Source organism: Lolium perenne, chromosome 7 (genome assembly GCF_019359855.2).
Source record: "Lolium perenne isolate Kyuss_39 chromosome 7, Kyuss_2.0, whole genome shotgun sequence".
Lineage (NCBI taxonomy): Eukaryota > Viridiplantae > Streptophyta > Magnoliopsida > Poales > Poaceae > Lolium > Lolium perenne.
The window spans coordinates 269066968-269211146 of record NC_067250.2 but is presented as its reverse complement, the minus strand read 5'-3'; the positions used below and the strand labels follow the sequence as shown (position 1 = coordinate 269211146).

The following is a 144179-nucleotide window of genomic DNA, read 5'->3' as shown; positions in this document are numbered from 1 at the left end:
TTTTTTCTATAAATTATGGATTTTATATTTTTTTTTAATTTTTTAAAACCTAAAATTAATAATTTCATTCTGCATAAAGATTACTATCATTTTTACCCAATTTTTAGATTTTCAAACTTTTAGATTTTAGGTTTGACAAAAAAAATATTTAATTAATTAATAAAATTAAAAATAATACAAATTAAAAAGTTAATGTTTATTTATTTATTCAATATTATTATTACATCATTACTTTTGTTTATTAAAAGAATTATTTGAAATTCAAATAATAAAGAAATGTGACATCGATCAACATGTTAATAGGATTGATATGATACTACTATCACATACATGCGCGCGAAGCACTTGGAATGGAACTCGGAAGTTAAGCGTGCTAGAGGTGGAGTAGTGGGAGGATGGGTGACCGAGCGGGAAGTTTGACCACGAGTAAGTAATTTGACTAGAGATAAGTGTAGTTAGAGATAGAGACTAAGCTATGCAAATAACTGAAATAAGAGAAATTCTGAAAAAAAAAGAAAAAAAAACGGAGTGAAAAAAAATTAGAAATCCAAATGAATTAAAAAAAATTAACGAAATAGTCCTTCGCCCAGGCGCACGGTAGCCGCCCACGTGGACGGGCCTTTAGTCGCGGTTCGTAAGCAACCGCGACTAAAGGGGGGGCCTTTAGTCGCGCTTAATTGGTCGCGGTTGCGCAACCGCGACTAATGGCAGTTGCGAACCGCGACTAAAGGCCATTTTTCTACCAGTGATGGGATTTTCGAGAACTCATTTGCACAAAGTTTTCTGTAATTCTTTATTTTTTCTGGAAGTGGGTGCAAAATATTTGCCACCATTCATTAAGTAAGTAGAAGTGTCTTGACAAGACAAAGGTCCGAGCAAAAAGAAAGTTCTAAGGGATTACTCTCCAATTATTAGAAAGCTCAAACACTTTGCGCCCGCGGCGATCCATAGTTTTGCCTCGGATTTAATGATCTCAAGAAGGATGGTCGGGGGAGCGAACTTTTTGTTGAAAACTCTAGCATTCTGCTCCTTCCAAATAGTAAAAATATATGTTTCCCCAAAATTTAAATTTGATATCAATTATAGTGTGCTTTTTTGCAAACTACTTCTGTATAAAGGTTTGTAGTCTTTAGAATTTTAACCAAGACAGACTGACTAGCTCCAACTTATCTATCTATATCTTTTAGAAAGCAAAACCTCACTGTATGGTCTTTTAAGTTGTCTATATTGACATACAGAGTGGCCACATCATCAACAAAATTGTAACCGTCTGATTTTCATATCCAATTGTACATTTCAATGTCTCTATCCTGATGATGCCCAGGTAATACAGAGTAAGGTTGCCTCACCCCACAAACTACCTCCGCATTTTTGTTCATGCAAGTCTGCAACATCATGTCACTTCGCCTTATTACATTTACTGGTGCCCTGGAGGAGGCAACAACTATCCTTAGGAAAACAAAGCCATGCATCTTATTCCAAACAAGTAATCGCCTTGGCTACTTTCCTTCCCGGTTTGTCTTCTCCTCTCGCGGTTTAATTCTGGCATTGATAATTTTAGCACCACCACTTCCTCTCCGGTTACTCCTCACATTTCCCAGTTTGGTTGCTCGATCATCATATTCCTCCTCTTCACCTCTGCTTCGGTGCTTCCTCTCCCCGTTCTCTGGCCACCAACTTCTATGATGTCTCCTGATAGATGGCATGGCCAACCATGAGTTTTGGCATGGAGGTGGCGTTCTATCTCTAAGAATTTTGTTTTCTGTTTTCTCACTAATTTGATCTTCGCCAACATCCTCTTAGAATTCAAAATTTGTTTTAAGTTTTCTCAGTGATCTGATCAACAGGGCTCGGCTAAATCTTTGCCAATTAATGGAGGCTCTTCTATTGTTGGAAAGTAAGGATGCAGTTCATCTCCAGAAGACCTCACATTGTGGCCTTGGTAAGTGTGATGCATGTGAAACAAATATGATACTCTGTATGTACCTTTTCATGTAGTTGTGTAGATATACTTGGACATAGGCTCATTTTTTCCACAGTTGTCCATATCCGAAGAACTACTGGTATCCAAATATCCAAGTCACGGCAATCCCATCACAAGTTGATCAGCTTAGGTATCCAAGTATTGTACTACTGATTATATATAGAGGTCCGCTTTACAATTTTCTTTGAAGATTTTTTTGTTAGTTTTAGTATTAGGATTTTGCGAGTAAATTATCTTTTACAAACTAGTATACGAATTATGATATTAGCAGATGCATCATGATATTATGTAATGACCAGAGAGTTAAGGAACTTTCTCCTACCAAATAAGAAAAAATGCATCAAATATCTATTTTTGCCTTAATACCAAATGAAAATTATTTGTAAGATAGCGCATTGCAACGCTGACAATCATTTTGCGTTGATTAAATTTAGCATAACCACTATGTGACTAATTGAATTTGCATATCACTTCAACTACATTTGATGCATCTTATACCCTTCCATTCACAATATACAATTCTTAATGAGGTCCCCACTGCAACGCATGTGCATCCTTCTATTTATACATATTTCTATGTCTTTTCCATAGTCATTCTATAGGAGTCAAGATGACGCTGGAGAGCGATATTTGTTTTAATCTATTCTTGTGTTTTTTGGGATGATACGATTCAAAAGGCCACCACAGTGACCAATCACTCCAGTTCTATGAAGCATGAAATCCTATAAAGTTTAATATCAAACTTTCGAAAGTTCGAGTACCAATTCCTAGATTTTTTTGAAACAAAGGTAAAAGTTTTTTAAATGTAATAATTAAGAAGATGACTGCCCAATTAGGGAAAAACCGGGTGCCATTACAACGAAACCATATGCTCCCTAAGGAGGCACACCAACCAATTCTTCTGATCTTCTATAACTGCAAACTCTTGACACATTGATATGCACTGGAAAACACGGATCTCGGAACCGAAAGAAGAGAACCATCCATCAACCAGATACAGACGGCTTCCATGGGGCACCACTCTTCTTTCTATTGCTCTTGAGATAATCCTTCACCTTCTTGATTTGCCCATCGTAGCCTTCTACGAAAGGAGGCTAGCAATATCCTTGCTAGATCCAAGGCAAGCCACCTCCAAGCTGACAAGCAAGTTGCAAAGCTCTTTTGAAAACAATGTCTTAGATTTACGTGCCAAAGCATCCGTCTCGTTAACCTTGTCACCACGGTCAACAAAATCAAACGGCTAGCCGAAATCCACGGGGTATGTCATGGGATGCCACCCCAGAGGCCCCAAGCAAGACCACCTGTAGCTATTGATAGAGGAGGAGAGGGTGAGGGACCCACAAAACTCTTGAAGCTCACGTATGATCTACAACATTGGAACCATGATTACATCGATGTTCTCACACTCAAACACAACCGGTATAGCGGGTTGCTGCGACAAGCAAGACCTGGTACGAGGAGAGTAACAACCAAAGATGTAGTCTTCCCCAACCACGCACGAATCCTCCCCGTGGAGGAGCCAAGACAATAATTTTGTGTAGTCAGTTCAAAGTTGTGTAGTTAAATATATGTATTTATATGTTTTTGTCGTAATTATCTTGCATTATCCATGCCTATGTTCATAGAAAGTTGTGTAGTCGATTGACTACACATCAATAGTGTGGCTTCGCCACTGATCCTCCAAGCCTGGCTGCCCAGGATCAGTCACGGAGCCACACTATAGTCCAATGGCAATTTTTTTCCTCCAAGCCTGGCTGCCCAGGATCAGTCACGGAGCCACACTATAGTCCAATGGCAATTTTTTGGCCTGACAGCCCAGGGCTTTAATCCAAACACACCCTTACTCTCAACCTTCACCACCGCCAGGCGCTAACGTAATCGGAGGCTGCTGAAGACATGGCCAAAAGAAAAAAGCCGGGGCGACCTCCTGACAGCAGCAGCACAACATGATGTTGCTGCATGAGGTGAGACATGATTAAGGAGTAATTAATATATTACCCTCTTGATCCCTCAAAAAAAATTCCATCTTGTCCTTTGGCTCGTAAGCAGATCAATTAATTATACATAACCGTTTGATCTAATATATATTACATACTAAAATGTGTAGTATGATTCACCGTAAAATTCCTCCAATTAATTAACTTGAAAGGTCAGAGCATCAACACATCCTATATAACTAAGAAGTTCATCCCCACTAAAGTTTTTTTCTCTCAATATGCAAGGTGTCCACCTCATCAAGTATCTTTGACCAATCTTATGCTGCCACATAATCATGATCCCACTAACTTATTTATCTCATGAACAAATATGCCACATCAGCCTCTTAGTGTTTTTCATCTAATAATGGGCACCTCTTCCGGTTCATTGCTCTACTCTTCGGTTTCTTCAAGAACTGTGGAAGACTCTCATTTACATCCACCTTGATCAAGGGAGACGGCCGGGTGTTGGAAGACCCTCATTTTCATCCACCTTGATTAAGGGAGACGACTGGGCGAAGGATCACCGTTCTATGTATTGTGCATTGGCAAATGATTCGGTTCTCATTGGCACCAGAGCCATTTGCTCTGTCTGAGAACCCCTGCACTTCAATCCAGGGATGCTGCAGCCCCTGTTGGTAACTACTTCCTCAGTTTCCTATCCTCTATCTCTCACATTGGGAGTTTCCCCATGTCTAGATCTCTCTCTAAAAAAATTCTTTTACAGGCATGCACACAGAATCGGATGATCAGTGTGATCGCCTGCAATTGGCTTCTCAACGGTAGTCCCAGGTTGCATATTTATCCTGATAGTTTTTGGTTTCTTATTTTTCCCGACGGATGCTAATCTTTGGCTCCTGCATGTTTGCCTTTAACTTTGCTGCTGCTTTGTTGAGATGCCTGGCTGCAATTTTTATTTTCAGTACAAAAGTTGTTTTTCGATTCCATCTATTGATGATACAGAGGAATCCTCTTATTGACTTCAGTGCTTATTCTTTTTTGCTTTTTCTTCTACAGATGTCCAATCAAACAAATGCTCAATTCACCTAGAAGCGATCCACATCCGTTCTATGGATGTACATAGTGAGATGGTGACAACTCAAGAACCAAACGAAGCTGAAGAGAGAATGTGCTGGAATCTGAGGGGATGATCCCATGACCTATGTGGTGATCTCCACAAGAACGTCTAATGGATCAATCAGGCTGAGGGCTCTACCGGTAGCTATGTGGTTCATCTCTCTCTCCCATGTACTTCAATACAATGATCTCATGAGCTGCCTTATATTATTGAGATCCATATGATGAGCTTTGTAATCTAGATGTCGTTATGCTATGCAAGTGGATTTTACTTATGTGATCTCCGGAGACTCCTTGTTCCATGTGTGTAAAGGTGACAGTGTGTGCACCGTGTGGGTCTCTTAGGCTATATTTCACAGAATACTTGTTCACTGGGTTATGATTTGAGTTGGATGTCTCTATGAAATTGTGGTGTGTTAGTACCTCCTATGAATGCTCACAGTGACAACGTGGGGTGTTTATTAGTACTTGGGAATACATCTTTAAGGTTTGCTTTTGCAGCCCTACGCGGTGAATTAGTGTTCGTTATCCTGCCAGAGAGTAATTCAGAATAGCATAGTGAAGTGCTTATATTTATATTCCTTTATGATATCATTGTTGAGAGTGTCCACTAGTGAAAGTATGATCCCTAGGCCTTGTTTCTAAGCATTGAAACACCGTTTCCAACAAGTTCTGCTACATGTTTACTTGCTGCCATATTTATTTCAGATTGTTATTACCACTCATATTCATCCATATCACTTGCATCTTACTATCTCTTCGCCGAACTAGTGCACCTATACATCTGACAAGTGTATTAGGTGTGTTGGGGACACAAGAGACTTCTTGTATCATAATTGCAGGGTTGCTTGAGAGGGATATCTTTGACCTCTACCTCCTTGAGTTCGATAAACCTTGGGTGATTCACTTAAGGGAAACTTGCTGTTGTTCTACAAACCTCTGCTCTTGGAGGCCCAACACTGTCTACAGGAATAGAAGTGTCCGTAGACATCAATATCCTTAAGAATTTTCATTGTTGTGGCATGGTCAACACTTTTTGTGGGAATTGCTTCCACCCACTTTGTACTGCAACCAAAATATGAGTATGCTTTGTTGTGGAGGCCGGGAATGGTCCTATAAGAATCACCATACATCAAATGGTTCAAGAGGCAGTAAATAATTCATAGAAATATTGTTTCTCTTACCAATGTTTCCCACGCGTTGACATTTATCACAAGCTTTAACATAAGTAGCACAATATTTAAATAAAGTAGGCCAATAAAAACCAGATTGCAATACCTTTGCAGATGTGCGGTCTCGTGCTTGGTGTCCTCCATAGGGATTATCATGACAATCTTTTATAATGCTTTGTTGTTCAAACTCAGGCACACAACATCTAATAATTCCATCTACACTCATCTTATAAAGAAATGGATCATCCCAGAATAATGTCTAAGATCATAGAAGAATTTCTTTCTGTGTTGATAAGTAAAATGAGGCCTTATAACTTTTCCAACAATAAAGTTATCATAATCAGCAAACCATGGAGAAGCTATTCTTGCACTTGATACGTTAATGTTTGCAAGTTTTTCATTAGCAAAGCTATCATTAATAGGAGTGGGATCTGCAGGTATATTTTCCATTCTAGATAAATGACCAGCTACCAGATTATCCTCACCTTTTATATCAACAATATGTAAATCAAATTCTTGAAGTAATAAAACCCATCTAATAAGTCTAGGGTTAGCATCTTTCTTATTCATAAGGCATTTAATATCAGAATGATCAGAGTGTACTATGACTTTAGAGGCTACAATGTAAGATCTAAACTTATCACATGCAAATATCAGAAATAAAAATTTATTTTAGGTAGTAGCATAATTTCTTTGGGTGCCATCAAGAGTTTTACTAGCATAATCTCAAATGGTAAATTCCAATTAGGCATTTGAATTGTAGGAGCACTTATCAAAGCATTCTTTAAAACATTAAAGGACTCCACACAATTATCATTAAAAGAGAATGGAACATCGTTTTACAAAAGATTAGAAGAGTCTTTGATATTTTAGAAAAGTCTTTAACAAATCTTCTATAAAAACCTGCATGTCCAAGGAAACTTCTTATACCTTTAATACCCCGTGGGTATGGTAGCTTCTCTATGGCTTCTAACTTTGCACAGTCCACTTTAATGCCTCTTCCCGAAACACGATGACCAAGGATTACATCTTCCGTTACCATAAAATGGCACTTCTCCCAATTTAAGACTAGATGTTGGTCCTCACACCACCGCAGAACTTTTTAAGATTGAATAGGCAATTATCGAAAGAGGCACCATACATAGAAAAATCATCCATGAATACTTCCATAATGTTTTCAATATAATCAACAAATATAGCATTCATGCATCTTTGAAATGTAGCAGGAACATTGCATAAACCAAATGGCATTCTTCTATAAGCAAAAGTACCAAAGGGACAAGTAAAAGTAGTCTTTTCTTGATCATCTTTGTGCATAGGAATTTGAGAAAACCCTAAATAACCATTTAGATAGAAAAATTGTGAATGCTCAGATAATCGTTCTAGCATTTGATCAATGAATGGAAAAGGATAATGATCTTTATGAGTAGCTTTATTTAGATTTCTAAAATCAATGCATACTCTATAACCAGCAACACTATGCTGAGCTACAAGTTAATTTTCATCATTTGGAACCACATTGAGTCCACCTTTCTTAGGTACACAATGAACATGACCTACACATTTACTATCAGCTATAGGATAAATAATACCTGCTTCAATGAGTTTAATTACCTCTTTCCTTACCACTTATTTCAATTTTGGATGAAGACAGCGTTGGTAATCAGCAAAAGGATTTTCGTCTTCTTCCAAATTAATATATGCACGCATAAAGCGGAACTTATACCTTTTAAATCATCAAGTGAATAGCCAATAGCTGGCCTATGAGCATGCGATACCTCAAGTAATTTTGTTTCTTCTTCTCCTAAAAGATTAGTACTAATTAACATGATATATTTCCTTCTCATCAAGGAATACAAATTTCATACCTTCCGGCAAAGGATTTAATTCAAATCTAGGATCCTCTTTAGGTGCTGGTAATAATCCTAGATTATCAGGTGGGATATGCAATTGAAATTGTGATGGTTGTTGAGATAATATTTGTTCTAATTCTTCTCTTTGTTCATTATTAAATGGATCCTCTTGATTAAGTACATATCGTTCCACCGTGTCCAATGAAGCGACTGCCACAGAAGTGGGAGTTTCAACTACTATATCTTTTTGGAATTTTTCTTTTTCTAAATGCTTATCAATAAACATTGAAAAGTTAAATTCTAATCTTTCACCAGCACATTTAATGAATACTTTCTCTTTTGGTAAGACAATTTCGGCACCCACAATATGTAAGAAAGGTCTACCAAATATAATAGGACAAAATGCATCTTGGGAGCAACCAAGTACAATAAAATCAGCTGGATACTTAATCTTTCGTACTAATACTTCAACATACTTACCATACCTAGAGGACAAATATACTCTTTATTAGTAATTTGAATAGTCATACATGTCTCTTCCATGTGTATGGGATCAATGTCAGGCTTGATTACAAGATATAGAGAATATGGCATCACACTTATAGTTGCTCCAATATCACAAAGATCATGATAGCATGAAGTTCCAATAGCACATGATATAATTGGTTTACCAACTTTAGTAGTACTACCTTGAATTACCTTAGTGGAATCTTCACATAAATAAACATCACAAGGAGTTTCTTCATTTCATTCCTTAATGGCCGAAATTTGATGCTTCATATCAATTTGTTCATATGGTTCATGACATCTCCTAGAACTCTTGTTTGCAATAGTGGTGAGTAAATTTTCCTTCACGCTGCTTGGATATGGAGGAGATTCCACATATTCTTCTATTATGATAGAGGATAATTGTTTAACCTGCTTCTCAACTTTAGCAATATATGGAGAATTCTTAAGAGGTTCACCGTAAACTTTAAATCACTTCTTAGGAACATTCAAATGGTTAGCAAAAAATTTATTAACTTCTACCAATACATGAGGATCAAGGCCAAACCTATTCTTTAATTATTCAAACAATATAGTAGTATAGAAATTTTCTACACTTGCATATTCGTATTCAAAGCGAGATTGGTTTACTTTATCAAGATCCCTTGCAAAAGTATTATTAGCAATAGTATCCAAGAAACCCCTTGCTTCTTGTTGAGTTCTATTAGTAAAACTCCCTTCAGATGAATTATCCAGAAAGTCCATATGATGTTGGGGCAGCCTCACATAGAAATTGATCAATATATGACTATCAGAACCATGACAAGGATTCTTACAGATGAGTTCATTAAGCCTCCCCAAGCTTGAGAAATATTTTCTCCAACATGAGGCAAAAAATTATAAATATGACATCGATCATCATAAGGTTATTTAGGAGTATAGTATTTAATATAGACGGCTTTCCTCAGACATTTCCAATCAATACAACATTTATTATTCAGAGATCTAAACCATATGCAATCATCACCAGAAAGAGATAGATATAATAATTTCCTCTTCACTTGATCATGATGAATACCAGATAATATGAGTAGAGATCATATATCTTCAATAGTATGTAGATATCCCATAGCAATTTGACTTTTATCCCCTAAAAGTTAGTTTCATAACTCTTTTGGCAATACCAATAGGAAGTTGATATGCCACTTTTCAGGGGGTTTCTCAATACTATCTGTAACACATTGAACATATTCATATAAAGTTAACCGCATCTCATCACGGCTTGAAGTACCCATGATGAGACAAATAGTAAATAGCAAAAACAGTAAAAGCTTCCTTACCAAACCACTTACCAATAGCTCTACGCTTCCCGGCAACGACACCAGAAAAGTTTCTTGATGGCTCCCAAATGCATGAGATCAATTGTAGTACTTTTCAATAAGAAAGGTTATCGAACCCACGAGGAGCTGAAGATTTTGGTTAGCGGATTTGACAAGTAAGCAATAATAATAATGCAACAGTTTTTGGTGTTTTGGGTGTATAGTTTGCAATAAAGTAAAATGCAAAATATATATAGAAATATGTAAATGATATCAATGAGAGAAATTAAGCCCAATACTACGATAAGCTTTGCCCGACTCCAATAAATGAGGGGCGAGGACGGGGCGTGCTTTGGCTCGTTCGAATGTCTGTAGTCATCTCTAGGTGGTTGAAGGATCCATTTATGAATAGAATGGTAAAATTTTCACAAAAAGGAAAAATGGATCATGCGACTAGACTAGCTTATGGAATTCAGAATCCTTCTTTAGCAATTCAATGCTTAAGTTCAGAAGCAGGACATGCTATAGTTCAAGTTTAATTTAAATTTAAACTAAAATCACAACACTTACTATGGATCGGAGAAGTATATCTAGCGTAGAACTTTTCACGCCTATTTCTGTAAAAAACACCCGAGTAAAATAAAATATTTTATGTAAAAAACTACATAAAGAAAAGAAAGAGACGCATATACTCCCTTTGCTTCATATTACTTAGCATATAAGGTTTGGTTAAAGTCAACCTTATCAAAGCTAACTAATTATATGTAAAATATATTATTATTTAGAAAATTAAAATAATGTCCATAGTACCGCAAAGCAATATATTAGCATATCATTTACATTTATTTTCGTATATATTAATATTTTATCATAAATAGCTGGTTAAAGATTACAAAAGTTGATTTTGACTTATACGGGGAGTAATAAATCTGACAGATGGAAGTAGATCGTCCGAGGCGCATCCAATAAGTCACACCAAATGATAAACACATGAGGCCGTGTATTTGCGTTTTTTTTTGCGACGACGCGTTTCCTGCTGTTTGCAGTATCACCTTTCTGCTCGCATTTCTTTCTTAGTTTCGGCTCGGATGAACACCCTTCCATTTCTAGGTAGCCGCTGAGAGTATACATCATCTCCACGCCGGTAGCCCCAACCATAGCCGCAAAATGGAACCGGTTGCCCCCCTGCTCCCTCTGGCCGCCGCCGGGGCAGCCGCCGACCCTCGTGAAGCGGCGATTGGTCGGACTCCGACGTTCTTCGTTTTCATCACCGGCGCTGACGCCGGCGACCAAGAAAGGTCAGTATATTAGATAGGAGAGTGATATACGGAATAGCTATCAGCCTATCACTTAGATATTAGATCTCGCTCTAGTATTTTCTGGTTGCCTCGCTGATCTAATCCATCCAGCCAATTCCAATTCATTCTCGCGTGTATATACTATCTTCCAGAGTTCCAATCTAAGTATGACTTCGAATGGATCTTTTTGCAGAGTATGCTTCTGTACAGAGGAGCGGGACTGGAGGAACCTCCCCGAGCTCGTTGTATCCAAGGTGGCCGGCATCGCGCTACGCTCGGACGTGACTGACTACATCCGGCTGAGAGCCGTTTGCAAGCCATGGAGAGTTGTCGCCAAAGCGGACCCTAATTTCATGGGGATGGACCCGCGCTGCTTCCCACGAAACTGGGACATAGTCAAAGAGGATGTGCGCCGCGGAAAAACCAGGTTCCTACACGCTCTCACCTGCGCCTCCATTTGGCTCCAGATTCCTCCGGAACATGGAGAGGTCATTGCCAGCGCCGAGGGCTGCCTGATCCTCTCCTCGGTATCAGGGTTGAAAGGGAACAAACAGAAACTGCGCCTGTTCAACCCGGTGACCAGGGCCGTCGCTCACCTGCCCACTATCCCTACCCTTATCAAGGTTAGATCTGCTGGATTTATCTACGACGGCGAGGCTGATGCCGATCCAACCGTGGTGCTCTGCGTGGTTGCTCCCGAGAAAATGATCTTGCACTACAAGCCGGGCGACACTGATTGGCTTATCGTCGACGACGATGAGCACGGCGAGCTGGTGCCGTACTCCGCGGGCGGGCTCTCCGTGCGCGGCAGCTTCTACGTTCCGACACCCACAGGGGACGTGCGCAAGCTGGAGCTTCGGCCGCGGCCTCACCTTGCGTACGTGGCCAGGCAGGATGCTCGCCACACGTGCGATAGCTACTTCGGCGTGAGGTCCACGCTGGAACAAGACGCTGACGAGGGCGACGGCGGGATGCTGCTACTGCGTTACATCGCCGATGACATCGAGGTGTTCATGGTGGACTTAACGGATGACAAGGGGAGCCTTATCCTGGTGGAGGACCAAGAGCACTACGACAGGTGCTTCACCCCATTGTTAACGCTCGGCATCGGAAGTACATCCGGTGACAATTTACCAGCTCTCATAAGGAAGATGGGCAAGTTGTGTCTCACATAGGCCCAGATCTATTACATATTTCCATTTTGTTTGAAAACATCCATTGCCATACAGTGGTGTTCCTTTAGTTTCTTATTGAGAAAAATTGCCATCAGTTTTTTATTCCTACACATATTCGTGTAAAACATTCATGTCTGGAATATTCAGTTGAGTTTCTATTATATTTCTCAAACGGTGTGATCTAGCACGGAGATTACAGTTAAATAGTACATTGATTGTTTTAAGTATCTTTAGAACTGCCTGGAGCTAGCTGGTCGTTCGATCTATGTTTTGTGCATCTGTGGAATGTTAGATTTGCAGGATATACAATGCATATACGTTAGTATTTCGTAAGAATTCATTTGCTTTCAAAATTCCTTTGCAATTTCGGAATTTTACATGGCATCCTCTTCAGAACTACTTCTAATTTTCCATATGGTAAATCAACCATGATTTCTCTTATCTAGGATTTTCAGATATCAGGAAAATATATCCTGCTAATTTTCCTGTTCTTTCATTTTCGAATTCCACAGAGTCAGAGTCCCAGAACTATACATGCAATCCTTTGTACTCTATGTACTACTACAAAGCTAATTAGCACGACTCTCCGGAAAGACACATAATTGAAGTCAACACTATGATGTTTCCCCAAAATTTAAATTGATATTAATTGTAGTGCGCTCTTTGTAAACTACTTATGTATAAAGGTTTGTAGTATTTAGAATTTTTACCAAGGCAGATTGTTTGATATGAAATATTATAGTCCAAGCATGGGATTTTCGAGAACTCATTTGCACAAAGTTTTCTGTAATTCTTTATTTTTTCTGGAAGTGGGGGCAAAATATTTGCCACCATGCATTAAGTAAGTAGAAGTGTCTTGACAAGACAAAGGTCCGAGCCAAAAGAAAGTTCTAAGGGATTACTCTCCAATTATTAGAAAGCTCAAACACTTTGCGCCCGCGGCGATCCATAGTTTTGCCTCGGATTTAATGATCTCAAGAAGGATGGTCGGGGGAGCGAACTTTTTGTTGAAAACTCTAGCATTTTGCTCCTTCCAAATAGTAAAAATATATGTTTCCCCAAAATTTAAATTTGATATCAATTATAGTGTGCTTTTTTGCAAACTACTTCTGTATAAAGGTTTGTAGTCTTTAGAATTTTAACCAAGACGACTAGCTCCAACTTATCTATCTATATCTTTTAGAAAGCAAAACCTCACTGTATGGTCTTTTAAGTTGTCTATATTGACATACAGAGTGGCCACATCATCAACAAAATTGTAACCGTCTGATTTTCATATCCAATTGTACATTTCAATGTCTCTATCCTGATGATGCCCAGGTAATACAGAGTAAGGTTGCCTCACCCCACAAACTACCTCCGCATTTTTGTTCATGCAAGTCTGCAACATCATGTCACTTCGCCTTATTACATTTACTGGTGCCCTGGAGGAGGCAACAACTATCCTTAGGAAAACAAAGCCATGCATCTTATTCCAAACAAGTAATCGCCTTGGCTACTTTCCTTCCCGGTTTGTCTTCTCCTCTCGCGGTTTAATTCTGGCATTGATAATTTTAGCACCACCACTTCCTCTCCGGTTACTCCTCACATTTCCCAGTTTGGTTGCTCGATCATCATATTCCTCCTCTTCACCTCTGCTTCGGTGCTTCCTCTCCCCGTTCTCTGGCCACCAACTTCTATGATGTCTCCTGATAGATGGCATGGCCAACCATGAGTTTTGGCATGGAGGTGGCATTCTATCTCTAAGAATTTTGTTTTCTGTTTTCTCACTAATTTGATCTTCGCCAACATCCTCTTAGAATTCAAAATTTGTTTTAAGTTTTCTCAGTGATCTGATCAACAGGGCTCGGCTAAATCTTTGCCAATTAATGGAGGCTCTTCTATTGTTGGAAAGTAAGGATGCAGTTCATCTCCAGAAGACCTCACATTGTGGCCTTGGTAAGTGTGATGCATGTGAAACAAATATGATACTCTGTATGTACCTTTTCATGTAGTTGTGTAGATATACTTGGACATAGGCTCATTTTTTCCACAATTGTCCATATCCGAAGAACTACTGGTATCCAAATATCCAAGTCACGGCAATCCCATCACAAGTTGATCAGCTTAGGTATCCAAGTATTGTACTACTGATTATATATAGAGGTCCGCTTTACAATTTTCTTTGAAGATTTTTTTGTTAGTTTTAGTATTAGGATTTTGCGAGTAAATTATCTTTTACAAACTAGTATACGAATTATGATATTAGCAGATGCATCATGATATTATGTAATGACCAGAGAGTTAAGGAACTTTCTCCTACCAAATAAGAAAAAATGCATCAAATATCTATTTTTGCCTTAATACCAAATGAAAATTATTTGTAAGATAGCGCATTGCAACGCTGACAATCATTTTGCGTTGATTAAATTTAGCATAACCACTATGTGACTAATTGAATTTGCATATCACTTCAACTACATTTGATGCATCTTATACCCTTCCATTCACAATATACAATTCTTAATGAGGTCCCCACTGCAATGCATGTGCATCCTTCTATTTATACATATTTCTATGTCTTTTCCATAGTCATTCTATAGGAGTCAAGATGACGCTGGAGAGCGATATTTGTTTTAATCTATTCTTGTGTTTTTTGGGATGATACGATTCAAAAGGCCACCACAGTGATCAATCACTCCAGTTCTATGAAGCATGAAATCCTATAAAGTTTAATATCAAACTTTCGAAAGTTCGAGTACCAATTCCTAGATTTTTTTGAAACAAAGGTAAAAGTTTTTTAAATGTAATAATTAAGAAGATGACTGCCCAATTAGGGAAAACCGGGTGCCATTACAACGAAACCATATGCTCCCTAAGGAGGCACACCAACCAATTCTCCTGATCTTCTATAACTGCAAACTCTTGACACATTGATATGCACTGGAAAACACGGATCTCGGAACCGAAAGAAGAGAACCATCCATCAACCAGTTACAGACGGCTTCCATGGGGCACCACTCTTCTTTCTATTGCTCTTGAGATAATCCTTCACCTTCTTGATTTGCCCATCGTAGCCTTCTACGAAAGGAGGCTAGCAATATCCTTGCTAGATCCAAGGCAAGCCACCTCCAAGCTGACAAGCAAGTTGCAAAGCTCTTTTGAAAACAATGTCTTAGATTTACGTGCCAAAGCATCCGTCTCGTTAACCTTGTCACCACGGTCAACAAAATCAAACGGCTAGCCGAAATCCACGGGGTATGTCATGGGATGCCACCCCAGAGGCCCCAAGCAAGACCACCTGTAGCTATTGATAGAGGAGGAGAGGGTGAGGGACCCACAAAACTCTTGAAGCTCACGTATGATCTACAACATTGGAACCATGATTACATCGATGTTCTCACACTCAAACACAACCGGTATAGCGGGTTGCTGCGACAAGCAAGACCTGGTACGAGGAGAGTAACAACCAAAGATGTAGTCTTCCCCAACCACGCACGAATCCTCCCAGTGGCGGAGCCAAGACAATAATTTTGTGTAGTCAGTTCAAAGTTGTGTAGTTAAATATATGTATTTATATGTTTTTTTCGTAATTATCTTGCATTATCCATGCCTATGTTCATAGAAAGTTGTGTAGTCGATTGACTACACATCAATAGTGTGGCTTCGCCACTGATCCTCCAAGCCTGGCTGCCAGGATCAGTCACGGAGCCACACTATAGTCCAATGGCAATTTTTTTCCTCCAAGCCTGGCTGCCCAGGATCAGTCACGGAGCCACACTATAGTCCAATGGCAATTTTTTGGCCTGACAGCCCAGGGCTTTAATCCAAACACACCCTTACTCTCAACCTTCACCACCGCCAGGCGCTAACGTAATCGGAGGCTGCTGAAGACATGGCCAAAAGAAAAAAGCCGGGGCGACCTCCTGACAGCAGCAGCACAACATGATGTTGCTGCATGAGGTGAGACATGATTAAGGAGTAATTAATATATTACCCTCTTGACCCCTCAAAAAAAATTCCATCTTATCCTTTGGCTCGTAAGCAGATCAATTAATTATACATAACCGTTTGATCTAATATATACTACATACTAAAATGTGTAGTATGATTCACCGTAAAATTCCTCCAATTAATTAACTTGAAAGGTCAGAGCATCAACACATCCTATATAACTAAGAAGTTCATCCCCACTAAAGTTTTTTTCTCTCAATATGCAAGGTGTCCACCTCATCAAGTATCTTTGACCAATCTTATGCTGCCACATCATCATGATCCCACTAACTTATTTATCTCATGAACAAATATGCCACATCAGCCTCTTAGTGTTTTTCATCTAATAATGGGCACCTCTTCCGGTTCATTGCTCTACTCTTCGGTTTCTTCAAGAACTGTGGAAGACTCTCATTTACATCCACCTTGATCAAGGGAGACGGCCGGGTGTTGGAAGACCCTCATTTTCATCCACCTTGATTAAGGGAGACGACTGGGCGAAGGATCACCGTTCTATGTATTGTGCATTGGCAAATGATTCGGTTCTCATTGGCACCAGAGCCATTTGCTCTGTCTGAGAACCCCTGCACTTCAATCCAGGGATGCTGCAGCCCCTCTTGGTAGCTACTTCCTCAGTTTCCTATCCTCTATCTCTCACATTGGGAGTTTCCCCATGTCTAGATCTCTCTCTAAAAAAATTCTTTTACAGGCATGCACACAGAATCGGATGATCAGTGTGATCGCCTGCAATTGGCTTCTCAACAGTAGTCCCAGGTTGCATATTTATCCTGATAGTTTTTGGTTTCTTATTTTTCCCGACGGATGCTAATCTTTGGCTCCTGCATGTTTGCCTTTAACTTTGCTGCTGCTTTGTTGAGATGCCTGGCTGCAATTTTTATTTTCAGTACAAAAGTTGTTTTTCGATTCCATCTATTGATGATACAGAGGAATCCTCTTATTGACTTCAGTGCTTATTCTTTTTTGCTTTTTCTTCTACAGATGTCCAACCAAACAAATGCTCAATTCACCTAGAAGCGATCCACATCCGTTCTATGGATGTACATAGTGAGATGGTGACAACTCAAGAACCAAACGGAGCTGAAGAGAGAATGTGCTGGAATCTGAGGGGATGATCCCATGACCTATGTGGTGATCTCCACAAGAACGTCTAATGGATCAATCAGGTGAGACGATGTCCATTGCTGTCTTTGTATTGCTTGATTTTTTTTGCATACGTCCATCCTGTTCTACTCATGATTTTTTGTGTGTGATCAATCAGTCATGAATAAAAGCAGTACCGGATGGTAAAGATAATGAGATACAACCTTTTTTCATTGACTTTTCATTGCTCGACGGATGTTAACATATTGTTTGCTGAGATGACTGGCCTGCTTATTTTCTAAGGACATCTACAATAAATATCATACAACAACTAAACATATTGTAGGAATTGCTCTAATCATAGTTGTGCTTTCCTTTTGCAGATTCGAGGGGAATGAGCCAGGCCTTCTTATTTTCTAAACAACAACTATAGTAAATATCATACTGATCGATATACCCTAGCAGTTTCTGTTTTAATAAACAATCATGCATGCTGCTTCCCTTTTGCAGATTAATGAGGACTGTGATATGCTGTAGAATCAAGGCCACTACAAGGAAATCAATGGTTTCAAGTATCTGCCCCATACCATTTTCTCTACAAATTAATTTGTTTGGTCCGTGCATGCATGAAATGTCTAACAAAATATACACTCTAATAGTTTTGAACACCATAATTCGTAGTCTGGACATGATCAAAAACCACGTGTATAATTCACTTCACAATGAAATGTTAAACTAATCTCTATCTACGGCGACGAGAAACTTCCTTAACCTGATTTGTGATGTGACTCATACGTGTTTCAAGTTTTATTACAGTTAAACATTTTGCTACTATTTCCGCCACAATGCGCGGCGAATCATCTAGTATCCTCGACAGTAGAACCCAAGGTTACTAGAAACGGTCAGTTGAGTTCAACTATTGCTAATACTATATAGCTTACCTAGGGCATTCCAAGATGTCATCCACACTCATTTTCTGGTGTATACATACTTGTGAGCGAGTAGAGGAGCCTAGTCCCTCATTAATTTCTCATCTTGATTTTGTTAGCATTTCAAGTTTTGTGTATTCAAAATATTGTGTTAGATATGTAGGATATACAATGCATTTACATTAGTATTTCGTAAGAATTCATTTACAAAAAAAATTCTTTGCAATTTCATAAGATTACATCGAACCCTATCTAGAACACGACTTCTATATTTTCCATGCGATAAACCAAACATGATTTCTCTTATCTAGGATTCTAAGATAACACGAAAATATATCATGCTAATTTTCCTATTCTTTCATTTTCGAATTCCACGAGTTAGAGTCTCGTAATTATACATGCACTCATTTGTACTCTCCAGAAAGACCGATAATTAAAGTCCAACACTATTCCTATAAATGTTTCCCTAATATTTAATGTTTATTAACCTACAAGCTTTAGTCAATGTTCAGATATATTCAGACTCAAAGGTACCGGACGATACCTGAGTACCATCCCAATCACCGTAAAAGAGCTCTACTTCTGTAATGGTTTGTAGTCTTCAGAATTTTTACCAAGACAATTTGTTTGATTTGAAATATTATAGTCCATGCATGGGATTTTTTAGAACTCGTCTGCACTAAGTTTTCTGTAAACCTTTATTTACTCCCAACTTATTGGAAATATATTTCTCTCTCTTGCCTGTAGTCATTCTATAGGAGCGAAGATGACATGGTAGTTCGATATTTTTATCTTTTGTTGTGATTTTTTTGGGATGATATGATTCAAAGAGGCCACCACTTTGATCAATCCTTTTTTACTCACTCCAGTTGTATAAAGCATGAAATCTTGTAAAGTTTGATGATGTCAAACTTAAATTTTGAGTACTAAGACCCAGAAATTTAATAATGTGCATGCACCACACAGAAATTAACTTGGAGGGTCACAACATCAACTGTAGGACCCAATGTTTTACTAGAAACGGGCAGTGGGAGTACGACGATAGCTAATATATAGCTTTACTTGGGGCATTCAAAGATGTCAACCGTACTTTTTTTGAAACGGTGATGTCAATCATACTCATATCTGGTGTATACATACTTGTTAGAGAGTAGCTAGAGAGTGCCTAGGCCTTCATTAGTTTCCCATCTTGATTGTGTTAACATTTGATGTCCAGTGACAAGGGGGGTTTACACTTGTGTGGAGGACAAGGAAGAACCTCGACAGCTGCTTTCTCCCATTGTTAACGTTCGGCAGCAAGTCGAGTGACAAGTACCCAGCTCTCACAAAGAAGATGGGATGATGTGTCTCACATGCGCCGAGATCTATTTTCTATTTTCCTTTACTTTTAAAACAGCCATTGGCATACAGTAGTGTTCTTTCAGTTTGCTATTAAATAATTTTGCATGCAGTTAATCTATATATTCCTTTAAAACATGCAGCTTATGATCATATCTGGAATATTTAGCTGAGTCGACCATTATATCTCTCAAAATGGTGTGATCTAGCAGAGAGATTACGCTTAAGAGCATTGTTTTATGTCTCTTTCAAGGTTGAGGCTGATCAATCCATTTTTTTTTTGCATAAGTAGCTCGTAAGAGTTCTTTTGCAGGATATCCTTCGCAATTTCATACCAAAGATCACACCATTTTGCGTTATGTTGTGAAATGACTGTTAATGAGCGGGTTGAGCCGGTGCGTTCGCTAGACGGTTCCAATTATCACCGTGGATCCTTCTGGTTTCAACGTACACATTTTGTTCTTGGTGGTGTCAATGCTTTTGCCTGTAAAACATGGTTTATCTTCCTCCATTGCGTGCGACGGTGTGCATCTTATATGGTTTGAGTTTGTATAGTGTCACATCTTCGGTTCTCCTGCTGGCCATGTCGGCGGCTTAGTGTGCTTCACGCACACGGTGATCTATGATGCGATGCGAGTAGTGTCGGTTTCAAAGGTTGCAGTGGTTGTATGTGCACGGTTATCGCAACCCGTACCCATTGCGTCTTTCTTTCGTGGTTTTATGATCCACTACAGGGAGAGCCATGCGAGGCGCTCCGGCTTATAAATGCACCTGTACTGCATGCATTGCTGGCTATAGTGTCGGCTTTACCACCAACTTGTCTCTCGGTGTTGAATGCAGACGTGGTAGGAAAACTTGCTTCTTCTTTCGAGACTCGACTATGCTTATCTGTATATTTTGAACATCTTCGCTATGTGTGCAACAGTTAGGTGGCTCGTGCTTGATTGCACAGAGGCTAAGAACTCAGTAGTTCATGGTGGTTTTGCTGCATGTGTGCTTTAAGGGTCATGCGAGTCATTGTGCAGTAGCCAACAAACCGTGCAACCAGCCTTGGTTCTTTTCTGTAGGCCTAGCTGGGAGGTTCTTGTGTTAGTAATCCCTGCGGTATACAGAACGCCTGCCATCGTATATTTTCCCTGTTGGCTTCTCAGAGGTTTAGTTGCGGCTGGCAGGAAAGGTGCACATGTCCATCTTTAGGCCAGCTTGTCCCATCTTTTTTCGAAATAGGGAAGCCCCAGCCCCTGCATCAATCAACTCATACGGTTTTTATTTATATTTTATTTAACAATGATTTGCAAAAATTATACATTAAAAATCCAAATCCACCACTAAAAACTAGAATCCCGACAATGGTGAACTAACATGCCGTCAGGGCCTCATGCCCTAAAATACAAAAGATAATGCCCCACCAGCTAATTACCGGGGGAATCATGGAGCCACCCTATGGCGAAAGCAAGAGCACACATCAGGTCTAGCAGAACCTTGCCGAGCGCCTCATCTCACTGTTTTAGAAGCCATCACCACCATCAACTGCATTAGTCCATCTTCAGGGCAGAGATCCGTTTATCCCTTTCGATGCATGTCATCGACTCAACCATGGCGCCCGACAAAGCTTCAACTCTAGCGAGACGATCATATATACTTCACCCGTAACCAAGGCCCCGCTGTGCCACTCCACTGAGACTCGCCAACGTCACCGAGGTAGATGCAAACCACTCCGCCTAAGAGCGCCTCCATCCAGCATGAACTCAAAAAATGATGCCCTCATGAGGGAGAATGACACCACACGCCACCATCGCCTGACGGGGCGGCTCGCTCGTGCGGAGCAGCGCATGGGGAACATCTCGGTGGTGGAGGTTGATACCCTGGGTAGGGGCCCTGAATTTGGTGGTGATTTTGCTCCTGCCTTGAGGGGTTGGTTGTCTCCCTCGGCCTTGTTGTCAGCGCCTTCGCTATTTGTGGAGGCCATGTCGGTGCGGGAATTCATGGAATGGATCTGTCTCGCGCAAAGTATAGTCTCCTAGGGAAACCCTAGATCCTCGTATCAGGCGATGGTGGCGCTCTCACCATCATACCCTCCATGTAGGCACCGTCTAGGAGCCTATTTGTTGCGATCAATTCTCGTCCCCTTGTCCGGGTAACTCCAGCTTCTTCTACCGTCGGTGCCACCTAGATCACTCTTCACACTACGCACCCCTGTTTGCCTTAGCTGCCCCACCATCCCCCAGTCCCCATGAGCTCTGGTGAAGCCAGGCCTCTGCTGCGCACGAAATATATCCTTTGGTTGGCGTCCTTCTAGTCGCAAGCCGCTTCAAGCAGTGAAGGAAGATGAGAGTCGTCATGTTTTCAGGACTAACCGGAGCGAGGGGCAACGGTGGACTAGTCCTGAATAGAGGGGTGGCGTACATGGTGTATCCGCCCTCCATCGGTCGCCTACATCACCTGCTCAGATCCCTTAGCGTCTTAATCAGAAGTGGATTGGCTAGTCCCTACTTGTCTGGAATTATGTTTCGATTGTAGTTTCTGTTTTGGATTTTTTTTCTTCCACTAATTTCTCGATTCTGCTCACACCAATTGTTGTGGTCAAGCTGGGATCCAGAATTTTCCATGTTTCTAATCCAGCTATGGTTCCTTTTTTAGTTCAAGGATTTGCCTATTCTTTCTTAATTGTTTTACTGAAGTAAGGGGGAAAAATGAGAAACGAAAATAACAGAAAATGCGAACCAAAAAAAAAGTTTGTGGCATCAGATGGAAACAAACAGAAAAATGAGAACGGGAAAAGGCTGAAAAAATGATCACCATGGAAGTTGATCGCTTCCGGTAAGACAGATGGCCCATGACCACAATTTATATACCATGACAAAAAAGGGTATGTAAACCCATACCTTCTCTCAACCCATCCCTTCTCCACGTGAAGAGAGAGAGAGAGAGAGACAGAGCTCAGAGAGACCCCATCTCTGGCGGCGTTTTCTGGCGGCTCCCCTCTCCCAGTGACCGCAAGGTCGTTGGAGGGATGGAGTCGCCGGATCTCGTCTCCGGCCGTGTATAGCTGTAGGTTTTAGGTCTTCTAGCTGTAGGGTTTGCAAGCTAGTCCCGGTTGCTTCCTCCTCGGTGAAGGTAGGGGTCAGTAAGTTTGCCCAAATCTCTACTGTGCGTTGCTATGTGGTCGGTGAAAGATCTGGGTGCCAAATTTTGTAGTCGAGGTCGAAACGGCGTGACGTCCTCATCACGGGATTTTGTTCTCCGCTTCCGCCGTTGTGGTGGTGCGTGCTTCGGCGCAGCTGTGTAGATTGGGAGCCTGTACATGAGCTGGTTTGGACTGATGTCGCCGGTGGTGGACCAGAGGACAATGAGATCTGCTTTCGTTGGTGTGGTTTGAGGCCGGAGGATTTGGTTCCACTCCTTGACAACATCGATGGAGCGACCTGGCTCCGGAGCTCGGATGGATGGCTTGGGGCGAGGCCCCGACCGACGAGCCCCAGCAGTGAAGGTGTCTCTTCAGCGACCCACTTTAGAGTTTCTCGAAGTTCTCTATAGCAATGAAGCCACGTCGAGCTCGGGTGTGTTGGTTTCTGCCTTCTTCTCTCGACATTGAAGATGGTCAAAGTTTGGCTGTTGTGATGCAGGACCTCTAGGGACTTCAATGTACTTTTTTGGGGGGGGTCTTCTTTGCGTTTGTCTAGGTTCACTAGTCTGTTCTGGTCCCTTCTGGTTCTGTGCGCACGTGTCTTGTAATCTAGCCTTATGATATGTGGCAGCGGTGATTCAACGGTGTTGGACGATGCGCTGCCTCTGGCTCCGGTCTCTGTATTTGTTTGGTGACGACGAGGACGATGAGCTTGATTGTGGTCTGGAAGTATGGTGTGAGGTTATTCTTGCGAAAGTCTGGGATCATATTGTATTTCCCTTAATTTTTGGATTCGTTTGTCATCGGTTTCGCCAATGAATTCCATCAGTTATTATCTCAAAATGATATGAAATGGTACACGTATCCTTTAAAAAAAACAATAAGGGGTATGTGATGTAAAAGATGAGGGGTTCAATGAATTGAAACGGACATAGCCTAGGGTGATTTCTCAAACCTTAGAAAAAGCCCAAGATTTCTATAGGTAGGTGGAGAGTCTGTATTTCAGGTGTTGTCACGCTGGTGGTTGTATTGTTGTTGCTAGATCTAGAACGTTGTAGCGGAACTTTTATTTCTTTGTTTTCTTTACTCTTTTTTGGCTGTGTGCATCCGTACTGCCACTAGGGTGGGGCGTTGTTGCAGAGGCTGGTTGTAATTGGTATCTTTTGATATTAATATATTTCCTTTATCAAAAAAAAGTAGGTGGAATTGATGGTTTGCAGGTTCAATGATCCCTCCTTATACACAGGCAGTTCGGTGTTAACTTCGGGGGCAGCTTCACTACAATGTTTGATAGTCCAGGACATTGGGAGAAGAGTGTAGAACGATAGAGAGGGAGAGAGATTGGCGGAATATGTTGGATGTATTATTGAGCCTCATGGACAAGTATATATAGACGTACATGGATCATCTTGGAGTGCAAGACAAGACACGGGATCTATCTCTATCCTAGATTACTTAAACCGTACGTATACTCTAACACTCCCCCGCAATGGTCACGGGAGCATCGTGAACAACATGAACGATGTGGACGGTGACAAGGTATCAACTTGTCAATGCCTATGGATTGTAGGCTAGGGTTTAGTTGGAAGTAGAGGGCAAGTAGATCTCGAAGGTTTCAGCCGAAAAGTACTCGACGGTTATGAAAACTAGGGTTTGTAAACAATGATTCGATGATCTCTTCGTCCCTCGACTCCCCCTTTATATAGGAGGCGGAGCCGAGGGTTTCGTTTTGTACAAGTTACAGAGTCCGGGACGGTTTCTAACTCATCCCGCCAGATTACAAATAACACTTCCTATTACAACTCTAACTTTCCTTAATATATCTTGGGCTCCCGAATCTTCTTATTCTTCGGGTAGTGGGCCTTCAGTAAACCCCGGGTACTATCTTCGGCAGGCCCATTTGGGATGCCTATGTCAGTAGCCCCCGAGATTTTGCTTGAATCGTAGAGTCAGGGAAAATCTCCACTGTTTATTTTTATTTGACAGCTTTAACTTTTTTATATCTCTTCACATAAAATTCTATATTGTACAGGGATAATGGTAGTTGGGGCTAGTTCATCTGACGGATCAGGTACTAGTTAACTGCTCTTTTGGCAATCCGCAAAAACCTACTTCAAGATCACGTCCCTGGACATGACCTCGGGATACTGGTGTAAACTTCGACAGGCGCCGCTTAAGGTCTTACCATTCTGTCGAGTCCCAGAAAAATTTATCGGGTACCTAACGCGTCCGTTAGGATTTTTCTTCGTATCTGTTGATACGGATAAAAGTAGCAGAGCGCAGTCTTTGGCGATGCCACGCCCAGCAGAACGGATCTGGGGTCTTACCTTCGCAAATTTGCGGCATTCAGAAATTGGTCGCAACTTTGGCGTTCTGAGAATATATTGTAGGATAACGTTGCATAGAAAACAAAAAATTTCCTACCGCGAACACGCAATCCAAGCCAAGATGCAATCTAGAAGATGGTAGCAACGAGGGGGGTATCGAGTCTCACCCTTGAAGAGATTCCAAAGCCTACAAGATGAGGCTCTTGTTGCTGCGGTAGACGTTCACTTGCCGCATGCAAAAGCGCGTAGAAGATCTTGATCACGATCGCTTCCGGCGCCACGAACGGGCAGCACCTCCGTACTCGATCACACGTTCGTTTGTTGATGAAGACGACGTCCACCTCCCCGTTCCAGCGGGCAGCGGAAGTAGTAGCTCCTCTTGAATCCGACAGCACAACGGCGTGGTGTCGGTGGTGGTGGAGAAATCCGGCGGAGCTTCGCTTAAGCGTGCGGGATGTGGTGGAGGAGAGAGACCGCTAGGGTTTGGGGAGAGAGGGGGGTTGGGCGCCGGCCCTCTAAGGGGTGCGGCCAAGGCTGAGGCTTGAAGTGATCAGCCCCCTCTCCTATGCCCCTTATTATATAGGTGGAAGCACCAAGAGTTCTAGTCCAAGTCTTCGAATAAGACCCCAACACTAAAACCTCCCATATGTGGGAAACCTACTCAAGGAGGGAGTCCTACCCAAGGTGGGACTCCCACCTTTCCTTGAGGTGGGTTGGCCGGCCACCCTAGGGGAGTCCACCTTGGACTCCTCCCCTTTAGGTTGGCTGGTCATGCAAGGTGGAGCCCCTCCGGGACTCTACTTTCCATGGTGATTTCTTCCGGACTTTTCTAGAACCTTCTAGAACCTGCCATAAATGCACCGGATCATTTCCAAACTTGGAATATGACTTCCTATATATGAATCTTATTCTCCGGACAATTCCGGAACTCCTCGTGATGTCCGGGATCTCATCCGGGACTCTGAACAAATATTCGAACTCCATTCCATATTCAAATTCTACCATTTCAACATCAAACCTTAAGTGTGTCACCCTACGGTTCGCGAACTATGCGGACATGGTTGAGTACTCACTCCGACCAATAACCAATAGCGGGATCTGGAGATCCATAATGGCTCCCACATATTCAACGATGACTTCAGTGATCGAATGAACCATTTACATACGATACCAATTCCCTTTGTCACGCGATATTTTACTTGTCCGAGGTTTGATCTTCGGTATCACTCTATACCTTGTTCAACCTCGTCTCTTGACAAGTACTCTTTACTCGTACCGTGGTATGTGGTCTCTTATGAACTCATTCATATGCTTGCAAGACATTAGATGACATTCCACCGAGAGGGCCCAGAGTATATCTATCCGTCATCGGGATGGACAAATCCCACTATTGATCCATATGCCTCAACTCATACTTTCCGGATACTTAATCCCACCTTTATAACCACCCGTTTACGCAGTGGCATTTGGTGTAATCAAAGTACCTTTCCGGTATAAGTGATTTACATGATCTCATGGTCATAAGGACTAGGTAACTATGTATCGAAAGCTTATAGCAAATAACTTAATGACGAGATCTTATGCTACGCTTAATTGGGTGTGTCCATTACATCATTCATACAATGATATAACCTTGTTATTAATAACATCCAATGTTCATGATTATGAAACTAATCATCCATTAATCAATAAGCTAGTTAAGTGGCATACTAGGGACTTCTTTGTTGTCTACATATCACACATGTACTAATGTTTCGGTTAATACAATTATAGCATGATATATAAACATTTATCATAAACATAAAGATATAAATAATAACCACTTTATTATTGCCTCTAGGGCATATCTCCTTCAGTCTCCCACTTGCACTAGAGTCAATAATCTAGTTTACATTTGTAAAGATATAACACCTTGGCCTTCTGGTGCTTTATCATGTTTTGCTCACGGGAGAGATTTTAGTCAACGGATCTGACACGCTCAGAAACGTATGTATTTTGTAATTCATTTGCGTCTCAACGCATTACTCATTTCTAAATGAGTCGGCATTTAAATATGTTTGGTCTTCTGGTGGAACCTTAATTCCGCGGTCTGAAATATTTCACTAATATTGTCACACACAATATAGCTTCAAAGTTCTGACTCTGTCGGAACTACACCAAGTTCTCAAAGAACCTCTTGACTTAACATCCTTTGTCATTGTCAAAACAATGACATACTCTGCCTTCTTTTGTAGAATCCGTCACAATATTTAGAACTCTTCTAAATCTAGCATAGACAACTTCTAGCTCATTGTGCTACCTTTTAAAACAACACTTAGTCTAATTTGAGATTGAAATTTTATTTGTATATGTGACAAAACAAATATCGGTGTAATCACCTTACAGCGATTTGTTTGTAATTTCTCCATACAAAACTATATATATATCCTTGGTTCTTCTAAAGGACTCAAGGATACTCTTACTGTCGTCCAATGATCATCTCATGAATCATTCTGATATATGCTCATAACATTTTAGAGCACAAGATATCTGATTTTGTACATATTATTCGTGATCTAAAATCACTCATGTGTTTTTACTCATCGAGTGTCAGATACACTCAAGTCTTGTTAAAACTTCTCATGACAAGAACATCTTCTTAATATTTCTATATTGAACTATTTCAATATCCATTCTATGTACTTTGACTTAAACTTATTTTGTGTTTCAATCTATCTTCATAGATCTTGACACTAAATTTGTTTCAGTCCATATCTTTTCATTGAAGTTAATTTCTCAATGAAACCTTTTTAAACAAGTATATAATTACATCATTTATAACCAACTATATGTCATCTACATAAAGTATTATAAATATGTCTCAGCGCTCCCACTTAATTTCTTGCAAATGCAAGCCTCTTCATCGTCTCTTGATGAAATCAAAAAACTCTTTGACTATTTCATCTGGTGAAGATTCCAACTCCGCGATACTCACTTCATCCAATTTGAAGTTTGTATACTTATCTAGTATTCCATGGATCAGCAAAACTCTTGGTTGTATCTTGTATACACCTTTAGTACACACTTCTAATAAGTAATGTATTTTTCCATCCTACTAACATATCTCATAAAAGAAATATGTAGTGATTACTTAGAATAATCCACATAGACTATAAGCATTGCTACGGAAGATCTAATCTTATCATAGTCAACTTTTTGAACTTTGTCGTAAACAACTTTTCGACAAGTCAAGCTTCTTCAAGGATATTTTATCCAAGTCCATCAGTTTTATAGATCCATTTACTTTCAAAAAGTATTTATCTATCTTGGATTTCATGGCGCATGGCCATTTTAACGGAGTCAGGGCCCATCATAACTTCTTTGTTTGTAGTTGGTTTATCATTGTTCAAAATCAATCCTTTGTCCACAAATCATTTATTTGATCACAAAGTAAACCATACCTACAAGGTTCAATATGTACTTCGATCTCTATGACTAAAACACTTTGTAGTCATGGGAGCCATGATCGTTGTGGCCGCTTCCGAAACCAATTCCGATGCTGCGCTACTCTGATCATTATGCTCAGGTTCATAAACCTTATCAAATTATATTGTCCTCCCACTCAAATACTTCACTAGAAACAATTTCTCGGAAATAAGAAACATTGACAAACACTTTTGTCTTTGTCTCGTGGGAAGAATTCCCAATCAATTCTCTGGGATAACCAACAAAGATATTCATCCGATTTTGGTTGTAAACTCTTTGACCAAAATTTAAAGAAAGGACTATTAGGGTTTATACCCATGCCATAACTTGTATGGTGTCATTTCATCGGATCATGATGATGCTCTATTCAGTGTAAAAGCGGTAGTCACTAAAGCATAATCCACAAAAATATAATGACATCAATATTTTATCTCATCACTGACCCAACAAGTATTGGATACATCTCTTGGATACTTCTTCATCACTATGATACTCCAAGAAACGTGAGTTGTAGAACAATTTCATAACTCTCTTAGATGTTCGCTAAAACTCGTAATTCAAATATTTCCACCATGATCCAATCATAGATATTTGACTTTTCTATTACGATGATTTCCACTTCATGCTGAAATTTATTTGAATCCTATTCAAATGTTTCAAACTTTTCCTTATTGAATATATCCACATATATACTCAATTCATTGTTGAAAGTTTTCATGAAGTAGAAGAATCTCCCGCACACAACTATGCTCAGTGAACCATATACATCATTATGTATTTTTCCACTAAGTTTGTTGCCCGTTCAACTCTTGGCCTATGAACGGTATTTTAATCATTCTCTTTAGAAAAGATTTGCAAGCGCCAAATGATTCAAAAATCAAATGACTCCAAAAATCCATTTGCATGGAGTTCCTTCATGCGTTCCTTTCTAACATGACCTAAATGGCGGTTCCACAAATAAGTGGAATTCAAATCATTTGCCTTATGGCATTTTAGCGTCAGTTTTATGTATGTGTGTTTCACCATTAAGATTTATAATAACTTATCCATCATACATGGAGTAATGTCATAATTTGAACAACTCATTGTTTTCATTTGACCAGAGCAAAATAACAATTATTAAGTTCTTTATTATAAATTCTAAGGGCTAGATAGAATGCTAACGACGAACATAATAACATTTTATTTTGTTCTAGGCGTGCATTCTTATCATATTCCTTGTCAGTCACTTAGGCCATTGTATTCTTGTATTGCGTTGTTTTGTATGACATTTCATACCAACCAATATAGTACTAATACCCAAGAATTTCATTGTGTGACTTAACTAGGAATACAACCATAACATGTATATCATTTATATACACCTGAGCTAGACTTTCTAGTCTTTTCTTATCTTTTTGCCAGAATATCTTTTGCAGTTTCTCTTTTAGCTTTCCTCATTATTCAGAAAAACACTTCAACATCAATAACTTCTAGGTTTGTTGGTCAAATACCAATAACCTTGAGGTTCTTACTTTGAAGTTGATCATCATATGACAAGTGTTCTAGATTTCACTTATTAGTAACTATGATGAACAATTTCACTCATAATTTTATCCATCAATTCATGACAACTTTTTGAGACCATGTCTGTACATGCTAGGCTCATAAAGTTTAACCTTGGTATTCGCATGTGCAAATCTGGCTTGCACCCGTTGTATGCACACGTAGAATCTACAACACCCGATCATCACGTGATGCTTCGAAACGACGAGTCTTAGCAACGGTGCATACTAAGGATGATAACTTCATGGATATGCGAACATTATTAGTGCCCCAATAGTTGGAGGATTGTGACGCCTGGCGTCTTCAACCTTCATACATTCCCATAAAACTTATGAGTTTATGTAGTCTCACCAAATTATATTCTACCATCTTGCAATAAGGTCTTAGATATCACATATATCTCATACCTTGATTATTTCTGAAAACTAAATTTTCAGCTCCTTACTTTTCAAACAAATTTGAACTTCAAGTTTCACGGAGACAAGATAACTTTAGGTACTAATTGAAACCATAGCTCTTTGAATCAACAATGTGAGGTTTACTAAAAGTTTGCAATAGGACTTAATTAATTCTTGATTCTTTAACAATACGGTACCAAACCGTAAAGTTTCTTGTCAGATTTTAACAGTATTTCTATCTCAATTACAAGACTAGCGCATAGTAGTAAACGGATGCCAATACTACAAAATTAATTCAAAATACTACTCAAACTATGTTTATGATAATTAGTTCATGTTTTAATCTAATTACTAATGAACTCCCACTTAATACAACATCCCTCATAGTTGTTAAGTGGTACACGATCCAAATCCACTACACCAAAACCGATCATCACGTGAGATGATGTAGCTTCAATGGTGAACATCAACATGTTGATCATATCATCCATATGACTCGTGTTCAACCTTTCGGTTTCCGTTGTCCCGAGGCCATGTCTGTACATGCTAGGCTCGTCAAGCAAACCCAAGTATTCCGCGTGTGCAACATGGCTTACACCCGTTGTATGTGAACGTTGAGTCTATCACATCCGATCATCACGAGATGCTTCGAAACGACGAACTGTACAACGGTGCATACGAGGGGAGAACACTTTATTATCTTGATATTAATGTGAGGGATCATCTTATAATGCATAAAGGATTAACATCACATGCAGTTCATATGTGATATGATATGGCCCTTTTTGTCTTTGCGCCTTTGATCTTCATCTCCAAAGCACGGACATGATCTCCATCATCAACGGGCATGATCTCCATCATCGTTGGCGTAGCGTCAAGGTCCATGGGGCCGTCTTCATGGTTGTTCACCTCATGTAGCAACTATTACAACTACTTTGAAATACTACTCAACATGAAATTTAAAGACAACCATAAGGCTCCTGCCGGTTGCCACAATACAATAATGATCATCTCATACATATTCATCATCACATTATGGCCATATCACATCACCAAACCCTGCAAAAACAAGTTAGACGTCTCTAATTTGGTTTGCATATTTTACGTGGTTTAGGGTTTTCGAGTAAGATCTAATCTACCTACGAACATGAACCACAACGGTGATACTAGTGTTGTCAATAGAAGAGTAAATTGAATCTTCACAATAGTAGGAGAGACAGACACCCGCAAAGCCTCTTATGCAATACAAGTTGCATGTCGAACGAGGAACAAGTCTCATAAACGCGGTCATGTAAAGTTAGTCCGAGCCGCTTCATCCCACTATGCCACAAAGATGCAAAGTACTCAAACTAAAGATAACAAGAGCATCAACGCCCACAAAACCATTGTGTTCTACTCGTGCAACCATCTATGCATAGACACGGCTCTGATACCACTGTAGGATAACGTTGCATAGAAAACAAAAAATTTCCTACCGCGAACACGCAATCCAAGCCAAGATGCAATCTAGAAGATGGTAGCAACGAGGGGGGTATCGAGTCTCACCCTTGAAGAGATTCCAAAGCCTACAAGATGAGGCTCTTGTTGCTACGGTAGACGTTCACTTGCCGCTTGCAAAAGCGCGTAGAAGATCTTGATCACGATCGCTTCCGGCGCCACGAACGGGCAGCACCTCCGTACTCGGTCACACGTTCGGTTGTTGATGAAGACGACGTCCACCTCCCCGTTCCAGCGGGCAGCGGAAGTAGTAGCTCCTCTTGAATCCGACAGCACAACGGCGTGGTGTCGGTGGTGGTGGAGAAATCCGGCGGAGCTTCGCTTAAGCGTGCGGGATGTGGTGGAGGAGAGAGACCGCTAGGGTTTGGGGAGAGAGGGGGGTTGGGCGCCGGCCCTCTAAGGGGTGCGGCCAAGGCTGAGGCTTGAAGTGATCAGCCCCCTCTCCTATGCCCCTTATTATATAGGTGGAAGCACCAAGAGTTCTAGTCCAAGTCTTCGAATAAGACCCCAACACTAAAACCTCCCATATGTGGGAAACCTACTCAAGGAGGGAGTCCTACCCAAGGTGGGACTCCCACCTTTCCTTGAGGTGGGTTGGCCGGCCACCCTAGGGGAGTCCACCTTGGACTCCTCCCCTTTAGGGTTGGCTGGTCATGCAAGGTGGAGTCCCTCCGGGACTCTACTTTCCATGGTGATTTCTTCCGGACTTTTCTAGAACCTTCTAGAACCTGCCATAAATGCACCGGATCATTTCCAAACTTGGAATATGACTTCCTATATATGAATCTTATTCTCCGGACAATTCCGGAACTCCTCGTGATGTCCGGGATCTCATCCGGGACTCCGAACAAATATTCGAACTCCATTCCATATTCAAATTCTACCATTTCAACATCAAACCTTAAGTGTGTCACCCTACGGTTCGCGAACTATGCGGACATGGTTGAGTACTCACTCCGACCAATAACCAATAGCGGGATCTGGAGATCCATAATGGCTCCCACATATTCAACGATGACTTCAGTGATCGAATGAACCATTTACATACGATACCAATTCCCTTTGTCACGCGATATTTTACTTGTCCGAGGTTTGATCTTCGGTATCACTCTATACCTTGTTCAACCTCGTCTCTTGACAAGTACTCTTTACTCGTACCATGGTATGTGGTCTCTTATGAACTCATTCATATGCTTGCAAGACATTAGACGACATTCCACCGAGAGGGCCCAGAGTATATCTATCCGTCATCGGGATGGACAAATCCCACTGTTGATCCATATGCCTCAACTCATACTTTCCGGATACTTAATCCCACCTTTATAACCACCCATTTACGCAGTGGCGTTTGGTGTAATCAAAGTACCTTTCCGGTATAAGTGATTTACATGATCTCATGGTCATAAGGACTAGGTAACTATGTATCGAAAGCTTATAGCAAATAACTTAATGACGAGATCTTATGCTACGCTTAATTGGGTGTGTCCATTACATCATTCATACAATGATATAACCTTGTTATTAATAACATCCAATGTTCATGATTATGAAACTAATCATCCATTAATCAACAAGCTAGTTAAGTGGCATACTAGGGACTTCTTTGTTGTCTACATATCACACATGTACTAATGTTTCGGTTAATACAATTATAGCATGATATATAAACATTTATCATAAACATAAAGATATAAATAATAACCACTTTATTATTGCCTCTAGGGCATATCTCCTTCATATATTGTCAAGTGCTTTTTCGGCTGTTGGAATAGCACATTTTATTGAGTCAAAGATGACTTATATTGCTTTCCCGATGGGAGTATATGTAGAGTTAGTTATAACTCGAAATATATTCTTTTGCTTTTCTATCTTTCTTTTTTAATTTCATCGGGTACGCGAACAGCGTTCCCGATGGGAGTAGCCCCCGAGGCTACAACCAAGGACTTGTGCTTGGTTGTAGGCTCAACATTTTAGTCCACCTTGTCGCTATATTGTCATTATTTCTCGATATGATCTTCTTTTCATCTCTCGGGTGCGCGAACAGCGCTCCCGATGGGAGTAGCCCCCGAGGCTACAGCCAAGGACTTGTGCTTGGTTGTAGGCTCCCACAATTTCTATATTGCCATACTCGAAATTTTACTTTTGTCGAAGTAGCCCCCGAGCATTTGGGCAAAAACTTGTATTTGATCAAAGGCTCCCGAAGTATTCAATAACTTCTCCTGTCGCCAATCTTCTTTTATTTTTCTTGTCGGCATGCTTCCCTTAGTCAAATTTACTTCATCTCTGTTAATAGTCGTGATTTTTCTGCCTTGTGGGTCCATTGTTTCCACCACGTTGACACGTCGTGCAAGTGGGGGACACACGTCCTCCGCTTTTCCTGGCGCACGTACTGTAACGCCTGTTCTATTCCATCTCAGTAAAAATACCTTTTTACCCTTTATCTACAAGATCTTTTTTCACCACACGATTTCTTCATCCAACGGTGCATTGCTTCGCCCAATTCCTATATAAACCTTTCTTCAACCTCCGTTCGCATCTTCGTTTGCGCCGCACATCTGTTCCTCTTTGCAAAAACTTCCACTGCGCCCAACTCTCTTTGATCTTACACACGCACGAACTTTGCTTTTCCAGTGCCGTTGATGCCACCGCGCACGCGACTCACTCGCCACAGTACTCCAGAGTCCAAGATGGCCGCTGAAGATCTTGAGTGGGAGAGATCTAAAATCTCCAATCAAGACGTCAACATGTTGAAGAGGCTAGGCCTGATGAAGAAAGAGGACGCCATCCGCTTTCCCAGCGAAGAAAGCTACCCAACCCCTCCAATGGAGTACCGGGTTAGTTTCGTTGATCACCTCATCCGCGGCCTTTCTGCCCCAATTCACGATTTCCTCCGCGGCCTTCTTTTTGTTTATGGGATTCAGCTGCACCAGTTGACCCCCAATTCCATCCTCCATGTCTCCATTTTTATCACTCTTTGCGAGTGCTTCCTTGGAGTCCCTCCTAACTGGGCTCTGTGGAAACGCATTTTCTGCCTCCGCCGCAATGGCTCCCACAACGCCACCTATAACATAGGCGGCGTTGTTATCTGTGTCCGATCTGACGTTGATTACTTCGACGTCAAATTTCCTGATTCTGTCCAAGGGTGGCGCAAAAGGTGGCTCTACATACACGAAGAAAGTGCCAATTCTGTTGAGCACAACATAGTCCCTTTCGACGGAAGTGCCAAAATTCTGCGCCGCCGCTCCTGGGATGCTGAAGCTTCCGAAGAAGAGAAAACGGCGACAGAAGCACTTATGTCTCGTATTCATCAGCTTCAAAATACTCGAGGCAAAGAACTGTCTGGTGTTCAAATCACCGCCTACTTCCTTAGGATTAGAGTGCAGCCCCTTCAGGCTCGCAAAAATCCCCTTTGGACGTATGCTGGTGAAAATGACGCCAATAGACTCTCCAATGATCTTTCTGTAAAGGACTTGGAGAAGCTGATTCGAAGAATTTCCTCGCTTAACAAGAAGGATCCTATTCCCTCCTCTTGCCGCGTGGAACCATACAGCTCCGCCAATCCTCTCCCTGAGGTATTTTGTTTTCTTGAATTTTTGTCTTGTTCCGAACTTTTCCTGCATCTCATTGTATTGATATCTCTCTAATTTTTCTTTTGTCGCTATTTTCCTGCAGAACCATCCTACTGTGGCTTCCCTTCCTCCTCTTCCTGAGGATGGAGAAGTCGAAGAACGAACTATCGTCGCCGAAGACAACCAGGGTTCTTCTCTTCCTGAAAGTGAAGTCGCAGGTTCTCACAAATCTGCGGCTTCCCATGAAAAAGAAGTTGAATCTGACACCAGCGAGTCGACGCAATCCCTTCCTCCTGCTGTTTCCCCAAGGAACAAAAGGAAAAGGAATGATGCCGAGGATTCTGGCACCTCCAAAACCGAAGAAGCCGATCCTTCACGCCAAAAGGCGGCTTATGATCCATATCTTGAATCCCTCATCAGTTCGTAAGTTATCTTTTGCTTTTTCTTATCGTTGTACTCGAAGTTCTTTTGTCTATCTTGTTTTTTATGCTGTCATCTTTTGTTCGCAGTGATGATGAGGAAGAACCACCAACTCTTGACGTGGCTGCTCGAACAAGCTCGTCACGTACTCTAGTTGTTTCAGAGACACCAGCTGAAGGAGAGAAGTCCTCGCCTCCTCAATGAAACGTCGTCACCACAACTCCGCCAGCAAGCCCCCTTGCTCCTTCACCAAAAAGGACAAGGATTGAAACGATTGTTGAGCCTGCCCCTCAATTGGGCGGCTCTTCTACTTTGCTCTTGGATGATGTAAGTTTGTCGATATCTATATTTCCTCTCTTTTTCACGCCTTCACTCTTTTTTCATGCCGATGTTTCTCTTGCTTTGTTCTTCTTTGACAGCCCATGATCAAAGATCTTATCCGCATCGGATCCCAATTCATTGGGTACCGTGAGTATGCCAGCAGAACTGAAGGTAAGAGCATCCCCACTCGTTGGCGCTCCCCACGCCCAAATCCGGCGAATTTTTCGTCCGGATTGGAGGAAGATTTGGCGTGGGGAGGAGTAGTTTCCCAGTCGTGTGCTCCCCAAGCGGCGTTTCTCGGGGAAAAAGAGGATGGCTCGGGGAATCCGGACGAAAGAGGAGACACGTGGGCGTGGGCGGTTGGTTTAGCTTCGTCCGGAGTCCCCGAGCGCGCCCCGGGGGGCCGGGGATGGCGTGGGCTCGCCGGATGGATGAAGGGTCAAATCCGGACGAAAACGAGGAACCGGGGGCGCGACTGGGCCGAATTTCGCCGTCCGGATGGAAAAAACGTCGCTCGGGGGCCTCGTCGGGGGGACGAGTGGAGATGCTCTAACAACTTTTATACTTGCCGTTCTTTCTGACTTTTTGCTCCTGTTGTTTGTCGCGATTTTTGATCTTTCTTCTTTTTTTTTTTATCTCGACAGAGAAACTTGCAGAGGCCAACAAACGTGCCGACGCACTTGCTCAAAAACTGGAGCAAAGTGAGGCGGCTCGCAAGAAAGCCGAACTTGTTGCTAGCGAGGCCAAGACCGAGGCTGATGAAGCCAAAGCAAAAGCTGCTAGTGTCGAGGAACTGCAGAAAAGACTTGAGGATGCTGAATCTGCTTTAAACGAGCATAAAGCTGCGCAAGCTGCTCGTGAGCAGGGGATCCTCAAGCGCCTAAAATCACAAAGTCGACGCACTCACAGTAATACTATTGATCCCTTCTATTTTTATGAGAACCGCTGTTTCTTGTTTTTGACCAACGTTTTGTTTCCTGTGGCAGACCAAACAAACCAAGAGTTTGATCTGGAGAATCCCGTCAATGACCCTCTCCTTGACGCACTTTCTTATCTGGAGCTTCATGGGTCCGAAATTCGTGAAGGCGTGGCAAATGCTAGTGCAGGATTGTCGACGCTGTTCCCCTACTTCTTCCCGAAGAAAGAGGAGCCCCCGACTTTCCTTGCCCTTGCCAAGAGCTTCAATTCATCAGAGGACCTTGGACTGAAGATGCGTCAGGAAAATATGAAGATTGCTGTCGAAAGCACTGTTGCCCTGGTTGCTGACAGCCAACAGACTGTTGATTGGATGAAAGTTGGCGACACCGATCAGATAGAGCAATCAAGATGGAGGTCGCTGATTAAGGCAGCCAAGCCCAACACGAAGAAAATCTTGGCCTATCTCGGGATCAAACCAGCTTCAACTCCTAGCTCATCAAGGCCGGAGGTCTAGTTGCATGCCTCTTTGTTTTTCTTTCTCTGTTTCTTTTGCTCTTGTCGCCAAAGTAGTTATTTGGCGACACGTACTTCATTAGCTCCACTGTAAGGCCTTTGTAATTATTCCGAAAGATTAATGAAAACTCTATCTTTGCTTGTTGATTGATGTTGTCTTGTTTTATTAAATTTCAGTTGGTATTTGATAACTATACTCCATCTTCCACTCCTTCCAATGTTTCGCCTTCTTCTTCTCGCTCAAGGAGAACTCTTGCTGATACTACACCTGTCGAAGATTCCTTGCCGCAAGAATTGGATGAACTTCGGCAGCAACTTCAGTATGCAAAGAAGCAAACACTTGTGATGATGGAAAAGTCTCGTAAGTCATCTGAAGCCGAAAAAATTGCACTTCAACAAGCTCGCGAGGCCGTGGCTGCTAAGGAAATCGCTGCTTCCGAGGCTGAAAAGGCGACTACTCGAGAAAATTTCATGCTCGAGTTAATGAACGAAGCCAGTGTGGATATGTCGGGTATGCTTGTTTCATCCTCTGATATCTTCCGTCTTCATGCTGCGTCTCTTAAAATTTTCTGCTCTGTTGTTTTAATAGGTTCCTTTACTGATGCTGTTGCCGAAGAAGAGAGGGTAAATACTAGGACGAACCTCCTTGTTAACCTTGCCCTTGACCATGGTTCTCTGTTTTGGGCTACCCCAGAGAGGACCCGCCATTGTCGATTTCAGGATCGCGCCTCTCAAACTCGCGACTTCCTTGACTTCTGTACCAGGACCCTGTCTATGGTTTATAACTCCATGTTTCCTCGGAACGTTCAACCACAAACTCTTCCCGAGTTAATGGGGAAATTTAAGGATGCCCACAAGATCCATGATTTTGTCAGAGCTCAACTGGTAGCTGGTGCCAGATTTGCCCTTATCATGCTTCAGATCTGTCACTCAAAGCTTGACCTGACCCAAGTTGTTGCGAAAGTTCATGAGAAGGTAAGGCGCCGAAGAGTTGGTGCCGACCGAATTAACACGAAGGTTTCGCCTATAGCCGAAGAAATGATTGAAGACCTTCTTCGGATGGATGCCGACTTTTTTGCAGATGGTCATTATGCTGATTTTCTTGGCGCTGCTCCTGAAGAAAACAGAATTACCCTTGATGACATATTGAATCATGACTAATTATTTTCCTTTGGTAGATAACTCTTCTTTGTAACCCATAATTGTGATTATATTGTGAAGCAATCATCATATTTCTATATTTGTCTAGCCCCCGAGTGTTTCGGTGGCTATTTACTGTATTTGTGTATTGCGAGGTTTTGAACCAAGGCATTTATTCAATATGTAGTTTTGGCGAATATCAGCCCCCGAGCTTCTTTGTTGAGTACTATTTTGTATTTTTATTGACTCACGAGGTATTTGAATACCAAGGCGAGGCTTTTCTTTTTTCGAGGAATTATATTGAAATTCGTCGGGTCGGAGACTTTGAGTTTGTCGATGAAGAAAAGTTATATTGACACTATCTTTATTATATTGCAGCACCGCGAGCCCGCCTCATTAAAAACCTTTTCCGGCCCCACTCGGTGCCCCGAAAAAGGAAAAGAGTGCGTCTGAAAACTCGCGGGCGTTTCATTACATTGAAGTTTTACAAGGACTATATTTTAGCTCTAGGCGTAGAACCGCCTGAGTTGCGCCACGTTCCAGGGGTTTTGCTCCTCCACCCCTGTCTTCTTGTCCTTTATCCTGTATGCTCCTCCTCCGATTACTTCCGTGACAATGTAAGGGCCAAGCCATGGTGACTCGAGTTTTTCATGACTTTTTTGCGTGAGCCGAAGAACTAGGTCTCCCACCTGAAAAGATCTTGGCCGCAAACGTCGACTGTGGTAATTCTTCAAGTCCTGTTGGTATTTGGTTACCCGAGACAGTACTTCATCTCTAGCTTCATCAAGTGCATCGACGTCATCTTCTAGCGCTTTTCTCGACACCTCTTCATCATATTCTACGACTCGTGGAGAGTCATGCTCTATCTCGATTGGTAATACTGCTTCTGCTCCATGAACCAAGAAGAACGGAGTTTCTTGTGTTGCTGTGTTTGGTGTTGTTCGTATGCTCCATAATACACTGGGCAGCTCCTCTGGCCAGGTGTGTCGAGCTTTCTCCAGTGGCGCTAATAAGCGTTTCTTAATGCCGTTGCAGATGATTCCATTAGCTTTCTCGACTTGGCCGTTGGTCTGCGGGTGCGCAACTGACGCAAAGTGTAACTTGATACCCACTTCTTTGCAATAATCTTTGAATTCGTGGGATGTGAAGTTGCTGCCATTGTCTGTGACGATGCTATGGGGCACTCCAAATCTGAAGACGAGGCCTTTTATGAATTTTACTGCGGATGCTCCGTCTGGTGAGTTTATCGGCTTCGCTTCTATCCACTTTGTAAATTTGTCGACAGCTACTAGCATGTACTCCTTTCCTCCTGGCCAGGATTTGTGTAACTTTCCCACCATATCAAGTCCCCATTGGGCAAAGGGCCACGACAATGGTATTGGTGTTAGTTCTGCTGCTGGAGAATGAGGTTTCGTGGCAAACCTTTGACACGCGTCGCAAGTTCTTACTATTTCCTTGGCGTCCTCGATTGCTGTCAACCAATAGAATCCTGCCCGAAAAACCTTGGCTGCAATAGCTCGACTACTCGCGTGGTGGCCACATATTCCTTCGTGTACATCCTTCAGAATTATTCTTCCTTCTTCGGGTGTAACACACCTTTGCAGGACGCCTGAAATACTTCGCTTGTACAATTCTCCTTTGATCACCGTGAAAGCTTTAGAGCGTCGAATTACTCGCCTTGCCTCAACTGGATCATCGGGTATTTCTTTCCTGAGGATGTATGATATATATGCTTGCATCCAAGGAACTTGTACCATCATTACAAGCTCTTGGTCCTCTTCATCCTCCGTGGTTTCTGTGAGGGGTGTCGAAGTTTTCTCTTCTTTTGATTTTTTCTGCACCTTTTTTGGCTTCGTGGATCTCTCCGCTATTTCTTCCCAAAATACTCCTGGCGGGATTGGAAGGCACTGCGACCCGATGTTTGCGAGGACGTCGCCTTCATCGTTGCTCAATCCATCGATGTGATTTACCTCGCATCCATCAAATAACTTCTCGAGCTCATTATACACCTCCTTGTATGCTACCATGCTATCATTGACTGCGTCACATTGGTTCATAACTTGCTGAGCCACCAATTGTGAGTCGCCAAATATTTTTAGTCGAGTTGCACCGCAAGCTTTCGCCATCTTCATCCCGTGTATGAGGGCTTCATATTCTGCTTCATTGTTAGATGCGTTAGGGAACGTCATCCGAAGGATGTACTTCAACTTGTCGCCTTCAGGTGATATAAGTATTACTCCTGCGCCAGCTCCTTCTACTCTCTTGGACCCGTCGAAATTCATGGTCCAGGTTCTCGACAAGTCTGGGGGTCCTGTGTTTTGCAGCTCCATCCACTCTGCGATGAAGTCTGGCAGAACTTGCGACTTGATTGCTTTTCTTTTTTCATACGTGATGTCCCGAGGGGAAAGTTCTATTCCCCAAAGGGAGACACGACCCGTAGCTTCTGGATTGTTTAGTATATTTGACAAGGGAGCTTCATTGACCACTATGATCGGGTGTGCCGAAAAATAGTGGCGCAATTTTCGTGCTGTTGTGAACACTCCATATGCTAGCTTTTGGTACTGAGGGTACCTTTGTTTTGAGGGCGATAAAACTTCGCTGACGAAGTATACTGGCCTCTGCACTCCGTGGAGTTTTCCTTCTTCCTCCCTTTCAACGACAAGGACTGTGCTTACTACCTGGGGTGTGGCCGCAATATACAGTAACAAAGGCTCCTTCTCTTTTGGCGCCACCAAGATGGGGGGTGTCGAGATTTTGCGTTTGAGGTCCTCAAAAGCTCTGTCCGCTTCTTCATTCCACTGGAATTTATCTCCTTGCTTTATGAGGGCGTAAAATGGTAGTGCTTTTTCCCCTAGCCTGGCGACGAATCTGCTCAAGGCTGCGACTCGCCCAGTTAACTGCTGTATTTCTTTCAACTTTGTTGGCTTCCTCATTGTTACGATAGCTTGTATTTTATCGGGATTTGCTTCAATCCCTCTTGCTGAAACTAGAAACCCTAGAAGTTCTCCTGCTGGGACGCCGAAAGAACACTTCGTCGGGTTCAGTTTGAGGCAGAACTTGTCAAGGTTGTCGAAGGTTTCCTTGAGATCCTCGATCAGCGTTGCCCCCTTTTTTGATGTTATGACGACATCATCGATGTATACTTGCACGTTTTTCCCAATCTGTGTCGCCAAACACTTCTGCATCATCCTCTGATATGTTGCTCCCGCATTTTTCAGACCAAAGGGCATTGTTCTGTAGCAAAACACGCCGTATGGTGTAATAAACGTGGTCTTTACTCCATCTTCTTCTTTCAATCTGATCTGGTTATAGCCAGAATATGCGTCCAGGAAGGAAAGACGTTCGCATCCAGCCGTGGAGTCGATAATTTGATCGATCCTCGGGAGGGGAAAGTGATCCTTTGGACAATGTTTATTGAGACACGTAAAGTCAACGCACATGCGAAGGACTGTCGTGTGTTTCTTCGGCACCATCACTGGGTTAGCTACCCATGTGGCTTCTGTAGATATCTCTTTGATAAAACCAGCATCCTTCAGTCGATTTATTTCTGATAACATATCTTTGAGCTTAGGTTCCGAAAAACGCCCCAAGGGGAGTTTGATAGCTCTCTCGAGAGGAACAAATATGAGGTGGTGCTCGGCAAGTTCCACAGGTACTCTGGCATGTCAGCTGGACACCATGCGAAGATTTTCCAGTGCTCACGGAGGAACTTGACGAGCGCGCTTTCCTATGCGATATCCATATTTGTTGCAATGGACGTCGTCTTTTTCGGGTCTGTCGGGTGAATCTGCACCTCCTTAGAATTTTTCTCGGTATTGAAAGTTGATTCTTTATTTGGCCTTCCAACGTCTGGCAGCACGTCGTAATCAGTCATGCTTTTTGATGCCAAATACTCAGCTTGCATCCCGAAAGTTTCTAATAGCCGATGAAAATCCTTGTCGCACTTATCGGCTAAGGCGAAGCTTCCTTTGACTGTGATTGGTCCCTTTGGTCCAGGCAATCTCCACAACAGGTATGTATAGTGTGGCACCACCATAAATCTAGCATATGCTGGTCGTCCCAACAAAGCGTGGTATTGCGACGGAAAATCCACGACTTCAAATTCCAGCCTCTCGATTCTATAATTTTCTCGGGTTCCAAACTGAACGTCGAGATTGATTTTCCCCAATGGATAACTTGGTTTCTCTGGTGTGATGCCGTGGAACCTTGTGTCTGTTGGCTTCAAGTTTGCTAAGGATATGTTCATCTTCCTCAATGTATCTGCATACATAAGGTTTAGGCTGCTGCCACCGTCTATGAACACTCGAGAGACATCAAATCCCGCGATAACTTTGGCGAGAATAAGTCTTGGCCTTACTGGTCGAGGAATTTGCTGCGGATGATCTGCTATGGTGAAGCCAATATCTTGTCCTGACCAATTAAGATACTCAACTGTTGGTGGAGGCATTTTTTCTGCCATAAACACCTGTCGCGAGATTACTTTCTGAGCTCTATTGGACGGCCTTCCCTTCTGAATCATCGACACCGCTCCGTTGGAGTTAGGATCAACATAAGGTGGTGGTGGAGGTGCTGCCGCTATTCTGAGCTGATGCCGATTGTCGTCTATAATCGCGGGAGGAGGCGGCAAGTGAATCTCGCTCCTGGGTTCTCGAGGATTTCTCTGTGTTGCCCGCGCATTAGCGTGCTCTGCATACCTTAGCATTGCCTGAAAATTTCGACAGTCTTTCTGCAGGTGCCCTGACTGTCTTTTACCGTTGCTGTCGAGGAAAAAGTGCATTTGACACGGCCCATTCATCATCTCTTCAGGGGACACGAAAGGCCTTGGGAACCTAGGCCCGCTATTTTGCCTGTTGTTGCGAGGATCATCCCTGTTATCACCTCGCTGTTCACTGCTTCTCTGATAATCATCTCTGTTGTTTCCTCCTGTGTTTGCCCGAAAACCTGCCGAAATTTGCCCTGGAGCGTCATAGTTCGGGTACTGCCGAGGAAATCGTCGCCTCGGTTGATAGTTTCGACCACGGTCCTCCTCTGGCGACCTGTGCCGTTTGTTGTGGACAGCGTCTTCTCCATCTGCCCATCTGTTTGCTATCTCCATTAACGCGGATACTGTCTTTGGATTGGTCCTTCCCAAGTCTTCGACAAAATTTCCACGCCTGATTCCTGCGACAAACGCATCTATTGCTCTCTCGTCAGATATATTTTCTGCCGAGTTTTTGATGATATTCCACCTTTGGATGTACTTTCTCAATGGCTCATCTGGCTTTTGTCGACATGCTCTCAACTCTGCTAACGATGCAGGTTTTTTGCACGTGGATCTGAAGTTCTTGACGAACACGTCCTCGAAACTTTCCCAGCTGTCGATAGATCCTGGAGTGAGTTTTTTTATCCAAGATCGTGCGGCTCCACTCAAATGCACCTGGATGCTTTGCATAGCTGTTGCCCTGGTTCCTCCTGTGAGCTTCACTGTCTCGAGATAATCAACTAGCCAATCCTCTGGATCTTGAAGGCCGTCGAACTTCTTGAAGTTGTCGGGTAACTTGAATCCTGAGGGGACTCGAGTTTTTCGGACTCTCCTCGTGAAGCATGGCAAGCCGCACATATCTTCGTCGTTAAGCTCCGGAGATTGCCGATGATCCCTTCTGCTTTGCCGCGCTCTGTCGACCCTTGCTTGTGCTGCTGTGTCTCTTGCTCCACTTGGTCCTTCAGGTGCTGCCGCTGTTGCTACTGCAGGTCGTGGACTATTTTGCCTTGCCGCTCCTTCAGGAGGCGTTGATACAAACGCTATCCCCATAGCTCCAACTCCTGCTACCGTCATATTGTATAGTGTTTCCCTTGGATCACCTGGAGGTGGTTTAGATGCAAGGATAAAAGCATGTGTCGCCATATACCCAGCCTCTGGTGTCTTAGGGATGATATTTCCTCTTGTATCTATCGACATAAAGGACATGTCGAGGTTTTGGACCAAGTGCTCTCTTTCTGCTTCGGGTATATGTTGTAACCTTGATCTTGCTCTGTTCCGCGCCTCCCTGTGGCTATCACCCGAAGTTCTAGATTGTCGGCTTAGATCGGCCCTTCTCCTGCTAGATGCAGAAGCTGCCTCCTTTCTTCTGTTTAACTCAGCTGTCTGTTTTTCCAATTCTCTTGCAGCTCGTGCGGGCCTATATTGATATGCTTGCAATTCCTCTGGTGTGGCTGTGGTGGCCATTGGTTCTGAACCGTTCATAGCTCTCGCGGCTCTATCCCACGCTGCTTGCGAAAGTTGAACTCTGTCTCGCGGCTGTGGCCCAATGTATTTGTTGCCCAGGCCTTGTCGCGGATTGGAGGGATCGACGTATGGATTTCCCAGATCGTCGAAAGCCTCAGATGTTTCCTCTTGATCCTCAATGGCATAAATCTGATGATATTTTGTATTCAGATCTATGTTGGGTTTGGTGACATCATCGTTGAGATTGATGAAGACCTTGCCCACTGTGATAGATTTGTCAATGAAGTCGTAACTGTCGACATCGCTTGAGCCATCGCTTATATATGAGTCCGCAGATGACTCAAACGACATGTCGTTGAAGATCTTGGCGAGTTTCTCTCTTGTTCTGGTGCTGACGTAGCGTGTCGATGAAGTTTCTTCTTCTCCTGATTCGGTTGAAGATGTATAGCTTGAAAAATCGGAGTCGACCGCCGACGATCCCGACGAAATCGGAATTTCGACACGATACGATCCTTCCTTCTCGACGCGAAAGTGAAACTTTCCGAACGTCATCTCCATGGGCTCCGCCAGATACGCATATGCATCCAAACGGGAGGGTGGGTGAGGAACAAAATCGACAGGACCAGCAGCGATTTGTTTACCTCGATCCATTGCGTTGCTTGCGGTTGACGATGTCGAAGATCTTGAACGTGCCATCGAGATCAGATCCTTACGCCTCTAGTTCCCACAGACGGCGCCAATTGACAAGGTATCAACTTGTCAATGCCTATGGATTGTAGGCTAGGGTTTAGTTGGAAGTAGAGGGCAAGTAGATCTCGAAGGTTTCAGCCGAAAAGTACTCGACGGTTATGAAAACTAGGGTTTGTAAACAATGATTCGATGATCTCTTCGTCCCTCGACTCCCCCTTTATATAGGAGGCGGAGCCGAGGGTTTCGTTTTGTACAAGTTACAGAGTCCGGGACGGTTTCTAACTCATCCCGCCAGATTACAAATAACACTTCCTATTACAACTCTAACTTTCCTTAATATATCTTGGGCTCCCGAATCTTCTTATTCTTCGGGTAGTGGGCCTTCAGTAAACCCCGGGTACTATCTTCGGCAGGCCCATTTGGGATGCCTATGTCAGACGGTCAGACCGGAGATAAACCGAAGTGGACCCCAGAAGGCTGACACTCCCCCACAGTCGTAGCGGGAGCGTCGTGGACGGTGTCGCGTCGCAGATGCTTGGACTGTAGAAGACCCCGATGTGCTCATGCGAGGTGATAGCCCTTTGTGCCGATGTCGAGGTAGCCGAGAGCGTGGGTGCGGCAACCTTGGTTGGGGTAGCCACGCGAGGGGATGCCATGGTCGATGTCGTGGTCGGGTGCCGGTGTCGAGGTAGCCGCACATGAAGCCGCAAACGCATAGTGCGCGAGGAGAGTGACGGAGACGCGTCGAGGCAGTCGTCGAAGAGGGTGTCGATGCCAAAGTCGATGCAGTCGGAGCCATCGAGGACGAGGTGCTACCCTAGTTTTGCCACAACCAGACACACATCGGGGACTAAGGCATACTCCGGTGTTCGCAGAACCGAGTATGCAAAGACGAAGTTGGCGATGCGGTCAAGGCAATCGTAGAAGAGTCGATGCCGGGGAAGACGTTGTCGAAGCCGATGAGGACGAGGCGCCGATCCGAGCTTTCCAGGCCCGAGGACGAGTTGGGGACGAAGGCACGTACCGGTGTTGCCAATACCAAGCGTGCGAGGGCAGGGACCATCACGGACCATGCGCTACTATCATGGGGACCAGCAGAGGAAGCCTCCATAGTGGTGGCGAGAAGCAGAGCGGCGAAGAGGGAGAGGTGCCGATGTAGTCCGTGGTTGTTGGAGTAGACGAAGTAGTCGGGGACGAGACGATGACGCTGGCGACGAGGTCGTGATGGACGGAGACGTCGAAGGCGGCGAAACCAGCGGCGGCCAGGAGTGGCCATGCTGGATGCCTAGACTGTAGAGGTGGTCGGCGAGGCCTGCAACAACTAGAAGTGGTCATGCAGGTTACCTTTGGAGGTGCGGCGGCGGTATTCGAAGTAGGCGAGGAAGAACCCGACGGCTTGACGTAGACCTTGCGCTGACGGTGGCAACCCGCGTCGATGGGGCGGCGCGGTAGTAGCCAGGAAAGTCGGTGAGCGGGGGACAACGAAGTATACTGCGTGTTGTGACGTCATGGCCCGAGGGACCGGCGTAGCTGTTGAGCGTGAGTCGATGCAGCTGCGGGAGGCCACCAGCGACGTACACGCCTTGGAAGACGTGTTGGAGGCCAGTAGCCTGGACCAAAGACAGCGACGCAACGGCATCTCGTAGCTCGATCGGTGGTAGGCGCGTGCTCGGGGACGTGCTTGGCGGAGACATGCACACAGTCGGTTGATCAGACCGACATCGACGATGTACGGGCATGGACGAACGCACAGATCGGCGTCGATGGTGGCGTTGTCAATGTAGTACCGAACGATGGTGATGAAGACGGACGCAGCGGGTCGGCGGACGAACCCTCATACGGGTTGTGCGGCCCCCGGAGTAGGTCATTGAGATCGACCTCCCTGGGGGCGGCGCGGAAACTTGTGCACTTGCTAGGTCAAGAATCGTGCCGCTCGGATGCCATGTAGAACGATAGAGAGGGAGATAGATTGACAGAATATGTTGGATGTATTATTGAGTCTCATGGGAAAGTATATATAGACGTATAAGGATCATCTTGAAATGCAAAACAAGACACGAGACCTATCTCTATCCTAGATTACCTAAACCATACGTATACTCTAACAAAGAGACCTCATTTGCAGCTATACGCCTCTGGCCTTTTTTAGTGCAACAAGATAGTTACATATTAGGAGAAGTAGGAATATCAAAGCAGATTATGAGACTCGACTAGCTCTCAGAATTCAGAATCCTCCTCTAGCAATTTGATGTTTAAGTTCATAAGCCGGCCAATGTCCTGGCAAGGGCATCCTTCTACATCTAGCGTGGATCCCCTCCCCTGTCACAGCTTTTTTCTGTAAAATGCAGATGAGTTGAATAAAAAAATCTTTTATGTTAAAAAAACTCGGTAAAGGAAAGGAGCTTCATAGATCGCACGGAAGGCATCCAACGTTCAGAAGTCACAGCAAAGGATAATCACATGAAGCCGTGTATTCGCGTTTTTTTTTTTTTTTTTGCGACGACGCGTTTCCTGGTTTTTGCAGTACCACCTTTCTGTTCTTGTTTCTTTCTTGTTTGGCTCGGAGGAACACCTTTCCATTTCTACTTAGCCGCCGAGCGTATAAATCATCTCCACGCGCGCCGGCAGCCCCAACCCTAGCCGCAAAATGGAACCGGTTCACCCCCAGCTCCCTCTGGCCGCCGCCGCCGCAGCCACCGAAGAAGCTCCTGAAGCGGCGATTGGTCGGACTCAGACGTTCTTCGTTTTCATCACTGGTGCTGACGCCGGCGACCAAGAAAGGTCAGTATGTATATTAGATATACGGAGTAGTCTTAGATCTTTCAGATCTTGCTCTAGGATTTTCGGGTGGCCTCGCTGATCTAATCCAGCCGGCCAATTCTAATTCGTTTTCGCGTGTAAATACTATATCTTCCAGAATGAGAGTTCCAAACCTAAGCATGATTTCGAATGGATCTTTTCGCAGAGTGTGCTTCCGTACGGAGGAGCGGGACTGGATGAACCTCCCCGAGCTTGTCGTATCCAAGGTCGCCGACATCGCGCTACGCACGGACGTGACGGACTACATCCGGCTGAGAGCCATCTGCAAGACATGGAGAGTTATCGCCAAAGCGGACCCTAAGTTCATGGGGATGGACCCGCGCTACTTCCCACGGAACTGGGAAATAATCGACAAGGGCGCGCGCCGCGAGGGGAAAACCAGGTTCATGCACACTGTCACAGACGCCTCCATCTGGCTCGACATCCCTCCAGAGTACGGAGAAGTCATTGCCAGCGCCGAGGGCTGCCTGATCCTCGCCTCGGGACGGGGGTGCGAACATAAACTGCGCCTCTTCAACCCGGTGACCAGGGCCGTCGCTGACCTGCCCAATGTTCCATGGGATAGCAAGATTACATCTGCTGGATTCATCTACGACGGCGAGGCTGATGTTGATCCAACCGTGGTGCTCTGCACGGAGGATCCCATCCAATGGATCCTGTACTACAAGCCCGGCGACACCGAGTGGCGAATCCTCGCCTACGAGGAGGAGGAGCACGTCGAGCTCATGCCGTATCCCGCGGGCGGTCTCTCCGTGCGAGGCAGGTTCTACGTTCCCACACCCAGAGGGAACCTGCGCATGTTGGAGCCTCGGCCGCAGCCTCACCTCGTGTACGTGGCTACGCAGGAGGCTCGCCACAGGTGCGGCTCCAACTTCGGCGCCAGCTCCTGCCTGAAGGACGACGGCGACGGCCGCATGCTGCTACTACGTTACATCTACATCGATGACAATGACAGGGTCGAGATGTTCATGGTGGACTTCACAGGTGACAAGGGGAGCCTTACCCTGGTGGAGGACCAGGAATACATCTACAGCTGCTTTCGCCCGTTGCTAGCGCTCGGCAGTATGCATGTCCAGTGACTAGTTCCCAGCTCGATCTCCTCTCACGGAGAAGATACATGGGGATGCTGTGTCTCACATGCATGCGCTGAGATCTATTATCTATTTCCCTTTAATTAGTTTTTAAACATTCAGTGGTGTTCCTTTAATTTTCTATTCAACAATTTTCCATCAGTTATTTCTACATATTCATGTAAGACGACATTCATCATATAATTGTATGTCTGCAATTTCAGCTGATCGAGTCTACTATTGTATTTTTCAAACGGTGTGATCTAAGTCTCTTTAAAATTCGGAAGCTGATAATTCTAAGTTCTTTTGCATGTGTCGATTGTTAGAATTGGTGGATATACAGTGCATACACTTTATTTCGTATAAATTCTTTTGCCAAAAAATCCTCTCTGCAATTTCACATGGAAGATTATTACAGCAAATCCATTTCTGGAACATCAAAGCGTAGTCCTCCTAATTTTCCTATTTTTTCTTTTTCAAATTATACGAATCAGAGACACAAAAGGTGCTCCTTTTTAAAAATATAAATACCATACTTCCTCCGGTTCTAAATATAAGTCATATCGTTCTTTTGAGAATAACTAAAGAATATAGGGTGTATTACGATGCACCGCTTGCATGGAAAATACTTTTAGGGATTTGATTGTGGGGGTCGCCGGCGAGCGGCTGGACGGGGAAGCAAGGGTGGCCGCTCCGAGCGGTTGAGTCGGGCCCCAAGCTCAGACCCCGCCTGGGTGAGGAGGGACGCTTCCACCAACTCGTACCCGCGAGGGGGTCGCGGTGTACTACTGCACCACATGGGGGCGCCGATGGATCTGATCAGGAATCGAGCGGCTACGGTCCAGGATCAGGAACTCCGAGCGGGGAGCGGTAGCGGCAGCATCGGTGGAGGGGTGGGGGTTGCCGGCGAGCGGTTGGACTGGGAAGCGAGGGGGCAGCAACGGTCCAGGATCCGAGCGGAGCTTTGCCGGTCCGGCCGCCGCCGCCGCAGCGCGAAAGGGAGTTGAGCCACGGCGTCTCCCTCCGCCAACCTCTCTTCCTTCTCACCTGTCGATTTTGATTTTGTGGTTCTGTTCCCCGCTTATTCTTTGGGCTAAACGCGAGTGTGATGTGCAGCGGGTGGTTTGCAATCCCGACGGCTTGAGACGAGTGGCGAGTGACTTCTGCCTGGGAATGCGGCGGGCTGCGAGGGCCTGCGGTTGGAGCTGTGGACGACGGCGTGGACCAAGCTGCTGGCCTTTTAATTGTCTCGCCGCCCATCCTCACATTGCTTGCAGTATCCGTGTTCCCAATCTGGAGTCGTACCTCAATTTATTTTATGTGATTATGGATGCATACAGTAAACTGAATGTACCTATTTTGCTGCTGCTGAATGTACCTATTTTAGTATTTTGCACCGTCGTGGCTGTTTTCTCCAGTGCTGTAGCCGCTGGTCTCTCCAGGCATTCGTCGTGGCTGGAGATTGGCGGAGGAAGCCGGTGTTGCTCACTACCCTTTCCACTCGGGAGACCTCAGCGAGGAGGACCAGTCAACGAAGGGGGGAGAGTGTTATCTTCTCACAGCCAACTAACACCGTTTGACATGTGTCAAGCAGAGAAGGGGTATCCCCTGATCACCAGGCTTCATCCCGAAAGGGAAAAGTGTGGTGGAGTAGGTGCGCTCCACGCACCTTCTAAATTTTTGACTTTTTTTTATCTCTCAAATTATATAATATTTCGATTAGATTTTTTTTGCAAGACACTCGAAAATAACAAATATAATGGAGGAAAATAGTTCAGATTTTTTTTCATGCAAATTTAAATTTTAAATTATTTAAAATTCAAAATAAATTCTTGAAATACATATGTAGATAATGACATAAAAAATCCAAAATATTTTTCCCTCATTCCAATTGTTATCAAATTTTTGAGTTCAAACAATGTGTAGTGTGAGAGATACAAAAATAAGAAATTGTTTAAGAGGGGTAAAAAAGAACTTGCACGAATCTTGATGCAGCATAGACGGTGTGGATACGGGTGCTCACCAAGCACCTGCTCTGAAAGTCCACTCTCAGAAAGAAAAGGAAGGTACTACCCAGTTATCTCCGCTATCTTCTCTACATTAGTTGCACAAGTCGTGGGGAAATCTCTTCCAGCTGGTGGAGGCAGACGATTTTGAGCCATTATCCTCGATTGCAGGTCATTACCTCCTCCCCTAGGCTCTCCTCTCGCATTGGACTTCCTTCTGATCTGATCCATCCGCCACCATTTCTGCGATACTCTAATGTTTGCACAACGTGCAGCGCCGCCGGTCCATCATTTTAGCCATGCTTGGCTCCGATGCTGTCGCCGCACTGTGCGCCCCTCGCTGTTCTTGTTGTCCTCGTTACGGCTTACTAGGATCACGTCCGACGGAGCACCAATTCCAGCACCGTCTGTACCGTGCGCAGAAGGACAACTACAACATGGGTTGGGACATACAAAAACTGCAGAAGTTTTTCTTGCCAATGGACAAGGAAGCGATACTGAGTATTCCGCCAACCACTAGAAGGCAAGGTGATTTTTGGGCCTGGCACCGTGGCATGACTGTAATATTGTCGATACGATTGGCATATCATATGCTAGTTGATACGCGAGGACAAAGGACAACATGGCTCTATGAGCGAGCTGGTTCATCACGAGTCGGGGAAGAATGGAAGGAGTGGTCAGCTATTTGGAAGGTGCTAGTACCTTCAAAGCTCAGGGTCTTCTTATGGAGGCTAGCAAGACGATCCCTTCCGACTATGGACGTTCTCTAGCACAAAAATATGCTCAGTTGAACACTTTCTTGATTTATGGGGAGCCAGATTTGTGGAGGCATTCACTTTTAGAGTGCAATATGGCACCATATGTTTGGGAACTTGCACCAGAGGAGATCACGGACCTGATTGTCAATGTCCAGGAAACTAACACAAATGAGTGGCTCGAGATAGTATTCGAAGCCCTTCAACATCAAGACTGGGTAATATTAATTGTGACCTTAAGGGATCTTTGGTATGCAAGCTGGAAGGTAATCCACGAGGGACTTTTCCAAAGCCCTCTGCCAAACAACTGTTTTGTTGAAAGGTTCATTGCCAACCTCCAAATGAGTGCACATCTAGCGACTGAAGGGCATGCAAGAGTTTCTAGAGGACCGGCCTTGATTCCACCACCGGCGGGAATGGAAAAGGTGAATGTAGATGCAACTACCTCCAAGAACTCTAGAAATGCATGATCATTGTGGTTGTTCGACGGGATGATGTAGATTTCTTGGGTGCATTGACGGTGGTGATCGACTGCCGGAATAACTGACCCGGAAACGCTAGAAGCAATGGCTACCAGAGAAGCACTAGCACTGGCTCCTGGTCTTATATTGCAGGGTTTCCGAGTAGCGATAGAATGCATCAATGTTGTGTGGAGCTTGAAGGGCAAAGGAAAGTGATCATACATGTGCATTGTTCAGGAGCTAAAGACAAGAACCTAAATCTTTCAGAACGTTGAGTTTGTTCATGAAAAACGAGAAGCAAATGTTGATGCACATAACCTAGCAAAAATATCCATATACCTCTTAGTTGGCAGGCTTGTTTGGTTTCAATCTCCACCAGATGATGTTTGTGTAAGATATGATAAAAATGTTTAATAAATTTGCTGAGAATGCTCAAAAAAATAACAAGTTCAATACACGCCGATCGATCAAGTGGATTATGTGTGCTGAGAACAAGTAGAATCATGCTTTATGGCATGTACAATGATGATTTCCTAGCAGCACTACGTGGATAAATGATGAGGTGGAGGAAAGAAAAAATTGAAAAAAGGGTTTGATTTCTCCTAGTTAAGAGATGATCTCTTAGTGACAATCTCTGTCTCACCACAAATTTAAAGATAACTAGTTAGTAGGGATAAAACTACGAAATAATACATCGTACATCGTGTTTTATAGTTTAGTTGTATCTAGATTAGGTGGCGAGACTAAGATAAGATAATATTGTCAACCGATCGATGTACATGCCTTTAGTAGTTAGCAGAGAACACATAATCGGAACAGAGAAACCGAGGTTCGGTCGCAATAGCGACGCACACCCGGGGGTCCGTGTCAACATGCGCACCTTCTCACTGGATTCCCATCGATCTTGCCGCTGACTTGCCATGAATTCTTGGTCACTTTCGGCACCTGCAGAAGTATGTACGTACGTACTATCTTCATCAATCCCACCCAAACCCACACGTGACAATTTCCCACTGTTGCCATTTTCAGACGCATTGCAAAGTCCCACTTCCCGTGCGCGAGAAATTCTCGCGGTTGTAGCTTCCACGCCAGAATTCCAACCTCGTGGCGACGTAGATCCTCGTACCCCTAGGCCATGGCTGCGTGTCTTGCTGGCCGGTGCAGGTGTCGCTTCCACGACGCTTCCGCCTCGTACGTCTCGGCTGCTGCTGCTGACTTTCCAGGGCTCCGGCGACCATTCCAACGGTCAAAGGCAAGAGCTCGCCCAGTAGGCCAGTACAGTACCCTTGATCGCCATATCGATCCCTGTATATAAACCCCATAACTCCACTGAAAACTAAGTACCAAAATACATACTACTCACACACCAACACTACAAAGTTGCAAACGTGGTGCAGCTGCAGTTCGCTTATATTGTTCTTTACCTGCTTTCTGATCAGAATAATGGCTGGTGAGCTCAGGCCGCGACTGCCGGCGGCAGCTGCTCTTCTCATGGTGGCGTGCCTGGTTCTTGCCACCGCGGCAGCTGTGAGTGGCGCCAGACCGCTCGCTATGCCGGAGGAAGATGGCCCTGCTCGCGCGGCGGTGGAATCGCCGGCGGGAGATGTTATCCAGACGATGGCGAGGGCGATCGAGCGCAGGTTAATGTTCGACGTCTCCCTGCTCAGCGGGATCAAGGACGCCGGGCCCAGCCCAGGCGCGGGCCATTAGCTTAAGGCGCCTTTGGCTTGCGGCAAAAACTCGGGACATCGTCATGGGATGTTGCGCGCGAGAGCCGATTTGTGTATAGGCACGCTTGCTAGAAACGGCCGTATGTAATTGATTAATTATGTTCATATTTGCTTCTTTAGTTTGTTTCCAAGAAATTAGTGCCCTCACAAATAGTTCATCTGCTCTAGCAGGCGCCCTAGATTTTGAGCTTTTAAATGTCATAACTCGTAAGCATGCTAAGTAAGTTAGACGTCCTAACTGTATGATATGTGTACTTTTCTTTACACCTAAAGTCCTGCTTCTAAATGGGCCAAGAATATTTTTTTCTCCTTTTCTTTCTTTTGTTCTCTCCTTCCACCGTCCCCTCCTCCATCTCTCTATGGGCCCGATCATTATCAGAGGGAGTGGCCCTCCACACGAGCCTAGGTTCTTGGAAGCCATCCTCCTACCACCGTAACTTATTTGCCGATCTCACGGAGGGGCGCTATGGATTAGGCCCATATGTCATGCCTGGCCACATCCCCATCTAGAATATGAGGTGGAACTATGTGTCCCGTATGTCGGTGGTGAGGCCATCCCCGATCCGGTCTTCAATCCAAAGGCGAGAGCATGGGGGTGGCACGTACGACTTCCAGTCTGGTGGCCGGTGGTCTTTTTTATAGGCGTACACTAGTGGAAAACAAGGATTTAGTCCTGGTTCATTTGGGGTTTTAGTCCCGGTTGTGCAGCCGGGACTGCACAATCAGGACTAAAGGGATCAATTATAAATTGGAACTAAAGGGTCCTCCACATGGTTCGGTGGGGGGGGGGGGGGGGGGGGCTCGGGGTGGAGGATCTTTAATCCCGGTTTGTCATGCGAACCGGGATTAAAGGGTCTCTGCCACGACAGAGAAAATGATCGTTTCTCTGCCGCGGCAGAGGTTTAGGTTGCAGCAGCGTTTCTCTGTCGCGGCAGAGTTTCATGGTTTTATGTTATTCACTCAAATCTGCATGCATACATCATTCAAGTGTGGATTGTTTTGTGTGAACTCGAGTGACAAAATCTGTTAGGCATTTCATCAAGCATCTCTTGTGTGCAGAAGAAAAGAGAGCAAAGCAACATACACCTCTCTTGTGCTAAGAAGTGGAAAAAACTAAATGCGACTCACACTTGGACAGGGCAAGGTATATATATATAGAGAGAGATGGGCCTTTAGTCCCGGTTGGTAAGGCAAACCGGAACTAAAGGTGCACGGGCCATGGCGTGGCGTGCTGCAAGATCTTTATTCCCGGTTTGTATGACAAACCGGAACCGTTTGAACCGGAAGTCCGGAACCAAATGCAAACGAACCGGAACTAGAGGGTGGCGTCGCCCCGCGCCGGTCAAACCGAGACCAATGCCCCCTATTAGTCCCAGTTCGTTTTTAAACCGGGACTAAAACTTTCGAGAGCTTTGGATGAAAGCCATGTTTTCTACTAGTGGTAGTGACGATCATGTCAAACGTCTCGGTCTCAACGATGGTGGTAGGCTGCGTTAAAATCTTTTTGGAGACGTCATCGTGGAGCTCTGGAATCTCTTAGGCTCGATCTGTTATCATCAGTGGTTGGGCAAGTTCGAAACCAGTCTGGATGCCTTGGCGTTCTCCGCGTCCTCCTATCTTTGACACGTGATCGAGTTATCACCACTATCTGTCCTTGATGTCCGCTAGCATGATCCGCGCTTCCCGGCCTGTAGCGAGAGGGCAGCGCCACCCTCTCTAGCGACTTGCACTATTTGGATATGCTTATGGGTAGAAATATTGGTATTTTTTCCTTTTGATATTCTCTGCTACGCACTCTTCGGATAACCTGCAAGGTACATTGACAGTCAGGTACTCAACTGCATTCTAACTTTCTAACGCGTAGGGTTGATCATCTCGTTCTAAAATTCAAGGATCGGACAACCCTCTAGTGGCGTGCATCAATTGCTGCTTGGACAATCCTCTAGTGGCGTGCATCAATCGCTAGATCTAAATATTTCTGCAAGCACTATCTAGAGAATACTACATACGATGGCATCTACACAGTGTCGGGTTTTCTATTGCAAGTACGTGCAAGCACCAAAACTTATCACTATCAGTAATTGAGGGATTTGTAGCGCACTGATTAATTGATAGAGTAGTAAACAAATTATAATTACTCATCGACTAAATATTCTTCAGTGTGGCGGATGACGTTTGTTAGCAATAATCTTTCCTAGTATCATCGACTAAATATTCTTTAGTGTTGGTCCATGGCTAGCTAGCTAGTTGTGTGGGTGTTTCACAACTTGGTAGTTTGGGCCAGGTTTCACGTGTCCTAGTTGTAATAGGTTTGCTGCTAGGTGAGTTTGATTAGGACTAGTAGTAGTACTAAGACTGCTCATAATGGGAGTAACTTAGCTAGTAACATCACATAACCCAAGACATTTTGGTGACATGGCATGACAATGAATGAAGAAAGAGACTGAGGTGGTAACTAGCTATGTTACCATAACATCACACACTCCAAGACAAGTTGAGTCTACACCATAGTAAATAACACAATGCATGATATCACATACAGTATAAGTTACTACCCACTATGGAGGTAGTAATCTAGACTAGTAACATATGGCATATGTTACTAGTCTAAGTTACTCCCCACTATGACCAGCCCTAGTAACATATGTCATATGTTACTAGTCTAGATTACTACCTTCATAGTGGGTAGTAACTTATATGTGGTGTCATGCATTGTGTTATTTATTATGTTGTAGACTCATTTTGGCTTGGGGTGTGTGATGTTATGGTAACATAGTTAGTTACCACCTCACTCTCTTTCTTCATTTATTGGCATGCCATGTCACCAAAATGCCTTGAAATGTGTGATGTTACTAGCTATGTTACTCCCACTATGAGCAGTCTAAGAAAATCAACTTACAGCCTATGACACCACAACAAATTGTCAATGAATCTCGTCAGAAAGTTGAAGTAAACTTGGAGGATGCTTCTTTAGATAGGCGAGAGAATTGTAATGTTGTGAGTGATATAACGAAAAGTGAGCGAGTGGATTCCTTAGTCTCATTAGCCACCAAAGAAGACATGAGAGAATTTAGTGAGGATCCTACAGTCATGCCTCTTGTGCTCTTGTACAGGGGTACGGTTTTGGTTTCTAATGACATGACTCCTCTTCCTCTTGGTGTTTCTAATGTTTTGCAGGAATTTGGCGACGTGTTTCCGGATGAGGTACCCGCAGGACTTCCACCATTGCGAGGTATTGAGCATCAAATCGACTTGATCCCCGGAGCTTCGGTACCCAATCGGGCACCATATAGAACGAACCCCGAAGAGACGAAGGAGATACAGAAACAAGTACAAGCGCTACTCGACAAAGGTTATATCCGCATAAGCCTTAGTCCTTGTGTTGTTCCTGTTATTTTAGTTCCTAAGAAAGATGGCACATGGCGTATGTGGGTAGATTGTAGAGCTATAAACAACATCTGTATTTGATATCGTCACCCTATTCCCCGTTTAGAGGATATGCTAGATGAATTGAGTGGTGCTGCTGTGTTCTCTAAAATTGATTTGCGTAGTGGTTATCATCAAATTAGGATGAAAGAAGGGGATGAATGGAAAACAGCCTTTAAAACAAAATTTTGTTTATATGAGTGGTTAGTAATGCCTTTTGGTTTGACTAATGCACCTAGCACTTTCATGAGACTGATGAACCATGTTTTGCGTGAATTTATTGGCAAGTTTATGGTTGTGTACTTTGATGACATATTAATCTACAGCCGCAATGAATCTGATCATACTATACATATTCGACATGTTTTGCAAGTGTTGCGTGATAATAAACTCTATGGTAATCTTGAGAAGTGCACATTTTGCAAAGATAAGGTCATATTTCTGGGTTATGTTGTCTCTCAGTATGGAGTAGAAGTAGATGTGTCTAAAACTGAAGCTATTCAAAATTAGCCTACTCCAATGAATGTGAGTCAAGTTAGAAGTTTTCATGGTCTAGCTGGGTTTTATAGAAGATTTGTGCCCAACTTTAGTACTATTGCTGCACCTTTGAATGACTTAACTAAACATGGTGTAATATTTGAGTGGGGCGCAGCCCAAGATCATGCTTTTGATGAACTTAAGAGATTGTTAACTTCTGCACCGTTGGTTGCACTTCCTGATTTCAATAAGCAATTTGAGATTGAATGTGATGCTAGTGGTATTGGAATTGGTGGTGTGTTAATGCAAGAGGGTCGTCCTATTGCATATTTTTCTGAGAAACTGTCTGGTGCTAAGTTGAACTATCCTATATATGATAAATAATTGTATGCTTTAATTAGAGTTCTTGAGGTTTGGCAACATTACTTGCGGCCAAAAGAATTTATCATACATTCTGATCATGAAGCTTTAAAAATAACTGAAAGCTCAGTCTACTTTGCATAAGCGTCTTGCCAAGTGGGTTGAGTTCATTGAGTCTTTTCCATACATTATTAAACATAAGAAGAGAAAAGATAATATTGTTGCTAATGATCTATCTAGGAAGAATATGCTATTAACTCAACTTGATGTTAAAATTCCTGGATTAGAAGTACTATGTGATTTGTATGCTACTGATCATGATTTTGCTGAACCATATCGCTTATGTGCTCTTGGTAAAGCATGGAAAAAATATCACATACATGATGAGTTTTTGTTTAGAGCTAACAAACTATGTGTTCCAGAATCGTCTGTGCGTTTGCTCTTATTGCAGGAATCACATGCTGGAGGTTTGATGGGTCACTTTGGGCGTGAGAAGACGCTACTCATCACTAGTGGAAAACAGGGCTTCCGTGGGAGCCTTTTGTCGCGGGCGCGCCTGCACCCGCGACAAATGGCCTGGCCACGTCGCCCCGAAACCATGTGGAGCGCGCGGAGGCTTTTGTCGCGGCCTTTTGTCGCGGGCCGTATTACGACCCGCGACAAAAGGGGTAGGAGCGACGTGGCCACCCCTTTTGTCGCGGGTCGTAATACGGCCCGCGCCCAAAGTTGCCCCCCCATATATATATATAGAAGCAGCCACCCACCCCCCCACCTCATTTTTTCCTTGGTGGTGAAGGTGGAGGTGTATGCTAGCTCATTTTTCCTACATGTGCACAAGAGGTGTTTGATGGAATGCTTGTGAGAGGGATGCCACTTGGTTTTATTTGATAAGATTTCTCCTCTTTTTGATCCAAAAAGGTTAGCAACTATTTTCTCCACTATATATATATGCATAGTCCGTACAATATTAATTTTAGCAAGGTGATTGCATCGATACATATATAATTGTGCTTATGATGCGGATGAGTCATCCATGGATGTACGGTAACCGATGTGCTCCCGCTTTCGAGAGAGGGCGTGAATTCTTTCCTGCTTGTGGCCGAGGCCAACAAGTCGAAGCAAGGTTTTATGTGCTGTCCATGTCTAAAATGTAAGAACGAGAAGGATTACTCTTGCTCAAGAGATATTAAGAGCCACCTGCTTCGGTTTGGGTTCATGTCCAGTTATAATGTTTGGACCAAGCACGGAGAAGAAGGGGTTATGATGGAAGACGGCGATGAGGAAGAAGATAATGATGAGAAGTATTATCGATCTATGTTCTCTGAATGCTTTGATACCGCAATGGACGACAATGAAGAAGAAGGAGGTGAAGAACAGGCATCGAGATGATCCTGTTGATGATGATCTTCGTCGGGCCATTTACTGATGCAAGAAGAGGCGTGACACGGATAAGGAGAGGTTGCGGTTCGACAAGATGTTAGAGGACCACCACAAATTGTTGTACCCAGGTTGTGAAGATGGGCATAGAAAGCTGGGTAGCATATTGGAATTGCTGAAATGGAAGGCGAGAGGTCGGTGTGGTGACTCGGGATTTGAGAAATTGATGATAATATTAAAGAAGCTGTTTCCAAGAAATAATGAATTGCCCGTCGGTACATATGAAGCAAAGAAGCTTGTCTGCCCTCTAGGATTAGATGTGCGTAAGATACATGCATGCATTAATTACTGTATCCTCTACCGCGGTGAGAAGTACGAGAATTTGAATAAATGCCCGATATGTGGTGCATTGCGGTATAAGATCGAAAAGATGACCCTCGTGATGTTGAGGGCGAGCCACCCTGGAAGAGGGTTCCTGCGAATGTTATGTTGTATGCTCCAATAATACCACGGTTGAAACGTTTGTTCAGAAACAAAGAGCATGCCAAGTTGTTGCGATGGCACATGGAAGAACGTACGAATGACGCGATGTTGAGGCACCCCGCTGAGGGTGGGCCGGGGAGAAACATCGGGAGAGAGTTTCCGGATTTTGCGGGTGAGGCAAGGAACTTATACTTTGGTCTAAGTACGAGATGGCATGAATCCTTTTGGGGAGCAGAGCTGCAGTCCACGGCACCTGGCCCATGACTCTATGTATCTACAACCTTCCTCCTTGGTTGCGCATGAAGCGGAAGTACATTCTGCGGCCAGTGCTTATCCAAGGCCCACAGCAACCGGGCAACGACATTGATGTGTACCTAAGGCCATTAGTCGATGAACTTTTGGAGTTGTGGGCCAAACCAGGTGTACGTGTGTGGGATGAGCACACGGAGCAAGAATTTGACCTACGAGCGTTGCTATTCGTAACCATCAATGATTGGCCTGCTCTCAGTAACATTTCAGGACAGACGAACAAAGGATACAATGCATGCACACACTGTTTAGATGAGACTGAAAGTAAATATTTGGGAAAAAGCAGAAAAGTTGTGTACCCGTTCAATCGTCGTTTCCTTCCGCAAGCATCCCTTAAGGAAAAAGGCAAGCATTTCGATGGCGAGGCAGACCGCCGTCCGAAGCCTGTCCCCCGTAGTGGTGCTGATATATTTGACATGGTCAAGGATTTAAATGTTATCTTTGGAAAGGGTCAGGCAGTCGACCTGTTCCGAAAGACGATGACGGACACGCGCCCATGTGGAAGAAGAAATCTATTTTACGGGAGCTAGAATATTGGAAAGTCTGGAAGTCCGCTCTGCAATCGACGTGATGCACCTGACCAAGAATCTTTGTGTGAATATTCTAGGTTTTACGGGCGTGTATGGAAAGACAAAAGATACACCGAGAAGCACGGGAGGACCAGGAACTTCATAAAGGACGAAACGGCAATCATCCAGGGCGGTTTGTAGGGCCTGCCACCACGCTCTTACCAAACAAGAGAAGGAGATCTTTTTTGAAGCCCTATTCAGTATCAAGGTTCCGTCTGGTTTCTCGTCAAATATAAAGGGGATAGTAAATATGAAGGAGAAAAAATTCCAGAACCTGAAGTCCCATGACTGTCACGTGCTTATGACACAATTGCTTCCGATTGCATTGAGGGGACTTCTACCAGAAAATGTTCGACTAGCCATTGTGAAGATATGTGCATTCCTGAACGCAATTTCTCAGAAGGTAATGGATCCAGAAACTTTGTCAGGATTACAGGAAGATGTGGTCCAATGTCTTGTCAGCTTCGAGTTGTTGTTCCCACCATCCTTCTTCAATATTATGACGCACCTCCTCGTTCACCTAGTTGAAGAGATTAGAATTCTCGGTCCTGTATTTCTACACAATATGTTCCCCTTCGAGAGGTTCATGGGAGTCTTAAAGAAATATGTTCATAACCGAGCTAGGCCGGAAGGAAGTATCTCAAAGGGCTACGGGCCCGAGGAGGTCATTGAGTTTTGTGTTGACTTTCTTCTGACCTTAAGCCGATTGGTGTTTCTGAATCTCGGTATGAGGGGAGGCTGGTGGAAAAGGCACACTAGGAAGGAAAGCAACGGTGTGGAGGGACAAGATTTCTTTCAATCAAGCGCACTACACAGTTCTATACAATTCCAGCTTGGTGGCTCCGTACATCGAGAAACATAAGAATGTTTTACGAGAAATAAACCCGGGCCAGCCCGAGTCCTTGATTACACGTCAACACATGAATACCTTCGGCAGTTGGTTGCAAAGACATCTCATTAATGACCCATCTGCGGTGGAGCAGCTGTACTTGTTGGCCAGGTTACCATCTTCAAACATATGTACATTCCAAGGGTACGAGATAAATGGGAATACATTTTACACGATCGACCAAGATAAAAAGAGCACCAACCAAAACAGCGGTGTCCGCTTTGATGCAACAGAGACGAGAATGGGCAGACCACCACATATTATGGATACATAGAGGAGATATGGGAACTTGACTATGGTCCCACTTTTAAGGTCCCTTTGTTTCGGTGCAAATGGGTGAAGCTCAGCGCTATACATATTGACGATAAGTACGGTATAATAACGGTGGATCCCAACAATCTTGCGTGCACGGACGAGCCTTTTGTCCTAGCCAGCGTGGTGGCTCAAGTTTTCTTCGTGTAGGACATGTCTAGCAAATCAAGAAAAAGAAATCAACAAAAGAATACATCAATCGAGGAGCCAAAGCGCCACATAGTTCTTTCGGGAAAAGAAACATCGTGGGAGTGGATGACAAGACAGACATGTCGAAGATTATAATAAGTTTAAAGAAATTCCGCCCTTCACGGTGAAAATTGACCCAAGCATCTTGCTAAATGATGAAGATTCTCCATGGCTACGGCGTAGAAGATCACAACACTAGATGGCGATGTAATAATGTATTCTTCATATATAGTTCCCAAGACAATCTCTACATTTATGTAATAATGAAGATTAAACTGTGCTTGGCTTGTTGATCTGCTTGGCAAGGCGTATCGATGCTCCTTTTATAGGCACGGCACCGCTTCTACTTTGTCTTATTCCTTCGACAGGCCGTCGTGCGCTACATGCTTTATCTCATCGAGCAGTGCGTCCACCCACGCGTCCTTATCCTGCCGACACCTTTAGTCGCGGTTGCAGCCACCAACCGTGACAAAAGGTTACCGACACATCCTTATCCTGCCGACAGCTTTAGTCGCGGTTGCAGCCACCAACCGTGACAAAAGGTTACCGACACATCCTTATTATCCTGCCGACATCTTTAGTCGCGGTTGCAGCCACCAACCGTGACAAAAGGCCCTCCTAGATAAGCCTCCCCCAGTCTTTTGTCGCGGTTTGAGCCTCCACCCGGGATGAAAGTTTCGCGCGCCACTTCGTTCCCGCCTATTTTCTTCCCGCATTCCCGCCATTTTTCCACTATATATATGTAGGCTTGGACTCTCATATCTGCAAACCTCATCACTCTCTCCCATGGCTTCCATCGTATGTCTAACACCCCGGGAGGCGGAGGCGCTTTGCGCCTCGAACTACCCCTGCCCGCCCGGCTACCGCGTCCCGACCGGCTGGTTGCTGAGCGTCGGAGCGTACCGGTCCCTCCCTATCCCTGTAGGTGTGCCACGCGAGATGGCCATCACGAACCACTACTATTTCGAGCTCACGCCTGAGCAGCGGAGGAATCCCCAGTGGCATCCCGACTACAGCCCGACTTGGGACAGCTTCTTCATCAATCGGCGTGAGAGGGCGGTTGCCAGGTACGAGGAGGACGGCCCGCCTCCTTCGAACTTCAACGAGGCCGGCCGTCGGATGTGGTGGCGCGGCCGGACTCTCCAGAGCGTCCTGGCCTATCGTGGCCCCGCTGCGCTACCCTCAATCCCAGCCCACGCGTGGTCATCCGCCGAGGTTCGACAACCGCGACCCCGATGCTAGCGACGATGACGTCGGCGACTTTGATGACTACAGTGGCGACGTGTATAGGACTAGGCACGACTATGATTGAATGGCTCCAACATTCGAATGCGGCCATGTATCTTATTTTTCAGTTGAGCTCTGTACTTTAATTTCAGTTCAATCGTAATAAATTTCGTGTCAACCACTTTATTGAACAAAAACAACCGACAACGACTTTATAAACTAAATTTAAACTAATAGAACCGACAACGACTTTATTGAAATTACAATAAAATAGATAAATTACTAGTCTAGTCTCTACTCGTCGTCGGAGGTTGTCTCCGTCCAAAGGTCATCCCACCGAGGGTCGTTTTCGGTCCAAGTTGTATTCGAGTTCTCGAGCTCGAAGGCGGCGACGGCCCGACGGTGGCGCCTGTTGGACCTGCGTTGTGCCCTAAGGTTAGCAAAGAACGCGTCGGGGGACCGCGCCCTCCACAGCCGCCGCAGAGTCTCGTCGCGCTCGGCGATGGCGATCCTGCGCTGCACACTGGCGATGCCGGTGGCGGTCCTCGTCGGTGACGAGGCACGGCGGTGGCGCGAGGAACTCCGCCTCCTCTAGCGATTCAACATCCGGGAAGTTCATGTCGTGCCCTGGCCGCCGAAAGCGCCACGCCGCCGCGTCGTAAGCGCGCGCGCCGCCTCTTCCGGCGTGTTGTACGTGCCGAGGGTGAGGCGGAAGCCACCGGCGCGTATCTCGGCGGTGAACCTACCGCTCGGATGCACTCGAACGCCACGGAAACCGGACGCCCCTCGACGACATGGAGGCATCCCGGAGATGAATGAGCGGAGGTGGTGGCGACGTGTGGTTGCGCCCGCACTCGTCGCTCTATATAGCGCACGCGGGGCATGGCACGTGTCAGCGGTGGCTACACGTCGCACGCCGGCGTCGGCGGGGTGAGGCACGTGTCAGCGGTGGCTACACGTCGCACGCCGGCGTCGGCGGGGCGAGGCACGTGTCAGCGGTGGCTAAACGTCGCACGCCGGCGTCGGCGGGGTGAGCCACGTGTCAGCGGTGGCTACACGTCGCACGCCGGCGTCGGCGGGGCGAGGCACGTGTCAGCATTTATATATGCGAGATGCAAATAGTTCTATGGATGTCATATTCATGTTCATTGGATTTTTCTGATCAATTTTCATATATAACACTTTTCTTTTTGAGTTACCATTTAAAAGTTATTGAAATAATAGTTTTTATTAAAAAAAACAGAAAAACAAAAAACAGAAAAAAACAGAAAAACAAAAAACAGAAAAAAACAGAAAAACAAAAACGGTCCAGGCCTGATCCGCGTCCAACGGCTCCAGGCCGTTGGATTCAAACGGCCGGAGCCGTTGGATGCGCTTCACGCGGATCGGCCGCCTCCCCCTCCCACCCCCTTTTGTCGCGGGTCGAGCCACGGCCCGCGATAAAGACCCCTTTTGTCGCGGGTGGGGGCTTGACCCGCGACAAAAGGGGGTCTTTGTCGCGGGTCAAGCCCCACCCGCGACAAAGGGGGTAGGTATAAATACCTACCGCCGCGGGCGGAGCCCCCACCCGCGACTCCCGGAGGCCAGCACTTAGCCAAATCACGCCGCCAGGCTGCCGGATCGCCGTGCCGCCATCGCCGCCGTCGCCGCCGTCGATCTGCTGCGCCGCCGCCGCCGTCGATCTCCTGCCGCGCCGTCGCCGCCGTAGGCCTCCTCGAGCTCCTCTGCCGCGCGCGCGCTCTCTCTGCCGCCGTCGATTGCCGCCGTGCCGCGCGCGCCGTCGATTGCCGCCGTGCCGCGCCGCGCCGCCGCGCCGCCCTGTGCCCATGCCGGCCCCGCCGCGCGCGCCGCGCCCCTCGATCCGCAGGTACAAACCGGCCGCCATGTGTGAGCGCCGAGCGCCGGCGCCCGGCCGGCCCTCTTTTTTTTTAATTTTTTTTTCTTAGTTAGATAATTAGTATAATTAGTTAGTTCATTTTTGTAATTAGTTATTAGTTAGTTTATTTTTGTATATAGGCATTTTAGTAATTAGTTATTAGTTAGATAATTAGTATGTAATTAGTTAGTTCATTTTTGTATATAGACATTTTAGTATGTAATTAGTTAGTTCATTTTTGTAAGTATTTTGTTGTAATTAGTTAGTTTATTTTTGTTGTAATTAGTTAGTTCAAATTTGTAGTTTAAATTTTGTAAGTATTTTGTTGTAATTAGTTAGTTTATTTTTGTTAAATGTAATTACTTAGTTCAAATTTGTAGTTTAAATTTTGTCGTAACCGCCGCCGACACACCCCTCTCGCAAACACCCGCCGACACACCCCTCTCGCAAACACACCCCTCTCGCAAACACCCGCCGAGACCCCTCTCGCAAACAACTGACGTCGACTCCCTCCCCCCTCGCAAAAACCAGTCGCCGACACCCTCCCCCTCTCGCAAACACGCGCCCTCTCCCGCTCGCAAACACGCGCCGACACCCCTCTCCCTCTCGCAAACACGCGCCCACGACACCATCTCCCTCGCAAACACGCGCACTCTCCATCTCGCAAACACGCGCCAACACCCCTCTCCCTCTCGCAAACACGCGCCGCCGAGACCCTCTCCCTCTCGCAAACACGCGCCGACACCCCTCTCCCTCTCGCAAACACGCGCCGCCGAGACCCTCTCCCTCTCGCAAACACGCGTCGCCAACACCCCTCTCCCTCTCGCAAACACGTGTCGCCGATTAGGGTTAGGGTTTGGTTTGTGTTTGATTAGGGTTAGGGTTTGGTTTGTGTTTGAACATTTACTTATCGATTTAATTCTTTTGCAGAAACAATGGATCAATTCGAACGGGACTTGGAACAGGAAGACATATTCGCGGACATAATCCGCGATGGTACAAGCCGACCGAGCCGGCTCCGGTGATGGAGAAGCCGACGGCTCCGGTCATGGAGAACCCGACGGCTCCGGTGATGGAGAAGCCGACGGCTCCGGTGACGGAGAAGCCGACGGCTCCGGTGACGGAGAAGCCGACGACGGCTCCGGTGACGAGGTATTAATGGATTTCTATATGTACATATGTATTGAGGCATTAGTATAGAGGCATTAATGCAATTCTATATGTATTCTCTTAGGCCTCCGAAGATAAGATAGAGAAACGAGGCCCGGCAAAGAAGTTGACCAAGAAAGACCACTTCACAATTGAAGCTATATCACCGGAAGGCCAACCGGTGGTACCCGAGAATGTCGGAGTGAAGTTCAAAAATCAGTGCGGAGTTGTGGTTAGAGATCGTGTCCCGATCACTGTCAGAGAATGGAACAAGACGAAGAATGTGTCCGAAAATCAGGTTGCCGATAGGTACAAAGACACACTTTTCAGAGACCTGATGGCACATTTCACTTTGCCAGATTTGGGATCGGAGTACGAGAATGCTAAGCAGCGAGAGCTAGTGAAGAACTGGGCTCTTAAGAAGATGGGGGAACTTTTCCGGGCGTATAAGAACCGGTTATGGAAAAATTATAAGAAAGACAAGAAGCCTCCATTATTCGAGAACTACCTAGCGAAGCAGGAGCATAAGCGGGAAGAATTTGTGAGGTACAAAGAATCAGAGGAGGCTGTGAACCTGTCAGCGAAAAACAAGAAGAATGCAAGCGAGAAGAAATATCACCATCATACGGGGCGAGGGGGCTACGGAAGAGCCATGCCTAAGTGGGATGCACAAGAGGCTGAGATGGAGCTGAACGGGATCACTCCAGAACCCACGCGAGAAGGATGGGACATAAGGGCTCGAAATTGGTTCCTCGCGCATGGATGTGAGTATGACATGAAGACAGGGAACATTGTTGAAAGTGACACCAGGGTTAGGGTACCCAGGCAAAAATGGATTGAAGTGACGACAGATATAAAGGCGGGAAAACTAAAGTTTGCTCCCGATAGAGAGAAAGACTTGCTGACGCTTGTCCTCGGTAATCCTGAGAAGGGAGGACGAACAAGAGGCTTCGGCCCTAGTGTTCCGTGGTCGCTTGGGTTTCCGGCCGACGCGGAGACTTATAGAAGCCGAGCGAGAGCTAAACAACGCCAGCTGGAGGTGCAGAATGACCGGATGGCCGAGTTCCAACGCCGACTTGACCAGCAGCAGCGGGAGCTTCAGCAGCAGCAGCGGGAGATAAATGAACTAAAAGGACAACGCCCGCCAGATAATACCGCTGAAATATCTCAGCAACGAGACAGCAGCGTGGCCGACTCGGAGGCCCCTCCTACACGGATGATGATAGATGCCGGTCTGGCGACCCCTTGGATGGAATCAAGGAGACAACACCTTGTGATCTCCATGAGGTGTTCGGGAAGGTTTACTGTTAAGGTGGCGGTCGGCTATGTCTTACCGGCATTTGGACCTGAAGGTGAGCCGGCAACATGGCATGGCAATCCGATTCCAGCTGGCTATGCTCGTGTCGGGGTGGATTCAGTTGTCCCGCAGTGGGAGACATTGGAGCTCCATATCCACTGGAGGTGATGGGGGGCTTACACTCGGAGAGGTGCTGGGAGAAATCATTCTGCGGGAAAAGAAGAACATCGGCTGCCGGGCTGGGTAGCACCTAGTACCGGTCGTCCCGGCAGGTCACCATCACCTCCTCCGGTGATCGCAGGCCACCATCACCTCCTCCTACTGATCACATGTCGCCACCATCACCCCGTGGGTACGACGTCGACCACGACATCGGTAGTCCATCTCCATCTCCAGCGCCGCCGCCTCCGCCCACTAAGACTCGGAATGCACCCAGCCGGAAGCGTTTCAAGAGTCCTATCCCCAAGAGGTCGCCCCTCCCAAAAGTACCAAAGGTTCCTCCCCCCCGTCCTTGGGATCTTCTTGTCGAGGAAAATGCGGCGCTGTTGCGAAACACAACTATGATCATTTCCATAAGCCAAAACCTCCAGCGCCGAGCCATACACGAGAGAAGCAAATAGAATATGCTACTAGTTTTCTGAACACACCATCGCAGTATGAGTTACACGAGAAGAAGGATGACTATACACGCACTCTTGCGAAGGTAATTGACCAAAAGAAGGATGAAAAGGCTAAGGAGAAGGACATTGCTGGCACGAGCAAATCATCAGCTAGAAGTGCAGATGAGAAAAGGTCAAGTTCAACAAGTGCACCCCTCAAGGCCAAGCAAACGACAAAAGGCAAAAAGAGAAAGGAAGTTCCCCTCCTCGGTGCTCAGCCCAAACAATCGATCCCAGCACTCAAAGTGTTTAATGTTCCCAAGGTGTACGAGGAACATGGTGGTGGTGTCAATATGGAAGAAGCTGCAACTCTAGCGGCTCAATGTGGAGTTACCGTGGACGAATTGTTTGGTGCCGCAGATGCTGCACTACCCACTGCTGATATAGCTCCTAAATTTGTCTACGGGGCCGACTTGGTCAGCAGAGAGCAGCTGCATAAACTGCCAACACATATGCGGAATTTGCATCAGTGGTACCTTGATGCATGCAAGGAGAAAAAAATGTACATCGTGGCGAGTATACCATGGGAATATTACTACCGAAAGGAGGAGATCCATATTGAGATGAATGAACTCTGGCAGTTATTCAATCTAGAAGCCCTCGACAAATCTCTCATGAGTTGCTATTGCTTGTAAGTTGTTAACTACATATAAGTTCATTTTCATTCAGTTCATGTTCGTTTTCATTGCATATATATACTCATTATATCTTATGGGTTCTCTTTTGCAGACTGAAGATCAGTGAGTGCAAAAGTAATAATATTATCAATGTTGGGTTTGTTGACCCAGATAAAATACATGTTGAAACGGTGAAGCATAAACGCGAAGAAACGGGGGGAAACCTACTAAGGTTTTTGGGGCAGCAATATTTCTGTGATTCAATATTGTTTCCTTACAACTACGAGTGAGAGTCTTAATGATCTTTTATATATGCACATTCAATTTTTCTTACTCGATGTTAAGTGTAATTCCTGACGTATATGCATAACATGTGCAGCTTCCACTGGATTCTACTAGACATTCAACAAGATAAGGGAATAGTTGAAGTAAAAGACCCATCGAGTAGAGGCCTGGACGGGTTCCAGGACTTGCAGAAGTTGCTCCAAGTGTAATTTCCTTCATCGCCGCGCTTTATCTTTCGTGAGATATCAATTAATTATCCACTCATTCAATCATTCTTTTGCATGGCAGGGCTTGGCAAGCTTTGAAGAATGTTCATAAGGAGATTACCTTTGCAAAGAAGCTAACATTTAATCCTGTACCGTGCCCCCAGCAGCCACAAGGGACGAATCTATGTGGATACTACGTTTGCGAGTCCATTCGCATGTTAACCACTGAGAAGCAGAACAGAAATAAATTCGACGTAAGCAATAACATTCACAACTTTATTTATTATCATCAATATTTCGTTATCAAGACTGATATAGTCATACTCATCTCATTTTCGTATATAGGTCGACTTCATGCGGGACAGACTCCAACCAAAGGAACACGCACTAGGAATCGCGGAGGAACTGGCGGGACTTTTGGTTAGAGAAGTCATAAACAACAAAGGCTTGTTTAGTCCAGATAGTTGTTCTACCTCCAAATAGACGGTCGTTAGTACCGTTTGTCGATCGTGAGCTCCATGTATATATGTAGGGAACCTACGAATATGTGTAAGGGGAATCGACTTCTGCTTCCAATATTTGTTTGATCGATCTATATATATATATAATGAATGAATGTGTACAACTTCTAGTAGCGTACAAATATATGCAACTTTTATTTTCGGACGAAAAAAATGAAATAACAGGCGGTCGGTGGCGGGGGGGAGGGGTGCTGCACCCCTCAAACCCTAAAGCAGAAGCGTTGTGCGCGCGCCACGTAGAGGGCCTTTTGTCGCGGGTGGTAATACCGCCCGCGACAAAAGGGCCTGTGCCCTGCGCGCCCCGCGGCTGCCACGTGGTGGACCTTATGTCGCGGGTCGTAAGTGACCCGGGATAAAAGGCCACCCTTTTATCGCGCCTTGCTTGTCGCGGCTGGCCGCCCGCGACAAAAGGCCCTAACCACCCGGATCAAAAGGCCTGTTTTCCACTAGTGCATGCTAGCTGACCACTTTTATTGGCCAAAGATGAGGCGGGATGTGGACAGGTATGTGAAGAGATGCATTACTTGCAACAAGTCCAAGTCCAAGCTGAAGCCTCACGGTTTGTATACTCCTTTACCGGCACCTACTACACCATGGGAGGATATAAGTATGGATTTTGTGTTGAGTTTGCCGCGTACTAAGAGAGGCCATGATTCTATATTTGTGGTAGTGGACAGATTTTCTAAAATGTCACACTTTATTGCCTGCCACAAGAGCGACGATGCGTCGCATATTGCTAACCTGTTTTTCAGGGAGGTTGTACGTCTACATGGAGTCCCGAAGACTATTGTTTCTGATCGTGACGTGAAGTTTATGAGCTACTTCTGGAAGACGCTGTGGAGAAAGCTGGGGACGAAGCTACTGTTCAGTACTACTTGTCATCCCCAAACTGATGTTCAAACTGAAGTAGTGAATAGAACATTGTCACAACTTGTTGAGATCCATGATCAAGAAGAACCTGAAGGAGTGGGAAGAGTGTTCTATGTGGAATTTGCTTATAACAGGGCAGTACATTCTACCATGGAGCTGTGTCCTTCTGAGGTGGTGTATGGTTTCAAACCCATTACTCCATTTGACTTGTTGCCTTTACCCATACATGAGAGAGTTAATATGGAGGCATCCAAGAGGGCAGATTATGTGCGAAAGATCCATATGAAGACTAAAGAGTTGATAGAGAAGAAAGACAAGAGCAATGCTGCAAGGATGAACAAGAAGCGTAAGGAGATGTTGTTCAAGCCTGGTGATATGGTCTGGGTACATTTTCGCAAGGATAGGTTCCCAAAGCTGTGGAAGTCAAAGTTGAAGCCTCGGGATGCTGGTCCTTACAAAGTGCTTGCCAAGATCAATGATAATGCATACTCGATAGATCTTCCAGTTGATGAGTTTGGTGTCAGTAATTCTTTCAATGTTGCTGATTTGACACCATACGACGGAGAAGACCTTGGAGCGTCGGGGTCGACGCCTTTTGAAGGGGGGGGGGAGATGATGAGGACATCCCTACCACACTACCACTTCCGTCATTACCAAATGAAGATGAACTTGCTGTGAAGCTCAAGTCCAATGAAGTTAGGATTGGACCTATTACAAGAGCTCGTGCGAAGCTACTTAAACAACAGGTGAACTTGTTCCTAAACGATACTTTGATTGATCAGAACTTTATACTACCTAAGTCCTATTACTTATGTATCATCAGGTATGAAGAGGAGACAAGCATCGCACGAGGAGGAGAGGAGCAGCTGGTCGTAAAGATGGACGTGGAGCTGGACAAGGAGCTGGACATGAAGATATCTCATGGACGCGCGAGGCAGGAGCGGGAGGCATGCGCGAGAGGAGAAGAACAAGTCCAGGCCGGCCCAGCATTCGGTCAGACCGGCCGCCACGCCGGCGCGCCCGGTCCCTGGCCTGGTCCGACCGGCGGCAGGCCGGATCCACCCCGGCGTCAACCGGGCGCCATGCTGACACCAACCGGGAGCGTTACTGCGCGACAATTCCTGCGCCCGGTTGGAACCCGGTCCCTGGCCCGGTTTGAACCGGCCAGCCCGGTCCCAGGTCCGGTCGACCGGCCCCCAGACCGGCCGTGTCCGAGTCTGTCTCGACCAGATCTATTCTGGGTCGGTTATTTTCGTACTTTTTCGACCTGAGGTCGTCCCGGACGCCTATATAAGTGCCCAAGACGCCACCCTAGCTGCTTTAGACCAGGTTTAAGATAAACCCTAGTTCTTAGTTGTTTGCTCTGCAAAACTATTGAATACCCTACACCATATTGCTTGATATTGTGTAGATCCTGATAAAGTCTTGTGTGATCTGCTGTTCCATTGGGAATTAGACGGTTGCAACTTACCGCTTCGTGGTAGGTGGCTACGTGCGCAAGTGTGTGGAGTTGCGAATATCTTGCAGGGTTGAGAGTTGTTGCATTGGCGACAAGGACCGATCCAGAGATCTCGCTGCGTCATACACGTTATCATCCACTTCATTCAAGTTACCTCCGCTGCAATCACCCCGTGATCATCATCACCACCGTTGCTCACTAAGAAGATCGGGCCACCCCTTATCATGCCCAGCGTAGGAGATTGGTACCAGCGGAGTACGAGTAGGGCAGAAGCGATGTTGGAGCCTTGGATGAGCCAGGGGCTTGCCGTGTCCACGACTACAGAGAGTCGAAGGCGGCATGCCCAGCCACCTGCAGAATCCACGGAACTCATCCCTTTCAAGTTTCAAGTTCAAGAAATTTGTGGTCTGACCATATATATCTGAATTGCTGCTTCTTACATTGTCTAATTGGCGGAGTTCAAGGATTTCTAATTGTTACTAAACCTTTTATTCTTCTCTCATTTAGCTTGTGCTTGTGCGTTTTACTATATCAGATATACCTGTCTCTCCACTCGCGTAGGCAGTGGCAGCCAAGGGCATGCGATGGCCTGAAGCTGTGCGAACCGGCCAGTGTTACCTACAGAAGGTCTGAGTTCGATGGCCTACAGTGACTCTCCCCTGTACTTCTTTTCATCTGTTCTCTGATATCTACTGATATCTACTGTTTTATCTCTAGCTCTATTTAATTTCTTTTTTGTACACTGCAAGTGGCGACGCGTTGGTTGTGTGTGAATGAGTGTAGAGCGGGAGGGGTGGATGGACCTCATTCATCAGGACCCGTCCATTAGCCAGATCATCCAACATTTCAATGTTTCTATCAATCGTGTTGCTCCATTTACCAAGGTGAGGACCAATTTCATTTTCTTCTCATTTTATTTTTATCTAATTGGCGGAGTTAAAGGATTTCTGAGTGTATTGCATCTAATTATTCAAGATACATGTGTTACACAATTTTGCATTTCCAAAAATCGATTAATAATACATTTGAATAATTAGAACGAAAATACGAGATTAACTTCTGAAGTATAGGCACAAATCGATATTCAAATAATAAATGTATTGCAAACAGAGCTTGGCTCTGGTGGTTAATTAGGTCCCTTGTGGTGGAACCAACCCACCCAGGTTCAAGTCCTAGACTTGGCATGGGTGTTTGCATTACCTGGATTTTTTTCAGGATTTATCCGGCGCTATGCTTTCAGTGGTAGGTGACGTGCTCGTCAACAGTGAAGCGCCAGTGGTGACTTCGTCAACCTCAAGATATGCCGGCTCAGTCCCTCGGAGGTGCTCATAGGGGTAGGGTGTGCGTGCATTCATCGGGGTGTTTGTATGTGCGTGTCTGTGAACGTCTGCGTTGTACTGTGTTCTCAAAAAAAATGTATTGGTGTGATTATTTCACTTCCAATGTTGATTTATCTTACATTGAGATATTAATACATTTGAGGAGGTAGATAGAAATCATGGTGGTAAACTTGGTAGGCATGAGAAGTCTGGTTCTTTGGCATGCAACTTTGAAGAAGAACATGACTCTCCAGTACCTCAAGTAAGATATTTTTATATTTAGTAGTGAGTGATGGGAATTTCGTTCTCCATTTACTGGTATGAAACAATGTTGTGCAAAGACTCATGTACTTGAAAATGTTAAATCAAACTTAGCTATGTTCTTATCAGATACAAAGTGTCATAAAAACGAAATGTTCTAGCCTCAACTAAAAGTTGTCACTACACCAATTACTTGTCAGTTTTTTTATTGATATTTTTAGAACAAATGTGCTCAATGAGTTAATGGTTCAACTTCAAGCAAGCTACTTCCTGTGAGGAGCCGCTGGGCTAATTTATGTCGAGTAAATAAATAATATGTTGTAGAACATAAATTATGTTTTGTTTGTCACTTTTGGACCACATTATGGACCTTACTTTAGGCATGGTCAGTTTACGTTTTTATTTAAATATTTCTCAAGATAATCAAGAACTTATTTTGCACAAGTATCCTTACAACATAAGTATCGGATAAGTTGGTGTCATTTTATTGTGCAAATAATTGCAAGGAGATGGATCATGTCCTATGGCATACATTTGTCCGACAAAGACCAGCACAAAGAAAGACTTGCCAAGTTCCCTCCCGGAGGCCAAAAAAACACATTTTTCATCACCAACTTCAGAATGTGGTAAACAAATAATTAGAAGACCGTGGCAACGCACGAATATTTAACTAGTAGACATTACATCCGGATTAATGTACTACAAGCTTGTTTGGGGGGCTTGCAGTTACTACTACAGACAGTTGACTATTTCACGGGGCAGATCCCATGCATGTTAATTTAGTGTGTGACGCTTACGCCTTTCTTCTGGAACCTAGCTTTCCGCTCCTGTGACAGCATGAGGGCGAAATGGGTGAGTTCCTCCTCATTGGTGCCTCTATTCTTGTCAGGCACGCTCTTGCCGGTCTCGACGTCCACCCTGCACACGCTCCTCTTGAGCAGCGCCTTGCCGACGCCGACGAGCTTGTTGAGGTTCTCAGGCGTTGACACATCGACGGAGGAGGTGTCGCCCTTGAGCTCGTCGTCCTGGATGCGGAGGTACCGCTTCTCGCAGCGCAGCGCCTGGAAGAGCACGGACGCCTCGATGTCGACCAGGTCGGCGCTAGCCTGACTGAAGCTGTCAATGAGCGGCGAGGCACCGCCGTTGTAGAGCCAGCCAAGGATACCCCACTTGCCGCAGGCGGCTGCGTCGTACTTCTCCTCCACCTTGGCGGAGCCGGTACCGAGCGAGAGCACCATGAATTTGCCGTAGTCCGCCGGCTTGATCGGGAAGAAGTCCTGGTTGCCCAGCAGGATCTGCTTGCTTACGTGCGTCATCGCTAGCATCGTCTGCAGGATCCATGCCAACATGTCAGTCAAACAGATCGAGAATATCCAATGGTATCACTAGAAAGCAAAGTGGCGCATCATATTCTGCTAATAATGGGACGGAGACAGAAACTTTATAATTACTGACGACTGACCGGGTTATTTGCGGCGACGCCTCCGTCGATAAGGTTGAACGCCCGGGGCTTGCCATCCTTGTCCTTGGTCTCGAAGTGGTGGCCGGGGAGGTAAGTAGGCGCTGCCGACGTGCTGATACAGACGTCGGCTAGGAGAGCGTTCTTGGAGACGTCGTTCAGGGCCTGTTTATACATGCATGTGAAACTTAAGCACGGTTTGATCGATCGACAGGAAAATATCAGGTAATCGGTCGACGAGCACTATGATTTGTTTGTGTACGCACGTCGTATCTGGAGAATATGGTTGGCTGGAGCAGCTTGATGTCGAAGGTGGGGATGACGATGTTCTGCAGAGCCTGGTCTACCCGCGTGTCGCCGAGCAGCTTTCTGACGACGGAGTGGAGGTACTGGCCGTCGTACTTGGGTCCCCTGATGCTCCTGAGCAAGCCGAGAGGCCCGCCGCTGACGGCAGGGAAGATGCTTGGGCAGTGCTCCAGGTAGAAGCTGTTGATGTCCTTGGCGGCGAAGAGCGGGCGGCCCTGGGCGTTGGGCGCGGTGAGCATGGCCGTCACGAGCCCGCCGGTGCTCGTCCCGGCGATCACGTCGAAGTAGTCTGCGAGCCTCGCGTCTGGTCCATCGAGCTCCTGTAGATATGACCGCCCCAAGGAAGTTAGAGTTGGTGCACGATGCAGTACCATATGGATGCAAGGAGGGGAGGGGAGCTGATGCTCACCTGGAGCTTCTCTTCGAGGAAGGCGAGGATGGTTCCGGGGATGATGCCGCGGACGCCGCCGCCGTCGATGCTGAGCACGGTGACGATGCTCCCGTAGGACGGCGGCGGGGACCTGGGCGTCATGGCCGCCGCCGACGACGCGAGGGCGAGGCGGCTGAGCGTCCGCTGCACCGGATCCAAGGTCAGGGAGCCGCTGCTGGTGAGCTCCGGGACGTGCACGGGCGACATGGCTCCCTACGTAGCTAGCTAGTGCTACTGTAGTACTGTGCTAGACTAGACGTCTGCTCCTTTCGTCGCTTGCAAGCTGCTGCGCGCTCTCCCTTTCAGTGTTTGCTTCTGTCGCTCCGTGTAGAATTGTGGCCAAGGCAGATGCGGTGTACCCTTTATGTAGCGCTGTGCACGCGGGTTTAAAGAATGGACTCGGAATTCCACGGGTCACCTTGGACTGCGACCCTCTGGGTGCATGCACGCACCGCCGAGGAAACGGAAGCTCCGCAAGCATGGGCGCACCACCGTTGGACGGAGTCAAAGGGTGAGCAAGTCTGCACGCCGAAGCTGACCGGCCGCCTCACCGTGCGATTAGATCGAGCTGTAGCTAATGGAGATTTCTCGGCCCTTTATGATGATTGTTCGGTGGAAAATCTTGTTACTACAACGTCTGATCACGTGGCTATCTTAAGGGGGTGTTTGTTGTGGCTTTTTTTTGGCTTTTGGCTTTGGCAAAAGCCACCAAAAGCACCTAAATAGGTGCTTTTTTTGGCTTTTGGATTTTGGAAGCCAAAAGAATAGGATCTTTGTTTTTTGCTTCCAAAATCCAAAAGCCAAAAAAAGCACCTATTTAGGTGCTTTTGGTGGCTTTTGCCAAAGCCAAAAGCCAAAAAAAGCCACAACAAACACCCCCTAATTAGCCTCTCAAAGCTGAGTGACGTGCAGGGATAAGGCTCCAGTCCAGGCCAAGTTTCGCTTTGAAGCTGCTTGGTTTTTTTTTAGAGGGAAGGCCATAGCCTAGTTTTAAATTAATAAAGCAACCAGCAAGTACAATAGTTTTACAGACACTCACGCCAACTTCACCACAACATAAGTAGCGATACACATAAAAAAGACCCATGTCGTGTCCAGACACATATGTAGCGATACAAACATGAAAATCCAGTACACAACCAAGAAGCAGAACCATGTGTGCTAAGGTAGGTCCTATCCATGCATCAAGGTGACATCGTCGCGGTGTGAAGAAGTCTGATCTCCCCCATCGCGGCAACCAGAAGGCCTCTATCCCTCGATCTCACTAGCTTCCGCCATTGCTGCATGTAGATAAGCATTTTAAACAGAACATCAACGGGTTTGTCAATGATCGAGCCTTCTATAGTAAGTTTATTCCTAACGTTCCAAAAAGCTATCACTGCGCAGCAAAAGTAAACCAAACTAGTCTATGGTACTGCCCGGTAAGCCCTTGAGAGATCGCTAGGAATTTCCTAGCCCCTGTCGGGTTCCAATCACAGTGGAGGGTTTCCCTACCCCGGCCCACATAAATCGAGCTAGAGAGCAACCAAAGAAGATGTGGTTACAGTCTTCCAGCTCGCCATAGAGGGCGCAATTCCCATCAGAGGGACCCTGCCTCTTGGCCACTTCTTCCGAGCAAGGAAGTTTGCCCCGGAGGAGTTTCCAAAGGAACACTTCAATCTTTGGAGGGACCCTGGTACGCCACATGTCTGTGAAGTGTGAGACTGCCGCCCCATGCATGAGTCTAAGATACATGGAGCTCGTGGAGTAAACCCCCCTAGTATCCAGACTCCAGGAGACAGTATCATCTTCGTCCGCGAATTGGGACTCACTCAACTCCCTAGTGAGGAAGCTGCTTGGTTGAGGCCCCCGGATTATCAAAGAGGTTTTTGAGAAAGTTTGGCCTAAGAGTGCATGCGGTACACACCTGTTGCACTCGCCCGGTCCACTCTCCAACGTGTGGCTGGCTTGAAGGCCTGGAGTCGTGAATTGGTCCGAAACAAGATCCGGAAGCTAGAATGTCACAGTTGAAACAACTATCTATTCCGTTCGGTCCTTTTTAATTGACTTAAATTTAGTACAAAGTTGTACTAAATCCGAGTCAATTAAAAGAGACCGGAGGGAGTATGACCGATTGACCGCTACTGAGTTGGATCAGCCGGAAATACGCAAGCTCGAGAAGTATCTATGTGAGATGTTTGAGCAGGAAGAGATTACGGCTCCCCAACGTCTATTATCGGGTGGATTGGTTACGTGAGGGTGCCCGAAACACCGCCTTCTTCCATGCGAAAGCTACCACATGCAAACGAGAAACAAGATTAAATTCTTGAGATCGACGTGATGATGGGTCTCGCTGTGAAGATCAACATGAAATAAATGGTATGCTCCAGAATTTTTATGGGGCACTTTTCTCGTCAGAACCTACCTTATCTATTGATCTTGTCCTTGTTTCAATACCCGATAAACAATCAGATGAGATGAATGCAGAATTGACCAAGGAGTATACTAATGAAGAGATTAAGGCATCCCTCTTCCAGATGCGACCGATGAAGGCTTCTGGGCCTAATGCTTTTCCAGCACTGTTCAACCGGACCCATTGGGAATTTCTACAGGCAGAAGTATGTTAGGCTATCCGATGTTTTTTACATTGGGGCTCTCTGCCAGATGGCTTTTGTGATTCACTTAATGTGATGATTCTAAAGGTAATGAATCCAGAGCATCTAAAAAACTTCCATCCCATTACCTTATGTAATGTGCTTTACAAGATTGCATCCAAGTTTCTAGCTTATCGTTGAAACTGATCTTGCTATATGTTGTGTCTAAAAATTATAGTGCTGCTTTTGTTCCTAGGCGGTTGATTATTGATAATGCTCTGATTTCTTATGAGTTCCTTCAAGCCATCAGACAAGAATGGTTGAAACGGCCCTTCTTTGATCTCGAAGTGGGCATGATGAAGGCATACGACAGACAACAATGGTTGAAGCTGACCGGCCGCCTCACTCCCAACCACGATAGAAATGAATCACGACACCAAGTTAGCCAAATTTTGTTGATGCAAAACCTGAGAACCACAATATGAAGGAAGCACTCATCGTTGGGAAATAGCATGACCACGGTATGAAGGATGCACGACTACCACCAGAAGGACACATGCCTCAATCGGAATGAAGCAAGACAACCATCGGCAGGAAGCATAAGGTCACCATCATTGTGACTAGATGACAGAAAATCGATATGTGGATGCCACTTTTTGTTTCATGGAAGCACATACAGAAAGTAGGAAGCATCATTGAGGGCGGCGATGTGCACAGATGCATGATGTGCAAGCAACAGGTGGACATTTTCATTAGTGGTCGCTCTAAAATATGGATATTCAAATTAATATAATTTTCTTCATGCAAGAAAATCTCTCTATTCGCTAGGAACAAATATTTATTTCTGAAGAAGCACATCCGAATGTATCTGAAGTATATATATAATTATGACACTAGAAATATTTTTATCACTAGAAAACATATTGATAATATTTTTCTTCCAAAACATTTTTTGTTGAATTCAAAAAACATAATTTTATTGCACTGCATTAGAACCAGAGTCGTTTGGTATATCAGAAAATTCTTTATCTTATCATAGCACCTTCTAGTTACATGGGAAACAAACTCTATTAAAAATGGGAACAGATCAGCTAGCCTAAGGAAGCATAATGCATATACTTAAATTAGCTAGAGTAATTGTGTCCTTAAAATTCTGAAATAGTTTCCTAAAAATCGAAATAAATAGTAATGTATATACCAAGGGACAACACCATTGATATTATGGTTGAGGGATCATCTTATAATACTATTGTCGTATATCTAATACATGCATCATAAGATAAAACAACAATAACATCACATTAAATTTAAAAAGGGGTATGACATGGTCGTCATGGTGCCTTGATCTCCATCATATGCTCCCGAAAAGCTCCTCGGGGCCTCGCGCCTCCACATTGGTAGTCGTCGAACAATTGATAAACTTACCTCGACCATATCATATTTACATGCCGTCTCTGCAACACCAAGTTAGACGCCTCTACTTTGTGTTTGCAGTTTTTACTTGGATGTTAGGGCTATCGGAGAAGAACTGTTTCATTACCTACGAACTTCAGAACCACAACATCGATTAAAATATCGTCGCTTCTAATCCCTTGTCTAGGACCGTCCACCATACCAAAGCCGCACTTCTAAAGTAAGAGAGAGAGAGACTCCCTAGTCTCTTATATGGTACAAGTCATATGTTAAGTGCGGAACCAGTTTCATATAGGTGTACGTGTAAGGTCGGTCGGGGCCGCTGCATCAAACAATGCCACAGTGATAGCAATCACACTTTAAGAGGGTAACAATTGGGGAAACAGTGCCCACATATTGCTATGTGTTCTGCCCGTACATATACATCTACGCATAGATCGCTCTGATACTACTGTTGGGTTCCGGTGTAGAAAAAAATTGGACCGATATACATAGCCGAGATCTATTCTATGGAGATGCAAGGTAACGAAGGGAATCGGTGTTCATACCCTTGAAGACCAAAAATCCTAACGTTCACAATGAACGTTCGTCGATGAAGTTGTACGTTGAGGCCGACCTCAAAGTCGTGAAGAAATCCAATGATGAAGCGCTCCAAGTGTCGCGCCTCCGCAGTTCTACACCCGTACTGTGTATAGACATCTCCCAGGTGCCAGTCCAGTGGCACAACGGAAGAAGACGTTTCGGACCCGTGTCCCGAACAGCACGACGGCGTGCAGTTGGATGTGAGAACTCCAATCATGCGCATGTTCCTAACTTGGGAACACACGTCACGGGGAGGAGAGGGGAGGGAGAGAGAGCTCAATGGATTGAATGAGGATTCCACCCCTTGGGGGATTTATGTAGTGGGCCAAAGGGGGAGAGGTGGGGCCACCTAGGGGGCAGCCGCCCGCCCTACCATTCCTTTGTGCCAGCCTGCGGTTAGGGTTAGGGTTGGGGACACGACGGCCCTACCAGGCCAACCCCCTTCCCCTTTTCCCTTGGCCCTTGGACGGCCTCCTATAGGGCCACCAAATAGTGGCCTTTTTAAAAGGTATCCTATTTTTCTTTTATATTTATTTAATTAATTCATCCAATTAAATAATAAACATATATGCGAGTCTTCAAACTATTCATTGACCTGAAACTTATTTCGATTCCTCTCTAGAACAATTCCTGTGTTCTCTCCTTATTCTATAACAATACTGAATCAATACCAAAGCGTCATATACCCTTAAGTGTGCCACCCCACGGGTTCAGGAATGCGTAGACATGACCGAGATGACTATCCGATCAATGACCATCAAGGGGTTATGGAAAACTATAACAGTCCCTATGCAAACACGAATAAGTTTATCGTTTGAACCTGAACGTCAAGTCCAATTCCTTTTGTAACATGATACCTATCTTTTTCCGAGACTTGATCTTTGGTATCCGCTATACCTTTTCTCCATCTGAAAGGATCGTATGCCGCACCTAGAGGGGGGGTGAATAGGTGCTACCCAATTTTTAGTTCTTTTTAAATTAAGGCTTGACACAAAGGTAAATTCTCTAGATATACAACTATGTGAATTTACCTAGATAACAAGATACAAAACTAAGCAAGATATAGTAATGCCATAAAGGATGGAGATAACCGGGAGTGGAGCACGCGGAGACACGAGGGATGATTCCCACAGTTCCTTCTTTTTGAGGGGAAGTACGTCTACGTTGGAGGGGTGTGGTTGCCACGAATCCCTAACCAATGCCACAAAGTCCTCACCCTATTCTCCGGTGAGCAACGCCACAAAGGCCTAGCTCACTTGTCCACTAAGGGATTTCCTCGAGGCGGAAACCGGTCCTTTACAAGATTCTTAGGGACACACATCCACAACTGAATTGGAGGCTCCCAATAGCTCTTACAACACAACAAACAACAAGATCAAATCAACAACTAGGGTTTCCAAAGGAAACACTAGCAATGGTGCCCTCAACCAAATGAGGGGAAATGTAAAACGCTTCGGTGAAGATGTAGATCAAAGTCTTCTCCTTCGATTCTCCAAAGATCAAGAACTTTTTGTGGTTGAGGGAGGAGATCAAGTGATTTTGGTGGCTCAGATGGAGGTGAAGAACATAAACAAATCGAGCAACCTCACTTGGGGAAATCGAGTGGTTGGTGAAGAAACGGGGGCAGAAATTCCAGCGTAAGTAAGGGCCGAAATATCCCCCTCCCTCCTTGGAATTTCCGTCTGCAACTGAGATATCCAGCCCAATTTCCGGGGGAGGGGGGCATCCAGGGGCTCCGGACCCTTAATGCCTTAGCCGTTTTGGGGAGCCGGAAATTCTGACAATTTCCGGCTCGGACTTTCCGGCCTGTGCAGATGCAGTTTCTTCCCTTCTTACTTTTCAGCAAAAGATTTTTCCTTTTTCTTTCTTCTCAACATGTAAACAATATAGATTACATCTGCACCACATAAATGCATTAGAGTATCACACATGTTGTCATCAAACACACAAAACCATAATGATATTCTTTCACCATCTCGTTACCGACAAACACAAACCTAGTCACGTGCTTGCAAGCGGTGTTTATATGATATTACCGAGTGGGCCCTTTTTCGTATCTGTAAAGGATTGTACAAATTCCACTCTTGACACATACGCCTCAACTCATCCATTAGCATACTTGAGTATCACCTTTATGACTACCCTATCACGGTATAGCGGTTGGTGATATCAAAGCAGCCGCAGAGATAGTGATTAAACATGGTCTCAAAGTCTAAGTATTAGCTTACAACATTCATGACGGTATCACAATGCTGAACTTTGTGATTTGATCATATTGCAATACCTTATCGGTGTAAGTCCATCATGTTGACCAACATGACTCCATTATTAGTGACTACTTGTCACATGATCAGAAAACGTTGATCATATTATTAATCAATGGACTATATCAATAGGGATGGAGTTTGTTTACATACCACATGTGCACTAATGTTTCTGCTTAATACACTTTATAGGATGGCATGGAACATATTATGATAAAGGAAATGATTGGATTCGTTGCATGGAAAACAAAAAAATTCTACCGCAAACAAACAAAACCAAGATCCAATCTAGGAAAAACGCCAGATCTAATCTACTAGATTGAAGCAATGAGACGGATTGGATCTACATACCCTTGTAGATCGCTAAGCGGAAACGAGATTGAATCTCGTGGTTGATGTAGTCGTACACTTGCCGATCTCAAGATCGCGATGACGATCCCTCCGGCGCTGCAAACGGACAGCACCTCCGTACTCGGTCACACGTACAGCTCGATGAAGACACCTCCTCCTTATTCCAGCAAGCGGGGAGATGTGGTAGATGAGATCTAGTCCAGCAGCACGACGGCATGGTGGTGGTGGTGAGTTTGCGCGAACAGGTTAGGTGAAAGAAACTAGACAAAAAGTGGAGCAAACGGTGCAAAACGGGAGCAGCCAAAAAACTGAACGGTTTGTGCCGGCCCGTGTGCTCCTCCTTTTATAGGCTGAGAGGCGACGGACGTTCAGCTTGGGAGCCACGCTAACAACGATCGATCGGATCGATCGATTCCTAATGTGCAAGGCAAAAACATTTGCCTTTCCTTGCGTGCACAGGCAGCACAACACACGGGCCGATCCTTGCTTTTCCTTGGCGTGCACACACATGGACAAAACACTTGCCTTTCCTTGGCGTGCGGCCGGCCGGGCCTTCTTTTCTTTTCCTTTTCTTTTGCCTCTTTTCTTTGATAGTTTGCCTACATGAGCTACTTAATTGGCTCATTAGCAAAACTTCTCATAGACTACTTTTAGTCCCACATTTATTTCTATTAAATAAATTAATATTAATATTTACTAATTCAATTAATTAATAAATCATTAATCATCTTCCCGGAACAATTCCGTAACTCTCCAAAACTATTTCTTCAATCCCAAAATTACCCCTAGCAACATCGCAACTTTAAGTGTGTCACCCTACGGTTCGAGAATATGCAGACATGACCGAGACGCCTTCTCCGATCAATAATCATCAGCGGGATCTGGAGATCCATAATGACTCCTACATATTCAATGATAACTTAGTCATCGAATTGAACCATTTACATATGATACCGATTCTCTTTGTCTCGCGATATTTTACTTGTCCGAGGTTTGATCATCGGTATCTCCATACCTTGTTCAACCTCGTCTCCGACAAGTACTCTTTACTCGTACCGTAGCATATCATCTCTTGTGAACTATTCACATGCTTGCAAGCTAATCAGACGATATTTCACCAAGAGGGCCCAGAGTATATCTATCCGTCATCGGGATGGACAAATCCCACTCTTGATCCATATGCCTCAACTCATACTTTCCGAATACTTAATCCCACCTTTATAACCACCTATTTACGCAGTGGCGTTTGATGTAATCAAAGTACCCTTCCGGTATAAATGATTTACATGATCTCATGGTCGAAGGACTAGGTAACTATGTATCGAAAGCTTATAGCAAACTGAACTTAATGACGTGATCTTATGCTACGCTTATTTGGGTGTGTGTCCATTACATCATTCATCTAATGACATAACCTTGTTATTAATAAAATCCAATGTTCATGATCACGAAACCATCATCGTCTATTAATCAACAAGCTAGTTATACAAGAGGCTTACTAGGGACTCCTTGTTGTTTACATAACACACATGTATCAATGTTTCGGTTAATACAATTATAGCATGGTATGCAAACATTTATCATAAACACAAAGATATATAATAACCACTTTATTATTGCCTCTTGGGCATATCTCCAACAGTCTCCCACTTGCACTAGAGTCAATAATCTAGATTACATTGCAAGGCACCTAACACCCATGGCATTCTGGTGTTGGTCATGCTTTTCCCTAGGGAGAGCTTTAGTCAATGGATCTGCCACATTCAGATCTGTGTGTACTCTGCAAATCTTTACTTCACCATCTTCGATGTACTCGCGAATCGAATGAAAACGCAGCTTGATATGCTTCAGCTTCTTGTGTGACCTTGGTTCTTGTGCATTGGCGATGGCACCCATGTTGTCACAATAGATGACTAGTGGGTCCAATGCACTAGGAATCACACCAAGCTCAACAATGAACCTCTTCATACATACCGCTTCCGATGAAGCCTCCGAAGCCGCTATGTATTCCGATTCTGTTGAAGACTTCGCCACCGTGCACTGCTTCGAGCTGCACCAGATTACTGCAGCACTATTCAATATAAACACGCACCCAGACTGAGACTTAGAGTCATCAGGATCAGTGTTCCAACTTGCATCCGTGTAACTGGTTACAACGAGCTCCTGGTCACCGCCATAACAAAGAAACATATCCTTAGTCCTTTTCAAGTACTTCAGGATATTCTTGACCGTTGTCCAGTGTTTCATTCCTGGATCACTTTGATATCTGCTAGTCAAACTAACAGCATGTGCTATATCCGGTCTAGTACATAGCATGGCATACATGATAGAGCCTACTACCGAGGCATAGGGGATCTTGTTCATCCTCTCTCTTTCTTCTGCCGTAGCCGGACCTTGAGTCTTACTCAAGACCTTACCTGTCAACATCAGTAAGAATCCTTTTCGTATTTTCATCCATTCTAAACTTCTTTAGAATCATGTGCAGGTATGTATTCTGTGAAAGCCCTATTAGGCGTCTTGATCTATCTCTATAAATCTTGGTGCCTAAAATGTACGCTGCTTCACCAAGGTCTTTCATTGAAAAACACTTATTCAAATAGCCTTTTACACTGCTTAAAAGTTCTATATCATTCACAATCAATAATATGTCATCTACATATAATATCTGGAATGCTACAGAGCTCCCACTCACTTTCTTGTAAATACAGGCCTCTCCATGACACTGTATAAACCCGAAGTCTTTGATCACCTTATCAAAGCATCGGTTCCAACTCCTGGATGCTTGCTTCAGTCCATAAATGGAACGCTGAAGTTTGCATACCTCGTCAGCATTTTTAGGATCGACAAAACCTTTGGGTTGTACCATATACAACTCTTCCTCAATGTCACCATTAAGGAACGCCATTTTGACATCCATCTGCCAAATCTCATAATCGAAAATGCAGTTATTGCTAATAAAATCCTCATATACTTTAGCTTCGCTACAGGTGAGAAAGTCTCATCGTAGTCAACTCCTTGAATTTTTCGGAAACCCTTTGCGACAAGTCAAGCTTTATAGACAGTAACATTACCATCAGCATCTGTTTTTCTCTTGAAGATCCATTTATTCTCGACAGCCTTGCGGCTATCAGGTAAGTCTACCAAAGTCCACACTTTGTAATCATACATGGATCCCATTTCGGATTTCATGGCTTCTTGCCATTTGTTGGAATCTGGGCTCATCATCGCTTCTTCATACGTCGCAGGGTCTTCATCATTATTGTCCACAATCATGACATTTAGACAAGGATCATACCAATCAGGAGTGGGCTCCCTTGTCGATCTGCGAGGTTCAGTAGCTACTTCGTTCGAAGTTTCATGATCATTATCACTAGCTTCCACTCTAATCGGTGTAGGCTGCACAGGAACATCTTCCGGAACTGCGGTACTCTGATCTTCGAGAGAAGGTTCAATAACCTCGTCGAGTTCTACTTTTCTTCCAGTCACTTCTTTAGTGAGAAACTCCTTCTCAAGAAAGGTTCCGTTCTTAGCAACAAAGATTTTGCCTTCGGATCTGTGATAGAAAGTATACCCAATAGTTTCCCTAGGATATCCTATGAAGACACATTTCTCCGCTTTGGGTTCTAGCTTGTCCGGTTGTAACTTTTTTACATAGGCTTCGCAACCCCAAACTTTAAGGAACGATAGCTTAGGTTTCTTATTAAACCATAATTCATACTGTGTCGTTTCAACGGATTTAGATGGTGCCCTATTTAAAGTGAATGCAGCTGTCTCTAATGCATAACCCCAAAACGATAACGGTAAATCAGTAAGAGACATCATAGAACGAACCATATCTAAGAGAGTTCGATTACGACGTTCGGACACACCATTGCGTTGTGGTGTTCCCGGCGGTGTCAACTGTGAAAGTATACCGCATTTCTTTAAATGCATGCCAAACTCATAACTCAGATATTCGCCTCCGCGATCAGAACGCAGAAACTTAATCTTCTTGTTACGTTGATTTTATACTTCACTTTGGAATTCCTTAAACTTCTCGAAAGTTTCGGACTTATGTTTCATGAAATAGATATACCCATATCTACTCAGATCATCTGTGAAGGTTAGAACATAACGATAACCACCGCGCGACGCTACACTCATTGGTCCGCACACATCGGTATATATGATTTCCAATAAGTCAGTAGCTCGCTTACCAGAGAATGGAGTCTTAGTCATTTTGCCCATTAGACATGCTTCGCATCTATCAAGTGACTCAAAGTCAAGTGACTCAAGTAGTCCATCGAAATGGAGTTTCTTCATGCGTTTCACTCCAATATGACCAAGACGACAGTGCCACATATAAGTAGAATTATCATTCAATTTAATTCGTTTAGCATCAATGTTATGAACATGTGTATCACTACTATCGAGATTTAACAAGAATAAACCATTCATCTCAGGCGCATGACCATGAAAGATATTATTCAAAAAATAGAACAACCATTATTCTCATACTTAAATGAATAACCGTCTTGCATTAAACAAGATCCAGATATAATGTTCATGCTCAATGCAGGCACCAAATAACAATTATTGAGGTTTAAAACTAATCCCGAAGGTAGATGTAGAGGGAGCATGCCGACAGCGATCACATCGACCTTGGATCCATTTCCAACGTGCATCATCACTTCGTCCGTCGCCAGGCTTCGTTTATTCCGTAGTTCCTGTTTCGAGTTACAAATGTGAGCAACCGAACCAGTATCAAATACCCATGCACTAGTACGAGAACCAGTAAGATAGACATCTATAACATGTATATCAGATATACCTTTCTTCTTCTTGACAAGGCCGCTCTTTAGATCAGCCAAGTATTTGGGGCAATTACGCTTCCAGTGCCCCTTCCCATTGCTGTAATAGCACTCAATATCAGGTTTAGGGCCACCCTTAGGCTTCTCAGGAGGCGCGACAGCTTTCTTGCCGCCCTTCTTGAAGTTGCCCTTCTTAGGTTTGCCTTGCTTCTTGAAACTGGTGGTCTTGTTGACCATCAACACTTGATGTTATTTCTGTATCTTAATCTCAGCGGACTTTAGCATGGAGAAGAGTTCAGGTAACTCCTTTTTCATGTTCTGCATGTTGTAGTTCATCACGAAGTTCTTGTAACTTGGTGCCAGTGATTAGAGGACACGATGAATACCGAGTAATCGAGTGTATTTGTGGTAACAAAGTAATGACAAAGCCCCCAGTGTTGAGTGTATTTGCTGTAATATTGTAATGGCAAAGCCCCCGAGTATTTGGGTATGGCGAAAGTAAATAATAATTAACTCTCGGAAGAGGAACACTTAGCTTTTTTATCGGGTGCGACGGAGTCGACGTGGAAGTAGGTCACCCGGCATACGACGTCGATGTAACGAACGAAGCCGATGCAGCGGAGCCGTGCGTCGTTTAGCCGAAAATATTCGACAAGGTGGAAGTAGTCGGCATGGAAGAGAGAATCGTCGAGTCCGCGGTGGGCGAGCCCCCGGGCGAGGCGTGTGCGCGTTGTCGGGTTCACGACAGGAAAGCCCCCGAGCATACGACTGTAGGCGGCGAAGTCGTCGAAACTTGTTCCGATCTGTAGTTTATATTACGGCGCAAAAACCTGTAAGCAAATAATAGTACGAGCCGGAAAATATTTGGTGAAATAAATTTTGCATAATTGGAAATATAGCACCTGGATTTGTATCGGCGGCCGAGTCGCTATTTTTTTTTGTTTTGCTGACGAACTTGTTGAAGTAAATTTTCTTCGGATCCAATATGTGTGCGCACCTAGCTTGTAGAAGGCTCGGTCAATCTGTCAGCTTTGCTTGACGATTGACTGTAGGTTAATCCATTGTGATCTTCATGCACGGTCCGCGCACGTCACTTGTTCTTGTTGGATTCCTGCAATTTCCGTCCGCCCCATGGAAGTTGATCATACGATCTGGTGATAGCTCCTTTCTTTTTCTTGGTTTCTGACAAGCACGTGACGTTGGCAGCTCTCTTATATTCCTCTTGGTCTCTGATCAGGTGCCTCCTGCTATCCCAGAGTTGGTGTCGACTGACTTTTTATTTGCTTGCGCGGATGCAGCGACGCATCGCGCCGCCTGGCCGGCTGGCCGCGTAATGATCAGATTGATTTGCTAGATTCACTGGTAACAGATCTGCAGCTTGGCGGGTTTGGTGCAGAAGAACTCGATGCGCGCCAAATTCTGGCAAATTCTGGCCTGCCGCCAGATGAATTTGTTGGTGATGAAGTCAACAATTTTCTACTTAGATGCGATCTGAACGTTGTTGATGATGAACTCGACAGATCCCGCCCGGATAACGAAATCCAGTCGTCGCGGATCCCCACGGTCGGCGCCAATTGACGAGGGATCACCTCGGCAATGCCTACGTATCGTAGACTTGGGTTTCGGGAGAGAGCGACGATGGAGATTCCGGGGTCGAGATTAGCCACATGACGTACCCAGCTTCGGGTCCCCTCGGTGGAGGATCCCTACGTGCTGCTAGCAATCCACTATATGATCACAATATGTTTACATGGTGTCGCCGTAGGCGGAGCTATGTTGTCTATCTCTATGTCTATATGTTGGCCTCCTTATTTCGGGTGCCCTGGCTAGCTTTATATATGCAACCAACATAGGGTTGTACAAGAGTCCTAGTCGACTACTTCTTCGGGTTGCCTTGTTGGGCCTTCTCCATATTTGGTCTTCTCCATATTGGGCCGAGCCAGGTATACTAATAATGGGTATCCGAAGGGTATGCCCATATCAGCTGGTTAGGAATCACTATCCCCAAGTCACTAAGCTTCTTCGCGTGCCCGGACATAGCGATCACGTGCTCACTAACGGAGCTGCCCTCTTCCATCATACAGCCAAAGAAGTGCTTCGAAGCCTCATAGCTTTCCACGGCCGCATGAGTTTGAAATATTGTTTTCAACTCATTGACCAGCTCATAAGGGTCGTGGTGCTCAAAACGCTTTTGGAGCTCCGCTTCAAGGCTCCATAGGATGGCATACTGAACTTGAGAGTACCGAATCACCCGAGTCTCGTAAACATTCTTTTCTTCCTCGGATACTGCAGGGGGTGGTGGGGGACCTAGCGGTGCATCAAGCACATATTGCAGATTTCCGCCATTGAGGAAGATCCTCACATGACGGAACCAGTCGGTGAAGTTGCTACCATTGCTTTTAAGCTTTTCTTTCTCTAGGAACTGGTTAAAATTGATGGAGGGGGACGTCATGATCTACAACATATTTGCAAAGAGTTTAGACTAAGTTTACGATAAAATGAGTTCAAATTTTAATTCTTAAATTAACTAGGTGAACTCCCACTCAAAACAACATCCTTCGCATTGTCTTAGTGATCACACGAACCAAATCCACTACACCAAATCCGATCATCACGAGAAAAGATGTAGCTTCAAAGGCGAACATTCAAAGTGTTCATCATATCATTCATATGACTCATGCTCTACCTTTCGGTATCCCGTGTTCCGAGACCATGTCTGTACATGCTAGGCTCGTCAAGGCAACCTTAGTATCCGCGTGTGCAAAACTGGCTTGCACCCGTTGTATGCACATGTAGAATCTATCACACCAGATCATCACGTGATGCTTCGAAACGACAAGTCTTAGTAACGGTGCATACTAAGGATGAAAACTTTATTATCTTAATATTTAGTGAGAGGGATCATCTTATAATGCTACCGTCGTGATCTAAGCAATACAAGATGCATAAAAGGATTAACATCACATGCAATTCATATGTGATATGATATCGCCCTTTTGTCTTTGCGCCTTTGATCTTCATCTCTAAAGCACGGACATGATCTCCATCATCAACGGGCATGATCTCCATTATCGTCGGCGTAGCGTCAAGGTCAATGGCGCCGTCTTCATGATTGTTCTCCATGTAGCAACTATTACAACTACTTTGAAATACTACTCAATATGAAATTTAAAGACAACCATAAGGCTCCTGCCGGTTGCCACAATACAATAATGATCATCTCATACATATTCATCATCACATTATGGCCATATCACATTACCAAACCCTGCAAAAATAAGTTAGACGTCTCTAATTTGGTTTGCATATTTTACGTGGTTTAGGGTTTTCGAGTAAGATCCAATCTACCTACGAACATGAACCACAACGGTGATACTAGTGTTGTCAATAGAAAGAGTAAATTGGATCTTCACTATAGTGGGAGAGACAGACACCCGCAAAGCCATTTATGCAATATAAGTTGCATGCCGAGCGTGGAGCAAATCTCATGAACGCGGTCATGTAAAGTTAGCCCGAGCCGCTTCATCCCACCATGCCGCAAGATGCAAAGTACACGAACTAAAGACAACAAAGCATCAACGTCCACAAAACAATTGTGTTCTACTCGTGCAACCAATATATGCATAGACACGACTCTGATACCACTGATTGGGTTCGTTGCATGGAAAACAAAAAATTTCTACCGCAAACAAATAAAAACCAAGATCCAATCTAGGAAAAACGCCAGATCTAATCTACTAGATTAAAGCAATGATACGTCTCCAATGTATCTGTAATTTTGTATGTTCCATGCTAGTTTTATGCCAATAGGTACATGTTTTATGTGCACTTTATATCATATTATGGCATTTATTGGACTAACCTATTAACAAGATGCCACAGTGCCTGTTTCTGTTTATTATGTTTGTTTATTGCAGAAAAGACCCAAAAACCAAAGTGCTCGGAAAAATCCAGAAAAATTACAGAAATTCTATTTCGCCAGAAGACCCACGGAGCCAGAAGGGCCAGGCCAGAGGAGGCCCACGTCCTCCTCCCCATCACCTGGCGCGGCCAGGAGGGGGCGGCGCCGCCCTATGGGGTGGGCCCCTCGGGCACCCCCTCGCGCCGCCCTTTCGCCTATATTAAGCTCCTGCCCTGAAAACCTTAAGAGGATGGACGATTTCTCCAGAAGAGTTTCGTAGCTTCGCCGCCACCAAAAATCCTAATTCGGGGGACAGAAGTCTCTGTTTCGGCACCCTGCCGGGACGGGAAATTGCCCCCGGAGCCATCTCCATCGACTCCATCGCCATCTTCATCGCCGTTGTTGTTTCCCATGATGAGGAGGGAGTATTTATCCCCCGAGGCCGAGGGCTCTACCGGTAGCTATGTTGTTCATCTCTCTCTCCCATGGTGTGATCTTTTATGTGATCATGAGCTTTGTAATCTAGTTGAATATGTAGATGTTACTCTTGTCTATTATGCACTCTAGAGGTTACTTTAATATGAACTCCGGAGTCACTCTCCACGGTGTGATGGTGACAGTGTGCGCATCGTGTGTGATTCCTTTATGACGTTGTGGAGCTTGTTTACTCCGGTTTGAGGTGTGTTTTGCAGCCCTACACAATGAATGGTGTTTGTTATCCAACAAGAGAGTGTTTGAGTGTAGCATTTATTTATTCAATTATGTGATCATTCTTGAGAGTGTCCACTAGTGAAAGTATGATCCCTGGGCCTTGTTTCTAAGTATTGAAACACCGTTTCCAACAAGTTCTGCTACATGTTCGCTTGCTGCTATTTTTATTTTAGATTGCAATTACTACTTATAATCATCCATATTACTTGTATTTCACTACCTCTTCGCCGAACTAGTGCACCTATACATCTGACAAGTGTATTAGGTGTGTTGGGGACACAAGAGACTTATTGTATCTTAATTGCAGGGTTGCTTGAGAGGGATATCTTTGACCTCTACCTCCCTGAGTTCGATAAACCTTGGGTGATTCACTTAAGTGAAACTTGCTGCTGTTCTACAAACCTCTGCTCTTGGAGGCCCAACACTATCTACAGTAATAGAAGCGTGCGTAGACATCAAGCAACGAGACGGATTGGATCTACATATCCTTGTAGATCGCTAAGCGGAAATGAGATGGAATCTCGTGGTTGATGTAGTCGTACACTTGCCGATCTCAAGATCGTGATGACGATCCCTCCAGTGCTGCAAACGGGCAGCACCTCCATACTCGGTCACACGTACACCTCGATGAAGACACCTCCTCCTTATTCCAGGAAGCGGGGAGATGTGGTAGATGGGATCTAGTCCAGCATCACGACGGCGTGGTGGTGGTGGAGAGTTTGCGCGAACAGGGCTTCGCCTGTTCACGTTAGGTGAAAGAAACTAGACAAAAGGAGGAGCAAACGGTGTAAAACGGGAGCAGCCAAAAAAACTGAACTGTTTGTGCTGGCCCGTGTGCTCCTTTTATAGGCTGATCGAGGCGACGGACGTTTAGCTTGGGAGCCACGCTAAAAACGATCGATCAGATCGATCGATTCCTAATGTGCAAGGCAAAAACATTTGCCTTTCCTTGCGTGCATAGGGAAGCACAACACACGGGCCGATCCTTGCCTTTCCTTGGCGTGCACACACATGGGCAAAACACTTGCCTTTCCTTGGCGTGCGGCCGGCCGGGCCTTCTTTTCTTTTCCTTTTCTTTTGCCTCTTTTCTTTGATAGTTTGCCTACATGAGCTACTTAATTGGCCCATTAGCAAAACTTCTCATAGACTACTTTTAGTCCCACATTTATTTCTATTAAATATATTAATATTAATATTTACTAATTCAATTAATTAATAAATCATTAATCATCTTTCCGGAACAATTCCGTAACTCTCCAAAACTATTTCTTCAATCCCTAAATTACCCCTAGCAACATCGCAAGTGTGTCACCCTACGGTTCGAGAATATTCTCATGGTCGAAGGACTAGGTAACTATGTATCGAAAGCTTATAGCAAACTGAACTTAATGACGGGATCTTATGCTACGCTTATTTGGGTGTGTGTCCATTACATCATTCATCTAATGACATAACCTTGTTATTAATAACATCCAATGTTCATGATCACGAAACCATGATCATCTATTAATAAACAAGCTAGTTATACAAGAGGCTTACTAGGGACTCCTTGTTGTTTACATAACACACATGTATCAATGTTTCGGTTAATATAATTATAGCATGGTATGCAAACATTTATCATAAACACAAAGATATATAATAACCACTTTATTATTGCCTCTTGGGCATATCTCCAACAGGAAAATATATGTATTTATTTGCCACTAGGGCACATATCCAACAAAGGTTTGGATCAGAACCAAGTAGACGAAGGGGATCGATGTTGGAGATGTTGTTGATGATGACGATGATGTAGATCGATGAGGAAGCCTTCAGGATCCTAGTTCCTTCTCCTTGTGTGTGGTGGTGATGGTGGAGATCTTCGTGGAGGCGGCAATGGCGAATGCGGAGTGGCGGAGCTCCTCCGTGGTGGCCCGGAGGAGTATGTCTTCTCCCTTGGGTGATCCCCTCTTTATATGGGCCTAGGAGGGCCCCTATGACCTCTCAATACCGTCCATATGGCTTGGGGAAACCCTCGGATCGAGTGGGGGGCGAGAAAAGTGCAGAACCTCCTTGATGTTGGAGACCTCACCAACCAAAGCTTCGACACACACACACAAAGAACCGAAAAACCTATGACCTAGGTCCTAGTGTACATTAAGACGTCGGTCTTTGATTTTCCCTTTTTGGTGGGTCAACGACCGTCTTGTGCACCTACAAAGAGTCAACAAAACTATGCACACCGTAAACTATACTCGGGTGTTGTAGTCAAGCACACAAAACTCAAAGAGAAGACTTTGCACTTTCAACTGTGTTATCCCTACCCACTTAGATTTTTCTATAGCATGATGTGGAATCACCGAACAAGAACCTTAATTTTCCTCTAACATCATATGACTGTAATGTGCGTGTGTGTGTAAGGTTGATTTTTTACTGTTAGTTCTTGTGAATTTCTATCATGGTTATAAAAAGCATAGCCATGTGAAAATCATAGGGATATAAGCATAGAGAGTTCTGGTTTTATTGACATCTTCTCCCTGGAGCCATGTTCTCCTTGGAGTCTCTCCATGGTTTCTTGCTCATGCTTGGTCCATGGTTTCTGCCTTCTTTGTGATCTACCCTCGTCTAGATATGGGTGATGAAGTTGCCTTGTGTCCCAAGGTGTCCTTGTGGTTTTTCTAGGAAAGGAAAAGCTAAAAAAGCGAGAAACGTGAAGGGGAAAGGCAGATGGGAAAAGGAGCCGATCGGTGCTTGTGTAAAGAGAAACGAGCATGTTTCAGTTTGCTATTTGTCAAAGAATCGATGCCCAATTGGAAGTCACTCCACTGACCAATAGACACTCCCTAATGAAATTACATAGTACTACGGATTTCATGGGTAGGAGCAGGACAGACCCGGCGCAAGGACGCCGACCCTACATCCTGAGAAGAGAGAAGCTTTTGCACAATTACATTCATGCTCGGCCTCCTGTCCGGGTCATCCTCCACGCACAACATTGCCACATCCAGCATCGCGGCCGCCTGTAAGCGGTTGAAGTCGCCGAGCAACCGCGCATCCACGAACTTCTCCAGCCACGACCCTGGTGTTGACAACTTACCTTGGCACTCTATTTTCCGGTCCTCGATCCAAACCAGGATCCCATGTAAATCCACGCATGCATCCTCACCTTTCGGTGAATCTGCAGCCGACCACTCGCTAGCCCTCTTCCCATGGAGCAGCTCGAGGAGCACAACACCGAAGCTGTACACGTCAGCCTTCCAGGTGATCGGGAGGCTCAGCGCCCACTCAGGCGCGGCGTATTCTCGGGTAACCTGCACCCTGGATGGCACCCCGCCGGTCGTGTCTTCCCGGCTCAGCAGCTTCACCAGTCCGAAGCCGGTGATCTTAGGCTCCAGGGAGACATCTAACAGTATGTTCTCTGACTTCATGTCGCAGTGCAAGATCCACTCGGAGCACTCGTGGTGGAGGTATGCCAACCCCTTGGCGACGCCGACGGCGATCTTGTACCTCGAGTGCCACCCTAGCCTGAGCTCCTCGGCACCGCAGTTGAACAGGGCCTTGGCCAGCGAGCCGTTCTCAACGTGCTCCGAGACGAGGAGCCTGTGCGAGCGCTCGGAGCAGAAGCCCCATACCCGTACAAGATTCATGTGGTTGACCTGTCCGATGACGCTCATCTCCGACCGGAACACCTGGTCGGCCTGCGGCGTGACCTCCGCCAGCCGCGTCACTGCGACATCTCGTCCGTCTTCTAATACTCCCTTGTACACCGGCCATGGTGCCTCACTGCTGAGCTCCTCTTGGAAATCGCAAGTAGCGTTCGAAAGCTCCTGGTACGTGAATCTCCTGTACTGACCCAACACCAAGTTGTACCCTTCATCGTGGACACGACGTGTGGCAGCCCGATCGGCTCGGAACATGAACAGGTACCCAGCGATCATGACCATGGCTTCCACGACGAACAAGCCGGCGAGGAAGCTGTAGACGTACACGAAGTTTATCTTGCTGTCTCCAACATTCTTCAGGTAACGGGACATGTAGTAGCTGCCGCTGGCGTTGTGTTCTTGCTTTGTGCAGGCGTGGCCATCGTAGCGCAAGCTCATCACCGACGACATGTTCAGATTCTTCCAGTCGCGGGCAGGGACCTTGAGGTACATGAACTGCTTGGGTTCGGGGCCCCGGCCGTTCCACAGAGCGACCTTGGGATAGCACTTGCCGTTGCCCCCTTTCTTGTACCCAAACCCCTCGCAGTTGCAGTCGTCGAGGCAGATTTGCCGACACGTCTCGAAGCTGACGTTGAAGATCCCTGAATTCTTGTCAGCTAGTAATTTGAAGTCGAACCCCCAGTAGTCGACGTTGGGCAGCTCGGCGAAGCGCACATCCTCGCCGCACCGGAGGTGGAAGAGTCGCCGACAGCCCTTGCTCCAGTCTGCGGGGTCGGCGGGCACGAACCCCTCAGGGCACGCGCACGCCGGCCCGTCCAGCAGGTACGTGCACACACCGTAGCGGCCGCATATACCGTGCACGCCACACGGCCGCAGGATCGCCGCCCAGGTGGCGCGCCATGTGCCGCCGCCCGCTACATCAAGGCTGTACGAGCGGAGGTTCCCGTCGTAATCCAGCGTCAGCCGCCGCGTAACGCCGGGCCCCACGTCGGAGGCCTCGAACCGCAGCCCGTCGCTGGACGAGAAGCGGCCGCGCTCGTCGAGGCTGGCGAGCCGGGTGCTGTTGAAGGCCATCCGGCCGTTTTCGTACCAGGTCTTGAAGGCGTTGGGCCAGTAGTTGAGGTTGGTCTCTGGGCCGTCGTACATGATGGTGAGGATGTTGAAGCTGTCGAAGTAGAGGATGTAGTAGCCGGAGGAGGTGGCGCCCCTGGCCCTTGCGGACACGATCCGGCTACGCCGCGTGATGAGCTGCCCCGGGAGGAGCGTGTCGGTGGGCCAGTCGAAGCTCTGCCACAGTGTGCGGCCGGCGGCGTCCGACACGACGAGGTTGCCGGTGTCGAGCAGCTGCGCCCGGTCGGCGCCGGTGTCGCCCGTGCTGGTGGTCCACACGGTTCGGCCGTCGAAGTCTTGCAGCACGAGGGAGCCGTCCCCGAGGAGCTCGGCGCGGGAACCTATGCCGTTCACGGGGGCGTCGCGCCTGGCCGCCCACGCGAGAGTGTGAGGATCGGCGGAGGCAGTGAACCAGATGGCGAGAACGTAGGCGTTCGTAGCGACGCGGTGGAAGCCACACGAGAAGTCGCCGTTCGGCGATACCAGAGCGTCGTCGCCGCTGACGATGATGTAATCGCCGCGCCACAGGTTGCTCCTCCTCCGGTGCTGACCGCTTGCCGCAAGAGCGACAGGAGGCCAGGTCGTAGTGGTGATCAGCAAGACGAAGGCCAAGCAGGTGAGAATCGTGAGCCCGCTCATCATTGCCACGGCGATGCGAGTGTGCTGAGCTTTAGACAGGAGTGTATATTATATAGCGTAGTATGTTGCAAACTTCGTTGACTCTTCTGTTTTAGTTCCCGGGAAACATCTAAATGAGTTTGAGTAATACATGGGACGTCATTGAACTTGAACCTCTAATTAATTCTGTTTTATGCGAATTTGATTCTTGAAATATCAAAAAAGTCAGCAAAAGATACCGTATGATCATATCGATGTTCTTTGTGCTCGAAAGTCCTTTCACGGAAATTTGGTGTTAACTGAACTCTTCCCAAGATATTTTCCTATCTTTTTTTACACAGAACATACTGTTTTTCACGAAATTTGCCGTGCGCATATGTCATGAGGTACATGCGAGAATTTGTTAGAATATTTTAAAACATTTTAAAACGTTTTCTTTCTTTCTTTCTTTCTTTTTTTCCTTTTCTTTCTTTTTTCTTTCTCTCGTTGACTATGTCATTTCAGTCACTTTATTTCTCAGCAGCCTGGCTAGTTAATAGGGACGCGGTTGCTTTCTTGAAGACCAGCCTTACATGGACTGGAGGGTAGCGGGCTGACTGATTTGCTTCAGCACAACACAACTAAGAAGGATGAATCAGTTCCATCATTACATTCTTGCACGCATGGAAGTTCATAGCAGCCACGCTTACAAGTCAACAAGAGCGGTAAGAATACTGTTATCTTGCTCAGCCACAACTATTCCTACGCTACAACAGCATAAAATCAACTAATATTATACCTCAGCTAACTTTATATATTTTGCCATGATATCATCCTCAATGTGTTGAAGTGTTAACTATTTATTTTATATGTATATTGTCTCCTCATATGTATCACATTCATTGAAAGACATCTATATATTTCAAAGTTTTTTTCTGAAAATTGCTGAAGGTGTATCTTTGGCATCTACTTCAATATGTATGTGTTTATGTTGCATAAAAATAAGAAATGGACTATGAAATATTTTATAAATGAAATTTAATGATATTGATTTATTCAACAACTAGCATGGTGGCCCTCACAAATGTGAGAGCAATATCTAAGAGTTTCTCAAAAACATTTTTATAGTGCTATAAATTTGTATGCGTGTTTATAATTAGCATGGTTTGTAAGAATATATTATTCCTGGGTAATTAATTTTCTCATGAGATAAAATAATGGATCAATTATGATATGTGCATTTAATTCGTACATGGTGATATAAAATAAGTACATAGAATTTCTTTATATTTCAAGTAAGGATGCAGCTTTTATTGATGCTACTTCAATTTGAGGATAAAAAACAAATTATAGTTACAATATTTATGTTAAGGCCTGCTTAATTAGAGTTATTGTAATCAATTAGTCATGCTCCATTATAATTATGTTACATTAGGCCGATAGTACGGATGAAGTTGGGAAGTTACGAAAATATGTCGGTTCATGTTTGTTAATAAGGTCCAAAAAGAAATTGAGAATTCATCGTTTCTTCAGTTCTCCATCCTTACCACTTGGTTGTGAACTATCTGTAATTAAACATCACTTGAAGCGCTAGATTAAATTTTAATATAGTTAGAAATATTAAGGAATTACATTTGTAGTATTTTAAAAATCAAATTCACCTTCTTTTCCTCTAAGAACATTTTCCCACCGGTTCTCTAAATTCATCACTTTGGTTGTGAACGAAGACTAACTAAAAACCACTTGAAGCACTTAATTAAGTTGAATATATTGTTGGGAAAAGCTATAGTTATACATCTTCCATTAATAGATAAAGGTATAATAGTTATAGTATTTGTAAAATCACTTTCAAGGTTTAACGATAAATTTGATAATATTTTTTAATACCTCGTCCATAGTAACTGCTGAGAGTTTGGTTTGAATTCTTTAAATTCAAACTAAAATCATGACCCTTATTATGGATCGGAGGGAGTAGTTAAAAGCACAACTGTGACTATTTTCTCTTGTCATGTATGTATAGTAACCTTAAATTATACACCTCTATTTAGTATGTCTCATGTGTGGTGAACTATATCTGGAAGTAAACAGAATCATTAGACCAGTCAAAAGAAATATAGTGCTAGTCTCTAACTTTCATGCATGGACTGAATTAGTATAATGAGTTTTTTTAGAGAAATAATCCACAATGTAAAACGTATTGGACAAATCATGTCCTACCTAACAAATGAAAACCACGGGATATCGGGCTATCATATTCATTTTTCCTTTTCTCTTAAACGGACACTGATAGAGTCCTGGGCCGAGAGACGTTATTGACATGGTTACATGACCTGAAATAACAATTTCATGGATCTGTTTTGTTTTTTCAGATCTTATTTGATTGGTAATTTCCTTTAATATTCCATATATACTCTTGTGCAACATAGACCGTGCCAAAATTAGTTATACAGTTTATGAGTATTATCTCTTGTTAAATCATGGCCACAGATTTTATATCTAACTACTAAAAATAATTTAAATGACGTGGTTTAACCTCGTGGCTCTATTATATATCCAAATATTGCTGTTAGTATATGATAAATTACCCATTTATACAATAGACATGAAATTGCGAAAGAAAAAAAAACAAAATTAACCATAGTTTCATGCTTGCTTGATCGGTTTGTTGGAATAGGTATACCAGTTATGTAGACTAGAACTCTACATGTTCTTGAAATCCAAGTCTATCTTCCAGCTTGCCTCTTTATATATCTTTATATATCTCATGAGGGTCATGTCAATACAAAAACATAAATTATGGATTCATATTCATCTACTTTACACAATTGTTGTTTGTTCTCTAGTTGTAGCTTCGCACCTCTGTTCCCCTCTAATAATTTGTGCTAAGCTTGTGATATTCTTGTGTTCAATATGAAGGGTGATGGTCAACACAATCTCGTCCGATTTTCTAGCATGAGACGTAGTGTTTCAGTCATGCAGCTTCTATGTTAAGTTGCACCTCTAGCAAGAGATGACCAGGCAATCCAGAACACTCAATGTATCTGCTATGTACTTGTGTATAGCATTATCAACAGTAGCATGCATATGATACTTGTGTATAGCATTATCTATGTCATGCATGATATGTATGTCTAATTATATTTATTAAGTTGTAGAATCTCAATGCAAAATTGCGTATACGATTTATTTGATATTATATTTTCTAGTAATATGCACTACGATAGGATTTCTACTTATATTACTCTAATGCTATGTCTCCTCCTCAATTAGGAGTAACATCAATAATTTTCTAGGTCTGGTTACATGATACCGGCTGAAATATTAGCATTATACTACCTTCATCCCAAAGCTTAACGCTTATATTTTTTGGAAAGTCAAACCAAGTAAAGTTTGACCAACTTTTAGAACAATCTATCAACTAATATAATATTTTCTAGATACTATACGAAAATATATTTCATTATCTATTTAATAATATTAATTTTATATTTTGCATGTTAATGATTTTTGGTAAAAACTTAGTCGAACTTGACATAGTTTGACTTTCTAAAAATGATATAAGCCTTAAATTTTGGGATGGAGATAGTATATGGCTACCCTAAGGGGTATACTAAACCATTAAAGGACACTAGCACAAATGTAACACACTCCGCCTAAGGAGTAATACACCTTAATGGATACTAATTGATAAAACTATACCACTCCCTCCATATGATTTTATAAGGGTATTACGCATTTCAAGAAAAAATCTTTAACTAGTAATTTGGTCAATAAAATTTAATATATATACCACAGAAATTGTACCATAAAATACTTTTTTTGAATATAAATCCAATGATATATTTGTTTTTTGGCATATATCTCATATTTTGTTCACCTAACTAATGGTTAATTTTTTCCTCGAAGTGCATAATACCCTAATTAAACACTACGGAGATTCTACAACTTATGTTTCTTAGTTATTTTTTTATTACTATAAGTAAGTTTCTTGTACCGATAGTTTGAATTGATATGTTGACAACAAACTAGGATTTATAGGACTCCCTTTGTTTTGGTTCATAGGGATTGCACGTATTTCTAGATCGTAAATTTGATCAAGATAATACAAGATATATATTATAAAATACATATCGTTAGAAAGCTTAGATGTACAACTGGTATTATGTTGGCTAAATTGATAATCCAGGGCGCAAATCCTATTATCAGGGACAGAGGGAGTAGCATAGTATGATAATTAGAAAATTGAATATAATGAACATTTGAAATTATCCATATTGTTATTCTTTTTAGCCAGTACCTAGTTAAGCTAGTTGCTGGATATTATTTAAGCTACCGATAATACTAAACCATTTTTCTATCCTGTTTTTAGCAACATCCCCTACGGTGTAGATTTTCTGTTTATATCTTGGACATTTTTAGAACCCCCTAAAAAATTGATCAATTTATTTCAAAATCTCGCACATCATCAGTTTCATGATACTGGTCTTACCTTTGTCTTCATGGAACCTAGATGTTTTTCCTCTCTAACATCATTTCATATAAATCAACCAGCTTTAGCAACTATAAACCAAAAGTATATTTTATGAATGGTATTTTTTTCTAGCTTCTAATGATTAAAACAAATCCCTCTTCCTCATGTATATATATCTTGTAAAGACCTAAACCAATGCTAGCAGGCCATGTGTATACTACAAGTAAATCAATAAAATAATATAGGTTTCCTGAAAGCTGTTGTAACTGAGATAAAACCATGAGAAAAATTTAGATCATTGATTCTTAGGTTATATATAGACGAAATTGAGTTTGCATGTGTTGTTCAATTTTCTACTTTCCCATCTTCAATTACACCACATATGGTTATGTTTGTTTGTTTAACTAGGTTGTGGGATGATAAAGTTGACAAATGCATGCAAGATGAATATACCAAGTAGAATATGTTAGGAAAAAAACCAAACCATAGACATTAGATGAACTCAAGTTTAGAGGATACAGATAGTTGACAATTGATGAATGTGTAAATTTGAGATCCATATGAAACTAATGGGTCTTGAACAAAACTAAACATGTGAACTAGTCTACAAAAAATCAGTTGAAACCACCTCGATTAAAACATATATGAAAAGTAGTCGTGCATATGTAGCATACCTTACGTACCTTCAAGATTGACATAAACATGTCCACTACTCGCAAAAAAAAACATGTCCAGAGCCCTGCTAGGCAACTAGACAAAATCATGATATGTGTGCACTTTAGAATTCAAAACTAGAAGGAGAGATTAAACAACTGGTTGTGCCATTGTTAATCTGACCATCCAAAAATGAAATAATTGATACCAATATGTTTATTGAGTGGATTATAATTACCAGTCAACCTGCTTATGTAGGGGAAAAAAAGCAATGAAGAAAATGAAACTAAACTAGCCTTCTATCTCTAAAGCACAACCACACCAAATTGAATCATCATCATGTTATTCGATAGTTATATACGCCGAGCACAAAATCTGAAGCTCAATCTTAAATAAATTCAAGAACAATAAGAGAAAGTAAGAAGAAAGTGTTTATCTATAATGTAAGGAAAAAAGTCAACTTAATACCCTAATTATTGTCATGGGTGAATAACTATTCGCTCACTGCATGGAATGTGAAGTTTAATATTTATAAAGATCAACGATATCAAGAGAAAGTAGTAATATAGTGAGTATTGAGTATAAACAATGTAGGAAATGTGCGGTCTAACTTAATCTCCTAAGAGAATGTATGTTAGTGGGGCGCAAAATTTGGTGAATCTGTGTTAGTGCCTCCGGCGCAAAAAAAACATAGTTAGAGTGAATCTTCTATTATGTTGGTAAATCAATTATTAGAGGTCACATCTTCAATTTGCAATCTTGCAAAAGAGATGTCGGTGAATAGACATTAGTTAAGCAAAATATTAGCACAATAATATTGTTCAAACATATGGGAGGTGTGTAACTCAATGCAAACTAGAATATCCATGAGCTAGTTCGAAGGAAAAGAGAAACATCAAACGAAATGAAAATCATATGCTCCTCCCAAAAAAAATTGACAATGGTGGTTGGCATTTGGACGACATGTTACTTGGAAATTTGAAAGTATATATGTTTAATTAGTTTCAGTATTTATAGCATTTTCAAAGTAACCGCCCCATCAGGAGGTGGGAGTCACGTTAACGGAGTAGGCACAATTTGTCTCCATCAATCCTACGATACGAAAGAAATCAAACCATATACATCAGCTCAAGTTTAGATAATACACAGTGGCCAATAGAAGAATGTGCAAATTCGAGATCTATATGGCACTAATTATGGGTTTGGAACAAAATTGAAACATGTGAAACCTTTCTAAAAAAATCAGTTGAAACCGCGGTAATGGAGTATGAAACATCGACTAAAAGTCTAAAACATGTATGGAAAGTACTAGTTAGTGCATGCATACGCAGCATAAATCAACTGGTTTAACAAGAAGTAGCTTCGTTAGAAAAGAGAGTTTCTAGTTAACTGGATATATATAGATCGAGTAGTAGAGGATGCTAACCTGCATAGATCTATGTCACCTTAGGAGGAGGGAAAAAATATACGACGAAGAGATATTGGCACGGCTCAATCAGATACTGGTCTTACATTTACTCGCAAAACCTAGTTCGGATTGAACCTCACCAATATCGCTTCTCCCATTTGCATGATCTCAAGCACGCAACCGCTTACAGATGTAGACTATGCATGCAAGCATGCAGATCGACCATAAGATCTCATGCAAACATGTACTGTAACTGCAAGCCATAGGGTAAAGAAAGCACGATCAACTACAGAATGCATACATTTACCAGTTCAATGGAAGAGAACCGAAATTGGGTTCCAGTGGGGATGTTTGCTAGCTTCGGTTGGTGTGATACGGAGCTCACTGGATCAAATCGAAGAACTAAAAGAAGTTTTGACTTTCCGTGGCATACATATAGCTTGGACTAGGACTTCAGATCTCACAAGATGTTGGTTCATGCATAGCTGCATCTATCAGGCATAAGCTAGTGGCAACCTTGATCTGCATCTAGACATGCAAGATCGAGACAGAGAAGGGAATTGCAGGGCGATGGATAGGATGTGGGGGGAGGGGCCGGGCATGAAATAGGAGAGGTATGCGCTGGAGTTTTAAGCTCGATCTCCATGAGAGAGGGTAGTGAGCAGAATGATGAAGCACGGCAGACCAAAAGATATTCTCTCCCTCTCGATCTATGCATAGCTGGTCGGCATGCCATGGCTAGTGGGGTAGGTCGAGCGTTTTCCGGCCATTATTTCACGCGGTTCAGTTAGGAACTATGGAGAGAAAATCCCTTCGTTTCTAGTTGGACCCTTGCAATTGTTGATGATTCTCTCTTTTGAACTACTAGTTGCTGCGTTTTAGAGAGACTAGGAGTGGGAGAAGGAGGAAGACGACGGCTAGCTAAGCTAGGGCGGGAGCGCAGCATCGGGAGCAGAAGCGCAGAATGTGTGTGCCTAGAAAGGAGCCTCGGCGGGGGTTCCGTACGAAAAGTCTGCAGTTTCTTAATCGGGAGCGACTTGCACGTAAATCCGTCTGCAGATTAATCGCCAGTTTCTTAACTAGACAGGGGCAATGAGAACGGCCGCCACAAAGCGGGGACAGCGGCGCCAAAGCGGCTCTGCCGTGACACCACGCCAGGGGACACGGCTCGCATAGGGGAGGGGTTGCTAGCTAGCTGCTTGCTTCTCTCCTCTACTCCACTCTACTAGTACCTCTAGCTGTTGAGAACTTGAGATTGATCGCCGTGGCTTCTTTTTTTCCTGTACCATGATTGTTGTTTTCTTTTGGTTTGGGTTCTCTCCCTTTTATGCATCTCTCGAGCTACTATCTCTATAAAGTTAATTATAGAAGCTACTTCTGTGGACCTTCCTGCCTCTCACTTCTCTAGCAAATAGCAGAACCTGCGTGTATAAGAAAATGTGTAGGCCAACATCAATTTTACGGTTCATTACCTTCATTAGTAAATAGATTAATATCTAGAAAGTGTGTGTCCATTTTTTAAAAAAAATCGACTACTAATAGATACAAATGGAAATATACTATTAGGTCATGAAGGGTGGGAATAGTTCAATTATTTATGAAAACTAGCTAAATATTTGTGTGTTGCCATGTAACTTGTATGCTCGTGCATTGGGAGATTTATTTCTATTCCATGAGTTCTTTAAACTCTTGTGTCATAGTAGTTCCTAACTTTGTGAAAAAAAAATTACTAGGCAAATCAACTAACCAAAAGATACATGAAGCATATATCTACTATATATACTTTATAATAATATCCACAAATGAACTGCTCGGAAACTAACTATAAACTAATCTGTGAGCTTGAATACCACCAAGAGCTAAGATCTTGATAGCAGTAAAATAATTAAAATTTCAAATAATGTCAATGTCCAAAAGTTCATGTATCTATATCTCTTATAAAGCAAAACCCCACTAGAAGATCATTTAAGTTGTCTATCTCAACATGCAAGCTATCCACATCATCCATTCTATTAGCCATCCAATTATCCATGTCATCCCCCACTAACATTCATTGATACTCTACATGCAAGTCACATCATCTATTTTTTAAGCCATCCAATTATCCACATCATCAACTTTTAGCCACCAATTACATAACCATTTCAAGTTAGTCTTTTTAAGTTAGCCTCTTGAATATTTACGCATCCTGCATGTTCGTACAAATAATATCCTATTCCAATCAACTTATATCCTTTTGTTTTTTACAAAATAGAGTTATCAGAGAAATTCCCGCTGCAACGCGTGGAGTATCCTTCTAGTATATGAACATGAGTAGTAGATGGTAGTGTTTTATCTATCTTTCACTTCCCTCTAGAACATGATGCCTTTTTGTTTATATATGTTGGAAAATTACATAGTTTGGCAAATCAATAGAAAGTTAAGGATGATAATAAATAGTTTTAACATGCCTTCTATTGTGCATGCATATCACTCCAATTCTTAACAAAATTTTCTGGACGGGTGGGGCGTGAAAACATCTGTTGCGGCTAGGATGAGTTCGGGATAGATATTGGATGTGTGGGATCCCTATGCTCGATTAGGGGTAGTTGGCACGATCAGGGCAAATAAGAGCAACACATGAACGTTATCCCACCGACCACAAAAGGTGGTGGAATGATGTTCGTGTTCTAAGTTTTATGAAAGGTCAACTTGAATTGAGAAGGAGGATGGTGTTGTTGAACACTACCAGATAATGTTGTACAAGAAATGAATGCATGGTCAAAATTTGATACGAAGCATGGCGGATGAGGTCAATCTTTGTGAGGCAAATACAAAAACAACAACAGATGGTCCAACATCTGTGGGATTCAAATCAAGCCGCCTAAAATATCAAAGTTGACAAAGATTTTACTATGGCTTTAGTCAATGTTGCTAGGCGTCTCTCCCCGCCGCCTCTGCGCAATCTCAACATAGGGATATTAAATGGCTCATAGCATCGACTTAAGATTAACAAAATGTCATACCACTTAGATGTAGCAAACTATATGAACAATAATTTTCTTGTAGTAGTCCCTAATTTAGTTGATCCCTCCGATCCATAAGTGTGTGTTGATTTTAGTTTAAATTTAAACTAAACTAAAATCCCGACACTTCTTATGGATTAGAGCGAGTACATTTTTAGCGTAACCTTAATATTGTTAAGCATTAAGCAACATGAAAACTCATTGTGATCTCTCTGGGGAAGGAAAAATGATTACGAATCAAGAAATAGATCAGTGCATGTGTCCACTTGTAAAGCAGTTGTAGCAAGCATTTCATGGGCCCCTGCCTGGAAGCAAGCAAGCTAGCTAGGGGGACAAGCTAGAAAAGGAGGAGATGGTTTTGGGTGGTGGACTTGTTGAAGTGATGATAGGAGTGGCTCGAGCTTCAGGTGGCGTGCCAGCAGCTCACTAATCAGATTCCCACGCGCTAACCCCCATCATCTGCCTCCGCTTTTCAAACCCTATCAACTGCGGTCAAACTCATTTTTTTGACAGCGGAGCCTTCTAGCAGCTTTTAACAGACCAACCATACGGTGAAAAGACATACACGCATGATCGATGCTTAGGCTTGCCAAGCTGAAGCCGGTGGAAAGAAAACATACTCAGGATTACAAGGAAGGAGAAGGGTTAGCGTGGAGGACAGATGAGGAGACGACATCCATGCATGTTTTCCTCTGGGCCAACATCCTGGAACCGAATCCACGAACGTCCGAGCCGCTTTTTTCTCATTTTTTTACTAGCTCGCGCGGAGTTGGAACCATGCACGCGATGCGCATGTGCGGAGAGGCTACTTATTTACGCGGCGAAGCTTTTGTGCCTTTCGCGGCGCACGAGTACGCGGGATCACGCCGCCTGTCCGGAGGGCCAGGCGCGCTCGTAGCACTCCAGATCCCGGATAGTTTAATCCATCATGCCCGGCCGTCACGGCATTTGGGCAACTTCAACGCGCTTCTCAAATCTGACATCAAAGTGTGTCTCACATGGTCTGTTTGCGGTGGCCCGCGGACTGACCAGGTGGAGACGGGAGCAGCCTTGGAGCCAGGTGCGGAGCCAACAGGGTGGCCACTCTAAGATTTGGCCCAGCCTATATGTTTTCTATAAAAAAATATGGAAAAAAATAAAAAAAGCCCAGCCAAAGTAAGGTCTGCCCCACCCTAGCAAAATGGGCTAGATTCGTCACTGCTTGGAGCGGCCAGTGGTCCCATGGCCTGCATCGCCGACAACTTGATGACCTCGTCGAGGCCAACCCACTACACCAGCTCCTCCTGCTTCCAGAGGTCGATGACGCACTAGAACTCATCCTTGTCGTCGTCGATCATCAGAGGCGCCTCCTCCATCACTCATCCTCCTCGTCCTCGTCCTCTGGTAAGTCCTCCACCACTGGCTCGTGCTCGTACGACGGCATCCGAAGCAGGGGGTCCATGTATTGGGTGTACGCATTGTGGTAATGTGACTAGTTCGGCCACGTTCTTGTGGAAATGTGTACAAAACCCATGCCTCCTCCATCGTCGAGGGGCTGCTCTTGCTGCTAATCCTTAAACATCGGCATCTGCTCCGGCTGCTTCTCCTCCTCCTCGTAGCACTAGTAGTCCTCGTCATCGTCGTAGAGGCCCTCGAGGTAGGCCTCGAGGCTCGGCCTCGAACCTCCGCGCCCACAACGATGATTCCACGACGTAGGTGGGATCCCACCGTAGATCTGGCGGGAGAAAGGCTCGACGCCGGAGGATCTCTTGTCAGCGAGTCAGGTGGGATGGCCGACACAGACACGCGTGGTTGGTTCTGATGGCACCCCCGTGGTAGGTAGACATCTAGCCATGTCAGCAACTGATAATGCTGCGTGAATTGGCGCGTGATCTTGACCACCACGTACACGCACCACTCGGAGCTCGGCGTGGGAGGTGTTCGTGGTGGCCAGGAAGCTGGCACACGGAAAAAATGGTGGACGCCAGCGCTGGAGGAGGAGCCTGCCTCGTGGTTGTTGCAGCCGGGGTGGAACCATCTGTTGCCCTTCACCATTGTGCTTGTCCTTTTTTTCGATAAAGGATGCTTTATTACTTTAAGAAGCAATTACATCCAGCCTTTGCATAACCAGGATGCACACAGCCGTTTTGTTGTCTCAAGTCAAAAAGGATAAATAATAAAAACTAGGCGAGATACATATCGGAACGATGAATCATATGACGCCTAAGGTGTAGGTGGGGCATCTATCCGTAGACTATGCTGCCACCCATGTAGGAAAAAAGTATCCCTCGACGTAGCCTCCAACCTTGTACACACCTCCGTAAATAGGTCTCGGTTCTCCACTCGCTGAAGAGGTAACCACGAACGGAGAATACCTGTACATATGTAGATGACCTGCAACAAAGAGCAATTTTTTTTTATTAAAGATCTTGTCATTTCTACATAGCCAAAGCGCCCAGATAACTGCTAGCGCCCCCACCCTAAGAAGTAACTTAAACCTTGAATCGATACCATGAAGCCAATTGCTAAAGACATTGGCGACACTAGTCGGAGGATACAGGGTAGACGCTACTTGGATGACTGACCATATAGATCTCCGAACTGGCACTGGAAGAATAAGTGTTTGATGGTTTCATCCTGATGACAAAAAACGCACCGTGTACTTTGATACGTCCAAAACGTATCTACTTTCCCGAACACTTTTGCTATTGTTTTGCCTCTAATTTGTGTATTTTGGATACAACTAACACGGACTAACGCTGTTTTCAGCAGAATTGCTCTGGTGTCTCGTTTTTGTGCAGAAATTCAACTTTCAGGAAAATCCCCGGAATTTATGTCGAAGGGCTTATTTTTCCAGAAGATTCACGGAGCCAGAAGGGCAGGCCTGGGGGGGGGGGGGGGCAGGGCCCCCACACACTAGGCCGGCGCGGCCTGTAGGGGGAGCGCGCCGCCCTACTGTGTGGCCGCCTCGGCCAGCCTCTGACGCCCCCCTCTGGACTATTTAAGGGTTTCGATCTAAAAACGCGAGACGGGAAGTCGAAATCGCCAGAAACCATCCAGAACGCCGCCACCATCGCGAAACTCCGTCTCGGGACCAGAAACTTCGTTCTGGCACTCCGCCGGGACGGGGAATTGGAGGAGATCATCGCCATCATCACCACCGACGCCTCTCCATCGACCAGCCATGTTTTCCCCATCCATGTGTGAGTAATTCCCCCGCTGTAGGCTGAAGGCCGGGGATGGTAGGGATTGGATGAGATTGGTCATGTAATAGCATAAGATTGTTAGGGCATAGTGCCTAGTGTCCGTAATTGGTACTTTGATGATATTGTTGCAACTTGTTATGCTTAATGCTTGTCACTAGGGCCCGAGTGCCATGGTCTCAGATCTGAACATGTTATTGTTTCATGATGATATTCATTGTTTTATGATCTTACCTGCAAGTTGTATACACATGTCGCTGTCCGGAACCCGAGGCCCCAAAGTGACAGAAATTGGGTTTTACTTCCCGCGAAGACTGTTGCGATCCCCTATACTTGTGGGTCATCAAGACTATTTTCTGGCGCCGTTGCCGGGGAGCATAGCTCTATTTGGAAGTTCACTTGGATTGATATTGTACGCTGCAAATTCTCCATCATGGGTAAACCTCGCGATCCTAAAGTCGCCATATTACCATCCACTACAAGAAAAGGTACAACTCTGAGTACCTCTGCTGCTCTTGATTCACCATCTGTGATAAGACAACTTGTTTCACCACCACAAGCTTCGCTTGCTGGTACTTCTGCTGAATCTGAAAATTCTTATAATTTTGATGATGCTTCTGATGTGCTTGATGATAGTGGTTCGTTAGGATCTTTTCTAGATGCTACAATTGCTAGGTCTAGACAAAATGAAAATACTGAAACTCCTAATGAAAATATTATTACACCTGTTAATTCACTTGAGTCTGAATACTCTAGTGATGATCCTGATGAAGATTATGTGGAACTTGATGATGATTTTATTGTTAAATGCAATGCTACTACTGGTACAAGTAATATTAAAAAGCTTCTTGCACAACATACTGTTAGATATAAACTGTCACCTGATCCTAAATTTGCCACATCTCCTATAAACATTAAGGATAAGGATTATGATTTTTCTCTTGATTTATCTCATATAGCTATTGTTGAGAAAACACCCTTTTGTGGTACTGAAAAAGAAAGTGTTGTAGAACACATGAATGAACTTTCTACTTTGAGTAGTTTGTTTTCTGATGATGTAAAGAGGCGTACTTATTTTGTTGCTAAAATTTTTCCTTTCTCATTAAAGGATGATGCTAAAACTTGGTATAATAGTTTGCCTCCTGATTCCATTGATAGTCCAAGTGGTTTGCTTGATGTTTTCTTTCAGAAATACTTTCCTGCTAGTGCTCAACATATTGCTTTGCAGAAAATTTATAGTTTTGACCAGGAAGATGGAGAGAAATTGTCTGAAGCTTGGGCAAGATTTTGCTCTCTTATCAGAGCTTGACCTGGACATGATCTGGAAAAGCATGATTTACTTGATATATTTTATAGTGGACTAACAATTGAGTCTAGGGCATATTTGGATAGTTGTGCTGGTTGTGTTTTCAGGAAAAGAACTCCAGACGAAGCTGAAGAATTATTGGCTAAAATAGGCCGGAATCATGATGATTGGACTACACCTGAACCATCCCCGACGCCGATATTGAAGAAGAGGGGTTTGATTAAATTAAATGATGAAGATATGAGGGAAGCCAAGAAATCACTTAAGGAGAAAGGTATTAAATCTGAAGATGTAAAGAATTTACCTCCCATAGAAGATTTATGCAAGATAATTCCCCCTTCATCCATGATTGAGGTAAACTCCCTTCAACGCTTTACTAGGGAAGATATTCCGTATTCAAAACCTCCTGCTCAATGCTTAGATGAGTTTGATAATTATATTGCTAAGCAAAATAATTTTAATATGAGAGTAGAGAATCATCTAATGGAAAATTCTCAAGCTATTAGTAATTTGCATGATATTGTGGAGAGAACCTCCAATGATGTTAAGATGCTTGTTAAACATTTTCATATGATTCAAACTCAAATTAATCAACTCACTAAAGTGCAAAGTGACTTATTAAAAAATAATTCTAAAGAAAAACATGCTTATGAAGTAACAACTAGAGGTGGTGTTTCTACTCAGGATCCTCTATATCCCGAGGGGCATCCCAAAAGAGTTGAACAAGATTCTCAACGAACTGAAACTAGTACTCCTTATAAGAAAAAGAAGAAGAAACATAAAAATGTTGTAGAATCCTCTGAACCTGTTAATGATCCTAATAGTATTTCTATTTCGGATGCTGAAACTGAAAGTGGTAATGAACATGATAAAGATAATGATAAGAATGATGCTTCTAATAAAGAAGAGGTTGAAGATGAACCTGAAAAGCATGCTAAAAATAAAAAGTATACTAAAGAAGATTTTATTGCTAAGAAACATGGTAATGAAAGGGAACCTTGGGTTCAAAAGCAAATGCCATTTCCTGCTAAGAAACTAAAATCAAAAGAAGAAGAACACTATAATAAATTTTGTGATTGGATGAAACCTTTATTCTTGCAAATCCCTTTGACTGATGCTATTAAATTGCCTCCTTATTCAAAGTATATGAAAGATATTGTCTCTAACAAAAGGAAAATTCCTAATGAGGAGATTTCCACTATGCTTGCTAATTACTCTTTCAATGGTGAAGTTCCAAAGAAGCTGGGCGACCCAGGTATACCGACTATTCCTTGTTCTATTAAGAATAATTATGTTAGAACTGCTCTATGTGATTTGGGAGCATGTGTTAGTGTTATACCTTTTTCTCTTTACAAGAGACTTTATTTAGATAAGTTGATACCAACTGATATATCTTTGCAAATGGCTGATAAATCTACTGCTATTCATGTTAGTATATGTGAGGATGTTCCTGTTCAAGTTACTAATAACTGCTTGATATTAACTGATTTTGTTGTGTTGGAAATGCCTGAAGATGATAATATGTCTATTATTCTTGGGAGACCTTTTCTTAACACCGCAGGGGCTGTTATTGATTGCAATAAAGGAAAAGTTACTTTCAATGTTGATGACAAGGAGCATACTGTTTATTTTCCCAAGAGGATTGATAAAGTATGTGGAGTTAATACAATTTCTAATGTGAGAACTATCAAAGTGGGAGCTATTGATTGTCCTATATATGAGCATAAAGAGGGATATCAAAATATTATGATTGGATCCATATCAATTCAATACAAGGTAACATGATTGATTTGAGGTTTATTTCATCTCATGCTATGTAAAATTTATTTGGTGGCAAGACTTGATCAACCTTGTTAACAAATACATTTTATATGCATAGAAGAGCTAAACAACATTTTTTTCTTTCCCCCACTTGTTCTACCTGCTGTAGCACTTTTTGTTTTGCAAAGTTCTTTAGTTGTTTAGAGATTTCAAAATCTTTTTCTTCCCAGTAATAATAAATTTAATACCCAAAAATGTGCATTTTTCAAAGTTTTCAAAAATTTACAAAAAATTATACCGTTGGTCTTATTTTTCAAAGAGGCACCTGGGAGCACCTGGGGATGACCAGTGGGGCACCCCAGGGTGGCACCTGATAGCGTGTATACACACGGCCGTTGGGAACCCCAAGAGGAAGGTGTGATGCGTATAGAAGCAAGTTTTTCCTCAGTAAGAAACCAAGGTTATCGATCCAGTAGGAGCCAAGAAGCACGTTGAAGGTTGATGGCGGCGGAGTGTAGTGCGGCACAATACCAGGGATTCCGGCGCCAAAGTGGAACTTGCACAACACAACCAAATTCCTTTGCCCCAACGTGACAGTGAGGTTGTCAATCTCAAATTATTGCAGTAGATGAGGCACAATACCAGGGATTCCGGCGCCAAAGTGGAACTTGCACAACACAACCAAATTCCTTTGCCCCAACGTGACAGTGAGCTTGCTGTAACAAAGTATTAGATGTATAGTGTGGAAGATGATGTTTGCAGAAAACAGTAGAACGAGTATTGCAGTAGATTGTATTCGATGTAAAAGAATGGACCGGGGTCCACAGTTCACTAGAGATGTCTCTCCCATAAGAAATAGCATATTGGGTAAACAAATTACAGTTGGGCAATTGACAAATAAAGAGAGCATAACAATGCACATACATGTTATGAAGAGTAGTGTGAGATTTAATTGGGCATTACGACAAAGTACATAGACCGCTATCCAGCATGCATCTATGCCTAAAAAGTCCACCTTCAGGTTATCATCCAAACCCCCTCCAGTATTTAGTTGCAAACAACAGACAATTGCATTAAGTATGGTTCGTAATGTAATCAACAAATACATCCTTAGATATAGAATTGATGTTTTATCCCTAGTGGCAACAGCACATCCACAACCTTAGAGGTTGCTGTCACTCCCCCAGATTCAATGGAGGCATGAACCCACTATCGAGCATAAATACTCCCTCTTGGAGTTACAAGCAATGACTTGGCCAGAGCCTCTACTAGCAACGGAGAGCATGCAAGATCATAAACAACACATAGATAGATTGATAATCAACATAGCATAGTATTCATTATTCATCGGATCCCAACAAACGCACATGTAGCATTACAGATAGATGATCTTGATCATGTTAGGCAGCTCACAAGATCTAACAATGATATCACAATGAGGAGAAGACGACCATCTAGCTACTGCTATGGACCCATAGTCCAGGGGTGAACTACTCACACATCAATCCGGAGGCGATCATGGCGATGAAGAGTCCTCCAGGAGATGATTCCCCTCTCCGGCAGGGTGCCGGAGGCGATCTCATGAATCCCCCGAGATGGGATTGGCGGCGGCGGCGTCTCTGGAAGGTTTTCCGTATCGTGGCTCTCGGTACTGGGGCTATTATCGACGAAGGCTTAAGTAGGCGGAAGGGTAGGTCAGGAGGCGTCACGAGGGGCCCAGATGCCAGGGCCGCGCGGCCAGGGTCCAGGCCGTGCCGCCCTGTTGTCTGGCCACCTCGTGGCCCCACTTCGTTTCTCCCTCGGTCTTCTGGAAGCTTCGTGGAAAAATAGGACCCTGGGCGTTGATTTCGTCCAATTCCGAGAATATTTCCTTACTAGGATTTCTGAAACCAAAAACAGCAGAAAACAGCAACTGGCTCTTCGACATCTCGTTAATAGGTTAGTGCCGGAAAATGCATAATAATGACATATAATGTGTATAAAATATGTGAGTATCATCATAAAAGTAGCATGGAACATAAGAAATTATAGATACGTTTGAGACGTATCAAGCATCCCCAAGCTTAGTTCCTGCTCGTCCCGTGTAGGTAAACAATAACAAAGATAATTTCTTAAGTGACATGCTATCATAATCTTGATCAATACTATTGTAAGGACATGTAATGAATGCAGCGATTCGAAGCAATGGTAAATGTAATGAGTAAACAACTGAATCATACAGCAAAGACTTTTCATGAATAGTACTTTCAAGACAAGCATCAATAAGCCTTGCATAAGAGTTAACTCATAAAGCAATAGTTTCATAGTAAAGATATTGAAGCAACACAAAGGAAGATATAAGTTTCAGCGGTTGCTTTCAACTTGTAACATGTATATCTCATGGATATTGTCAACATAAAGTAGTATAATAAGTGCAATATGCAAGTATGTAGGAATCAATGCACAGTTAACACAAGTGTTTGCTTTTTGAGATAGAAGGAAATGGGTAAACTGACTCAACAATAAAAGTAGAAGAAAGGTCCTTCGCAGAGGGAAGCATGGATTGCTATATTTGTGCTAGAGCTTTTATTTTGAAAACAAGAAACAATTTTGTCAATGGTAGTAATAAAGCATATGTATCATGTAAATTATATCCTACAAGTTGCAAGCCTCATGCATAGTATACCAATAGTGCTCGCACCTTGTCCTAATTAGCTCGGATTACCTGGATTATCATCGCAATACATATGTTTTAACCAAGTGTCACAAAGGGGTACCTCTATGCCGCCTGTACAAAGGTCTAAGGAGAAAGCTCGCATTGGATTTCTCGCTTTTGATTATTCTCAACTTAGACATCCATACCGGGACAACATAGACAACAGATAATGGACTCCTCTTTAATGCATAAGCATTTAGCTACAAATAATGTTCTCATATGAGGTTGAGGATATTTCTCCAAAACTGAAACTTCCACCATGAATCATGGCTTTAGTTAGTGGCCCAATGTTCTTCTCTAACAATATGCATACTCAAACCATTCAACTCATGGTAAATCGCCCTTACTTCAGACAAGACGAACATGCATAGCAACTCACATGATATTCAACAAAGAAATAGTTGATGGCGTCCCCAGGAGCATGGTTATCGCACAACAAGCAACTTATAAGAGATAAGATGGATAAGTACATATTCAATACCACAATAGTTTTTAAGCTATTTGTCCCATGAGCTATATATTGCAAAGATAAAAAATGGAAATTTTAAAGGTAGCACTCAAGCAATTTACTTTGGAATGGCGGAGAAATACCATGTAGTAGGTAGGTATGGTGGACACAAATGGCATAGTGTTTGGCTCAAGGATTTTGGATGCATGAGAAGTATTCCCTCTCGATACAAGGTTTAGGCTAGCAAGGTTGTTTAAAGCAAACACAAGTATGAACCGGTACATCAAAACTCACATAAAAGACATATTGTAAGCATTATAAGACTCTATACCGTCTTCCTTGTTGTTCGACCTTCACTAGAAAATATCTAGACCTTAGAGAGACCAATTATGCAAACCAAATTTTAGCAAGCTCTATGTATTTCTTCATTAATAGGTGCAAAGTATATGATGCAAGAGCTTAAACATGAGCACAACAATTGCCAAGTATCACATTATTCAAGATATTATACCAATTACCACATGTAGCATTTCCCGTTTCCAACCATATAACAATTTAACGAAGCAGTTCAACCTTCGCCATGAATATTATGAGTAAAGCCTAAGGACATATGTGTCCATATGCAACAGCGGAGCGTGTCTCTCTCCCACAAAATGAATGCTAGGATCCAACATTATTCAAACAAAACAAAAACAAAAACAAAAAGACGCTCCAAGTAAAGCACATAAGATGTGATGGAATAAAAATATAGTTTCACTAGAGAAACCTGATAATTTTGTCGATGAAGAAGGGGATGCCTTGGGCATCCCCAAGCTTAGACGCTTGAGTCTTCTTGAAATATGCAGGGATGAACCACCGGGGCATCCCCAAGCTTAGAGCTTTCACTCTCCTTGATCATATTGTATCATCCTCCTCTCTTGATCCTTGAAAACTTCCTCCACACCAAACTCGAAACAAACTCATTAGAGGGTTAGTGCATAACCAAAAATTTCACATGTTCAGAGGTGACACAATCATTCTTAACACTTCTGGACATTGCACAATGCTACTGAAAGTTAATGGAACAAAGAAATCCATCTAACATAGCAAAACAGGCAATGCAAAATAAAAGGCAGAATCTGTCAAAACAGAACAGTCCATAAAGACGTATTTTTCTGGGGCACCAGAATTGGTCAAATGAGAAAACTCAAAACTAATGAAAGTTGCGTACATATCTGAGGATCACGCACGTAAATTGGCATAATTTTCTGAGTTACCTACAGAGAATTCAACCCAAATTCGTGACAGCAAGAAATCTGTTTCTGCGCAGTAATCCAAATCTAGTATCAACTTTATCATTAAAGACTTAACTTGGTACAACAATGCAATAAAACTAAGATAAGGAGAGGTTGCTACAGTAGTAACAACTTCCAAGACTCAAATATAAAACAAAAGTACTGTAGTAAAATGATGGGTTGTCTCCCATAAGCGCTTTTCTTTAACGCCTTTCAGCTAGGCGCAGAAAGTGTATATCAAGTATTATCAAGAGATGAAACGTTGGATGCTCCATTATCTATAGTGGTATTAAGAGCTTTGTAAATTTTAGGCCTATAATAGTTTTTTGGCTTAGGCACCTTAGAGACATACATGAACTTTTGCTCCTTACCCACATAAGCTTTCTCCCTATAATTAAGAGAAGAAAAAGTTGAACCCAAAATTCCCATAGCTTCTTCAAGTTTACTAATCCTATGGGTTTGATTACCATGAGTAGCACAAGTTTCTAAGACGGAAATTCTCTCATTAATTCCTCCTAGAGATTCATCAAGTTTATCAGTGCTATTAAATAGTATTCCCAATTTAGTCTCAATGCTCGGAAGATTTTGCTCTATGGTCTCCATCTTTTTCATGACGTCTTCAAGAGAGATTTCAGTTTTAACTTCATTAACAGGTGGTTTTCCAAATAGACTCTCAATAATGCAACTAGCTTCTAAAGCAGGAGTGCCTAGGAAATTACCTCCCGCGAGACAATCGAGAACATACCTATTCCAACTAGAGATGCCAACATAAAAATTTCTGAGTAGGATAGTGGCGGAGTGTTTCTTAGTGCACCTATTATGAGCATCACTAATTCTGTACCAAGCATCTTTTAAACATTCTCCCCCTTGTTGCTTAAACGAACGAACTTCAACTTCAGCATTACTCATTTTAGTAGTAGTAAATAAAGTAAACTAGATAAAGTAAATGCAAGTAACTAATTTTTTTGTGTTTTTAATAGAGAATGCAAACAAGATAGTAAATAAAGTAAAACTAGCAACTAATTTTTTTTTGTGTTTTGTTTTAGTGCAGCAAACAAAGTAGTAAATAAAAGTAAAGCAAGACAAAAACAAAGTAAAGAGATTGGAGGTGGAGACTCCCCTTGCAGCGTGTCTTGATCTCCCCGGCAACGACGCCAGAAAAAGAGCTTGATAGCGTGTATACACACGTCCGTTGGGAACCCCAAGAGGAAGGTGTGATGCGTATAGAAGCAAGTTTTCCCTCAGTAAGAAACCAAGGTTATCGAACCAGTAGGAGCCAAGAAGCACGTTGAAGGTTGATGGCGGCGGAGTGTAGTGCGGCGCAACTCCAGGGATTCCGGCGCCAACGTGGAACCTGCACAACACAACCAAATTACTTTGCCCCAACGTGACAGTGAGGTTGTCAATCTCACCGGCTTGCTGTAACAAAGGATTAGATGTATAGTGTGGAAGATGATGTTTGCAGAAAATAGTAGAACGAGTATTGCAGTAGATTGTATTCGATGTAAAAGAATGGACCGGGGTCCACAGTTCACTAGAGATGTCTCTCCCATAAGAAATAGCATATTGGGTAAACAAATTACAGTTGGGCAATTGACAAATAAAGAGAGCATAACAATGCACATACATGTTATGATGAGTAGTGTGAGATTTAATTGGGCATTACGACAAAGTACATAGACCGCTATCCAGCATGCATCTATGCCTAAAAAGTCCACCTTCAGGTTATCATCCGAACCCCCTCCAGTATTAAGTTGCAAACAACAGACAATTGCATTAAGTATGGTGCGTAATGTAATCAACAAATACATCCTTAGATATAGAATTGATGTTTTATCCCTAGTGGCAACAGCACATCCACAACCTTAGAGGTTCTTTGTCACTCCCAGTTCAATGGAGGCATGAACCCACTATCGAGCATAAATACTCCCTCTTGGAGTTACAAGCAATGACTTGGCCAGAGCCTCTACTAGCAACGGAGAGCATGCAAGATCATAAACAACACATAGATAGATTGATAATCAACATAGCATAGTATTCCTTATTCATCGGATCCCAATAAACGCACATGTAGCATTACAGATAGATGATCTTGATCATGTTAGGCAGCTCACAAGATCTAACAATGATAGCACAATGAGGAGAAGACGAGCTACTGCTATGGACCCATAGTCCAGGGGTGAACTACTCACACATCAATCCGGAGGCGATCATGGCGATGAAGAGTCATCCGGTAGATGATTCCCCTCTCCGGCAGGGTGCCGGAGGCGATTTCCTGAATCCCCCGAGATGGGATTGGCGGCGGCGGCGTCTCTGGAAGGTTTTCCGTATCGTGGCTCTCGGTACTGGGGCTATTATCGACGAAGGCTTAAGTAGGCGGAAGGGTAGGTCAGGAGGCGTCACGAGGGGCCCAGACGCCAGGGCCGCGCGGCCAGGGTCCAGGCCGCGCCGCCCTGTTGTCTGGCCACCTCGTGGCCCCACTTCGTTTCTCCCTCGGTCTTCTGGAAGCTTCGTGAAAAAATAGGACCCTGAGCGTTGATTTCTTCCAATTCCGAGAATATTTCCTTACTAGGATTTCTGAAACCAAAAACAGCAGAAAACAGCAACTGGCTCTTCGGCATCTCGTTAATAGGTTAGTGCCGGAAAATACATAATAATGACATATAATGTGTATAAAACATGTGAGTATCATCATAAAAGTAGCATGGAACATAAGAAATTATAGATACGTTTGAGACGTATCAGCACCCCACCAGCCGGCGCGGCCAGCAAGGGGGGCACGCCACCCTGGTGTGTGGGCCCCTCCTTGCCCCACTACTTCATCTCTTTCTCCCATCTCACTCTCTCTCCCGAAAAAACTCGCACCAGCTTTCTCTCACTCGCATTTCTGTTCAAGAGCTTAAGATTTCTCGATCTCTTTGCTCAGCCCAGATTTCTGTCTGAAATTTGGCACATTTGCTCCTCGGTATGTGACTCCTCCGATTATCCAAGTAGAATTTTGTTTGGTTGAGTATATCTTGAATATTTTGCTGCTGTAGATAACATGTTTAGTGAGCTTGCATGCTTGTTCTAAGTTGTAAAAACTAGTTTTGATGCATGCCTAGTACTCTAGCAAGTTCCTATAGTAGTTTCCCTCAATTATATGTCACCAAATCAAATTTTATAATGTTTGTTGAAAAATTTCAGAAAAGGAAGATGGATAACTATGACTTTGAAGAAGTGTTTGAAAGAGAGACGACAAGCACGGGGAGGCCCTCTAGGACCGCCACTCGATTCAGGCGATCCTATAATGAGGATGTCCTCGCACCGAGCTTCGAAGCCGAAGAGGACAATGGAGTCCCTAACGCTTCATCTTTCCCATGTTATAACTTTTTGAGTAATGCAGGGTTGCTGGATGATTTCTTGGTCCTCGTCGGTAATGTGGGTTTAACCACCTATATGGAAGATGAGAGGGATCAATACTACATGTTGACTAAAATCTTTGTTGAGAGCTTTCAGTTCAACAACAAGCACTATCAACCATTAGTTGCATTCAGGATTTATGGTAATCCTATTACTATGAAGTTGAAGGATTTTTGTACTGCATTGGATATTGCCCCTGTAGGTACAGCAAAGAAGATTGAGAGTAATCCTAAGGCTTTGATGGAGCTCTATCGAGATATCGCCAATGATGATAGCCGCACCATTCAGCGCGGCAAGATAAGAAACATTCAACTCCCTGCCATTAGATATTTCGCTTACTATCTTGCTACTAGCATTCTTGGTAGGGAGAACACTAGCAATATTTCTAGTTATCATCTTGCTTTCTTAGTTGCTGCACTTACTGGAGAGACACCTTATCACCTTGGTGCTCTTGTTGCTCGCCGCTTGTCTAACAAGGGGCCTATTTTTGGAGGAATTGTTGCATCACGCATTTTAGAATATCTAGATCTTCCTCTTGACCCTACTGATGTGAAATTAACTCCTATAAGGCTTGATATTGCTGCTATGAAGAGTCACCAATTTGTTACAACTGACTCTAGTTTAGATAATATTGTTTATAGAATGTTGTTTACTGACGGGGATGAGAGGGAAATCCCTTTGCCGCACCCAGATTTGTTCAGTATTCACAGGAAACCGTGGTCGCGCTCTAAGAAGGAGGTGGATGAGCAGCTGAAGATACATGGCTTCCACCAGCAGCATGACTCCGAGGATGCCGAGCCCTCCCACGACTACACCGTCACGTATCCTGGTGCGTCTTCCAGCACATACCCGGAACCGGATCCATCTTCGTCGTACTACGGAGGTGCTACTTCATGGGCACCATGGGATTGAACTCCACTTAGGCCAAAAGCCTAAGCTTGGGGGGAGGTATACCGGCATCACTCATTCTTTGCATATTATAGTTGCTGGATACTTGTACATACTTGTTTAGCTTCTTAAAGTGATTTTCTAATAAGAGGGAGATGATATTTGGGGAAGTGCTGCCTGAAAACAGATTCTGGACTGATACCATAAAAATTCTCAAAAACAGCCAGAACATTATTTTGCGAAGCCAATTTTTTTGCATGTTCCCCAGATTGTTATCTAACTTTCATCAGTTGAACACTTTTCGAGCTGAGCAGCAGAAGAATTTCTTAAAAATCGATTACTGTACTGCTGTCAAGTTTGACGAATTCCTGCTGCTTTGTGTTTATGTGACTCTTCTAGTTTTCATTTTCTTGTTTTTGCTTTGTTTCTTTCCTAAAACACAAAAGACCAAAAATATTTATGTTGTTTCTCTTCACCATTTGTTTATTTTGGTTTCTTGCTTTTACTTTGCTTTATTTGCTATCGTCGGTTTGCTATAAGAAAATCCAAAAAGATTTTGCTTTGTTTGCTTGTTTCCTTTTGTTCTTGTTTCCAATTCGAAAACACCAAAAATATTTGCTGCTCTTTTTTGGTTTTGTAAATTTCATTATGGAGTTCAATGGTCTTCGGTGGCTGGAGCGTGGTTTTCATTCCATATTATTCAAGCTACACAAGTGAAAGGCAATAATGACGATCTACGACAATTCGACTGTGGTGAGAGGCTGGTATGAACTCTATTTGTTTTCATTTTTGTACATATACTCATCCATGTGAGCATGCTTAGTTGGTTCATGTGAGGTATATGTCATTTAAGAAAGTCTAGTAGTTCATGATCTCTCATGTTTAGCTCCAGTTTATTAATATGAGTAGCATGTCATAGATGTTTGCTTGCATTGTCTTATTCATAAATAGGTATGACATTGTGGTATCCTCCTGTGAATAATTCTCTTGAATCGACTTGGCACATGCTCACGCATGCATATGACTGAACAAAAGTCAATTAAGCCTCGATGATTTACTTTGCCTCAGAGTTCTTGTATCACTTTTATGCCTCCGTTAATTTATTTTGCCGCAAGCATGATTATGACGGTTACTGCTCTCTTGATTGTCGCTCCCCAGTCTATTGCTAGCCTTCACTTGTACTGAGCGGGAATGCTGCTCGTGCTTCCAAACCCCTGAAATCCAAGTTATTCCAAAGTGTCCACCATAAATACCTATGCATGGCATTTCAAACCATTCCAAGTAAATTCTCATGCGCTACCTTTAAACCTTCAAAATGCTTCTCAATTTGTGTCAATGTTTCATAGCTCATGAGGAAGTATGTGGTGTTTATCTTTCAACCTTGTCATTTACTTTTGACAGACTTTCATAATGGACTAGTGGCACATCCTCTTATCCAATAATTTTGCAAAAAGAGCTGGCAACGGGGTTCCCAACCCCAATTAATTAACCTTCATTAATAATTTTCTTCACATGTTTTGCCCTGATTCATCAGTAGGCAACTTAATTTTGCAAATAGACACTCCTCCATGGTATGAGATTGATTGGAAGGCACCCGAGGATTCCGTTAGCCATGGCTTGTGTAAGAAAAGGTTGGGGGGAGTGTCACTCATTAATAAAACTAAAGTACGTGTGTAAACAAAAGAGAAGAGGGATGATTTACCTTGTTGGTAGAAATAACGTCCTTCATGGGAGCCGCTCTTGAAAGTCTGGTTGACGAGGTAGTTGGAGTATCCATTATCATTCGTTGACAACAACAAACACCTCTCAAAATAATTTTATTCCTGATTTAAAAATGAAAAGCTCTAGCGCATGTTAATCCCTGCTTCCCTCTGCGAAGGGTCAATCTTTTATTTTTACATTGAGTCACCATCCTTTCTTTGAGCACTTTCTTGAGAGCACAACTGCCATTCTTAGTATAATATGCTTGTCCCAAAATGTGATTAACTGTGGTATAACTTTGATGCTTTTATCTTTGACAATCTCTACTTCTATCTTTCCATGAACTTCAGAGGTGTCCGAGCATTTATGTTTTACTGTACAAATACGGGCAAGCGAGATACCACTTTATCATATTCTTTTATGAACATTGCAATCTTGCTGATAGACATGATTCATGATGCTTATTATTAATTTGTTGGTACCTTTTTCCATGATTGACATAGCTATTAGATGATCTTATTTGCATGTATCTTATTATGAATTGCCTGAGTACTTGTCCATATCATGAGAATATTTATATCATATGAACAAATGTGTTCGTGAAAGTTCTTTTATCGCACTCATTTGTTAACTGAATTGCTTGAGGACAAGCAATAAGCTAAGCTTGGGGGGAGTTGATACATCCAAAACGTATCTACTTTCCCAAACACTTTTGCTATTGTGTTGCCTCTAATTTGTGTATTTTGGATACAACTAACACGGACTAATGCTGTTTTCAGCAGAATTGCTCTGGTGTCTCGTTTTTGTGCAGAAATTCAACTTTTAGGAAAATCCCCGGAATTTATGTCGAAGGGATTATTTTTCCAGAAGATTCACGGAGCCAGAAGGGCAGGCCTGGGGGGGTCCGAGGGCCCCCACACACTAGGCCGGCGCGGCCTGTAGGGGGGGCGCGCCGCCCTACTGTGTGGCCGCCTCGGCCAGCCTCTGACGCCCTCCTCTGGACTATGTAAGGGTTTCGATCTAAAAACGCGAGACGGGAAGTCGAAATCGCCAAAAACCATCCAGAACGCCGCCACCATCGCGAAACTCCGTCTCGGGACCAGAAACTCCGTTCTGGCACTCTGCCGGGACGGGGAATTGGAGGAGATCATCGCCATCATCACCACCGACGCCTCTCCATCGACCAGCCATGTTTTCCCCATCCATGTGTGAGTAATTCCCCCGCTGTAGGCTGAAGGCCGGGGATGGTAGGGATTGGATGAGATTGGTCATGTAATAGCATAAGATTGTTAGGGCATAGTGCCTAGTGTCCGTAATTGGTACTTTGATGATATTGTTGCAACTTATTATGCTTAATGCTTGTCACTAGGGCCCGAGTGCCATGATCTCAGATCTGAACATGTTATTATTTCATGATGATATTCATTGTTTTATGATCTTACCTGCAAGTTGTATACATATGTCGCTGTCCGGAACCCGAGGCCCCAAAGTGACAGAAATTGGGTTTTACTTCCCGCGAAGACTGTTGCGATCCCCTATACTTGTGGGTCATCATACTTCCATGCCAATTCCTCTTAGCAAGATTGTATTTGGTGAGAATAACCCCACGACGAAGATACCGTCCAAAATATTTAATTTTGAATGGTATCTTCATCTTCTAAATCTTCTTATTGTTATCAACTGGTAAACTCAGAAAGAAGGATCGCATCGTAAAAAGATTTTACGGAAAAAGTACCATCTACATGAAGATTCCATCTAAATTCGTCTGGTTCCGGCGATAAATGAATATCTCCGAGCCGGTGAATTAGGGTATTCCATGCCACAAGTCTTTGTACAAGTAAAACCTATCTGAACGTCACATTCGGAGGTGAGGTAGCCATTACAGTGGCAATGGTATCACCTTGGCGACGAGCAATCATATACAGAGCAGGATAATGTTCACTTAAGGGTGCATTGTCTAGCCAAACATCTTCGCAGAACCGTATCTATGCTCCATTCTTGATTGAGAAAGTACCATGGTGAAAAAAGACATTTTTTGTCGCCATAAGACGAGCCCAGAAGTGTGAATCCCCAGGTTTCCAAACCACTTGGGATAATGTCTTCGAACCGACATACTTTCTCCGAAGAATAGTTTGCCAAGTCCAATCCTCGGTAAGTAGCTTAAATAGCCATTTACCCAGTAGAGCTGAATTCTTGACCTCCAAGTCATGAACTCCAAGCCCTCCTTGATCTTTGGGACTACAAACTATACTCCATTTACCCAGTAGCTTAAACAGCCATTGTGCATGTCCTATGGGCTCAAATAATGTTTGTGGAAGTTTCGCAAATCGGGATGGGAGTGAAGTGGATGAGAGCCTAGGGATAACGACATGCCCCCATTTAAGAAGGACCGTGAGGGGGGTGCAGGGCCAGCCCATAGGCCGGGCAAACGGTGCGCCTGCACTGGGCCCCAGCGAGCCTGGGGCCCCGGCCCAGCTAGTAGTTCTATTAGCAGTAGTTGAAATTTCTGAAGGGCGATCGATTTGCTCGTTTCTCTAACTTTACTTCTCCTCTCTCCTCTGTACCACTCCAGTAGCCAGACGAAACAACCCATCTCCTTGACTCCTTCTTTCCAAAATCTGAGGTTGCCGTCACCCATTAATGGAGACCAAAGACACTGCTCCATGCCTACATCCTTCTCCAGACTTCTCCCATCAATTCTCAACGATTCTATGTTTCCCCAATCAAACAGTCGTTTGGGATCTGAGAGGTAGAGGTTGCTCACTGAGTGACATGGGCATACCCTTCGGATACCCATTATTAGTAATACCTGGCTCGGCCCAATATGGAGAAGGCCCAACAAGGCAACCCGAAGAAGTAATCGACTAGGACTCTTGTAAAACCCTAGGCTGGTTGCATATATAAAGCTAGCCAGGGCACCCGAAATAAAGGGGACAATAGATAGACAGAATAGAGACAACATAGATCCTCCTATGGCGACACCCTGTAAACATACATATGATATTATACTGGATTGCTAGCAGCATGTAGGGATCCTCCACCGAGGGGACTGATGTCTACGCCCCCCTCCTTTTCCTGTAGACAGTGTTGGGCCTCCAAGAGCAGAGGTTTGTAGAACAGCAGCAAGTTTTCCCTTAAGTGGATCACCCAAGGTTTATCGAACTCAGGGAGGAAGAGGTCAAAGATATCCCTCTCATGCAACCCTGCAACCACAAAGCAAGAAGTCTCTTGTGTCCCCAACACACCAAATAGGTGCATTAGTTCGGCGAAGAGATAGTGAAATACAGGTGGTATGAATATATATGAGCAGTAGCAACGGTGCCAGAAAATAGCTTGCTGGCGTGTAGTTGATGGTGGTAGTATTGCAGCAGTAGTAACGCAGTAAAATAGTAAACAAGCAGCGATAGCAGTATTTAGGAACAAGGCCTAGGGATTAGACTTTCACTAGTGGACACTCTCAACATTGACCACATAAAAGAATAGATAAATGCATACTCTACACTCTTGTTGGATGATGAACACATTGCGTAGGATTACACGAACCCTCAATGCCGGAGTTAACAAGCTCCACAATTCAATGTTCATATTTAAGTAACCTTAGAGTGTAAGATAGATCAAAAGACTAAACCAAGTACTAACATAGCATGCACACTGTCACCTTCATGCATATGTAGGAGGAATAGATCACATCAATACTGTCATAGCAATAGTTAACTTCGCAATCTACAAGAGATCATGATCATAGCATAAACCAAGTACTAACACGGATGCACACACTGTCACCATTACATCGTGCAGGAGGGATAAAACTACTTTAATAACATTGCTAGAGTAGCACATAGATAAATTGTGATACAAAATACATTGCAATCATAAAGAGATATAAATAAGCACTTCACTATGCCATTCATAACAGTGAATAAGTATTCTGTGAAATATAGCCTAAGAGACCCACACGGTGCACACACTGTCACCTTTACACACGTGGGACAAGGAGTCTCCGGAGATCACATAAGTAAAACTCACTTGACTAGCATAATGACATCTAGATTACAAGCATCATCATATGAATCTCAATCATGTAAAGCAGCTCATGAGATTATTGTATTGAAGCACATAGGAGAGAGATGAACCACATAGCTACCGGTACAGCCCCGAGCCTCAATGGAGAACTACTCCCTCCTCATGGGAGCAGCAGCGGTGATGAAGATGGCGGTGAAGATGGCAGCGGTGTCGATGGAGAAGCCTTCCGGGGGCACTTCCCCATCCCGGCAGCGTGCCGGAACAGAGACTCCTGTCCCCCAGATCTTGGCTTCGCGATGGCGGCGGCTCTGGAAGGTTTCTGTGGGTTTCGTCCAACGCATCAGGGTTTTCGCGACGGAGGCTTTAAATAGGCGAAGAGGCGGTGCCAGAGGGTCGAAGGGGTGCCCACACCATAGGGTGGCACGGGCCCCCCCTGGCCGCGCCGGCCTAGGGTTTGGTGGGCCTGTGCCCCCCCTCTGGTCCTTCTCGTGTGTTCTGGATGCTTCCGGTGAAAATAGGAACCTGGGCGTTGATTTCGTCCAATTCCGAGAATATTTCGTTACTAGGATTTCTGAAACCAAAAACAGCGAGAAAACGAGCTGGCACTTCGGCATCTTGTTAATAGGTTAGTTCCAGAAAATGCATGAATATGACATAAAGTGTGCATAAAACATGTAGATAACATCAATAATGTGGCATGGAACATAAGAAATTATCGATACGTCGGAGACGTATCAGCATCCCCAAGCTTAGTTCTGCTCGTCCCGAGCAGGTAAAACGATAACACAGATAATTTCTGAAGTGACATGCCATCATAATCTTGATAATACTATTTGTAAAGCATATGTAGTGAATGCAGCGATCAAAACAATGTATATGACATGAGTAAACAAGTGAATCATATAGCAAAGACTTTTCATAAATAGTACTTCAAGACAAGCATCAATAAGTCTTGCATAAGAGTTAACTCATAAAGCAATAATTCAAAGTAGAGGCATTGAAGCAACACAAAGGAAGATGAAGTTTCAGCGGTTGCTTTCAACTTATAACATGTATATCTCATGGATAGTTGTCAATGCAAAGCAATATAACAAATGCAATAAGCAAGTATGTAAGAATCAATGCACAGTTCACACAAGTGTTTGCTTCTTGAGGTGGAGAGAAATAGGTGAACTGACTCAACAATAAAAGTAAAAGAATGGTCCTTCAAAGAGGAAAGCATCGATTGCTATATTTGTGCTAGAGCTTTGGTTTTGAAAACATGAAACAATTTTGTCAACGGTAGTAATAAAGCATATGTATCATGTAAATTATATCTTACAAGTTGCAAGCCTCATGCATAGTATACTAATAGTGCCCGCACCTTGTCCTAATTAGCTTGGACTACCGGATCATCACAATGCACATGTTTTAACCAAGTGTCACAAAGGGGTACCTCTATGCCGCCTGTACAAAGGTCTAAGGAGAAAGCTCGCATTTTGGATTTCTCGCTTTTGATTATTCTCAACTTAGACATCCATACCGGGACAACATAGACAACAGATAATGGACTCCTCTTTTATGCATAAGCATGTAACAACAATTAATAATTTTCTCATATGAGATTGAGGATATATGTCCAAAACTGAAACTTCCACCATGGATCATGGCTTTAGTTAGCGGCCCAATGTTCTTCTCTAACAATATGCATGCTTAACCATAAGGTGGTAGATCTCTCTTACTTCAGACAAGACGAACATGCATAGCAACTCACATGAAATTCAACAAAGAGTAGTTGATGGCGTCCCCAGAAACATGGTTATCGCACAACAAGCAACTTAATAAGAGATAAAGTGCATAAGTACATATTCAATACCACAATAGTTTTTAAGCTATTTGTCCCATGAGCTATATATTGTAAAGGTGAAGAATGGAAATTTAAAGGTAGCACTCAAGCAATTTACTTTGGAATGGCGGAGAAATACCATGTAGTAGGTAGGTATGGTGGACACAAATGGCATAGTGGTTGGCTCAAGTATTTTGGATGCATGAGAAGTATTCCCTCTCGATACAAGGTTTAGGCTAGCAAGGTTATTTGAAACAAACACAAGGATGAACGGTGCAGCAAAACTCACATAAAAGACATATTGTAAACATTATAAGAATCTACATCGTCTTCCTTGTTGTTCAAAACTCAATACTAGAAATTATCTAGACCTTAGAGAGACCAAATATGCAAACCAAATTTTAGCATGCTCTATGTATTTGTTCATTAATGGGTGCAAAGCATATGATGCAAGAGCTTAAACATGAGCACAACAATTGCCAAGTATCACATTACCCAAGACATTTTAGCAATTACTACATGTATCATTTTCCAATTCCAACCATATAACAATTTAACGAAGAAGAAACTTCGCCATGAATACTATGAGCTAAGAACACATGTGTTCATACGAACCAGCGGAGCGTGTCTCTCTCCCACACAAGCATGATGTAATCCAATTTATTCAAACACAAACAAAAACAAAAACAAACCGACGCTCCAAGCAAAGCACATAAGATGTGATGGAATAAAAATATAGTTTCAAGGGAGGAACCTGATAATGTTGTCGATGAAGAAGGGGATGCCTTGGGCATCCCCAAGCTTAGAAGCTTGAGTCTTCTTGATATATGCAGGGGTGAACCACCGGGGCATCCCCAAGCTTAGAGCTTTCACTCTTCTTGATCGTAGTATATCATCCTCCTCTCTTGATCCTTGAAAACTTCCTCCACACCAAACTCGAAACAAACTCATTAGAGGGTTAGTGCATAATCAAAAACTCACATGTTCAGAGGTGACACAATCATTTTTAACACTTCTGGACACTGCCTAAAGCTACTGGAAGGTAATGGAACAAAGAAATCCACCCAACACAGCGAAATAAGCAATGCGAAATAAAAGGCAGAATCTGTCAAAACAGAACAGTCCGTAAAGACGAATTTTAAAATTGCACCAGACTTGCTCAGATGAAAATTCCCAAATTGAATGAAAGTTGCGTACATATCTGAGGATCACTCACGTAAATTGGCATAATTTTCTGAGTTACCTACAGAGAATTAGGCCCAGATTCGTGACAGCAAGAAAACAGTTTCTGCGCAGTAATCCAAATCTAGTATTGACTTTACTATCAAAGACTTTACTTGGCACAACAAAACACAAAACTAAGATAAGGAGAGGTTGCTACAGTAGTAAACAACTTCCAAGACACAAATATAAAATAAAGTACTGTAGCAAAATAACACATGGGTTATCTCCCAAGAAGTTCTTTCTTTATAGCCATTAAGATGGGCTCAGCAGTTTTAATGATGCACTCATAAGAAATAGTATTTGAAGCAAAAGAGAGCATCAAGAGGCAAATTCAAAACACATTTAAATCTAACATGCTTCCTATGCATAGGAATCTTGTAAATAAACAAGTTCATGAAAAGCAAAGTAACAAGCATAGGAAGATAGAACAAGTGTAGCTTAAAAAAATTCAGCACATAGAGAGGCATTTTAGTAACATGAAAATTTCTATAACCATATTTTCCTCTCTCATAATAACTTTCAGTAGTATCATGAGCAAACTCAACAATATAACTATCACATAAAGCATTCTTATCATGAGTGTCATGCATAAAATTATTACTCTCCACATAAGCATAATCAATTTTATTAGATGTAGTGGGAGCAAATTCAACAAAGTAGCTATCATTATTATTCTCATCAAGTGTTGGAGGCATAGTATAATCACAACAAAATTTACTCTCCATAGTAGGTGGCACCAAAAGACCACTATCATTATAATCATCATATATGGGAGGCAAAGTATCATCAAAGAAAATTTTCTCCTCAATGCTTGGGGGACTAAAAAGATCATGAAAACCAGCTTCCCCAAGCTTAGAACTTTCTATATAATTATCAACAATGGTGTTCAAAGCGTTCATACTAATATTACTACCAGCATGCAAATAAGATTCCATAGGTTTTTTAATTTTCGCATCAAACAATCCATGTTTTAAATCAGGAAATAGAATAAGAAGCTCATTCTTGTCCATTATGCCAAACTAGTGTAAACAAGAAACAAAAAGATGCAATTGCAGGATCTAAAGGAAATAGCTTCGAGTACTTACAACGGCGAAAATAGCTTAGTAGCCAAGATCCGGAGTGTGAGTACCTTTTACCTTTCCTCCCCGGCAACGGCGCCAGAAAATAGCTTGATGTCTACGCCCCCCTCCTTTTCCTGTAGACAGTGTTGGGCCTCCAAGAGCAGAGGTTTGTAGAACAGCAGCAAGTTTTCCCTTAAGTGGATCACCCAAGGTTTATCGAACTCAGGGAGGAAGAGGTCAAAGATATCCCTCTCATGCAACCCTGCAACCACAAAGCAAGAAGTCTCTTGTGTCCCCAACACACCAAATAGGTGCACTAGTTCGGCGAAGAGATAGTGAAATACAGGTGGTATGAATATATATGAGCAGTAGCAACGGTGCCAGAAAATAGCTTGCTGGCGTGTAGTTGATGGTGGTAGTATTGCAGCAGTAGTAACGCAGTAAAATAGTAAACAAGCAGCGATAGCAGTATTTAGGAACAAGGCCTAGGGATTAGACTTTCACTAGTGGACACTCTCAACATTGACCACATAAAAGAATAGATAAATGCATACTCTACACTCTTGTTGGATGATGAACACATTGCGTAGGATTACACGAACCCTCAATGCCGGAGTTAACAAGCTCCACAATTCAATGTTCATATTTAAGTAACCTTAGAGTGTAAGATAGATCAAAAGACTAAACCAAGTACTAACATAGCATGCACACTGTCACCTTCATGCATATGTAGGAGGAATAGATCACATCAATACTGTCATAGCAATAGTTAACTTCGCAATCTACAAGAGATCATGATCATAGCATAAACCAAGTACTAACACGGATGCACACACTGTCACCATTACATCGTGCAGGAGGGATAAAACTACTTTAATAACATTGCTAGAGTAGCACATAGATAAATTATGATACAAAATACATTGCAATCATAAAGAGATATAAATAAGCACTTCACTATGCCATTCATAACAGTGAATAAGTATTCTGTGAAATATAGCCTAAGAGACCCACACGGTGCACACACTGTCACCTTTACACACGTGGGACAAGGAGTTTCCGGAGATCACATAAGTAAAACTCACTTGACTAGCATAATGACATCTAGATTACAAGCATCATCATATGAATCTCAATCATGTAAAGCAGCTCATGAGATTATTGTATTGAAGCACATAGGAGAGAGATGAACCACATAGCTACCGGTACAGCCCCGAGGCTCGATGGAGAACTACTCCCTCCTCATGGGAGCAACAGCGGTGATGAAGATGGCGGTGAAGATGGCAGCGGTGTCGATGGAGAAGCCTTCCGGGGGCACTTCCCCGTCCCGGCAGCGTGCCGGAACAGAGACTCCTGTCCCCCAGATCTTGGCTTCGCGATGGCGGCGGCTTTGGAAGGTTTCTGTGGGTTTCGTCCAACGCATCAGGGTTTTCGCGACGGAGGCTTTAAATAGGCGAAGAGGCGGCGCCAGAGGGTCGAAGGGGTGCCCACACCATAGGGTGGCGCGGGCCCCCCTGGCCGTGCCGGCCTAGGGTTTGGTGGGCCTGTGCCCCCCCCTCTGGTCCTTCTCGTGTGTTCAGGATGCTTCCGGAGAAAATAGGAACCTGGGCGTTGATTTCGTCCAATTAAAGAATATTTCGTTACTAGGATTTCTGAAACCAAAAACAGCAGAAAACAGAGCGGCACTTCGGCATCTTGTTAATAGGTTAGTTCCAGAAAATGCACGAATATGACATAAAGTGTGCATAAAACATGTAGATAACATCAATAATGTGGCATGGAACATAAGAAATTATCGATACGTCGGAGACGTATCAGGGACCCTAAGCTGGGTACGTCGTGTGCCTAATCTCGTCCCCGGAATCTCCATCGTCGCTCTCTCCCGAAACCCAAGTCTACAATACGTAGGCATTGCCGAGGTATTCCCTCGTCAATTGGCGCCGTCTGTGGGAATCGCGACGACTGGATTTCGTTATCCGGGCGGGATCCTTCTACATCATCAAGATCATCATTGGCGGACAGATCATCGACTCATCTTCCTCGACACGTTAACTCCGTCGTGATAAAGTTGAAAAACGCCCGGGGTTGTGCATCAATACTCTGCCCCGTGCGTTATTGGATCTTTACGCAGCGACTTATCTTGGTTTAGTTTCCGGCGATTCCAAGATCCGTCAAGGGAAAACAATCATGTTCGGAAATTGTATCGGTTTGCAGCTTGGTGCGTGTGTTAATTGGTCTCCTGTTTCTCACACGTAGCCGGACCGGTCGCTGCTACACTTCAAGTGTGTCATGGAAAAGGAGTAATCAGCGCAGTCTTTCAGCCAAAGTGTTGTTTCAAGTGGACCAAACAATGAAAAAAAAAAACGATCAAAGCTAGCTTGTACGTACAAGCAGGATAGCAGTATAGTGCGCCGGCGATTTGTAAAGTTGTGCGGCCGCGCTCGCCACCAGCTTCAACTAGGGGCAACTTCTCGTTATTAAGTCTGATGGAACCTATGTTGTCATCAGTTTGGGACGAGCCAACATCCTTCTCCGACATACGTATCATCACATTACTCTGTTCGTTCGACCGCGCCCGTCATGGCGCACTCGTCTTACTCGGGGGTTCGCTGGCCATGGACCCGACATCGCGGACCCGATATATTCGGGTGCTCGCTCGTCCTCTTCATCAATTATTTCCGGCCACATAACTATTTCGACTACGGCCGTCGCATTGACTATCTTTGGTGGCGAAGCTATTTCGACTGCGCCCTCTTCATCAACTACTTCTGGTCAGACGCCGCGCAACTTCGTCGACCACGTCCGCCACACGACCTGCTTTCACGTTGGCTCCGCCGCACCCGATAATAAAGCTAAGTGTTCCTCTTCCGAAAGTTAACTATTATTTAACTTTCTCCCCACCCAAATACTCGGGGCTGCGTTATTACATCTTTACAATACACCCGACATTTGAGGCTGCGCCATTACTTCGTCACCATAAATATACTCGGTTACTTGGTGAATTTTTTTTTCTTCGGCTCTGGATATATCTTCTTCGGCTCAATGGAATTATTTTCTTCGACTTAGTGGCTTTATCTTTTTCGGCTCAGTGGATTTAATTTCTTCGGATTACTGGATTGGTTTTCTTTGGTTAATAATTGGTTCACTTATACAATATTACCCGATGTGTTTCCGGGTCAATGGACTCATCTTCTATGGTTATTACTGAAACTATTTTCTTCGAGTCAATGGATTCATCTTCTATGATATCAGCGGATTCATCTTCTACGGTTATTACTGGATTCTTCGGGCCAAGGGATTCATCCTCTATGATATCGGCGGATTCATCTTCAATATATGATTCATATTTGATGGTGTAACCTTTAATGTGGATTCATCTCAAATACCTCATCTTGGATTCATCTTCGCGGATTTATATTATATTATTGTCAATGGGTCCATCCTAAATGGCTTCACCAAATATGACGCCGCTATTCCGTCAACTTCTTTCAACATCATGGCTAAACACTCGGGGGCTCGATCATGACTTCGCCTCGAGTAACAACTGTGACACAGCGTCTAAGTAACAATCATGACATCACCCCAGCTGTGCTCGGGAGCTCGGCTATTTCTTCATCAACAAGTTGGCGATATCTATTATCGCTATTTGGTGGTTTCTACTTCGGTTCGACTTCCTCTATGCAGTCGAAGACTTCATCACGCGTCGACTCCATCGTACCCAATAAAGCTAAGTGTTCCTTTATCTTACACAAAGTTGATTATCATCTACTTTTGCCGCACCCGATGCTCGGGGGCTGCGCGGCGTATATTCACTTTACATATCATCGAATCTGAGCATCTGACGCCGCATGCGAAAAAGAGAGTCAAGGAAAAGATAGAAAAAAGTTTGTTTATTTGTGCAGGGGAGGACCCGACGAAATTATCTACAAAAAAAAGAGAACCCGACGAAATCTTTCTTCAGGGAGGAACCCGACAAATTCAAAAGAGCACCAGACGAAATCTTAAAGGAGGAACCCGACGAAACTGTCTTCAAAAGAGAACCCGAAAAAATCTTCTTGAGGGAGGAACCCGACGAAATCTTGAAGAGGTCCCGAAGAATTGTCCTCATGAAGGACCCAAAGAATTGTCCTCAGGAAGGACCCGAAGAATTCTCCTCAGAGAGGACCCGAAGAATTGTCCTCAAGGAGGACCCGAAGAAATTTTCTTCAAGAAAGAACTCGACGAAATTTTCATCAAAGAGGAACGAAAAAAAAGATAGACAAATCTTCGGGTCCATTGACTCGTCATATTCTTCCGAGCAAGAGCATCGGTGATGAACCCGACAATATAGAAGAACCTAATATATTCGGCTGTCTCATCACGCCCGAGAAAAATATAGAAGAGCCCGTAAAATGGGTCATTGCATCAGCCGAACAAGGCACTCGACAATATATTCTCAGAGCGCTAAAAGTCGCGAACAATCTCTGAATGCCGCAAAACTCTGCGAAGGTAAGACCCCAGATCCGTTCTGAGCGGCGTGGCACCGTCTCTGACGTCGGTTTGCTATTTTTTCCGTATCAACAGATACGAAGAAAAATCCTAACGGACGCGTTAGGTACCCGATAAAACATGACTGGGACTCGACAGAATGGTAAGACCTTAAGCGGCACCTGTCGAGTTAACACCAGTATCCTGGGATCATGTCCAGGGACGTGATCTTGAAGTAGGTTTTTGCGGATTGCCACTAGAGCAGTTAACTAGTACCTGATCCGTCAGATGAACTAGCCCCAATTACCATTATCCCTGTACAATATAGATATGGATGTCAAATAAAAATAGCAACGGCCTGGAGTCGATAAAAAGGGGATGCGCCAAGTTGTTTATCGAGTAGTACAACTTGAGCCTATGCCTAGGTGCAAGCACCTGCTCATAGGCTCGGGGGCTACTCTTATCGAGAGTATTGTTCACCCTCCCGATAAGATACAAGAAAGAGGAAAAATTGTGAAGTCAATTACAAGCAAGTTGAGCCTACAACCAAGTGCAAACACTTGGCTGTAGCCTCGGGGGCTACTCCCATCGGGAGCGCTGGTCGCGCGCCCGATAGAAAATAACTTCGACAGCATCTACGACAATCAAGGTTTGTAGACTCAACTCGATTCTACGACTCGAGTGGAGCCTACTCCCATCGGGAGCACATGGATTTCATCAAGTCCTCCAGAAATATAGTTAAGTTCTTCATCGAGTAGTACAACTTGAGTCTATGCCCAAGTGCAAGCACTTACACATAGACTCGGGGGCTACTCCCATCGGGAGAGCTGCCGCGCACCCGATAATTTCAAGAATCATCGACATCATCTACGCTACACATGATCTACGACATGGACCTCGCCTTGTATTTCTTCGACTTCGGAGATGGTTATGCTTGGAGTTTCTACGCAAGTCTTCAACTTCCCTATAAACTCGGGGGCTACTGACATGGGCATACCCTTCGGATACCCATTATTAGTATACCTGGCTCGGCCCAATATGGAGAAGGCCCAACAAGGCAACCCGAAGAAGTAATCGACTAGGACTCTTGTAAAACCCTAGGCTGGTTGCATATATAAAGCTAGCCAAGGCACCCGAAATAAAGGGGACAATAGATAGACAGAATAGAGACAACATAGATCCTCCTATGGCGACACCCTGTAAACATACATATGATATTATACTGGATTGCTAGCAGCACGTAGGGATCCTCCACCGAGGGGACCCGAAGCTGGGTACGTCGTGTGCCTAATCTCATCCCCGGAATCTCCATCGTCGCTCTCTCCCGAAACCCAAGTCTACAATACGTAGGCATTGCCGAGGTGATCCCTCGTCACTGAGAAAGTGGAAGAATCTTTCGGTTAGGCCTGCTTTTAGACTCTTAGTTCATGAAGGTGTGGCCTTCTTGTTCATATGTATCAAGCTCCGCAAGGTGCTTCCGTTTCCTCCGTTGTCCCTTTTTAGGAAACTCGTATTATTTGTTTGTTTATGTCTTCTAGGAAGGAGTTGTCCGGTTGTGCAAAAAGGATTAAAAGAAAAAATAGAGATGTGTTGTCAGAATATCAAAGAGGAGCTATTCACAAGTTTCTTAGAAATGGTAGTTCTTCAAGGGACCCGGACTCTCTGCAATTAGCCTTAGTAATTGTTGAAGGGCAACCAACTGAGAATATAGGTGGGGATGATGATATCGATGAGGTTGATAATAATTCTAATGAGCAGGAAAACCTATCTTATTCGCCAAATTTAGAACATCCAAGTGTCGATTGTACAACAGCCTTTCATTGTTAATATTTTTGATCTGCGAGAATGGGACAATCTGGATGATAAGGATAGGGATACGTAAGTTGAGAAGGGGCCTGTAAGAAAACAAAATGTTGTTTTTAGAGTCATGTTCTGTTATTTTGATAGTCAAAAGATCATGGATCTATGCTATATACTGAATATTTTTTGTTATTGAAAATATGGGGATTTTTAGGTTGAAATATACTATTTTGATAGTTTGTATGTGTGAATAGGGGGCCTTTCTTTCATTTTTACACCAGGGCCCCGAAAAAGTATGGGCCGACCCTGGTTGGAGATAGAGGTCTGATACGTCTCCAACGTATCTATAATTTCTTATGTTCCATGCTACTTTTATGATGATACACACATGTTTTATACACACTTTATGTCATTATTATGCATTTTCCGGAACTAACCTATTGACAAGATGCCGAAGTGCCAGTTCCTGTTTTCTGTTGTTTTTTGGTTTCAGAAATCCTAGTAAGGAAATATTCTCGGAATTGGACGAAATCAACGCCCAGTATCTTATTTTTCCACGAAGCTTTCAGAACACCGGAGAGAGACCAGAGGGGAGCCAGGGGGTGATACGTCTCCGACGTATCGATAATTTCTTATGTTCCATGCCACATTATTGATGATATCTACATGTTTTATGCATACTTTATGTCATATTTATGCATTTTCCGGCACTAACCTATTAACGAGATGCCGAAGAGCCAGTTGTTGTTTTCTGCTATTTTTGGTTTCAGAAATCCTAGTAAGGAAATATTCTCGGAATTGGACAAAATCAAAGCCCAGGGGCCTATTTTTCCACGAAGCTTCCAGAAGACCGGAGGACTAACGAAGTGGGGCCACGAGGCGGCGCGGCCCAAGCCCTGGCCACGCCGGCCTAGCGTGTGGGCCCCTCGTGACTCTCCCGACTCTGCCCTTCCGCCTACAAATAGCCTTCGTCGCGAAACCCCCACTACCGAGAGCCACGATACGGAAAACCTTCCAGAGACGCCGCCGCCGCCAATCCCATCTCGGGGGATTCAGGAGATCGCCTCCGGCACCCTACCGGAGAGGGGAATCATCTCTCGGAGGACTCTTCACCGCCATGGTCGCCTCCGGAGTGATGAGTGAGTAGTTCACCCCTGGACTATGGGTCCATAGCAGTAGCTAGATGGTTGTCTTCTCCTTATGTGCTTCATTGTCGGATCTTGTGAGCTGCCTAACATGATCAAGATCATCTATCTGTAATGCTATATGTTGTGTTTGTTGGGATCCGATGGATAGAGAATACTATGTTATGTTGATTATCAATCTATTATCTATGTGTTGTTTATGATCTTGCATGCTCTCCGTTATTAGTAGAGGCTCTGGCCAAGTTTTTACTCTTAACTCCAAGAGGGAGTATTTATGCTCGATAGTGGGTTCATGCCTCCATTAAATCTGGGACAGTGACAGAAAGTTCTAAGGTTGTGGATGTGCTGTTGCCACTAGGGATAAAACATTGATGCTTGATACGTCTCCGACGTATCGATAATTTCTTGTGTTCCATGCCACATTATTGATAATATCTACATGTTTTATGCACACTTTATGTCATATTCGTGCATTTTCTGGAACTAACCTATTAACAAGATGCCGAAGTGCCAGTTGCTGTTTTCTGCTGTTTTTGGTTTCAGAAATCCTAGTAAAGAAATATTCTCGGAATTGGACGAAATCAACGCCCAGGGTCCTATTTTGCCATGAAGCTTCCAGAAGTCCGAAGAGGAGACGAAGTGGGGCCACGAGGTGCCCAGACCCTAGGGCGGCGCCCCCCCCCCCCCCCCTTGGCCGCGCGGCCCTGTGGTGTGGGGCCCTCGTGCCGCCTCCTGACCTGCCCTTCCGCCTACTTAAAGCCTCCGTTGCGAAACCCCCAGTACCGAGAGCCACGATACGGAAAACCTTACTGAGACGCCGCCGCCGCCGATCCCATCTCGGGGGATCCAGGAGATCGCCTCCGGCACCCTGCCGGAGAGGGGATACATCTCCCGGAGGACTCTACGCCGCCATGGTCGCCTCCGGAGTGATGTGTGAGTAGTCTACCCCTGGACTATGGGTCCATAGCAGTAGCTAGATGGTTGTCTTCTCCCCATTGTGCTTCATTGTCGGATCTTGTGAGCTGCCTAACATGATCAAGATCATCTATCTGTAATTCTATATGTTGCGTTTGTTGGGATCCGATGAATAGAGAATACTTGTTATGTTGATTATCAAAGTTATGTCTATGTGTTGTTTATGATCTTGCATGCTCTCCGTTACTAGTAGATGCTCTGGCCAAGTAGATGCTTGTAACTCCAAGAGGGAGTATTTATGCTCGATAGTGGGTTCATGCCTCCATTGATATCTGGGACGATGTGAGAAAGTTCTAAGGTTGTGGATGTGTTGTTGCCACTAGGGATAAAACATTAGTGCTATGTTCAAGGATGTAGTCACTAGTTACATTACGCGCAATACTTAATGCAATTGTCTGTTGTTAGCAACTTAATACTGGAGGGGGTTCGGATGATAACCTGAAGGTGGACTTTTTAGGCATAGATGCAGTTGGATGGCGGTCTATGTACTTTGTCGTAATGCCCAATTAAATCTCACTATACTCATCATAATATGTATGTGCACGGTCATGCCCTCTTTATTTGTCAATTGCCCAACTGTAATTTGTTCACCCAACATGCTGTTTATCTTATGGGAGAGACACCTCTAGTGAACTGTGGACCCCGGTCCAATTCTCTATACTGAAATACAATCTACTGCAATACTTGTTCTACTGTTTTCTGCAAACAATCATCTTCCACACAATACGGTTAATCCTTTGTTACAGCAAGCCGGTGAGATTGACAACCTCACTGTTTCGTTGGGGCAAAGTACTTTGGTTGTGTTGTGCAGGTTCCACGTTGGCGCCGGAATCTCTGGTGTTGCGCCGCACTACATCTCGCCGCCATCAACCTTCAATGTGCTTCTTGACTCCTACTGGTTCGATTAAACCTTGGTTTCTTACTGAGGGAAACTTGCCGCTGTGCGCATCACACCTTCCTCTTGGGGTTCCCAACGGACGTGTCAACCACACGCATCAAGCAAATTTCTTGCGCCGTTGCCGGGGAGATCAAGACACGCTGCAAGGGGAGTCTCCACTTCTCAACCTCTTTACTTTGTTTTTGTCTTGCTTAGTTTTATTTACTACTTTGTTTGCTGCACTAAATCAAAATACAAAAAAATTAGTTGCTAGTTTTACTTTATTTGCTATCTTGTTTGCTATATCAAAAACACAAAAAATTAGTTACTTGCATTTACTTTACTTATTTCATCATGTTCCCTTTTAATTTTACCACGAAAGACATACCGGTAGGACGTGGGTCTATAATTGGGAGAAATAATATAGAAGAATTCTTCAACCATGTTAGTACCGTTGACGATTTTGAGGATAGACACTTGGTAGACCTTGCCCCTACCTATGAAATTGCTGCTGCTGCTTTAGTTCGCATGTTGGAAACTAAATTTGTTAATCTCAATCCTATAATCCAACACATGTTTCTCACACTTGGTGATATGGAAGAAGGGGAAAAGAAAGATTTTGTTTTAGAAACCCTTCTTAGAGAATTTGGTGGTATAGCGAGAGAGGCTAGAAAGGTCTTTGCTAAATTTAATATGCTTGGTTCTTACACCAATTTTGTTAGTCTCCTTGAAAAGATGGATATGGATAGAATAAAGTACACTAATAATATTAATGATGGAGGGGAGATCAAAGCACCAATACCATGTAAACTCTTAGCTATGAATGATGCACTAGAAAATAACTATGCTTGGCTTGTTCCTGAAAATTTGTTTGATGAGAGTAGCACGCCTAAGACTAATGAAAAGGGAGATGCTAAAACTTATGTATCTAATATACTATGCCTGGTTGAGAAAACTCCACACCCCGCTGAGAATGCACCACCCTTTGATAATACTTGATGCACACTTTCTGCGCCTAGCTGAAAGGCGTTAAAGAAAAGCGCTTATGGGAGACAACCCATGTTTTTACCTACAGTACTTTGTTTTTATTTTGTGTCTTGGAAGTTGTTTACTACTGTAGCAACCTCTCCTTATCTTAGTTTAGTGTTTTATTATGCCAAGTAAAGCCGTTGATAGAAAAGTTCATACTAGATTTGGATTACTGCGCAGAAACAGATTTCTTTGCTGTCACGAATCTGGGCTGTTTTCTCTGTAGGTAACTCAGAAAATTATGCCAATTTACGTGAGTGATCCACAGATATGTACGCAACTTTCATTCAATTTGAGCATTTTCATTTGAGCAAGTCTGGTGCCTCGATAAAATTCGTCAATACGAACTGTTCTGTTTTGACAGATTCTGCCTTTTATTTCGCATTGCCTCTTTTGCTATGTTGGATGAATTTCTTTGATCCATTAATGTCCAGTAGCTTTATGCAATGTCCAGAAGTGTTAAGAATGATTGTGTCACCTCTGAACATGTTAATTTTTATTGTCGCTAACCCTCTAATGAGTTGTTCTAAGTTTGGTGTGGAGGAAGTTTTCAAGGATCAAGAGAGGAGTATGATGCAACATGATCAAGGAGAGTGAAAGCTCTAAGCTTGGGGATGCCCCGGTGGTTCACCC

General features: G+C 43.7%; 2 protein-coding genes across 2 annotated transcripts; both read right to left on the bottom strand.

Annotated features, from left to right (window-relative positions):
• Positions 1-75432: 75432 nt before the first annotated feature.
• Positions 75433-77333, bottom strand: LOC127312812 (patatin-like protein 2). Its single transcript, XM_051343366.1, has 4 exons — positions 76969-77333; positions 76520-76879; positions 76257-76418; positions 75433-76122 (listed from the first exon to the last, which is right to left on the bottom strand). Exons 1-4 carry the CDS (start codon positions 77194-77196, stop codon positions 75574-75576), a joined length of 1299 nt encoding a protein of 432 aa, XP_051199326.1. The 5' UTR covers positions 77197-77333; the 3' UTR covers positions 75433-75573.
• Positions 77334-96328: 18995 nt separating this feature from the next.
• Positions 96329-99008, bottom strand: LOC127312811 (putative receptor protein kinase ZmPK1). Its single transcript, XM_051343365.2, has one exon. It carries the CDS (start codon positions 98968-98970, stop codon positions 96409-96411), a length of 2562 nt encoding a protein of 853 aa, XP_051199325.1. The 5' UTR covers positions 98971-99008; the 3' UTR covers positions 96329-96408.
• Positions 99009-144179: the final 45171 nt, after the last annotated feature.

Excerpts from the sequence above, each read along its gene's own strand:
- LOC127312812 (XM_051343366.1), bottom strand. The coding sequence starts at position 77,196 with ATGTCGCCCGTGCACGTCCCGGAGCTCACCAGCAGCGGCTCCCTGACC. Across the intron at positions 76,419-76,519 it reads CCATATTCTCCAGATACGAC|GCCCTGAACGACGTCTCCAA; the intron begins GTGCGTACACAA and ends ATGTATAAACAG. Across the intron at positions 76,123-76,256 it reads GCGTCGCCGCAAATAACCCG|ACGATGCTAGCGATGACGCA; the intron begins GTCAGTCGTCAG and ends TGGATCCTGCAG.
- LOC127312811 (XM_051343365.2), bottom strand. The coding sequence starts at position 98,970 with ATGATGAGCGGGCTCACGATTCTCACCTGCTTGGCCTTCGTCTTGCTG.